The following is a 141,231-nucleotide window of genomic DNA, read 5'->3' on the forward strand; positions in this document are numbered from 1 at the left end:
GAACAGTGTGACGAACGTCACTCTAGACCGAATACACGGGTCCCGCCTGAGTGAACTGGACCTGAAGAGTGTGGCGAATGCGACTGCCACTGTATGTGTTCCTGTTAAGCTCTTCTTCTCGCCTATATATGACATGTTCTGACCAAAAGACGTCACTGCTGAGTCTGTTAAAGGCCATTCTGATCTGCAGAAGGACTGTTATTTATGGTGGAGGCCTCATTTCTGCCTGTAGAGACCTTTTCTGATCTGCTCATGGCCCACCAGCTGTGGAGGGCCTGTTCTGGCCTGTATGGTCTATACTGGTCTGCGAAGCGTCCATTCTGCCTTAAGACTCCATTCTGGCCTTTATTAAGCCCACTCTGGCCTTAAAATGGCCATTCTGGCCTATAGATGGCCCATTCTGACCTGCAGAAGGCATGCTGCTGGACCTGTTACTGCTGCAAAACCTGGCAGACAGATGTCCTGGCCCCTTGCATCGCTACTGCCCATTCTTGTGTGGAAGGCGGTGGACAATTTGTGAGCCTCAGGTCCGAGCTGATGCCCACCACGGCTGAGTGCGTGTGTTGCGGCATGGAGCCCTGCGTTCTGACGGACCAGGTATGATTGGTACTTGGTCAGGCATGGTAAATGTTTCATTATGCGTTATTCTGGAAATGACCGCCCACTTACTGAACATTTAGACATCGCATTTGAGGTGTGCAGTGTCGCATACGCTATGTTCTTATTTTGAGACAATTTTAATTCGACGGAAGGCAGATTACATAACTGATCCAACTGCTGTTGTTGTATTCCATGATTAAAATAATTATCTTGCTTGATGCCGCCGAAGCTGCCGAAGTGCCTTACGAAGATCTCCCACACCTGTCGGCGTGTCTACGGGTTAACGCACCGCCCTGAGCCGTGACCGTTCACCTCACTCAGACATCAATTATCGCCCCACTTGGCTTACATGTTGACACACTGTTCCCGGCATGATCAACTGCCACAATTGTTCCAATCTGTACTAGGTGATTTGGGCCATACAAGCATCTATTAAGCATATGCTTGCACTGTTCGCCTTCTGTGCGGCAGCAAATGCAGCTGGTCTGTCTGAACGAAGCAGCAGTCACGGTTGGCATGTTGTTGTACGCCGACCTGCGCGCCCAGCCGGCCAGCCCTCTCCTGCGGGCGGACGAGCCTGGTGCCTTCAACCGACCGCTGCGGTACCAGACGTACCGTCAGTTCATCCTGAGGAGGTTTGTGAATGGCTGGTACAGCCAAAGGCACCATGATGACAGTAGGTTTTGTTCTATTGATAAAATTTACCTTGCATTTTCTAACTGATATAGCCGGATACAGCCATTGTGATGCAACGGTGGGAACGTCATAACCGAGTTGTTGGCACGTCAGACTCTCACTGGGGGGAGAAAGACGGGTTGATATCCCGTTACGCCGTAGGCCCTGGCTGGGGGGGAGAGGGGGGGGGAGAGGGGGGGGGGGAGAGAAAGAGGGTTCAAATCCCGTTATGCCGTAGGCCCAGAACACTAATACAGCCAATGCAATCGCTGATGCTCCATGCCAGGGACATGACGACATGTGGCGTACCTGTTCCTTTGAGTGAAAAAGTCATGTAACGGCAGATATCACCCCGTAACCCATCCCCGTATAACGGTGTTACGTGTTTAGTTGTTACCGCTCAACCGTAAATAACCCGCTGCGCTCCAATTTTAGAGGCATGTGGTGATGCCCTGCCGCCCCGGCTGTCGGCTGATAGGGCCGGCTCGGCCGAGGCGGCTGATAGGGCCGGCTCGGCCGAGGCCTGCGCCGGCCGGTTCCGGCCTCGTTGTTTCTGTCATCCGACGCTAGTGGCCGGACCCGACCGGCAATAACGTCCGTTTCCCGTTCCTGGATGCCGTCCTTTGAGTACGAAGAGCAATGCACAGGGACGGAACCAACAAAGTCTTTCATCGTAGCTTAGCTCAGATAATGTTCTATGTTAACCCAGATAGCCAGAGTGTGACGAATGCGGTTGTAGAAATCTTGATCATTAACCTTACTTATTGCGTCCCCACATTCCTTATCATTTGCCACAACTCTGTTGGACTGAAGTGTGTGCGAAGAACTGAACAACGACGCATGGATGCGACCACCAAGTGCTATGTGGTATTTCACGGAAAGGACTGGCGCGAAGCGCTGGCCAGCAACGCTAGATCCTTACATTTTTACGTTTAATGCGTCATTTACCCATCGTCGCGCTGGAATGACCTGCCGCTGTAGCGTGCTGATATACACACCCCGATCCCAGCCCGCTCTTCTTCACGAACTGATCTCAACGCTGAACAAAATGAGTAACAAACAGTCGGCCGTGTCACCCAAATACTGCACTGTGCTGTCGGCTCCCCTTATTTCACGGTGGCGCGCACTCGTTTGCTCAGGGCACCCCTGTATATACAGCATGCTATACCGTCTAGCGCGTAACATATTCAAAACTGAAACCAGCATGACCATCCTGTCCGGCTCGCAGGACATCTGGAAGAAGTGGACCTGACCCGCTTCGGTGCGAAACCACAGCCTCTGGAGAGTCTGTGCACCAGGTGTCTCTGGCTGGAGGCCGTCACACTGCCTCACAAAATCTACTCAGCCTACGCGGCGATGATGTTATTCAATCTGCAAGCTCTGCGAAATCTCGACAAGCAATACCGCCACGCGCCGGGAAACTGCCTCTCGCTACTCCTAGAGTCACACCGATATGCTTGCGAAGGCCCGAAAAGAAGTACAACCGCATGCAGGGCAACTGCCTCTTGCTGCTTCCAGAGTCACCTTTATGCTTCGTGACAGGGTGACGGCCATTCGTCTGAACTGCCTGTTCTGGTGCAGGGAGCCAAGTGACCTTAACCTGTCCCGGCTGAACGATGTGACAGACGTCACTCTAGACCGAATACACGGGTCCCGGCTGAGTAAACTGGACCTGAAGAGTGTAACGAATACGGCTGTAGAAGTCGTATCATTTATCTTTCTTATTGTGTCCAATGCCCTTGATCATTTGCCACAACTTTGTTGAGCTGAAAAGTGTGCGTAGAACTGAACCACGACGCATGGACACGACCACTAAGTGCTATGTGGTATTTCGCGGTAAGGACTGGCGCAAAGCGCTGGCCAGCAACGCGAAATCCTTACATTTTTACGTTTAATGCGTCATTTACCCATCGTCGCGCTGGAATGACCTGCCGCGGCAGCGTGCTGATATACACACCCCGTTCCCAGCTCGCTCATCTTCACGAGCTAACCTCAACCCTGAACAAAATGAGTACCCTCTCGCCGGCACTCGTGAGCGCGGCTACCTTGGCCCACGAGGATCACGTGAGCCTGCGAGAGTTGGCTGTCGCCGCCTCGCATCATTGTCCGGGGGCCGCCAATGGCTTGCTTGCACTGAAACCCGCCGCATACTTAAGGGCGTGTTACGCGTCGAACCGCAGGCTCCTCAGAGGAACTTGTAAGTTGTGTGTCGCCGCTCCTTCTACCACAGTGATCAAGCTGAGCTGGCCTTTAAAAAAAAAACATGAGAAAATCGCATGAGCTCGTGCTTTTAATGGATTCGAGGACTGACTCGAGGACATGAAAACAGTCGGCCGTGTTACCCAATTATTGCACTGTGCCATCGCCTCCCATCCTTTCACGGTCGCGCGCGCTCTCGTTTGGGCAGGGCAACCCTTATCTATTCGGGCCATCCGCATCTCTCCTCAAGTTCCACGCAAGGCCCATGACCTTCCCAACGAAAAACCGGGCCTCCATCACCCGCCAGGAACGCCTGTCCTTATCATCCAATTTTCTATTGTGAAATAGCGAGTCTACCCCTCGCTATGCCTGGCCGGCCATGTCAAGCACTGTCCTCGCGAGACAGGCGGCGCCTGGGCCTGGAATCGACCGCCTCCGCGCCTTGTGGCATGTCGTATCCTCAGAACTAACGAACGCGCGAATTTCCACACCGCCACTTAGGCTCTTAAACTTCAATTTCTTGTCGCCATACCTCCACTAGACCAAGCGTGGCCGACGCCGCTCCATCAAGCGCCCACCCTGGCTTTGGAGTGTCCCTGCCATTCGATCTGGAGCAGGACGCCTGGGACCTAAGAGCCGGCACGTGCCCCTGCTGCCACCGCCCGTTTGACGCGTAACAGTTGAGATGAATCTCGCCACTCCTCTCCTCCGAACCACTGCTCGCCGGCGATGTCCGCGCAGCCCCGAAGCTCGGCTGGCTGATCGTAGCTGAGGAACTCGGCTTCCTATAAAGACTGCCTCCGTCATCGGGCCGGCGCATTTCCTTCAGTTTCGCCGGCTGCACCGCTGAACACGTCCGCCTGGGCCCATTGCGGCCTGTATGGGCTGCGGTGCCCAAATCAGCCCACCTCCGGCGCGAACCTGCGTGTCGCAGGCTGCGAGGCCGTCGCCGCGGTACGTCGAGTGGACGCATTATTGTCGTTGAGCGAATACAGCTTCTGATGAGGGACCCGGGTCCGTGCATCATCGGTCGGAAGTTACACCTTGAAAGGTGTAAGGTTGAACTTAAAATCTCGCTGCTATTGGCGCATCCAGTGTCTGCCCCTGGCGCCGTGCCATGCCAGCTCCCCTGACGTCAGCACCCCCCCCCCCCCTCATTCACCTCCCCTATCAACACGGGCGGCAGTAAATTCCAGTGCCCACATCGAAAGCTTCAGAAATCCCCGAGTGACCTCACTCACTTTTGCCGCTGCGTCAGCTCTGTCCGAGAGGTCACCGAGCCTCTGATTCCCATCCAACACTGTTAGAGCTATCTGAAGTAAACGCCGCTCCTGCTCGCTAAATTTGTCGGCAGACTTATTTAGGAAGGTCAGCTGCCTCTCCACTGCATGCGCAATTTTTCATCAAATTCGTCCACCGTACTCGCCCATCTTTGGGTGTCTAATTTTCCAGTAAATCGCTGAGCTGAACACACTAGCCACCGTCCCCTGACTCTGTCTCGCTGGATCCATCGGATTCTCTGCCGGTAGATAAATGGCCTTCGGCACGGCGTTTTTCTCGCTGGCTCGGGAAGCCCAGGCCGGCCGCCGGCCACATATCTGCTCACCCACTGGCTTAGAGAACTGCGTGAGGCACCGTGTGTAAAGAGCGCCTGAAGAGAGGACACGGGCGCGTCGTGAGGAGCACCAAGTGCGGACACAGACGCGTCGTGAGGGGCGCCGGAAAAGAGGACGCAGACGCATCGTGAGGAGTGCCAGAAGGGCGCACACAGCCGCGTCGCGAGGAGCACCGGAAGAGCGAACAAAGACGAGTCGTGAGGAACACCGGAAGAGCGGACACAGACGCGTCGTGAGGAGCACCGGAAGGGCGAACAGGCGCGTCGTGAGGAACGCCGGAAGAGACGACACACTCACGGTTCTGGAAAATCAAACAGCTGCTTTGACGGAGCGCGTCAGTATGTTCCCACACTGTCCGGCTCGAAGGAGGACTTGTCAGAAGTGCCAAAAAAAGACCGAATTTGAACAGCTTCTGTACCAAAGCATGCCCCACAGCGTAAGCGCGCGTTTGTTCGGAACAATGGGAGTGCACGACCGGGGTCGACCATAATCGGGAAGGGCGAAGGGGAGGGGGGGGGGGGCATCCCCGACGGGCATGGCACAAAACCCCTCCAAAGCCAGCCAGTGGGAGACGTAGGCCTGTTGTGCTCCTGCTCTCCCATCTGAGGCGAACCAGCTGCACGTCTGTCCTAGCCGCCGCGGTCACAAATGGCCGGACCATGCTGTCCAAGAGGGCAGTCTAGTCAACCCGAGATGTGGAAGTTGTTGACAAAGCTTGGTTATCGCTCGAGTCCTCACCACGCCAGCCCGTATCAAACCTCCGCACGGTTTAAGGAGAAATGGCCCCCATTAGGACACGAATACTCTGGTTACTTGCACACGTCTGCTTCCGGGCGCGGTGCCGCATGAATGCCCAAGCCTTCGTGTTGAAACATGTGCGCACGCCAGAGAGTTGCTAGCATCGTGACCTCTTGCATCATCCGAACAGCCAGTGCGCCGCGCAATACAAGAAACAACTGGAGTGTGACAACACCTGGCGGCGTCCTGCTGGGCTCCGGCGGCTCCGGCTCCTGCTTCGACGGCGACGGCGGCGGCGGCGACTCGCGGCAGGCGCGTCGGCGTCGCTCACTGGTTGAGGATCGGGTAAAACGCCGTGCCGCCGCTCGGGTCGACGGCCGGAATGAGGATCACGCTGCGGCCCAACTGCGCCAGCTCCTGCACGTGCAGCGTCTGTGCCGGCGCCGCCACCTGCACCGGCTGCAGCTGGAGAGGAGTGGCCAGCGGTCAGGCACTGGCGAGGCCGCGTCTGCGTGGGCGATACCGCTCAGATGTCGAAGGAAAACACGGAGGGTCACTACCGTGCACAGCTCGTTACAACTGCCACAAGCGACAGCAGACAAGAGTGGCCGCGGTTTACCATCCCAGCCAGCTTCCCGGCTGTGCAGAGGCGAGTGCCGGACGCCGGCCACCTTCACAGATCGCAGGCAGCCCGCCTTAACCGAACCACTGGTGGTGCCGATCGTGGCGTTGATCCCTCAGCCCCCCCCCCCCCCCCCCACCCCCCAGCCGAATATACACAAAGCTCGCCGACGTTTCCACAGTCCAGCCGCCCCGGGAGCCACTCCGCCCACCTGAACATTGTGCATGGACTGCTGGACGGCGGCCGCCAGCGACACGTCCTGCTGCTGCTGCTGCTGCTGAGGCAGAGGAGGCGGCTGGGCCTGCGGTGGCAGCTCCGGCTCCGGCTCGGGCCCCTGCTGTGGCTCCGGATCCGGCTCCGGATCCGGCTCGGGCTCCGGCTCGGGCTCCGGCTGCGGCGCGTCCGGCGGCTCCGTCTCGGCCGGCGGCAGCGGCCGCAGCAGGGCCGACACCGGCTGGATGGTGTGCGTCCGGTTCACCATGTCCACGCTGTGCACGCGCCTGTCGGCAGCCGCCCGGCCATCAGCGCGGCGCCGGCGAGCGCGATGGGAAGTGAGGACAGGGTCGTCCAGGCGCCCGACACCACGACCGATTCAACACACGCAGACGCACGCGTGATGATTCTCTATGAACAAAGCAGGGGCATGACAGTCGAGCGTGAAGCCATACAAGTTTCCGACGGATCCCACGTCAACGCCTCCAAAAAGGCGTCACGTTTTCACTGTCCACATTAGCGCGATCGCAATGACGTCGTAAGACGCTCGCCACGCGCACCGCCAGCCGACATGGGCCGTCGCCGTCGCCGCCGCTGCTGACCAGTCAGCCGTGGGCAGCGGCCGGTCCGCCACCGTCCACTGACCTGAGATGCGCGCGCAGGTCGCAGCTGGCTGCGTACATCTTGTCGCACATCACGCAGCGGAAGCGTTTCTCGCCGCGGTGCCGCCGCAGGTGGTCGTTTAGCTTGCACTGCTGGCTGAAGGCCATCGGACAGAGCGTGCAGCTGTACGGCTTCTCGCCTGCGGCAGCACACCAGGGATAGTCAGCGCGCGGTAGGCGACGGCTATCGAGTACGGCCGGTTAATATTGATGTCAGCGAGCGTCCTGCGGCGCTGGATGATGCCGGCCTGGCTATCAGATTATGTTTATTTGTGTAGCGGATCAAACACTTCTGTCTTAACGTTCCATATGTTTGTTTTAACAGATCCCAACGCACTTTGACATACTCCAGGGATCGCATCGTATGCTAAACACAGCAGCAGCAGCCCGCCGTTTTACCTCGCCGCTGCAGACTTGAAGAAAGCGGCCGAGAAAACTGATGGTGACTTGCCGGTAGAACGCGGGATTCAACATACACCGAACGTCAACGCTTCTCTGCGGCGCTCTCTCCATGCCTTGCCGCAGCGCAGCGCGCGGCCGCCGACTGACCTGTGTGGATCCTGGCGTGGTTGCGCAGCCGGTCCTGGCGGGCGAACGCCTTGCCGCACACCGAGCAGCGGTGCGTCGGCTTCTGGTGCACCGACACCACGTGCACGTTCAGCGCGCTGGACGAGCCCAGCCGGGCGCCGCACACCTGCCGCGCGGGGACCAGTGAGCCGACGCGAGCGTCCCGGGCAGAGTCAGATTAGCGAGAAAACAGGCAGGGCGTGCCTGGGTCCTATCTGGGCTATCCCAACGTTGAGCAAATATGTAGTAGATGCGTTTCACGCTATCAAGTGCACACATACGTTCCACGCTATTGGAGTCCGGTCCACGCTCCTTCAAGCCACGCCTTAACAAACACACACGATAACAAGTACAAACAGCATTATCTAGCACGCCAAGCAGCTTTGCATCAAGGCAGCCACCAACGGCCGGCCAGGCCCGCGTTTGCCCCCCCCCCCCCCCCCCCCCCCCCCTCTCATCCATCCCACTCACATCACAGACAAAGTCCCTGCGCAGCGTGTCGTGGTGGAAGCGCAGCTTGTGATGCGTCAGGTAGATCTTCTTGATGAACTTCTTGTCGCAGGCGTCGCAGCCGTACGGCTGGGCGGGGCCGCGCGACGCGTGCTGGCGCACCAGGTGCTTCTGGAAGGCGGCGTTGCGCCGGAAGCCCTGTGCGCAGCCGGGCGCCGGGCAGAAGAACAGCGCCTGGTCGCGGTCCCTGCCGACGGCGGCGGCGGCCGTCTCACAGAGCGCATGTGGGGCGAGCGACGCTGGCCACCGGACACGGCAGGGGTTCGTCTCTGGACTGCGACAGCGCCAACTCTTCAACCCACCCAGGGCGTGATTCCACTGCGATCTTTGGAAGCAAGCCAACGCTCTGCTTTTAGCTGCTCTATTGCATCATAACGATGCATCTCCAGAATCCCTGGCGTGAACCCAGTGATCACGGAAGCAGAGCGACACCACAGGTGAGGCTCGACAAGTAATAATTCCCCAGACCGCACCCCAGATGGCGCAGTTCCCCCCCCCCCCTGCCCGCCTGTCAGACTGGTGGTCACCAGAGCACTGACCTGTGCCGGGTCATCTTGTGCCGCACCAGCTGGCGCCCGGTGCGGCACATCTCGCCGCACAGCTGGCACGGGTAAGGCGGCGGGCCGCAGTACTGCAGGTGCACGCGGAAGATATCCACGTTGCGAAACTCCTCGTCGCATTGGTGGCAGACGAAGCGGTGCAGCTGGGTCAGTTCGGCGCCCGAGAGCATCAGCACGCCGCGGCGGATCAGCTCCTGGAAATCAGGTCCGGTCAGGTCCGGTCAGGTCAGGTCAGGTCAGGTCAGGTCGGCACGACACGACGGGTCGGCTCCCGAGGTTCAGGCCAGGTCCGGTGATGTCGCCACGAGACAACATACGAACCCCGCGGCTAATCTTCTGGCTGGATTAGGCCAGGCCAGGTGATCCGCCTCGAACACCAACACCACCGGTGCGTCGCAGCACCACGCCGCCGGAGAGCCGCGCCGCCCACCTGCACGACGCCGCCGCCGTCGGCGTACTGGCAGGCGTGCACGCCCAGCTGCTCGGCGCCCGGGAAGCAGCCGTGACAGAGTCGGCACATGACGAACGGCGAGCCGGCCGCCGCCGCCGCCGGCGCCGGGCGCGCACTGTCGTGGTTCGCCTGCCGGACACGGGACGCCGCCGTCATGGGAGTGGCGCGCTCTTTCCGCCGGCTGAGTGTGGCATGGGCTATCGCGGCAGGGATTATCCGTTAAGTGGCGAGGGCCCGGTGCACCGCTCATAACTTCATGGATTCTGGCGCTTACCACAGCCGTTCATGCAGTGGTGGACGGGTTCGTTACACTCCCCACAATGGGCGAGCACCGTTTCACTTTTGTTATTGTTTATGGGTGTTGTAGGGCGCTCCGGCTGCAATCGTTATCTAGCGCCCATAGCACTGCTTTACGTCGTTGGCCGCTTCTTCACCATCCGACTGACACAGTACGACCATGCGACAGCCGCAATGGGCGGGTAAGCTTCTGCTGCTAACCCACTCAAAAGAACAAGGCGCGAAAGCGGACGTCAAATCCACCTGAGCACCGCAGACACCGGTCCGCCAGACGCCCACGCCACCGGTCCCGGCGCGGACCGCGCCCCTGACTTACCACGATGTGGGCGGCCAGCTCGCCGGGCCGCTTCTGGACGGCCCGGCAGATCGGGCAGATGTACTCGGGGTAGCCGCGGCCGGCGCGCTGGCCGTGCTGGGCCGCCAGGTGCATGCGCCGGCTCTTCTCGGACGGGAACAGGCGGGCGCCGCCGGACCTGCCCGGCAGCGGCCGGCGACGTTAGCGGCTGCGCGCGGTGGCAGGCACACTGGTCGGATGTCTGGGTCCGTCGAGGCGAGGAGCCTGTCCTACGCGGCACTGTTACGGTGCGAGTTTACAAGGCGCAAAGCTGTTCAGTGGATGGCAAGGGCATATGCTTCAAAGAACGTGGATTGCTGCGAGAAAGCTGGCCCGGCCTCAGAGGGCATGCTTGATGGAGTAAGGGTTGCAGAGAGAGATATAACTCAGCACACAAGGGTACCTAATGAGCGGAAGTTAGATGGATAGTGGGTACAGTACCGCGTATCATGAGATGTGGCGTGAGCAGTGATAAGACCTGAAGACTACCAAAATGCTTTGGTAACCGCAGCCCGCAGCGCCGGTGAAAACCCACCGCAACTTTGTCGCAGATTTATGTGAGAGACAAAACCATCCAGCCATGCAGCAATGGATTCCCATCATTTCGAGGTGGGAATGGCATGACGGCATCAGCGTCACGGGGTTCTCTCCAATAAACTAGGACTGGGAGCCCGCAGCGCCAGCGTCATGTCTCGGCTGTGTCTAGCACGCCGTCGACAACCGCATGACCAACAAATGCGTCCTGTGATTCTCAGGCGCCGACGCCTCGCACCGGGCGATGGCCGGCGCGTACCTTCCCTTGCAGCCGGCCGTGCACGGGAACCGCTCGGCGGCGTCCTCCGCCGGCCAGTCGTCGTCGTTGTCGACGCCGCCGCCGGTGCCGCCGTCCTTGCCGCCGTCGTCGCTGTCGCCGCCATCGTCCCGCCCAGCCGAGGGTTCAGGACTGGCGGACGGTTCCGCCAACGGCGAATCCGGATCATCGCCGTCCTCCGACGGCGGCCGCTCGCAGGGTGCGCCGCCCACTTCTGCGGGGACCAATGACGGGTCGGTGAGCTCGGCAGCCAGCCAATCAGGGGTAGGCGATCCGCGAGGTAGAACGAATGCCAGCTATACATTGGTGAAGTGAGCAGAATATCAGTCAATTACCAGTCAGCCCAGCAGGAGACCAACCAGAGGATGGTAAGATTGGAAAGAGATAAATCAAGAGACACGAACGCGCCGAATATTTCATGTCGCAAGGACACTGCGCATTCACACTAGTGATAAAACGGAAAAATGCAGTTGACCCCAAATGCTGCATGCATATATCTACCTGTACACCTTTGTGTAATCAACATCTTAAGTGGCTGCAGGTGGAAAATTAATTGTGTGGAGCAGGCACTGTCGTCAGGCATTAACTTTCTCACCTGATTGGATGCTTGTAGGATTTTCATTTCCTGCCTTGCTACTATGGTCAGAATGTTTACAGTCCACTAGCTGACGAAGTGCCTGCAAAAAAGAACAAACTAAATGGTGTGATATGAGGAAGCTGACAGAAAAATCAAATAGCTGGAAAGTTTTGGAAAATACCACAAAAGCAATGACAACACAAAATCAGAACAAAAGTTTGCCATGTATTGCTGTCAAGCTGTGCTGAACCCATAAACAATAAACACAAGCTTCCAATGACCCAACAGTTGTATGTGCTCAAGTTGTATGACCCATTTGAGAATGACAATAAATAATCATCACAAAACATCTGGACTGTTTAGCTCAATGTCATGACTTATTATTTCAATTTGTTCATTTATTTCCCCTGAAGCTACCATTTACTAGATGATGATGATGGTGATGATGATGATATCATCATCACCATCATCAGGTTGAACAGAGCTTTGACTGTCTTGATCACTTTGCACTCACAGGTTCAGCAAAAGCATTCCACAGGTCACCACCTGTGTCATTAAAATGAGTTGAAACCATTTTGAGCACTAAACTAATGCAATCCCCCACTGAGATGTACACACATACAGTCACTAGCACAAATCAGGGGTGACATTGTACCTGGTCACAATAAGTCACTACATTATCCACAAGCCTCCAAGCCAAGTCAGCCTTCTGATGAATGTCATAGCCTTGGTGGTGCCCCAGCCTGCTCACACTCACCTGCAGACAGGTGTCCAGACACAGCAGGTGCTCCTGAATGACTGACCACTCTTCCTTTTCTGGCAGGAAGTGGCCATCCAGCTTGCTGGAGAACTGGATCTCCATGTCCATGATTGCCAAAAAGCAGTCCTGTGTAGGTTATTTCTAGTCAGAGGGTCACCTGCCACTCAACTCTTCCTTATGGGAGACTGCACCATGGGCACCATCATATGTGATTTTGCACAAAAGCTATCACTATTTCTAATAAGAAGGTCACCTGCTCCTTCTCACTTTCTTATGAGAGACTGCACCACAGGCACCATCCTATTGCAATACTTTATATCCAATTTAAAAGTTTGAGAGGATTAAAGTATGGATTGCAGCATGCTGCACAGAACCCATTACAACCAAAGTAGTAAGCCAAGGAGCAAACATTTACCATCACATATGCTGTCCGACAATATTCTCAGCCAACAGCCGCAGCCTTTTCAGTTAAATATGCCATCAAATCCAAGGCTGTGTAGAGGATCCCTGCTTGCAATAGCATACTTACCAACTGACCAAGGTTTTTCACAGCCTGGAGAAGCTTTTCCAACATAGACCATATTGAGGTGCCATGGAGCATTGTGGTATTCACCTCCAATTTTGAGCCTGGTGCTTTCAATCCAGCTGTCCATGGCTTTATTGATGAATTTCTTATATGTTGTGGTGTAAGGAATTCTTGGTTTGATATGTTTTGACATGAAGAGTCAAGCATACTCTGCAATCTTTTTGCAGATTTCTTTTCAGGTATTTTAGCTTTTGTAAATGTTTTTGGCTTGATACATTTTGAACCACATGTCTTGGATGTTGATGAAGTCCTCTTATTTTTCTCACAATGAGCCATAGTTCTGAGGTTTACTTTACCAGATTTCTGTTTCACTAAGGACTTCATTTTTTTCCCTGAATGGGCCTTCTTCTGAACTTGATTGGCAGATTTTTTCATCCTTTTGCAGTCTGGCTGCTCTTTGCAGATCAATACTGAATGTCATGTACCTTGGCAGGAGCTTGAGTTGAATGTTGTCTGAGCTATCAAACATGCAGCACAATCTGTCACACTGTCTTGTTCTGTGGATTGAATGACCGCATTAGGTTCATCTGAACAATGGTGTGCAGTGGCAAAGTGCTCAAAAAGGCAAGTAAGGCTTACCTCACTGACAAGTAGGTAATAAGAAATAGTAAGATGGTTACAGCTATAAGTTTAGTGTAAGTTGCATTCCTTGTCTGGCCTAGTCAGCAAGGAGCTACTTACCAGCCAGCAGGCACAAATAAAAAATGACAGCAAATCATGCCTTACAATTGCACCAATTGTGACAAAGATTAAGGGCTATTTTTTTAGCGAGAACTGGTGATAGCATTATAACAATTTAGAATGCACCAAAGGGTAGAACAGATTACAGGAATAAGGTACAATATTCAGCAAAGGTATACATTGCTACCTAACATTAGAAAGATCACTACACCATTTGTCATGTTTAAGGTGGAACATATCATAAATAATCTTAAAACAGGTATATTCATGCTCCTACCTTCAAACTTTAATATTTACAATAGCGAGCTACCAAGCGCCGCATGCGCCCCACACCACCCCGACTCCCCAACGCCGTTTCTGTGTTGCCGTTGCGTAATTACAATATTTCTGCTTACCAACAACCACAAAAAAATGTATGGGACCAAACAATAATAATGCAATAAAACACATTTCTTATCAGGTCTAGGTATGTTTATGAAATGGACAGGCCAGAATGGTCCAGAACATAGCCTCTCACCTCACCTCACCTCACCTCACCTCATCTCACCTCACCTAACTCACCTCATCTCACCTCACCTAACCTAACCCCCACCCTATCCCCTTAAATCCAGTGTCCCATTGGCATCCACGTTCCTGCCATATATATGTACCTTTAGCCACCATATTCTCATTTTGCTTTTCATTCCCACGCAAAAATGTCATCTTTCCCCACCATGTCGACCAATCTACAAACAATACAGAAGACTGCTTGGATACGCAAGAAACACATTTTATTGAATTCTTGTTACCTTGGCCACATACATTTTTATGGTTCTTGATGTGTAGTAATGTTGTGATCGGCAGTAATGTTGCGATCATGCGTAGAAATGGCGCCGGGGTCATGGTTGCTGCGTGTGTGCGCTCGGATGTCCGCTATCGTAGTTATTTAAGTTCCAAGGTAACAGCTGAGATGACCTGTTTTATGATAAATTATGATATGTTCTGCCTTAAAAACAAAGACTGATGTACAATGCTCTTTCTTAACATAAGTTAGCAATGTATACTCTGACCCAATATTCAATGGATATTCATGACATATTCACATTTTCAGAATGTGTAACACAATATGTAATTGTCCACTAACTTTGTTAGGTTATGATCATGAAAGCACAGAAAATATGTGGAATGGGTGGCATATAAAGCATGACAAGATTTGAATGCTTTCAGATATCATGAAATACTAGTTTGAAAAAGGAAAACCTTGTTTTCAAGTGCTCAGGGCAGTGTGCAGACATGTGATATGCCAAATGCAATTTGCTTCAAGAGCACCATGCACCACTACTGTACCCAAGGTCTCACTGGAAAGAAATAAGCATTACTTCCTAAGTTCATATCATAACTTGAATGGTGCTGCTCAAAAAGAATTTCATAATTGCTATGGACTTGAGATAGCAGGTAACTAGCCTGTGATCCACTATGAAAAGTGGGTTCTGTCCACTCCAGTTTCATTCAAATAAGCATTCTCTTCATATCAATCTCACTTTGAACAATTATTGTAATGTTAAGTGTTTGTTTGCTTACAGGCGACCATCTGAAAAACTCATCTCACCAAATGCCTGCAACACACAGACATGCTGAACACAAAACAATTCATGTCCATAAAAAATTGTTTCAAGACAATGGTTGTAAAAGGGCTTTAGTTACAACCTTAGGTCATGGTATACATCGCTACCTCATGTAAAAAGGAGCAGCGTACATCGATCTTCGTGTTGCAGATAGAACATATCGTAATTAATCATAAAACAGGTCATCTAAACTCTTATCTTGACACTTGAATAACTATGATACCAAACATCCAAGCCCTGCAGACACACAGCAACTGCGATCCCAGCACCGCTACCATACCTGATCACAACATTACTGCGCATCAAGAACCATAAAAATGTATGGGGCCAAGGCAACAAGAATCCAATGAAATGTTTCTTGCATATCCAAGCAGTCTTCTCTACTGTTTGTGGATTGGTGAACATGGTGGGCAAATGTGACCTCTTTGGGTGGGCAGTGAAAAGCAAAATGAGACTATGGTGGCTAAACAAAACTTCTTAACACAGTACATATATATGACATGGAACATGCATTAGGTTAGGCTTGGTTAGGCTTGGTTAGGCTAGGCTAGGCTAGGCTAGGCTAGGCTAGGCTAGTTAGGTTAGGTTATGTTAGGTTAGGTTAGGTTAGGTTAGGTTAGGTCAGGTTGTTAGGTTAGGTTAAGCTAGGTTAGGTTAGGTTAGGTTAGGTTAGGTTAGGCTAGGTTAGGTTAGATTGGGTTGGGTTGGGCTACGTGAGGCTATGTTGTGGACTATTCTGACCTGTCCACTTCATAAACATACCTACACACAATAGGAAACATGTTTCATTGCATTATTATTGTTAACTTGGCCCCATGCATTTTTTATGGTTCTTGATAAGCGGCAATATTGTAACCATGCAACAATAACACAAACTGTGCTGGTGGGCTGAGGCGGTGGGGTGTGTGCGGGGCTCAGGAGCTCGCTATCATAGTAATTAAAATTTGAAGGTAGGAGCATGAATCTACCTGTTTTATTATGATGTACAATATGTTCCACCTTAAATGAGATGAATGATGTACAATGCTCTTTTCTAACAATAGGTACCAATGTATACCTACACCTAACCTTACTTTCTTAACTTAAGCAGAATATTTTGCACCATCCCTATTCTTTTTCTTCTCAAAACTGCCATGGTACAACCTGATGAGAAAACTGCAGGAATTCCAAGGTGGATTCAAGGCTGCTTCTGCAAACTGCAGAGATTCAGAGGCATCTTGTTTATGTAATATCTACATCTAACAGTCATCATGACAATTTCTGACAAATATGGACAGTGAATTGAGCATATACAGCAGGGCAGCTGCTGGCACATCCACTGGCATATCCTATCCCTTCCAGAAATGGAGACTGGGCCAGGTGAAAGGCCAGTCGGCCTGCAACAACTGGCAGTTCCCATTGAGAGTGGCCAAATTTGAACATTCCACAGGAGAGACACTCATTCCCTCATTTCCACCACCCCCTTTGTCGCCACCAACACCATGGCACTTTGTTCTCCGGTGCGCCAACCACATTGGCCATATGGCAGCCATCATATTAACAAAATACACCAACAAGAATCTGAGGAAACAACGGGCCAGATTTAACAGACCAATAGAAAACGATTTACGTGCAAAAAGGAACTTTTCATCGACCAAACTAGCAATGAAGAAGACGTTCAACTCACGGCCACCCCCGCGCCAACCCCACCCGACCTGCTCCCACGCCTACAATGCTGTCTGGTTCGCAACGGACCACACGTTCCTCGAATCGAACGGTCGGGAGCGTTAGATAGCCTTGGGCAGGCCCCTGCATTGCTGCAGTATGGGTAGCCATGCTGTGACGTCTCATATGTCATTAAGGGCGCGTTCGGCCGGCGGGGAATCTAAGGTGCGTTCGGCCAAGAGAAAATTATTCAACGAATAATTATCTCTCGGATAATCATCCGCAGAGGTTCTCCATCTAGACTCGGCCGGTCCGGAAATTATCCCCCAGATTAGTCTCTCATACGCCATTCACAGCTACCGGTCATGGCTATGCATAGCGAAACAAGATTATCAGCCTTGACCATGCTCTGAATATTTTCCGCGACTCTCCTTCGCTACGGAAATTATCTGGGATAGTTTTCCGTGACGACAGTGCCGAACACCATTCCGGAAAATTTTCCAACATCCCGGATAGTTCTCCGAGATTATTTGCCGGCCGAACGCACCCCTAATAATCTCTCGGGGGGGGGGGGGGGAAATTATCCGGAATGTTCGAAAGATTCCGGAATGGCGTTCGGCACTGCTGGCACAAAAAGTTATCTTAGCTAATCTTCGCAGCGCGCGACAATCCCGGAGAATTGCAGAGCATGGTCAAGACGGAGGATCTGTTTTCGTTACGCATAGCTATCACCATTGGCTGTGGATGGCACATGGGAGACTAAACTGAAAGATAATTTTTCGACCGTTATGTCACCTATACTACGGCCACGTGAAAACGCTGTTTTGTGTGGGATTGGTTAAACATAAATATTTTCGTTAACCAATATTAGACAGATGGGAAAACCCATTCGCCAGTGATTTACCCCAGAGAACGCTAGCCAGAAGTGCTTAAAAGCAGTCTGTGTAAAAGACCACAGCATACAGAAACAACAGCATAGAGTGGGATGAGAAAAAACGGCCCAGACGGGTTTGTAGCACCCTGGGACGCATATTAAGAAACTGGACTGCACATCCTGCAGCCTTAGGAGGGGAGTTGCCTGGGTGGATGCAGGTTTGGCTTGTTCTAATGGGGGCAGCGAGAGGTAAACCCCGGGAGGCGTAAATGCAGAACGCACCATTTCAGTTCAACATCGCAAAACTCTGCCAGTTTTAGCACGAATCGGTACTAAGCACGGTTACTCTCTTAGAATTCGTACTAACTAGTCTCGAGGACTTGTTGGGTTTTCTCAAGTAGCCCTGACCTTCTGGAGGGGCTAAACGTTGACCAAAGTTGTCGACAGCCTCGTGCTCCGAGCCTATGGCACCGATTGACATGAAACCTTTACCATTCGATGTCGCTTGGCCGAAAACCTGACTTTTAAAGAATATGGTGACCTTGAATCAGGTCAAAAATCACCAAAAAACGGCCGAAACCATTAAAATGTATTGTCGATAACCCCATGATCCGGTCCTATGACGCTGTTCACCACCAAACGTTCACCAATGGAGGAGCCATAGTCGATATCTTATTTTCCCAGGACATGGCGACCTTGGGTCAGGTCAAATGTCACAAAAACCGGCCAAGACCATCAAAGTCGGCTCAAAATTATCCATGTTCCGAGCCTATGCCACCTATCGGCACGAAACTTTCGCCAATAAATGCGTCATAGTCGAGACCTACTTTACCAGACACAGTGGCCTTGGGTCACGTCAAAGGCCACCACAAATACAAAAAAAAAACAAAGAAATGGACGGCGGGTTCGGCGTCAGTTGGACTGCATACCCCCAGCCGGAGCGGGGGCGCAGCGAGTCCTCAAGTAAGAGCGGTGGCGCCTGAACACCCGGCCATCCATCAAGCGGACCAAACAGCTTTGGCCCGCGACCGAGCCCACCACCGCCAGCATCCATCTTTGCTCCAACTGGGGAATGGCTGTTGCGTATACTTCCTCGCCCACCCGAAACTGTCGGTTATAGGCACCCCGGCCCGGGCGATCCTTCCACACCTGCTGGTGGCGCTCTGTATTCGCGGTGAGGTCTGGGTGCACCAGGTCCATCGTGCCCCGCATCGGGCGACCAAGTAAGAGTTCGACCGGGATACGGCCTGTAGTCAAGTGAGGCGTGTTGCGGTGCTTGAACAGGAATTGTGACAGGCGCGTTTGTAAGCTGCCCCCGACCGCTGGGCGATTCCGGACTTCACTACTCTTACCACCGCCTCGGCCTGGCTTTTCGAGGCCGGGTGAAGGAGGGGCTGAATTTGTAGAGTACACGACCCTCCTTGGTGAAGGCCTCGAACTCAGCCGAAGTGAAGGCTGTGACATTATCAGACACCAGGATGACTGGCAGGCCGTGAGAGCTGAACCTGATCCGCAGCTTTTCGATTGCTGCAGCCGGTGACGCTGAGGCGCAGATGTGAATATCACACCACTTGGAATATGCGTCAACTACGAGCAGCTGCCTCCCTTCCACCGGGCCAGCGAAATCCACATGGACTCTCTGCCACGGTCGCTGGGGAAAAGTCCATGACTGAGCGGGTACTTCTAGCTGCATCCCACGATGGATCTGGCAATGGTGACATGTCCGAGCGCAGTCGTCGACCATGGCGTCCAGTTGGGGCTACCACACGTGGCTCCGCGCAAAACGTTTCATCTGGTTCATACCAGGATGGCCATCGTACAGTATCACGACGAGCTGAGCGCGGTGGGGCGGCGAGATCACCACTCAGCAGCCCCACAGAACGTAGCCATCCTGCGGGCTCAGCTCCTGCATTCGGTGGTAATAGGGCACCACTTCTTTTCCTGTCGGACGTGTCTGCGACCAGCTTCTTTGCAGATATCTGAGCACCTGGGAGAGCACCGGATCCCGGCTGGTGCTGGCACAGAGGTGGTCCAGATCCACGGCGTGGGACACGTCTTCCAGCATCTTTGCGACGTCACCAGGAACCGGATCATTAGCGGGAACGACTGGCACAGGCAGGCGGCTGGGGCCGCCCGCGTTGTCGATGCACTGGCCAGCGACGTACTTAACTAGCACTAGTAACAAGCCAGTAACAGTCACCACCGCAGGATCCCGAGAGACGCTGCAAAAGACAGGGCTTTGTCAGCATACAGCAGACTAAGCAGGGATTCGTCGTCTGTCTTGATGGGAAAGGGTGTTTCGTACAAATATTGGTGAAATCTTCCAACTCCGAACATCATCCCCAGCGCCTCTTTGTCGAGCTGGCTGTAGTTATGTCCAGCATCACTCAGACTTCGGCTGGCGTCGGTGATTGGACGATCTCCTCTCTCAGCGTCAGGGTGGCTGAGGACTGCTCCTAGACCACGGGAGCTGACGTTAGTTGTGAGAACTAACGGCTTTCCAGGAACGTAGTAGGCATGCGCCGTAACAGCGATAATCAGCTGTTTGGGCTTCAGGAGCACGACACGCTGAGAAGCTGCCCAGGTCCAGGTCGCTCCTTTCCGTTCTGGTGAGCACAGCGGTGTTGCTGGCGTAGCCAGGCCGGGCAGGAATCGGGCGTAACACTGGAGTAGCCCGAGATAGGCCTTCAACTCAGCGAGTTTCTTTGGATCCGCAGCGTTCTGCAGTCTTTTCTTCTCCGGCGTTGCGTGAACCCCGGTGGCAGAAATGCAGAAGCCGAGAGCTTCACATCAGCCAGACAGACTCTGCATTGACTTTCAGGCCCACTGAGCTCAGACGGCGCAGCACCTCTCTCGAATTTTCTCGATGACCGGATGGGGTTGGACCCGTCAGAGTGGTGTCATCAAGGGATACCGCCAGGTTGGGTATGCCCGACAGAAACGTCTCCATATTACGCGGGAAAATCGAGATGGCGCCTTTGGGACCGAATCCCAGTCAATTTGGGTGAACCAACTCTCGTTGGTGTTGATGGTGAGTGACTAATTACTCTCGTCATCCACTTCCAGCTGGAAGTAAGCTTCGCAGAGGTCGGTTTTGGTGAACATATTGTCGCCAGCCATAGCTGCGAATAGCTCGTCCACCCTGGGCAGCGGGTATTTCTCCAGCTGACTGGCCCTATTCGCCGTTTGATCATAGCTGCCACAGAGACGAAGAGTGCCAATGGCTTTTTCACCGGCATCACTGGCGCAGTCCAGCGGGACGTTTTCAGTCCTTCCAAAATTCCCTCTGCGACCTGTCTGTCCAGTTCTATTCGATTGTCTCCCGGCGCGCGAGGGGACAAAGTCGATGTTTCAAAAAGATCGGCTTCACTGCCGAATCAAGCTCGAGGGAGACTTCTCGAACATTGTAGCGACCCATGTCCGGTTTGAGCAGGTCACTGTACTCAGCTCGATCTTTCAGCAAGGCAGTTTCCAGATCCCCGGCATCCAAGGGGATGGGCACCAAGAGAATGTGAGACTTCCAATCCAGCTTGATCACGCGTAGCCACTCCCGTCTAAGCAGCGGTGGTCCCTCTGTGTCCGCAACGACAACAGGCAGCGTCACGCCTGGGGCAGGAGGAGGGGAACGCGAGCGCCTTTAAGCGGTGCTCGCTAAACTACGCGAGCATTCACTGGCGGGCACATAGGTGGCTCTGAACCTTACAAAGACACGAACCACGAACGCGCTAACATCTTCCGCGCCCCAGCTTCCGGCAGGGTCTAAACAAATTGGCATGTAAAGTAGACACGCACGTTCTCGGAAACGGCCAGTCCGATCGCCTAGAAACCTTCAATCGATTCCGTGCAATTAGGTGGGCCATGAGGAGGCAATCTCAAGACCTTGCCTGAGGTCAAACGCGTCGAAACGTGGGGGAAAAAATTCCGTGCAAGTGCAGTCAACTCAGATTCCGGAGTCTTCTGCATTGATCGCTGTGAAACCTTCACGGTAGGTTCAAGTGGGTGAAACCTTCACGGGCAAGATGTGGTGTTCCGCTTTAGGTTGCAAGAAGCTGATAATCACGGTCAGTTATAAGCCGTTGATAACAATTTCGATGACCGCTTCCTGGAAGACATACCAAAGAACACACTTTGCAGCCTCAAGAAGAAAACCCTGCGCTACCGCTCCCACATACGCATCTCCGGTGTCAACCACTGAGCCACAGACAACGAATCCCGACACCGGATGGGACACCTCAGAGGTTCACACTGCACGGTGACGTCGCGGCCTTCGGAGACCGCGACACGCCGAGGCTCCCACCATGTTTCATACTGTGTGGGATCCGTACGCCAGCACCAGGCGATAAGTGTGAACTCCCAAGGAGAGAGCATCGCGGCCTCGGCGGTCTTCTTAGCCTTTGCAATGGACGTAAGACCGATCGCGTGAGAGAGAGAGAGAGAGAGAGAGAGAGAGAGGGTGTGTGCGTGTGTGTGTGTGCGTGTGTGTGTTTGTGTGTGTGTGTGTGTGTGTGTGTGTGTGTGTGTGTGTGTGTGTGTGTGTGTGTGTGTGTGTGTGTGTGTGTGTGTGTGTGTGTGTGTGTGTGTGTGTGTGTGTGTGTGTGTGTGTGTGTGTGTGTGTGTGTGTGTGTGTGTGTGTGTGTGTGTGTGTGTGTGTGTGTGTGTGTGTGTGTGTGTGTGTGTGTGTGTGTGTGTGTGTGTGTGTGTGTGTGTGTGTGTGTGTGTGTGTGTGTGTGTGTGTGTGTGTGTGTGTGTGTGTGTGTGTGTGTGTGTGTGTGTGTGTGTGTGTGTGTGTGTGTGTGTGTGTGTGTGTGTGTGTGTGTGTGTGTGTGTGTGTGTGTGTGTGTGTGTGTGTGTGCGTGTGTGTGTGTGTGTGTGTGAATGGCAACCACAAGTGGCCTGGACATGAACCAGCTCGCCTCCGCCATGGAATATCCGGGATGTCCGAGAAGAAGCTCGACCTCCCACCACCACTGCGAGACTATCACAAGTTCCGCTACGACCCACACACGTACTACGGCCTCGGACATACTATCGGCCCTAGAGTTCGCCCACCAAGGCGTCATGTCCGGTGGCGCTCGCTTACAATAACGTGCCGTTATTTAGTGTTGATACAGAGCTGATCAGGACACCAAGATGTATCCGGCAATGTGTTTCCTCGGTAGCCCCATTCGGGATTTCATCCTGATCCCAGGTGGACGGAACCGCCCGCACGAGATTTGACGCAGCACCATGGCGTCTTGCAAAGATAGCCTCAGCAACAGTCACCAGGAACACACGGAGCGCTGGTTCGAATACACGCGACACCTGCTTTCACTTGCAGTGGGAGATCATGTCTACATAAAGAATCAGCTTGGCATATTCACAAACAAGTGTGACAAAACTGGCTCGGTGTCCTAGGTCAGGCAATTAGACTTATGCGTGATACGAGTCGACGGTTCCGGAAGGTTGACCATGCGAAACCGCCGGTTCCTTCGCAAGTGCGTATCCGTAATGCAGCCATCACCGCACCTTGATATCTTCTGCGACCTCCGCACGCGTCTCCCGCCACCCCACCGACCGACTCCCCAAGCCACCGCTCGGATGGCACACCCGGTGTCTCGTCCCAAACCCCAACTAGGAGCCATCGACCATATCCATACCCTTCAGCTGGGAATTCCAACCTCACAACACCCGTGCCGTCAGTGCATACAGCTCCCCGATCAGGCGCGTCACCGACGACACCCCATGTCTGTGAAGTTAGCGATTTAATCAGCGATTTTTTCAGCGACGAGTTCCGATTTCTCTGAAGAAGGGTCGCAAGGTCAATTTTGGCATGGGAACACAAAAATGACCATTATTTTGCAATATGTGACCTTCAAGATCAAAAGCTCAGTCAAAGGACTGGGAATTCGATATCACCCAAAAACTACCCGCCGATTTGGAAACTGTGAGCATCAAAATATTCAAAAGCGCAAGAGCTAGCGTCCGTCAAAAAGTCCCGACCTCTCAGGGTCCCCTTCAAGGTCAAACACGGGCTCAGAGAACGGGGTACACCATGCCACCCAAAAATTACTGGCCGAGTTTTAACTTACAAACAGCAGAATATTCACCACAGGAAGAACTAGCGTCCGTCAGAAAGTCCTGACCTCTCAAGGTCAACCTTCAAAGTCAAGGACGGACTCAAGGACGGGGAATTTCATATTACCCAAAAAACTACCGGCCGATTTTTAAGTTACAAACATAAGAATACTCACCACTGAAAGAGGTAGCGTCCGTCAATTTATTTGACTTATTTGAGCCCTCATTTAACCTTGGAGAGTGACCTTAAGAGGTCAGGACTTTTGACGGATGCTAGTTTTTTCTGTGGGAAAAATTCTGATGTTTAGAAATTTAAAATGGGCCGTTAATTTTTGGGTGGTATGGAGCTACCGGTCCTTTGAGCCGGCGTTTAACCTTAAAGGGTGGTCTTGAGTGGTCATAATTTTTGACGGACGCTAGCTCTTGCGCTTGTGAACATTTTGATGCTCACAGTTTTCGGATCGACCGGTAGTTTTTGGGTAATTTCGAGTTCCCCGTCCTTTGACCCAGCTTTTGACCTTGATGGTCGCATGAAATTGTAAAATAATGGTCATTTTTTGTATTATTATGGCGCAAGTGACCTTGAAACCATTTTCGGAGAAATCGGAGCTCGTTGCTGAAAAAAATCGCTGAATAAATCGTCAAATTCTCGGACATTGACGCCCCTCACCCGCCGTGCAGCAACAATAACACCCCAAGCTCAGTTAGCACTCCACTCAGGCGCGTCGCCGAGGACACCGGAACGGCACTAGACGGCTCCATCCGACCACGATGCTGACGTCTATCCACATACCTCGCCAACAAGCAAGCATTCGCCCCGCCCAACGGTCATCACGCACGGAGCGCCGACCAATGTGCCTTGACGCTTGCATGTAATGATCTCAGAGACCATGGGCGCGCTAGGCCGGCAGATACCCTTGGAAAACTATTCGGAATGCTGGGAAAAAATTCCAGTAAGGCGTTTGACACTGCCGATACGGAAAATCATCTCATTTAACTTTCCGTACCGCGTAAGAACCCCGGAAAATTTTCTGAGCATTGTCAGGACGGATAATTTTTCTCTCTGTGCATGGCTATGACCAGTGACCGTGCATGGCGCATGTGCTACGAATCTGGGAGATTTTGTCTGGATCTGTCGAACGTAAATAGAGCGTCCCCGGGAATGATTGCAGGAGAAATAACCATTTGTTGGCTAATTTACCCTCAGCCGAACACGCCCCGAGTGGGATAGCGGAATTATGTTCTCAGTCTCTTCTGTTTCTTGTTTGATAGTAGTTCCACGATCTTATTTGTCTTCCCTTTACCAACAGACACCAAAGTTGTATATATTAGGTGAATTAAGGGTTGATGAACGAGCGTTTGTTCATCCAACCATATCCCGCATATAGCGGCCCGTTGCGCATTGAAGTCTCAACATCAGTGACGTCATGTTACGCTAGGCGAAGATGAAGCCGGGATCACCGGACGGCTTTACCTTCCTTTCACGGCCTTGACGGTGCTATTGTAAATTCCGTAAGAAATTCTGGTTATCTGCAAAGACCATTTATCAACGTTGTCCGCGAATTTTTGGTGGGTGGGCTTTGCGTGGGCCGTGTTGTCGAACAAGCTAATGTGAGTTTGCTTTAACGCTTTGCTGTGGTAAGGGACATAGCTTTGCAAAATGCGTCGAGTAACACAGTGAGGAAAAATAGTTAAAATTGATGTTGAAATGCACAGAAAGGGGGTCGGCTTCCCCCAAATGTTCTCGGCGGGGCCAAAAAATGACCCGGAAATGACGGAAGGAAATCTAATCACGGTTCTAAAAATAAGAGAAATATACTCTAAAATTCTCCATGATGTACTTGATAAGAAAAATCCAATAAGCTTTGAAAAAGTAAGACACTGATGTTGACTGTGAGCTTGGGCTGGTTCACCACAAGGTGGTGTTCTGGGCCTGCCCCCGGGGCTTGGGTCAAAGTTGCAAGGACTCCAGCTTCTCAAACTGTCTAGGATAGGATAGGAACCACCCTTGGTGTGTGCTTAGCAGAGGGAAAATTACCAATTATTTCTTAAAATCATTCACAAAGATTCTCTACTTTCAGCAGATCTGTTAATAATCCTCAGTTTCTTCTACCATGTGTCATACACATCAAATGGTCATAGTTATGCATAGTGATAAAAGATTCTTCATCATGGCCATGCTCTGAAAGTTTTCTGACTATGCCCTGAAAATTTTCTGGAATACTTCCCAGGTAATTACCCAGGATTATTTGCCAGCCAAGTTACCCTCAGTGACTTCTTCCAATTATCCTATTCTTCAGAAATTGCACTATCTTTGGACATGCATTGCAAAAAGAAGTTGGAATAGGAAGGAAGCAAGGAGGTGTGGAGAATTGGTGTTGTCAGGCCAGCCTGTAAACCAGGGCAGATTTTAACAAGATCTTGTGACAGAGGTGGGGCCTAACTTCTAATTTTTGGTAGCTTATTCAAATTATGGGGCAGCCATTATTGAATATTGGTATTGAGGACATCATAACATGGTCTAGAACATACCTTATCTTACCCTACTGTATGGTAATCAGGAATTATAAAGGGCCACAAGGCCTGGTCTTGTCAGGCTCCTGGTGCAGTAAGCAAGCAGTCAAATTATGGGTAGATTCAGTGTGGGATGTCATACATGATGTTACATAAGATGGATATGATGAAAAGTGACTGAATATCATGATACTTATATTTTGGTGTAAGTAGTGTTAACAATCTCTGCCCCAAATAGGTCCAGCTTACCATCCTACTTTGGGGCATGATTCTGTCTGCCCCAGATACCTCATTGGCATGGGTTCCATGAATTGCAGACTGGTGACCAGGCTTTTCTTACAATAACAGTTTGGTATGAACTTGGTCAGCACTCATCTTAAGGCAACCAAAAGAAACATTTTTTACTACTGCAGTAAGATAATTTTAGCCTAATAGCCCAATCCCATCTGGCTGCACCTCTGGAGTGGGCTAAAGAACAATAGTTGGCCCCAGAAGCGCTAGGGACAACAGATAACTTCAGAGAAGCCTAAAAGCATTAGGACCTTCAAGCATCATAAGGCCCAGTAGGGTTTTGGGATTCCAAGAATATGAGGGACTCAGACATTACTGGAACTACTGCTAGCCTATGCTGGAAGCCCATAGAACATCAGGTGGCTCAAAGTATGATTGAGCTCAAAGAGCAGCATGGCTGCTCAGTTACACAGAAGGCTGTGATGCATTTTGTAGGAGGGTTGGCAAGCATTTTCACAGTTTTCTTACATCAATAGCAGCAAATGGTTCAGATTTGTTGTGGTATGTTTGGCAATGGTACAAGTGCATTGCTTGGGACTGGATTGTTTCCCATTTTGTCATGTTCAGTCTGAACTTTATTTTGAAGAGCATGATGCTATTGTCCAGCATGTAGTCTTGAAGGTGCTGTAGGAAGTAGGGCAGCACCAATGTGAGCTAGGAGCTTTTGGCCTTCATTGTATAGCACAGTTTGGTGAATACATTGGCACAACCATGGCAGATAGTGAGAATATCTGGCTGTAAAACAGTTCTCTTGAAGTAGAGGGTATGAAGGCTGCTTAAAGCCAATGCAGCATGGGTTGCAGGCTGGTGCATTGCCTACCCTCTTCTCTTTTCTTTCTCGTCATTGGGCCAAGATGTTCATATTTCACAGCATATTTCCAAAGCACTTCTAAATCAATGTTTTGTCCTATTACCCAAGCACAAGTTGTTCCTCTAACATGAGCTTTCAGATCCTGTTGAACATGCTGAGGCCTGTAAATATGTGATCTTATTGGACTGTATATCAGATTTGCTTCCTGTAATATGCAACCAATCAAAAAGCCCCTCATACATGCAGTACAGCTTGAATCTATACCATTTGATAGTTGGTCATCATTGGTGGTCCAGGTCATTTCATGTTCAAAAGCAGAATCTGTCAGCTCATTATTCCTGTGTATTGGTGTTATGTTTCTAAACATTCATTTCAGCCCAGCAGGGGCTTAGATACCTGCACATTATGGAGGACTTATGATGCCTTCATTTTAGGAATGGACTCAACACATTTGGGAAATGATTGACACTGGATGAGAGGGGTGCTACATGAGAATCCTGGTTGGCTTGAGCTGTAGCAATGCATATCAGCTATTTTGCCACCAAATGGAGTTGCCACTTTTGTCACAATTCACCATATTGGCTCATCATGTAGATGTATTTGGATACATGCTTTCATTGGTGTCCTCAGTTTGCATTTCATTAAGGATCCTGATCAACTAGGGTCCAAAGCTAAAATTCAGCTTTTGCCCAACATACTCTCAGCATTGACTAGCTCTCCATGGCCTGAAGTCCCAAAGATGCTTCTGGCCAGATGATTGTGATATGTGGGATGGGAGATCACCATGCAGCCAGCAGTGGCCTTCATGCCAATGTAGGCAACATCAGGTTAAATGGCCTGGATCTTGGCAGGCCTCAGGGGACAGCAGCTCACTGAACAGTGTCCCATCACAGCAAACTGAGTCTGCTGCTTTACTAAGGGATTGGGTGGCTGATATGGAGATCTCACGAAGTTCTGTACACCCAAGATTATCAGTTGTTACATCCAGCTGTGTTGTGAATCTTTGCTAGTTTAGTGGTGAGGTCTTCCAGATCATCTGCCACACCACAAGCATGCATTTTGAAATAGCCTGTGTCGCACTTTGATCCATGTATGTGGGAATAGGCAAGGCACTTAGATTACTCTAGTTTTTAGGTGGGTCAGGGTTTAAGCAAAGATGAATGCCTGAATAGAGGGTCACATGAATGGTTGGTTTCAAAAATATTATCTTGGTTGTGAAATTGATTGCAAGTTTTTGCAGGCAGGGGGTAGCAGCTGCTGCATTTGAGGCCGGCCAGGGGTTTTTAGATTTTGATGTCATGCAAAGGGCAGCAACTTCAGGATTAAATGCTGTGAATCATGACATACCACAGGATTGTGCTGCACAGTGTATGTCCCTGTTTTGTGCCAGCAGGCCTGGGTTGAACTGTATACTCAGAACTTGACCACATGTTTTGTAGAGCCAGTGCCTTCAGACCAGGCTGCGCTGGGCAAGTACTCAACTCAGTGCCACTGCAGCACCAGTTTAAGCAGACCAAATCACTGTTGGGTCTAATCCCACCTGACGGCTGCCATCTCCCGCACGGCAGTGTCGGCATCTCTCCAGGGATGGCGCTGGATGCGGAGCGGGCGGCCGTGCTCCAGGCGCTGACGGCGGCGGCCAGCCAGTCGGTGTCCGACCTGAAGCCGGCCGAGGCGCAGCTCGCCCAGTGGGAGACGCAGCCCGGCTTCTACACGGTGCTGCTGCGGCTGGCCGCCGACGCCCAGATCGCCGTCAACGTCCGCTGGATGGCCGTGCTTTACTTTAAGAACGGCGTCGACATGTACTGGCGCAAGACGGCCCGCAACTGCATCCCGGAGTCGGAGCGGCCCGAGATCCGCGGCACGCTGCTCAGCTGCCTTGGCGAGCCCGTCCACCAGGTGCGGCGCGCGCTCGGCCCGGCCCGGCGCTCGGCCACCGTCGCCGCCCCGGTGCCCGTTCGCTGGTCATCGCGCAGCGGGTGGTGGGCGCACGCTTTGCTGCCCAGCAGTGGGTTTTAAAGTTCAGTACGGTATTTTTGTTGGTGTGTTAAAAAGCTGTCTTGTCAACAGATGTTGAATCGTAACCACGCTTGCATGACGTCAGCTCCTTTTTGATGGGTTGCTATGGGTTGTGGGAACATCTGCGTTTCCCCCTGTTTTCTAAGGGCTCGAAATGGCCATCGTAGCCGGCGTGCTCTAAAATCCCAGTCATCATCATCATCATGATCTCTCTGTTCATCTGTGCATCCGTCCCGCTGCTCTCGGCCCTGATTCGCCACCGAAGCGGCCATATCCCGGCCGGCGGCGTCCAGCCATGTTCGGACGCCGCGGCGTGAGCGCAGCGCCGCGGCCGCTGGTCACGCCTCCCATGTCGGCAGGTGGCCACGCAGATCGCGGTGCTGATCTCGCGCGTGGCGCGGTTCGACTGTCCGCGCGAGTGGCCGGAGCTGGTGCCGTCGCTGATGACGCTGGCGCTCGGCGGCGAGCCGCTGGCCTCGCACCGCGCCCTGCTCACGCTCCACCACGTGGTCAAGACGCTCGCCTCCAAGCGGCTGACGGCCGACCGGCGCGCGTTCCACGAGCTGGCGGCGGTCGTCATGCCGCCGCTGCTGGCCGCCTGGCAGCGGCTGCACGAGGCCAGCCTGGCGGCGCCGACCGACGCGCAGATGAACCTGGAGCGCGCGCGGCTGGCGCTGAAGACGCTGCGGCGGCTGACTGTGCACGGCTGCCGGCGGCCGCATGAGTCGGCCGACGCCCAGGCGCTGCTCGGCGCCGTGTTCGAGCGCTGTCGGCAGGCGCTGGAGCTGCGCCGCTCGCTGCAGCAGGCCGGCCAGCCGCTGGCGCTGGCCGAGAAGTACGCCGTGTTGCACACCAAAGTGCTGGCCGACACGATCGAGAACCACCCGTTCTCGTTCGTGGCGCTGATCCGGCCGACGCTCGAGTTCTGCGCCGTGTACGTGTTCACCGAGCGTGGCGAGGGCCTGCTGTTCGAGCGCTTCACCATCCAGTGCCTGAACCTGATCAAGGCAGTGCTGCTGTGCACCGAGTACCGGCCGCCCAAGGACCCGTCTGACACGAGTGAGCCGCAGACGCTCGAGGCGCACCGCATCAAGAGCGAGTTCTTCAGCAGTCAGCCGCTGGAGCAGATGTGCCGCCACCTGGTGACGCAGTTCTTCCCGCTCACGGCCGACGACTTGCGCGCCTGGGACGCCGACCCCGAGGGCTACGTGTGCGAGGACACCGGCGAGTCGTGGCGCTACTCGCTGCGCCCCTGCACGCAGTGCCTGTTTGTGGCGTTGTTCCGCCAGTACCAGCAGCAGCTGGCGCCCGTGCTGCTGGCCATGCTAGAGCGCACGCTGGCGGCGCCGGCCTCGACCGAGCTGAGTCAGGCGCTGGCGCGCGAGGCCGTCTACAGCGCCGTCGGCATGGCCGCCTTCGACCTGTACGACGAGGTGGACTTCGACCGCTGGCTGACGTCCGGCCTCCTGCAGGAGTTGGCCATCAAGGAGTCCAACTACCGCGTGGTGCGCCGCCGCGTCATCTGGCTCATCGGCCGCTGGGTCGGCGTCAAGCTGTCGGCCCGCCTCCGCCCGGACGTGTACAGGTGAGCGGCGGGCGGCACCGCCGGCACGCGTGAGACCGGGATCGCTGTACGATGCGGACACTTCGGCGTTGAGTGGGAGAGGCCAGTCGAGCAGGCGCGCTCCCTGGTGTCCCGATGCCGTCGGGGCTGGTAGCGCTGCTGGACTGGCTGCTCTGTCATGTAGACCGCCGCGACTGGCCGCTATCACGATCACCCGACTTTGTTCACGCGGCCGCTGGCGCTGCCCCGGCCGCGTCTGCGCGCGCCTACCCTACGCTCCGCGTGCCCTCTGACCGTCCGCCGGCGGCGCCAGGGCGGTGACGGAGCTGCTGAAGCACGAGGAGGACCTGGTCGTCCGCCTGGCCGCCGCACAGACCCTCAAGGACGCCGTCGACGACTTCGAGTTCTGCCCGGAGACCTTCATGCCGTTCCTGTCGGACTGCTTCAGCCAGCTGTTCCGGTTGCTGCAGGAGGCCAAGGAGTGCGACACGAAAATGCAGGTGGGCGATTGTCCTGGCGCAGACTGGCGCGGCGCCTGCCTGACACTGAGGTGTTTGTACCGGTTGGGTCCCATGTCAGTGGGATACGACCCGAGAATCAGCGGTGGTCCCGCGGGCCTGTCTAATCCAATCCGAAGTCTAATCCCAGTACTTATGGATAAATATCCATATACCGGCTCCGAAAAGGTCAGTATGTGAGAGGCGTAGTGGCACATGGCGGCGAAGGAGGCTCAGTGGTGTATTTTGATCCTCCGGCTCAGATCCGGTTACAAGTGATGCGTAGGCGCCGGTTGACTGGAGGACTGGCTGGCTGCCCTGTCACCAAGCGGCGGCACCTCTCCGCCTTCCGTCGGCACGTCACGCTGGGGTGCGTGTGTCGGGCAGGTCCTGAACGTGCTGTCGTTTGTGATCGAGCGCCTAGACTCGGCCATCCGACCATACTGCGACGACCTCATCTCCTACCTGCCGGCGCTCTGGGACGACTCGGCCGCGCACAACATGCTGCGCGTCGTCATCCTCTCCACGCTGATACACCTGGTCCAGGTCAGCGCCGGGTCAATATCCCATGCGGTGTGTGGAGGATGGTCACTGCTGTCATTGAGCAAACCTGTCAAATGTCGCTTGAGAGCCTCCATACATCAGTGGCAGTGTGTCTTCTCTCACATTTCGGATCTGTCCTGCTGCCCCTAGCCTCCAGTGGCTGGGAGAGGCCCTCGTACTGCGGTGACTTGTGGTCTGGCAGAGGTTGAAGGCATATTATGTTCCTTCGCGTCACGGGCCCGGCGGTTTTCCGGTACACTGGCGCCCCCTGGGCTGGAACGCGCCAGCGTTTCATCCTGCCCTCCCTCCGCCGAGTGGCTGGCACAGCGTTGTCTATCGTCGCAGCGGGTAGGACCGGCCAGTGTGTGACACGACCGTCCGCGCCTGCAGGGCCTGGGGCCGGACAGCGTGCGGCTGTACCCGCTGCTGACGCCCGTCATCCACCTGAGCACCGACCTGTCCAGCGACGCACACGTCTACCTGATGGAGGACGGCCTGGCCCTCTGGCAGGCCACCGTCGAGAACGCCACCCAAATGCACCCGCAGTTCATGGAGGTGCGCGTCGCCGTCGGAGCCGCGGTTGTGCTGTCGGTTCTCTACGTGTCGGTCATGACGGCGTCGACCCCTTAACGGCCGCGTCCGGCTGTGGCGGCGTCTAACCTGCATACGGATGCTACGCGGGGGTTCTTGTGTCGTTGCATGCTCTGTTATCGTGCGCTGCCGAGCGCATACTTGTGTGCGCCGGCAGCTACACACCCAGCTGATGTTGTTTGAGTGGTGTTTACCTGTCCTGATGCCGTCTGGCCCGCACCAACGGCTGCCAAAGCCGGTGCCGGCTGACCTCGCCCGACCTTGGGCTGACCCGTCTGACCTTCGGCTGACCCGTTTGACCCTCGTCTGACCCTCGTTTGACTTGTCTGGCCAGTCTGACCCTCGTCTGACCCTGGTTTGACTCTTGTCTGGCCCGTCTGATCCTCGTCCGACCCGTCTGACCTCGCCTGATGCCCTTCTGACCCCCGTCGGACCCTCGTCTGACTCCCGTTGGGCCCTCGTCTGACCCGTCTGAGTCTCGTTTGACCCGTTGACCCCCATCCGACCCCGTCTGACCCCGTCTGGCCCTGTCCGACCCTGTCCGACCCAGTCTGACCCCCTTCTGACCAATCTGACCCGTGCCACGTGGCTGCCGGCAGCTGTACGCGCAGCTGGTGCCGCTGTTCGAGCTGGGCACGGAGACGTTGCAGGCGGCATTCGCCATCAGCCAGGCGTATGTGCTGCTGGCGCCGGCGGCGTTCCTGGCGCGCCACGGCGCCACGCTGGCCGCCGCCTGTCGCAGCCTGCTGCCCGAGATGAAGCCCGAGGGCGTGGTCATGGTGCTGCGGCTCGTGGAGTGCGCCTTCAGGGCGGCACCCGAAACCGGTGAGCGCGCGCCGCGGGGGCCGACCGGCGAGGTCGGGCAGCGCACCTACAGGACCACACCCGGGCAGGGAGCATGGGACGCTCGCCCTGCGGCCGGATTGGGCAGTAGGGCGGAGTTGTGGGCACGGTTTGGCCGGCGTCCCGCACGAATGCGACGTTATGATGGCCTTCAGAACACTGTGTGTGGTGCTTGTGGGCTTTCATCATTTTACTGTGCCTCCCTCCGAGACCGCTGTGGAGTGTGTCATGGTCGCACTGGGCCGACGGAATCGGCGGCTATTCTGCTCAGCTTCTACAATGCTCAGAGCGATTATGTCTGGCGAAAAATCGTCCGAGTGAAATCTGTGAAAGGTGCTCATTATTTCTCCAATTCATTCGGTGTTCCTTTTTCGAATGTCAGATGTGCACTGCAGTAGTTTCGCAAGGCCGTGACGTTAAGGGCTCAACAAGAGGGCTTGTCCTGACAAGGTAAAACGAAAATGTGGAAGTGACTTTTTTGGCGCCCCATCCCGGTAAGCGTACCTCGCCGCGCCGCCGGCGCTGGCCGCCTGTGTGACGGGCGGCGCCGCGTCCACAGCCGTCAGCCTGTTCTCGGGCCTGCTGCCGGCCGTGCTGGAGGCGGCCGCGTCCGGCGAGCCCTACCCCATGGTGATGGCGATGCACCTGAGCCTGCTGGCGCGCCTGCTGCTGGTGGCGCCGGCGCTGTTCGGCCAGCTGCTGGCCACGGTGGCGGCCGGCAGCGGCAGCACGGACGCCATCCTCTTCAGCGGGTCAGCAGACGAGACTGGCGCTGGCCGGCGGACGTGTGCCGTCTGCCTCAGAGGGTGGAGGGAGCCATCTGGGTGTGACTATCTTTGTGGGCGTGTCCTCCCGCTGACAAGAGACTAGCTCATTGGTACTTAAGTTTAGGTTGGAAGTTGTAGAAATGGTAGTGCTGGCGCAAAGTTGGTTGACATGACGTTTGCGCAGCAAGATTTCGACCTTTTGGACTGTTTGTCCTGGAATCTCATCGCGTTAGGGCTGTCTTGAAAAGCCCTCCAAGGGTAGACACTGATGACGAGATTTGTTGACCCTGCGGCGTGTCGTCTCCTCAGCGGGGGGTGCCGTCGTTATTTGTCTGGGTGCTGATGCTGCGGGTCAGACCCCAGGACTGCTGGAAGTGTGGCCGGACGGTGTGTGTCGTGCATCCACTGTCGGCGTTTGCCCCGCCCCAGCCCGCGGGCTGCGTGGCCGGAGAGCCCGCCCCCGGTGACCGCGCCCGTCGCGTCCGCCCAGGCTGCTGGAGGTGTGGCTGGACAAGATGCCGCTGGTGACGCCGGTGGAGCGGCGCAAGCTGCTAGCGCTGGCGCTGTGCTCGCTGCTGCCGGCCGCCTCGCCGCCGGTGGCCGGCCGCATCAACCCGCTGCTGCTGAACGTGGTGGAGACGCTGCACGACGTGAGCCGGCCGGACGGCGGCGGCGACACGCTGGTGGTCAGCGGGCCCGAGCAGCTGGCCGCCGACTCGGAGCCCGAGTACGAGACGGCGCATGACGTGCGGCGCCGCGCGCTTACCGCCACCGACCCCGTGCACACGCAGGTACTGCGCTGCCGCGCGCGGGGGGCTGCACGGACCCCGACCGTACCCGGGTGCTGGTGGCCCCGTCCATGCGCAGGCACTATGCTGACCTCTGGCGCAGCTCGCGCTCGGGTGCTGACGGCCACCGGCCCTGTCCACACTCGGTGCTGATGATGTCTGTTTTTATTGGTGTCGAGCTACTTCAGGCATTCGGAACTTAAGTTGTTACGCTCATTTGTGAGGAATATTATGCACATAGATAATACGGTAGCAAAAACCTTATTCCTCGGAGAAAAACCAGGAGAACTGAGATATAGATGCGTTGATATTTCTGAAACACGCCTTTATCAAAACAAATAGCAGAAGTCTCCTGTAGACAGAAGACAGTCTTCAGTGTCCAGGACCAGGAAAGTCTTAAGAAGACTTCCGCTGTTCGTTTCGATACAGGCATTTTGCCGATACGTCGCCGTATCTATATCTCCATTCTGGTTTTTCTCCGAGGAATATGGCTACCACTACTAACTTATCTACATTCGGAACTTGGTTAACTCGCGATATATATATATATATATATATATATATATATATATATATATATATATATATAGCTTGTTGAACTGTCCGGCCGTGCCCTAAGGTTTCCTTGAGTTAGACATTTTCCTCTTTCCCGTCGTCATTGGCCATCTCTGGGCCTCTGCCCTTCCAAGACCGCCTCTGCCATGCGGCACTGCCCTCCCTGATTTTGACCACCACTCCCTGACCGTGACCGCCCCTGCCCGGTCCGCCAGGTGCTTCGGGACGTGCTGCAGACGCGGCTGCGTGAGATGCTGGCGGCTGTCGGCGAGCGGCGTTACGCGGAGCTGGCCGCCGACGTCGACGTCGAGACTGCGCAACAGCTCAGGGAGTACGTGCAGTTGTGAGCGGCGCCGCCGGGGCCGCGCCGCGCCTGTTTTGTCCCGCTGGCTGCTTGAGTGTGCTGTGGTGTCGTCGTGCCGCGGCCGTCCGCCGCGCGCCCGCCATGTTGGGAGCTGTGATCTGGCGCCCGCTTGCTTCCAGTCGCGCGCGCCGCGGTGAGGAGCTGAACGACTCGGCGGGTTCCGTGTATGTGTTACGCTCAGGATTCTCTTCCTCCGGGAAGCGGCGTTGTTTTGGCGCGCGCTGTCTGGCGCGGCCGTGCCCCCTGTGATGGCCGTTGTATGAGATGTCCGACCGGCGGCGGCGGGAGATGTGCTGTGGCGAAGCGCCGCGGTCGGCACTGAGGACGGAATGTCGGCAGAAGTGCAGTGTGCATGACACGAATGGAGGAAGTGCGGGAGGCGATGATAGTTGATGCACGCCTTAGAGGGTGCCGAGTTTTTTGGGACATGATTTATTTGCCCCGTCACGCTTGTATCCAAACTTCGTTTGTCATGCTTCTTCAGATATGCTGAAAATAAAATCTAACCACGATATTTTCAAGCTGTCGTTTGTCAATGACTGCCTATTTGGGATGTGTACGACTTTTCGTAAAGAACGGCTTATATCTGATCTCAGTTTAAGAACACGCGAGATGTTTAGACTACAGACACACTATGCAACATCGAGTCTAAGTCTGAAACAACATCGGGTGCAATCAGTTTGCATTTGTAACACAGCTGCGGTAAACCAAGTAATCACCGCAATCTCGATCGAATCCGAAAACATGCGGACATAGTGTTCAGACGGTGTACTGAGCACTGTTCGGAAAAAGCCGACAGGGTTCGTCCCGGATTTCTACCTGATTTTCATCCATGCACCGTCTTCGTCCGGCCTTCTCCCCCAGCTCTGGCCCCGTACATAGAGCGGGGTTGTTTACTGCCGACTGTTCGGCCTGCTGGTCGTGGCGTCTCCCCTAGCTCTTGTTCTACACGTCGAGCGGGACTCGTCACTGACGACCGAACGTCAGTTCCGCTGGGGATGCACGTCTGGTAACGTGGGCAACAGCACGACAATGGAACAAAACGCGAGCGACTTTGGTCATCATAGAGGCCTTTCTTTTTGCCTGTCGAAACGATTTTTGGACATGTGCGCGCACCCCACAGAAAGCCACACAGAGACGAGACACGGCCTGAGACTTTCTGTTGAAGACAGAAGGTAGTCCCACGTAAAGCTCACTGGTAACAGCAGAGTTGGATATGCCGTGCATCTTTACGATGGTTGTTTGTGTGACATTCCATATCAATGCAACCAAAGGTGGCCTTCAACGGTTTTGACTTCAGCCACTCTTTACAAGACACGACTACTGATCCGTGACAACCCTTTTGGTGCTAAACGATAGTCGCCGGCCACATATCAGAGACGACCCGTTTTCGGAGCAGCCAGAATCGGCGGCGTCCATTTGCTGTTTTCTACCGCCTTCCGTAGTCGCTCACCTGGGTCTGCTTGTCCAGCTTCACGCCTGCTTGTCCCCGATAGCCGAGCGGACCACCCTGGTCTCAGAGAACCGGGGCTGCTCAGCGCTGCATTTCAGTGGACTGGGAAGCGTAAGTGTGTATAGTTGCATGGGCAAGCGTGTAATACATGCAGCTGATGGACGTAAATGCTCGTTAATCAAGGGTAAAGACCGAAGCTGCCCCAATCACCAGACGCAACCGATCCGTCAGGCCCGCAGCACAGCCAAGCCAGGCATGCAGCTTACTGTAACTGGGAGCGGCTCAACGGGCACGCTCCCGTCGGCTGGCTGCCGGACGCGGCGGGCGGAGGCTGCGTTAGTCGTGCCGTGCTAATTGGAACGTCAATACAACGGAGCACCGACGGCGGGCCCTGAGGTGATTATTTGAGCTGGAGGACGTGCCGACTGCTCTGGGCGTGTGGCGTCCAGGACTTAAGCTGTACACTAGCACTGCCTGCAAAGTGAAGGCACCGAGGGATGTATAACGTGGCATGGAGCACCACGACACGGTCGCTCCTAGTGCCCGTGCCTGCCCGTGGTCACCTGGTGCCCGCGCCTGCCCGTGACCACCTGATGCCCGTGCCTGTCCGTGACCACCTGGTGCCCGCGCCTGCCCGTGACCACCTGGTGCCCGCGCCTGCCCGTGACCACCTGGTGCCCGCGCCTGCCCGTGACCACCTGGTGCCCGCGCCTGCCCGTGACCACCTGATGCCCGTGCCTGTCCGTGACCACCTGGTGCCCGTGCCTGTCCGTGACCACCTGGTGCCCGCGCCTGCCCGTGACCACCTGGTGCCCGCGCCTGCCCGTGACCACCTGATGCCCGTGCCTGTCCGTGACCACCTGGTGCCCGCGCCTGCCCGTGACCACCTGGTGCCCGCGCCTGCCCGTGCCTGTCCGTGACCACCTGGTGCCCGTGCCTGTCCTTGACTACCTGGTGCCCGTGCCTGTCCCTCAACGGAGGAACATTGAGCATGAGCATCATTTGGTAACTAGATGGCGCTTGGGAACTGACGGTCTACCCATCACGGCCACATGTATTTTGACCCATCGGGAGAATACATATAGCGCGTTTCGGTGTCGTTGGATTAGATAAGTTCGGGTGACATCTCTACCAGTATAAATCTACTTGTTTGTTTGCTGGCGTCGCTACCTCGCGCCACGCCATTGGCCAGCCGGCTCACGTCCGCGGCCGGGACAGGTCCAATGAGTCATCCCCAAATGCCCGCACATATCCACAACCCCTCGGACGTGATTTATTGCCTACTGCCATCACCGCCGACTCAGCAATTCGCCTTCCATGCCCGTAAGCCCGGCGACGACACAGTCTCCGCTCCGCTCCCATGTATTCGCACGGCTCTCAGCCGCCCGGACGGCGCCGGGCCCACGCTCTCTGAACACAAGCGGAGCTGAGCGGCGAGCCCGCTGGACGGATCGCGAGACGCTCGTCCGCGCATGCGCAAACGTCGGCGCCTCCCAAGACGGGCAGTTTCAGGGGAACGGCGGCGGACCGAGCCGTCCGAGACGGTGGTTCGCTCCGCGCGCGCGCCCGGTCAGGAGAGGAAACAGAAAGGTGACCGAGACGCGCGCGCGACCAAGCGCGCGGGAGATTCGACGGACGACCAACCACCGGGATAAAGCTGGACACTTGTTCAAGCGCACTGATGGAATGCCAATGTACACACTGCCCCGGCGGTGACGATACCAGCCGAGGCCCGCAATGGCGAGGGAGGAAACAGCAGCTCCAGCTGGCCGACGCAACAGCTTCGTCCTCCCCGCCTCTTTCGCTGCCGGACACCACTAAACTCTACAAACATTCTGTAAATAGCGAGCTCATCCAACAGTACTGGCTCCATACACCCGCCACTTTAGCTACCGTTCTCGCATGTCCGCAGCACGTGTTCAAAAGGGAGACGACAGGAGCTGAAAATGAAAGTGTGAATGGCGCAACGTTAGGGTTGAGTCGCAACAAGCGACGTCATCTAGTTGCTCATGCAGTCCGCATGGATACCACAGTCATCCCGGCAATGTGGCCGGCGGACTGTTGGCATAACCAGCATAAAAACGAGACGAAAGAACAGCCGAGCCGCTGAACAACCAAGCCTCCCGGTAAAAAATAGTCATCACCCCATGAAGGTCGTCTGCTCCCAAGTCTTTTGACAAGACGAGAGACAGTGACGCTCCACAACCCCTCCCAACGATGTCGCGATAGACTCCTTACAACTCAACAACTCCCCCGATCACGCACCGGAGCACTCACGCTCATCCGCCAGCACATCACACCGCCACCCGCACGAGGTAACACGCTCGCGTCCCGCCGCCGCCTGCCGGCCCCACTCGCCCCGGCGGAGGCGACCGGTCACCGAGCCGCGGTCCGCTCACGCCTCGGCTCCGCGCTCCGCGTAAGTAGTCTTGCTCGTCAGGTCTTCGGATCGCTTGCTGCGGCGGACCGGCCAGAGGTAGCCGCTGCGTCTGGCTGCCGGCCGCCCGCGCCGCACCTCAGTACACCCACGTGACGGGCACCCACTGCGGCTCCGTCTCCAGCGCCATGACGGCCTCAACCACGCGCCGGTATGTCTCTTCCGGGTCCTCGTTGATCAACAGCAGATCGAAGTACTTCTCGTAGGCGCGCTGCAGCCGCGCCGACTCCTCCATCTGGTGGCGGTGGTCCTCCTCCTGCGGGCACGCGCGGCGTCATCGCCCAGCTCCGGGTCAAGCATCGCCGCCGCGCGGCCGGGGGCAGGTCACGTACTCAGGGGCGCGACGCCCTGCGTCCAATAAAACAAACACGGCCGCTCTAGCGCTGATGCGCTGGCGAGACGGGGAGCGAAATAGAACTGTCTGGCCCACATATCAATCGACGACGAAACCTGACACGAGTGCGAAAACGGAGTAAACTGTCAAGCCGCCAGCTTGCACGCCGCGTGGATACCGAGCCCATGATTCGTCAGGCGGCGCTCCAGTAGTGCACGCATCGGATCAGATCGGCTCCCGCCCGGCGCCGTTCTCGCGCCGGCTCGGCGGCCGGGGAGGGAGAGGGGAGGAAAGGGGCGGTACTCACGTCGTAGAGCGAGTTGAGTGACTCGAGCGTGCGGCCGCGGCGCGAGCTGTACCGGGCGCTGTTGCGGTCAAACTGCGGACACGCGGCCGGGGTCAGGCCGGGGTCAGGGTCGGGCGCGCGGCCGCTGGCATCACCGGACAGATGCAATGCAAGACAAGCAGCTGCGCTCTTCACGCCATGAGGCTGTCGTTCTACAGGGAAACTGATGCACGAACGTCAGGCTTCAACGTTCCCGCCCGGCTCGGTCGACTGGCTACAGGATGCAAGCGAGAGTCTAGCGGCTTGCGCCGATCACACACGTCATCAGGCACATTCGCGATCGGTTGGACTTCGGCGGCCGAAGCGGTACTCCAACCACAACCCACATGCTCGGTCATGCCTGGCCAGACGCGGCCCCTGGCGCCGCACACAGCCAGCGTCCGCCCTCTGCTCGTTCTCCACTCGCGGGCCGCCAGGCGCCGCGGGTTGCGTCGCTCACCGTAAGACTGCGGCTCGAGTTGCGCAGCGTGGTGGCCGACTCGCGGTAGAGCTTCTCCACGTCGTCGACGCCCGGCGCCGCCAGAAACACCACGTACGGGTGGAACTCGGCCGAGTTGTAGAGCGTCTTCAGCGACACGGGGCTGCAGTCGAGCACGCACATCTTGCCGGAGCGGATCACGGCCCGGATCGAGTCCAGCTTGGTACCTGGTGGGCGGGTTATGGGCAGCTAGTGACATCCGGAGAGTTAGTGGTTCGGGAGACTGGCGAAGCGACACGGTGATCAGGTGGCTCAGCTACACCGCGGAACCCCGACGAAATGACGACTGCGAAACGGATCGGCGGACACCTCCACGTCGCCCAACAACCATTGACAATTAAGTATTCGCACCAGCAGACACCAATACTCTCCCAAAGAGCGGGCCATAGGCAAGCCCCCGCCAGAGGCTTGCGACTTGCGTTTCAGATGCACCCCACGTACCGTACAGGTGTCCGTTGAACTGGCCGTACTCGAGGTAATGCACGTTCAGAATGTCCTCCTCCATGGCCTCACGCGACGTGAAGTGGTACACCTGACCGTCTTCCTCGTCTTCTCGCCTTGGTCGGGACGTGTCTGCAGAATCAGGAGCGGTGAGCTACGCAACAGAAACAGACAAACACCGACGCATTGACACAATGACATGCCCTCGGTCGGCCGGGCAACAGTGATGAGCTCGTGTGGAAGTCAACGGGGTTCAGTCCATTCTAATCTACTTCTCCATTTGTCGTTGGATTCACCACAGTTCCTGGATACCTGCATTGATCAACGCGACCCAAAAGTTAGATCAGCCCGGATCAGCGATGATCTTTCCGCACTGACCCGCGCTTATCCAACCTTGTTTCATAATACTACGTTCCACATTCATGGCACGGACAAGCTGAGAGACTGGTCACGTAATCGCGAACAAGTACAAATTTCTTCAAGGGTAATGGTCCACTTCGATGACTTTTTACGACACTTCATCGACTTCATTACATCCTCAAGCCCAGCCTAAAACGGAGTGAAGCAAGGAAGACAGCTGTAGACACAGTCAAACGCCATCATCAAGCAAATACAGCCGGCCGGAACAAAGGAAACGGTCTGGCACGACCGCCGGAGCTCATCTTCATCACGACCGAAGGGATTTATACGACCGCCAGTGGCCCAAATGACGGCCCGGCCGAGCTGCTGAGACCGTCCTCGGACATCGAGAGGCACACCGCGCTCAGACTGCCCGCACCCAAATGGGGCCATCCGTCACATAAACTGACTTAGCGCCAACCTTGGTTAGCCAAATGAGGACGAACCTTGGTCATATTTTAAGGGACCCGCTCTCCAACCAGCTTTAAGGCTTGGCGGCAGCACGGTATCATGAACTAAAGACACTTGATTGGGTCATCGAGCGTCATGAATCATTGAAATGCAGGGTTTTACGGCGGCCAAATTATAACGAAACGGAGACCCATTTACCTCTACCTTGAACAAAACTGTGAAATGGAGCGCAGATGCTCATTTCATGCCGTCACTAAAGTACCGACACAAAACGAACCAACAGAATAAGTTATCACTTGCTTCTGAGGCGACTGTGAACCGCTGCCCGCGGCACCTCAATCTGCGCACACGTCTGCACTGAGTGCGGCGCCAGGCCGGGCCGGCGACCGACGCCAGTCACAGCCTTCGGACGGGACCCGAGGGCGGGGCAGGGCCCGGCGGGACCTGGGGCGGGACACGGCAGGGGTCGCAAACGGGGCCCCGCGTGGCCTCGGGAGGGACCAGGTGGGCCTAGAGAGGGACCAGGTGGGGCCTAGAGAGGGACCCGGCGGGGCCTCTGGCATGACCCGGCGGGGCCAGAACACAACGACGCTGGGCCCGAGATCGCGCCGCCCTCCCTGCGGCGGGCGGCAGCACCTGGTCGACAAGCGGCAGCGGCGGCCTCTGGAGGCTCTCCGGACCAGCCAGTGATGATCCGCCTGTGCCGGCCAGGAGTGCAGTGGTCACGTGGGAAGGGGGCCAGGCCGGGACAGACGACACAGTCAAGACGGCTCATCGGCGCAGGTCGCGCCGCCCTGAGGGGAGGGTGCAATGCCTCGGCCCCGACTTCGGTTCGTGAAGACGACCGCCTCATCTCCTAGACGTCAAAGCAGCCTCGACAGTGCTGCGAAACACCCCGTATGGGCGGCGCGGGACGGGCCAGGTTGGTACTATATCAGCCAATTGTAATATGGACTTGACAATGAGCATTCCAAGCTGGGACGGAACGTGTATCAGCGAAGGGGCCGGTTAAGAGCCGAAGAGCACAGACTGAACGCCGCCGCCGCCGCCTCCAGCCGGTGCACAAACCGGCTGTCTCCGGGTGTTCGCGCGTCCGCCCACGGACACGGGCATGCACCGCGCGTCCGGCCGGCCGGGTCAGAGGTCAGGTCGCGCGGCGTGACCTTCGCTGACGTCACGCTCCCGTGAGAGGCGGCCATTGGCCGTGCTCTGACGTCATACCGGCCGCTGAGGCGCGGCCGCCGCGCGCGACGTAATGCGATTAGGCCGGAGTGCGGGCGGCGCCAGCGTCCCGCCGGCCGGCCTGAGTTCTCGCGCCCAGGGTCGGAGAGTCCATCGGGCAGCGGGAGCCGCCGACGGCCCTCACTGTCCGACGAGGCGAACAGTGAGAGCGGCCCGAGGCGGACGCTGAAGGGTGTCGGCGGCGGCGGCGGCACGTGGAGCCAGGCCCGCTGAGGGACGACTGCCGTCGGCTGACGGCGGGCGGACGAACTCAGAGCAAGAGCTCAGGGCGCAGTGCAAAATCAGTCGCACCGCATTTTTGCCTTCCACTGCCAGATAACTGAGCAACATATATATTGATGTTGTGGGCATGAAATTACTTCGGTGAACCCTTCAGTAAACGGAACGACGGAAAACAGAGGGAACAGTGTGACTTTATCATAATGACTTCGGCTTTGGGGCGCACCGACTACGATGGCCACATAGCAGTGTGATTTTAAAATCATGGATCAGTTTACAAACCGGCCGCATTAAATAGCGCTGATCCCAAAGTCCGGCACGTGCATACGGGAAATCGCACCCTGCAGTTGTATGCTGGCGTAGATGAGAAAACGGGGCGGGGGGGGGGGGGGGCAAAGCGAAAGAGACGGGGGAGGGAGCAGGTAAGCAAAATGCGACTGGGGGAGGCAAACAAGGAGAAAGATACGAAGACAATGAGACAGGATTCATCTGGTGGCGGGAGCCAATAGAGGATGTTATTACAAGGAGAATGACACGAGAACATGCCAACAGACGAGCTGACGAGCCAGCCACAAGTGTGCATCTTAACCGGATCGCTAAACGCCCATCCGTCAAGAACGTGATCACCTTTCTGTACATCACGAACAAAGCGCATGAGGCCAACCACCCTGCATGCCAGCATGCACATCCCTGCACATACATGTTGTGCATATCAATGCGCTATGAACATTCGTGCACAGCTTGCTTACCACGTGCATCGCGTCCGTGTCCATCCACGGCGTCACATTTGCAATAGAGATACTGTGGTCTGTCGGCGGTTTCCTTAATTAACAATAAGCAAGTCCGAGGGATGAGGAGAGGGATCTGCCGTCTCGTTACGGCGGCAATGTAAAACACATGAAGCCAATGAAAGTCCGGCCTGGCCTTGCGGACGCGTCTCAAGTATCCGGACCAATGCCTACCAGGCCGCCGGTGATGCCTCAGAGTCATGCAAGCCCCACCACTAATGGACCAACCCGCCCTCGACGACGGCCGCTTCTGTTCCTTCCCATACTTGCCCTTGCTCCGAGCGGGAAAATGACCGGCCGGCGCGCGACACACGCCGAGACAAAGCGCAGGCGCCGCCGGCCGAAACCACGCGTCGGGACCAGGACCAGACCAGGTCCCGAGAACAGGGCGTGGTCTCTCAACGCAAGACCACGTCGGCATGTCGGGAGGCCCGCTGATCGGGCGCACCCGCCACGTGTGGCCGTTGCGCCCAATTAGCACCTCTCAACTGACTCCAGCTGACAGGAGACTCCACGGCCGACCGGCGCGTCCTGCGCGATGCGATGAAGCCCCAGCCCGCCGCTTCGTAGGACGCCGTGGGCGACCGGCGTCGTTCGGCGTGGTTCCGCCCCGTTAGCGTCGGGCTGGCCGAGCGGCGGCGCTCCCATCCGCCGCTGATACGGGCCGCGTAAGTGGCGCATAAGCGGGCCGGCTGTCCGGCACGTGAGCGATGACGGCTATGAATCAGACGGGACACGGCTGCCGCCGGTGCCGGCAGGGCGGGGCCGCCGGCACCGGGTGCGATACCGGGCCCCCAGGCGGCTGGAGTCAGAGCCGCCGGCGGGCCCTCGGGCGCACGCCGCCGACGGATGACATATGATGATCCCGGCGACCTGAGGCGGCGCGCGAGGTATCGCGTCACCCCGCACCCCGCCTCCTATGGCGAGCTGCCGGGCCCGGGACGTCAGCAGGGGAGAGGCTCCCCGACTGGCGTCAACGGCGGACCGTCGACTGCACCACGGGCGCAAGTTTAATCAGGAGAGCCGCTGCTGACATGCGCGGGTCGGTTTTACAGCGCAGCCCCGCGCCCAAATGGGAGGAGTTGGGCGCTCCAGTGAAATAAGGACAAGGGCCCGGACACGTACCAAAAGCGGCACAATTTTGAGCCAGCAGCGAGGACAGAGCCTCACAGTTCAGAAATTGCAGCGATCATAGTCTTTGGGTTAATGAAACTGTTTAGGAATGAGTGGGTCCAGGCCCGAAGCTTGGGAAAAGTGGTCCAATCTGGACAAAATTCGTTTGAAGGCCCTTTTGGGGTAGGCTTAAGGGAGTATTTCACCTTTTGTACTCAACACTTGTTGTTAGACCAAACGCGTCCAATTTGACCAGTAATACCAGCTTTCTCGCAATCGTTCTGAAAAGCTCAGAACTTTTATTTGACGAACCCGCTCATGCGGGAGAAATCTCACTTGTTCCCTGCTCATTACCATGAAAGTACTGCATTTCAACTCTCTTGCCTTTTAAACGGTTGTGTTCTGTAATGTTTGCAACACACTAATTCCTCAAAGCGCTTGTGTAATAAATGCTAAGAAAGCTTGAAACACTGTTTCGAGACAAATATCTGCAAACATAAGGCATAACAAGCTACCCCGCGAATTCAACGAAACAAGGAAATATGGCTGCTTCCCCCCCGCCCCCCCCCCCCCCCCCCCCTATGGCCTTAAACAGTGACTTATTTCGTGGCGCGCTTTGGCTTTGGGAATGGGAGTATCACATGGTCTGTAGTCAGTGACTCAGTGGTTAAAACTTCAACCAATGCGCTTCTCGGTAACTGACCCCTACTGCCCGCTGTTCATTCATGTACTGCTGTACTGCCAAACGCTGTACTGCCAAACGTTCATCTCCGCTGACGTCATTCACATCAATAGAGGCGCCCGGTTTACGTTCGCAGGCCCGCAATGTGCGGGTTTAAACAGCTCCGAAGTGGTACCTCTAACCTTCAACAGCTGGCAACGGTCCTCAGCAGATTCTGCCCATGTCATGACGACGGTGGTCGTGACAACTGCAGCTGTCACGAACTCGAAATACATTCTGTGGCTACCAAGGACAAAAAAGAGTAGTGCTGTTACCAAGTGTTAACAGATTTTAATTATTTTGTAGTCCAAGTTACGATGTTAATATTAGTCCAAATTGGACTGCACAATAATTAAAATATATGTCCTTATTACGTCTTCCTTAAGCTTTGCCATTATCAAACGCAACTGGTCCTGAGTTTTTACCAGCGTATGTTTTTGAAATATGCCTCAAAGATGGGACGCTCCCTTTTCATTATAATTACCTCCCTAATTAAATCGTTATTTCATAGCTCGATCTCCGTAGTCTTCTCTATCTGAGGAAAAACCTGTTTTTTGTGTATTTCACAGGCAGGTTTCGCCATTTCTCACTGCCTGGCCTACCTAGCCCCAACTCATCTTGCCAAACAACACCCAGGGATGTGACAAGTCACACTTTCACACAATCTGAAACTATACCCTACGTGATTCATCTCGTACGAGCCAATTTCGCATCGCGTGCCGCAGACACCTTGGTCATTTCCCGGTTGTCCACGAAAAATCTGCTTGACTGAATGATGCTGGTCAAGGCCAGTTGGACCACTTAGACGCTCCCATTAGTCCCGCGCAGTAGGTGTGGTAGCCACCAGTAATCTCGCCCAGCGTCATATCTTTAAGGTCGAGTCTGCAACGGCGGACTGAATGCAGACCAGGTCGCAGAAAACGGACATGATGATTATGACGATAATTGGAGCTTCTGGGTGCCCCGACAGCCACGGGCATAAGTAAAAACAGAAGAAAAAAGAAAAGAAAACGGACAAAACGTGCCGGTATGAACGTAGCAGCATCAAGTCGTGTGTAGCCTGAAGACTGAGTACCTAATTGGGCGCAAATACCTGCCCTGATATTGGACAAATCTAAAGCCTGTACGAGACAGTTTTATCGGCGTACGCGTACTGCTCCCAACAGAAAAATGAGCAATTTAAAACATGGCAGTAGAAGCCACTCATCAGCTGCGTGCCCAACAAGGCGCTTCCTCGGAGGCACCAGTACCTAGGCGTGCAAAATCACCAGTTTCCTCCACTAGACCATCCCAACGAGCATGCATAACACGAAAGTGCAATGATTGTCAAACGAAGAGATTTCCCAAGCCTGGGGCACACATACATCACAGAACGCTCACACAAGCGTGTGAACACGCCGCATTTAGCCTCTACAAAATCACGCTGCGCATCACGCACGCAAATTACAGGAATTGCCATCGCCTCAAATCATGGGCCCCTTCTGACTGCATGAATCACAGCCGGCGCGGTCCGCCCGGGGCCACCGCGAGGCGCGCGTCCGTTCCGGCGCGGTGGCTCCCGGCGGCGGCGGTGACCACAGGCGCGCCGCGGCGGACCGAGGCCGGCACTCGGGTGAGGCCGGCGCGCCGAGCTCACGCCCTCCGCCGGTCACCGAGCCGCTGGCGGCCGGCCCAATCAGCGGCGCATTAGCGGGCCGCAGCAGCACCGCCGCCGGGCCCGGCTCCCGGAACCGGCAGCGCCGCTGGCGGCGGCGGCGGCGGCGGCGGCGCTGCAGCGGCGGCGGCGGAGCGCGTGCACGCAGCGGCTCGGCGCGGCCGGCGGCCGGGGAGACCGGACCTGCGTGTAGACCGCTGGGCCGTGCAAACACGTCGAGGCTTCGGTGAGAGCTCCCGGGAACATGAATCGGTGTCTCCCGATGACTGGTGGGATGACGGCGAGCGGCACTGTACGAGGCTTTATGGCCTAGTCCATGGCCCACAGTCCTGGCCACACCGACCACATGTCTTAAAACGAAGATCCCGAAGCTGGGGAACTTTTGACCTCAAGCGTTTGATTCGCGTGCCGCATACCGAAATCCTGTACCGCAGGCGACCATCAAATTAAAACGGCCAATCTCATTCCCAGGCAGTGCAATATTCACGACCACATAGTAAACGCGTCAACAGAAACAGCGCGGCCTGACCTTTAGCCCCACTCGTGTGGTTCATTTACACCCTGATCGGATTCCAGCAGTCATATAATGCAATGTACATATTTGTTCACGCCTGGTTACTATAAAGGATATTACCACGCATATATCATGGTACGGTTTGTGGCAATGACAACAGGAAAATATCAATAGCGGGGGGGGGGGAGGGCATTACCGCACCTACAATTAACGGCATTCTGAACATAACGAGCTATGTTACTCACCCCAAGTCGCAACGGAAACGAACAGAGCATGTATGTACTCATAAGTACTATCCAATCTTAAACCCGGTATTATATTACAAAATGTATCATAAACCACAAAATCACACGTAATAGAACATGTAAAATGGTGAACACGTGACTGTAAAAATTGTATCTGCCTGAGAATACCTGCGCCCCACCTACTGAAATTACAAACATGGCAGACGTTGCTCGCCTATGCCAGTAATTCAGTCCTGGACGATCGTTTTTTTTTTCGGTTTACGGCCCCCGCCATTTCATCAAAGGAATTCGGATGCCAAACAGACGATGTGCATAAAGCGGCTCGTGCGCCCCCGCGCTGCAATACTTACCGAGCATGAGAGCTTTACCGACCGCAAAACAAACGAGACAATCGAGTAAGTCGCTCGCAACTCTACGAGCCTATGAACGCTCGAAAGTTAGCATGCCGGCACTTACGCTCAAGCGACCATCCTTTAAGCTCCTCAGGCGTAATCTACACACTGGACATGACAACGCAACGACGGTCTGCCTCAATCACCACCCGGGGCCGTTTACATGGGATTAGCTTGACAGCTGCCACCGGCTGTGGCCACGTACCAGCGACGAGCGCCTAACTCCGCCATAACACAAGCCATGCGCGGTGAAGTGGAGCGGCGCAGCACGCCAGCTGCGGCCCGCGCCACATGCGCCAGTACCCAGGGCTCCGGCACTGCCGACCCGCCCGCTCACCCCACGCGGCCAGTCGCGGGGCAACGCCCATAACAAGACTGAATGACCTGAAACCTTTCTGCTGTTTCTTGGGATATATAAATATTTTTTTTTGGGGGGGGGGGGCCGGCGCCCACTGCTGGGTCCATATTGCGCCAATAACAATGGCAGCATTGCACATCATTGCAAAGATCAGTTAATTCACATAATCTTAATAAACCCCGGAACATATTATATAGCAAACATACAATACCAGTAAAAAAAACAACAGCAAAAAAAGACCGCCACCACCAAGCAGGCGCGAACCTAGAATATAGCGTAATTTGTGCAATGCGACATTTCGCTCCAGGCGCCACACACGCCGCTGAGCCGACCTGTGGCCACGAGGGCATCCTGCGACGCGCGGTCACGAGAGCCGCACACCACCTCACACCGAGGTCTGTGCGCACCGCACGACCGGTGCCTGCCGGTCTCGAACGGGCGGCGAACACACAGCCTGCAGCGCACTACCTCCTTTCGCCTAGCCTCGCGTAGGCTACAGTCTTGGGCTTAATTTGGGGCTCATAACCATGAGCTTGATATTAGATTTCCAAACGTAACAGAGCTGCCACTTACGTGGCAGACAGGGCAAAGTGGCTGGGTACAAGACATATGCTGGAGGGGGGCTGCACGTGCATAAGGCTGCCGCGAAGCACATTCACCGCGGAATCCGCGAGTTCGTTTCCCGAGAATGCCGGCATGACAACGGATGCAGCATAGCACAATCTTCTTTTCAGTGCGATCCCATGCTTAGAGCCGTTCTAAAATGCTCTGTGCAAGGTGAAGTGGCGTGTCAAAAGTCCTCAATGCCAAACGGCTAACAAAAGAATCTGTTAAAGAGGTCTGAGGACTTCTCTCTCTTCCTTCAATCAAATACAGTGCTCTGACAACAGCATACAGCTTGATAACCCCGTATGTGGATGGACAAGGTGGATGGATGAATTCTTTGATAACAGCATGGATCTTTAAGTAAGCATGGATCTTGATTTACTACAGTTCAGAATATCTGGGCCAAAATGTACGCCGTCATGAATCGGAGCACTGAAATATGCATGGACTGTCACCAAGGTTGAAAAAATGAAGGCATTACAAAGCGTTTTACAAAGGTGTTCAAACAACTTTGACTGTTAACTATGCAGCAGACAAGTAGAAAGTGACGCATTTAAGATGTCTGCACGTAAGAAATACGTAAGTGAGAAATATGGCATTTGACATAAAAAAACAGAAGGCGCGAGTCCCTGCGACGAATCTCTTTCAAAGCATTGCGACATCTACGTGGTAGTATAATCGCAACGCTCCCCTGTTCTGGCAACTGCTATCTTATGACGGGCAATTCAAGTCCACGGCAACAACCTTCTACCAACAAATAAACCGAGAAAGGAATTCTCTGAAACTTGCCCACCAGCACTGCATGGAATCCACACATCAAACAATTAGTGGCAGCTACCACCAGCGGTGCCGCCGGCAACTGTTGGACCGACCGCCAGAGGTCCGGGCGGCAGGGCTGGCGCGGCGCACCGGCGGGGGCCGCTGCCGGCGGGCCGGCCGGGGGCCGCCGGGTCGGCGAGGCCGGCTGGCGCGCCGCATATAAGGCGCGGACGGGCGGGGTCCGCCACACACCACCCGCCCACCGCCGAACGCCATGGCCCGCGCCCTGCTCTCGTGCCTCGCTCTGGCCTCCCTGCTGGCCGTTGCGCTGTCGGCCGACGCCGACGCCGCAGCGGCAGACCAGGAGGCGCAGGAGGCGCGCTACGGCGGCTACGGCCTCGGCTTCGGCTACGGCACCTACGGTCGCAACTTCAACGGCTACCGGGGCTACGGCAACTACGGCAGGAGGTGAGCGCGGGTCAAGCCACGGGGCGCAGCGCGGGTCCAGGCCAAGCCACGGGGCGCAGCGCGGGTCAAGCCACGGGGCACAGCGTGGGTCAAGCCACGGGGCACAGCGCGGGTCGCAGCGCGGGTCAACCCACGGCCTGCAGCGCAGGCCAAGTCACGGGGCGCAGCGCGGGTCAAGCCACGGGGCATAGCGCGGGTCAAGCCACGGGGCATAGCGCGGGTTAAGCCACGGGGCATAGCGCGGGTCAAGCCACGGGGCATAGCGCGGGTCAAACCACGGGTCACCCCAGAGACGGCCAACAGCCGAGGCCGCCACGGCCGATGCATTGCCGGTCACCACGGCAGCCCGCGCGGTGACTGAGACGAACAGCGCGGCACCGACCGCTCGCGCTGCACCCGGACCGTGCCCGTGCGCCCCCCCCCCCCCCCTCGCCGGCTCTGCTTCCCGCAGCCTAAGCTCTGGCGTTCACTGCCGGCCTCTCGTTGCAGCTACTACCCGGGCTACGGCCGTAGCAGCCGCTACCTGGGCCGCTACGGCCTCTACAACAACGACTATGGCTACGGCCGCTACGGAAGCTACGGTCGCAGCCTGGGTCGCTACGGCGGCGGCTACGGCGGCTACGGTAACCGCAACGGCTACGGCTACGGAAGATACGGCTACAGGAACGGCTTGGGTCTTGGCCGCCGCAGCGGATACTATGGCAACTACGGCAACAACTACTATGGCTACTACTAGACTCCGAACGTCAGCTGTCGACCCACTCTCTCCCGCACTCTGTCAGTAGCAAATGCCTTCGCAACAACCAAAATACACGCGATATCCCGAAAGGTGATGTCACAAACCAACTGGCCGTGTTGCATTTCGTATGGCTCGGCGGAAGACTGCCTGCCTCAGAAGCGACTGCCTCCGAAAGTGACACGACAGCCGAGCTGAGCATTGACAACACAGAACGAGCAGCGCATTGCACCCCAACCCCAAAGCAGGCAGGCTCTGGCAGCGGCACGTGGCCGCCTCCACACGGCCCACCGCCGCGGCCGCTGGGCCCGCCCACTCACGCGGCAAGGTAGTGCCGAACTTATCCGGGAACATGTCGATGATGCGGTTCTTGAGCGTGCGCCGGCCGACGCCTTGGCAGCCGATCAGGCAGAGCACCTTCCGCTGGAAGGGTGGCATGCGCGCCACCTCCTCGTACAGCGTCAGCTCGGCCTTGTCGAACTCGTTGTTCTGCTTGGAGCGGTACATCTGCTTGCGCTTGCGCTTGCTGATCTGCGGACGGCGGAGGCGGTGAGCGTGGCGCGCCGCCGCCGGGGCAGGCGCCGGCGCGAGACGCGGCGACCCCCGCGTGGATAGCGGGGATCACTAAAGTCTTGGTGTTCAGGTGGGCGACACAATGCGACAGCGACTGGGATTCCGGGTCCGTGACAGCGGGCGTGACAAATGTGCAGTTGTCATGGGGTCATCCCATGTCCCCCTTACCCTACGGGCATCTGAAAATTGGAGATTCCATCCCCCAGCGAAAGTAAAAAGTGCAAGCACTGAAACCATCTGAACTTCATTACTGGCGTCAAGTAGGTGCTAAACCTGGACCGGTACCAAATCCTTTCCGCGCTTGCATACTTTGGCGTTAATTATTTCACACACATCGTTGCGGCGTTGATTAAGACCACTCTGCATGTTAATGAGAACAAGGTTATCGCGATGCCCCGGCTCTGAGCGATTCGCAAATGGCCACGTAGGCCCGTAAGTTCGCTCCAATGGGCCATTGACTGCATCACGGACGCACATCGGCTGAAATACCAAGGCGGCCACAAAATGATGACCCGAGCGCCCCCGTTGGCCGCATACATTCCCAGTGAAACCCGCCGCAGCCAGCAAGGCCCGCACAGTGCGACACGCGAGTGCAAAGTCAGCAACGAAACCACCCAAACGAAGCGCCGGATCAATACCACATGAAGCTCTCCTGACCGGCCGAAATAATTCCCCCCAGTCACATTTCGTACGGCCGCGCGGCCATTAACTGCCGGGCGATCCAATCGGTCCGGCCGGAGCTGGCGGCCAGTGGGTATGGTATCTGACCCGGGGACCATCGGTCCGGCCGGAGCTGGCGGCCAGTGGGTATGGTATCTGACCCGGGGACCATCGGTCCGGCCGGAGCTGGCGGCCAGTGGGTACGGTATCTGACCCGGGGACCATCGGTCCGGCCGGAGCTGGTAGCCAGTCGTGCGCCGGCCGTTGAGGGCCATCAGTCAGCGGTCCGCCCGGCGCCGGCAGCCCAGCGACGCGGTCCGGACGCACTGCCTGCGACCACAGGGGGCGCGGTCTCCACATCTCCCACGCGACATCCCATCCCGAGAGGGCACGGTCTCGACCTGACGCGTGATCCCAGCGGGCCACGCCAGTGGCGTCCTGGTCCGTTGTCGCCGCCCAGCGCCGCGTCCGGCCGGTGCCGCCCAGTCGTCGCTGGCAGCCGGCAGCCGTCGGAGGATACTGCGCCGCCCGGCAGCCGCCTCCGCCCAAGAGGACGCCTCCGTCGCCGGAGACAGTTGCCGTGTAGCGATAAGCGCCCGGCCGCCGGTCGTGACCGAGACGCACCAACACCGCGCCACGGCGCGCACGTGAGATCATCGACGGTGACGTTCCACAAGTGCGGTACATACGCCGCCGGATCAGCGGTCGCTGCTATCCCGCGCCCTTGCCAGACATGGAGGAAGTTTGTTTGATTTTGCAGTGATGTCAGACCCATCACCTCTGGTGTGTGAGATGCTTCCATTCGCGGGTCTCAGCGTGTCGGAAGCATGCACCGTGAAACCGAACACCCCATATTTGATTGCGTACACCAAGCTGAGTTCCCGTCCCCTGAGCCAAGAGCTGGGCCTGTATGCCTAAATACAAATGACATTCTGGTTGGCAATCTCAATGAAGAACAGGACGCCTGGACCCGTGAAGCCCTCACTACTGACGGCGCTACTGGTGCAATGCCGTTCCGATTGTTGCCAATAAGCCGTCACATCCACAGCCACCGTGCCGTCACCGGAGCGTATTGTGTTCCTCAGCGGTGATTGGTCGAGTGGAATGGGAAGCCGGGCAATCGACCAATCAGGAGCAAAGGGGCTCCGGTCGCTGGTGGATGTAATGAAGTTGGAATTCTGAGCCAGATGATGTTCTTCGCTCCACTCAAAGGGATCGCACAACGCGAGAGGAGTTGATCCCGTCCAGATCCCGTCCCGGTCCCGATCCCGTCCCAATCCAAACCCCAATGCCGTTCCCGCGGTCAATCAAAGACAAACTAGCTTAGTATGAATTATCGACAAAAGCATTCTACAATGGGATGGGCCCAGGACAGCTGTTTACTCTCCCTGAAACCGATGTACTTCCAATGACAATTGTCTTAGCAACACTACGGTCGACGGGGACAAACTGGCAATCGGATCGTGTTGTTGCGATGTGATGGTTTTTAAGGCGGCGAAAGAATGAATGACAATCTCTGGTAAGCATGAATGAATCCTGTGTCAAAAAATCCTGACTCACACCAACCCCAAATGCGCGCAAACCACGACAGTATTATACGAGAAACATTTTTTCCTAAATATGCTCTTATAGCGAGCGCCCGCAGGCCCGGTGGCAAGTGACCAGGGGTCCAGTGTGTGCCTACAGTCCCGCGGTCAGAGGGCATCGTCTGTCCCCTAACTGGGCCGGCACACCCCGCGGGGTGGAGGGGGAGGGCAGCAGTCGCGTACCAGCGTGCCGCAGATGCCGATCTTGTGCACGTAGTCGGATTCGGGCGGCACGTACGCCTTGCGCCGCTCCTCCAGCTCCTGGGACGGGATGAGGCCGGCCGGCGCGTTCACGCCCACGCGCTGCGCCTGCCACCAATTCGGATCGGACCGGTCCATCACCTGCAAAGGGGAAACCATAGGCGTCAGCCAGGTCGGAATGGGAGCGTCGCCGCTGCAGCGTCGCTCTCCGGGGGAAACAGTACAGTACAGCGCGGGACGCAGGGGAGGGTGTCTCAGCCATCAGTTCACATGAAGACAGACTGTCGCCAAGCCGGCCTACAGCCCCTCAGCCCCAGACAAATCAAGGGGCAGATCAAAGGCCAACTGACCGGGCGCCGCAGAAGTTACGGCGTAGACCATTCTGGCGTTCCAGCCAGATAAGTCTCATCTGACTTGTAATTTTCTCCAGCATTATCAGCCCCGTCAGGTTGTCTGCAGATGTTAAACCAGTACGCATCAGAGGAATCCAGGGGGCAGGAAAGATCCCAACTGACATTCACTTGCCGAAGCTTGTTGCCATCAACCATAGGCTTTCGAAAACAAGGAAAATAATCCAGACAAAGAGTCCCAATTAGAGAATGGCTAACCACCACAATCATCTAAAGCAGATATCACTGACCCAAGCTCAAATAGGGCTTGCAATGAGATACTGCGCCGTCACACAACGCGTCTCACAAATTGTATAGCCCATGATGGCCAGAGTAAGCGCCAAAAGTCATGTTTTCAACAGATGGATAGGGCTGCCTTACAGTAGCCTTTGACCTCGTCTAATTCGCTAAGATTTCGACACATAATAAATAATTAAAGAAAAGAATTATCGCATGCGCGATACAGGAACAGCAATTACACTGATAGTTAATCATGTTCTCAGCGAAGCCCAAATGAGGTTCGACCTGCGGAAGCCCACATACCAGGAAAGTCTGAACGTTGAAGCTAATCGGTGACGTGAACGTCCATTCAATAGCTTGCTGCCGCATCCATTTGTGCGTTCACGACATGATTTGCTTGGGTATTCGCTGTCGCCCAAGACACGTGGGCTCAATCATCTCACAAAGCTCAGCACATGACCCCAGCCGTTGTCAATTCGACCCAATTCAGCCGCTTCTCGTCCCAGGTTTGTGGTACCCACAAATTACCAACAGAAATGGCCCTGTCTTTGAAGTTGCGTGTCGGGCGTCAATGGAGGGCAGGAAACGACGCGTCCACGGCGGCCTCAGTGAAAGCTCCCAGCCCGCCACTCCACAAAGTCATGGGAGCCGGCCGTAACGCCTCCGCGCCACGCGCTGTCGTTCCGGGGGGGGGGGGGGGGGGGGGCGGCAGCCGGCGCCCCGAGCTCCAGGCGCGCCAGCCACTGGGTCAGGTGCAATGGCGCACGCTCACACCAGCGCGCGCAAGGGCCCGGCGGCGCAGTCTGGAGTCTGGCGCCGTGGGCCTCCCGAAACGCCCCTCGTGGTGGGGGCTCGTCCAGCAGACACAAATCGGACGGCGAGACCACACGAGGGGCTCGCCAAGGGGGTCGGGCAGACCCCCGGGGCGGGTCCCGATTGTGACAGACCAGGACGGGGCGCAGGTCCGACCGGGGCCGCGAACGGGAGAGCGTTGCACAAGCAGGCCCACACGGTCAAACCGACCGAACAAAGATATCCAATAGCAGAAGATGAATGGCGGGGTGACGGGGGGGGGGGGGGGGGAGGGAGGCAGTGGTACGCACGAAAGATCCGATCGGCCTGCTGACAGTCTCCGGAATTATACGGTGAAGGCGGGGTACACCCAGGCAGCAAGACGGCCCACAAAGCGACCACCGCAACAGCAGGAGAGTGCGATGTCAAGACATTAGTGCTACCACAAAAACACCTACCGACAACACTGCTACAGTACTTTTACTGCTTACACTCATACCCGACATCAGTGCTCCGCGACAAAACTTATGCTTCCTAAGCACATACCCGTCATTGCTTGACTGCAAAACTCATGCAGTCTTTACGTATCGGCGACATTACTTCTAATACCCATACTCAGCTGTGGAGTGCAAAATGCGTGGACACCTAGCAAGGGTAAAGGAACAATTTGCAGGTTGGGAGGAAACGCTTACCGGACTACACTGCAATTGAACGTTTGTGGTGCCCATACCAAAAATTATCCATTCCTCACGTTACGATATTTTTCGATTTGTCCTGCTTGACATATGCGTTAAAGTTGTAGTTCTGAAAGCAGAGGCTCAAAACGAGGAGTGTGACATTTTGAAGTAGTAATTTTGTCGTGTAGCACTGAAGTGTTCTATACGACACTGGAGAAGTGATGTCGCGTTTTAGTAAACACAAAACTCGATGTGTGATTCGTATTCAGTGGGAGATCCCAACCATCACTAATCTGTGATGATAGGACCTCACATGCGGGGCAAACCCCACGTTTTTGTCTAGTGGGGTAGGTTCGGCCGTTTCCCTGCCTGGCCCGCAAACTTGTTTTGCAACACTATTACACAGCACTCGTGGACTTTTTCAGCACAAGAAATATCGCGCAGAACTACTGCAATCGTGAATTTGTTGGTCAAAATATTTGCAGCGGCACTTATCATCGAGACCATGGAGCTGACAACACTACTCAGGTTTTGCCCAACCAAGTGCTCCGATACGTTCGCTCCCCCAATTTTTTTTTTGGCTCAACCTATAAATAAACGTATTCACGGGTACAATTTGTCAACACGCGCTACGGTGGGGGCCAATTTGAACCCCCGAAGGTTTTCCCGGAATGGTTTCCGAACGGCGCGGGGTAGCAGCGCCTAACGTTGCGTAGCTTTATATAACTAAATAGCGGATCGTTTGGTATCAAAAATTTCGATGCACCTTGCAAGGTCGCTGACCGGCGGCATGTGAAAGTCAAGCCATGGATTCAGTGAATACAATTTCTGGGGAATCGTTCAATCTGATGCGACAACGGGGTGTTACACGAAGCCATACACCTCTGAGATAGTTTCCTTGGCAACACAATAGCCTGAACAAATTCCATTTACCTAGCACCAGATATAAAAAACGGATCTACGTCAAAGTCAACCTGTTTTATTGCTCTTGAGCTAGCTTCATGGTGTAGCTTCTGACACTCACTTTGAATCTATTGATAGCAGGAACCGTATCATCCATCTTCTATAAGCTTCTTTGCTCAGCATAGATCACTGACCTAAAATGAACCAAGGCAACATCTTGTTTTGCGGACGTACTGCCAACGTAATCTTTGACGCTTATCTAAATGTAAAACTGAATGCAGCCTTCTATAATTCTAGTCGCTGTGACCTCTGAAAGCTCAAACGAGGTTACTGACTTTAAATGAGCACCAATGATATTTTACTTACAACAGGCATTAGGTTCTGGAGAACTTTGGACACCAATCTGGAGCTTGACCATGTTTGACCTTATTGGACCCGTAGGCCATGACCTAGGAACCCCAAATTTTGACACAAGTGAGTTCAACGCACAGGCCAACGCATCCTGTGAATTTGGTGTCTCTAGCTCATTTAGTTCCTGAGATTTCAGGGGGGGAGGGTCAAGTTGATCTCCGCACCCGAGCGAAGGGTATTCAACCGGCCCCCCGGGCGCGTTTTAAGTGTCGTCTGTATCGTATAACGCAAAAGTAACGTAACGTATGAGCAGGAGAAGAAATATCACTTTGAGGTAAAACTAGATGGGGTTTTGCGGTAGACGTTAAGACAGGTATATTTTTCTAAGTTCAGTTTTGCCGTGTAGCACTAATGTAATCCAAAACTCTACAGTTGGAAGCAATGTCGCTTATAAGGAAAAACTGCATACGTCCGGAGGAGGGGGAGGGGGGGGGGTAACAGCAACGACGAATATATACTTTTGTACGTCGTTGATAAAGCATGTCAATAGTATAAGTTATGCCGTGTAGCATGCAAGCAGTGCATGAATTTTTACAGCAGAAGCAATTAAGGACATATGTTTTGAGGCGTTTATGTTGACTTGCAGCGCTCATAACGTGTATAAGTGTTTGCAGTACAAGTGATTTTGCGCATGAATTACGTCTGCATAGGTTTATTTGTAGCAGAAGCAACGCCGTAGAACAGCCGTCCAAGTTCTCGCTGTAGCACTGATGACGTGACACCGGAGAGCGCGGCCAGAGCTCAGCGGTGTCCCCGGTCAGCCACTGGGCTACATTAGTCGACCGGCCGGGAGGTCATGTGTAATTGCGTTCGGGCAGGGGTGGAGGTGGGGGAGGGGCTGACCGCGCCGCCGGGCTTCTCTGGCCGCCTGACCCGCCCTTGGCCCGGTCCCAAGGAGATGCGAAGACGGCGCTGGGGCCACCCAGACACGCCCTGGTCAACGTGGCACACACCGGAACCCAGTCCTGCACCACTGCCATCACAGGTGAACCTGCTATCACCACCAACACCATCAAGCGGTGGCGCGCAATCTGAGCTCGCCATGGCGCCTGACCGGAAAGGCCGTTAAACACGGAACAAGAAACGCTACATAATCTATACAAATCTACACTGAAGGACGAGGCCTGCATGCGGTGCAGACCACTTGGCGCAGTCTGAGACATTGCGTATTTCTGACCCCTGTGCAGCACACGGGCCGCGAGTCGCGGGTCCTCGGAAGGCAGGTCGGCGACGACCATTTCGGCACACGCGGCGCAAGTGCCTCACATTGGGAGGTGGGTTTGTGTCGTCGAACACCATATGGTATGTTGTGTAACACCATACACCAGCACCCATACCGACCTGAGCATAGTCTGACTCGCGCCCAAAAGCACCCACCGCCGACTCCGCCGCACATGGATCCCTCCCGCCCCCACCTAGCACAACGCCGCGCTCTATGGACATGTACAGCGAGCGTTCTCCGACTCCGCTCTGAGTCTCCGAGGTTCTCGACTGACGGCTGCCGCGCCGCGTCAGATCGCGAGCTGCGCCGGTCGGCCGCCGGCCGCAGGGGGCCGCAGGGGGCCGCCGCGCCGGCCGGATCCAATCAACACCGGCCGGCCGGCGGCGCTGTCCGGCCGGCGCGCTGGCCGCCGCCAATCTCCCCGCCGCCGCCAAATTGCCGCTGTGCGACCCCCCGCGCAACGGCAGCGCGTGATTAGGCGGCGTTCCGGCGGAGAGACGGACGGCGGCGGCGGCGACCCCGAAGCCACCCATATTGTCGGCCAGTAATCCGGCGAGGCGGCAAATTGCGCCGATGTCTTTGCGGGTTTTCAGCAAGTGTTGACTGAGACGGAAAGGCCACGTCTAGAGGAGCAGAGGCTTCTACTCACACACCAGCCGCGCCATTGGACTATGATTCATTGAGTGCATGAGTTGTAACGAGGTGTGGCTGTCAGGCGTGTTCAGGTCAGGACCACAGTTCTGTTACACCTCCATCACGCGCAGAGTCCACGCTAGCCGAGCGCCGTTCGCCTGCCGCCTCGCGTCGCCTGGACTGGACCGCCCAGGGTACGTCCGGGTCTGGACCGCCGCGGTCCGGTCCGGGTCTATATTGCCAGCGGTCTGGTCCGGGTCTGAACCACCCGCGGTCCCGTCCGGGTCTGGACCACCGCGGTGCGGTCCGGGTCTGGACCGCCGCGGTCTGGCCCGTGACTGAGACCACCGCGGTGCGGTCCGGGTCTAGGCCGCCGGCGGGTCTCGCGCGGCCGGCCGGTCCCCGATCGATCTGCAGCCCGCCCCCGATGCTATCGCCCGGCAGAGCCGGTGTCGTCGCCGTCAGCGATGGGCCCGCCCGCCAGGTGGATCGAAGAGGCCGCTCATCACAGCCTGCACTGTACAGGACCGGACTGCATCACCCAGCGAGACACGCGGCCTAACACGCGCAGGCTGCTCGTCCACTTAAGCAATGAGGCAGGCTCATCCTCCGTGTGCGCCGAGAACGGAGTCTATTCGGCGGCTTCGGCGGACCGGGACCAATGACGGGCCGCTGGGCGGCCGCGCAGCATCAGCGGTGCTTCATGCCGACTGCCGCCGTCACCGACCGGACACGACGCCCAGCTCTTGGTCAGGACGCTCCGCACCACGGCAACAGGGCGATTCAGAAACAGCAGCGCCACGGCACGGCGTGATTCACCGGCCACTGTCGCCCAGCGCGCCGACTGCAGCGCCTCCGGCGGACAGAACGGCAACTAGCCAGAATTGTGCCGTCTCCACATCGTCGCATTCAGTTTCATGTCCATTTTTGTATGATCGCACCACGCGACACATCCCAAAGGATGCCGACATGTGGCACACGCACCGCGTAAATGTGGCCGTCTTATAGAACGGACGCGGTTAGCACCATCACGGCAATGACAGCCGGCCGGCCGGACTGGCGCAGCTGGCTAACACAATTTCGGTCAGTCTGCCCCCATGATCGCACGCCACCCATAAAATACGAGACGCGAAATGACGACACGGCCAAGAATGGCACGCAGATAACTATTGCTGCACTTAACACTAGGTGAACTGTCCACTTGGCGTTGCCCTCGCTAGGTCGTTATCCCTAATACTTGACATCCCTCATAACGCCTGCAGGCGTGTTGTAGCGTCGCAGAGGTTTGTAGACTGACCCATGCGTGATGGAGATGTCAAATACAGTGGAAACTGAGAGGCGAGATTTATAAGCCGCCACTTTTGATCGGCCGGACGTCTGGGATCAGAGCACACGCTAAGCAGCGCTTACCGCCCGGTCGTGAAATTGCGGGTCAAAGGCGAAATGTTTAAGCGATAGTTCCACGTGCCGAAATGCACGGCACGATCCGTTCTATCCTCGGACGTCAAAGAACTTTAGCGCGACCGCTGGCACCAGCCGCAGGCCATCCCAGTCAGCAGAGAATCGCGAGCGCTTAAAGCGACTCGGACCCACTCAGCCATGGGTAGGTGAAACTGTAGGCGGGCACTCTAACCGAATGATCCATTGGAAGGGCATTGGAACAATTCACCAAAATCATGCGTTTTTCAAGGAAACGTAGCGGTCAATTGCTCACTATAACGAACAAAAACGCCTGAGCACACGGCAGTGTGGGAAAAACCTCCGTTTTCTGGTGGATGTGGCACCAGGAAGTTTTGTACTCCAGGCTCTTGACTGGTAAGAATGACAATTTTTGTACTCCAGACAAACGCTGCAGTCGCCCCACAAAGCAGACACCATTGCAAGTGTATGAGCCTGAGTATAAGTACCAAGGCAGACAGTTCTGCTTTCTTGATAGCCAGGAGGGTGCATGAACTTGGCTTTCATAAAGTGAGTTATAACTTTTATTCTATTTCCAGGGACCAAACATATGGAGCACCAAGAAATGGAAACAAGCATCTGCAATCCTGCAGGAGCTGGCCAATCCAGGGCATATATGTCAATGTCCTTCATCATTGTATTACATGGGTTAGATGCACTTGTACAAGCCTATGCAACTCCTGAATGGTGATGACAACTCATGTGAATTACTTCTGTGGGAACGAAATAAACTGAAATATGAAATGTGCTTGTTTTAAGTACCTACCGCCGCCACATACCTCGCATGTCATTACCTGTGGGGAAAATATATGGCGCACCTGAGTAAGTAAGACCGCATTCTCCACGACGCACACACCTACCGATACCTTTCAAGAAACGGACAAACATATCACGGCTCTGGCTCCCACCACGCGACGAACCCATCGCCTCCCGTACCCGAAACCAACGGCACCCCAGCCTCCTGCAACTGACGAGTGCATTTTCGAGCAGTGAAGGTCCGCGTCGCAACAGACACCTACAACAATATTCGTTCGACCAGAAAATCACTGGCAGCACCAAAATCATCGATGGCACATCTTTTTCAACTAGGTCATTCAAAGACTCGCCGAGCAAGAAGTCCAGCATGCCAACTATGCTCTTAACTTACCTCATATTAAGATAACATGTTAGCGATTTTACCAAAGGACGTGCATCTTGCAAACAGTTTGGTGGGAAAATTCCAAAGATTGCAGCATTGCACATCCTTTTCAAAGCGCCTGTTTCATTCCTGCTCCTGCCATACGAGCCACCAATCACCATCCAACTTGCAATTAAACTCAAAATCATAGCATTCAAACACACCACATATCGGCACTTTTGAGATAGAATCATGACATTACATGGCACCCAAATATCACTTTGTGGGCGGCACTTTTGGTGGTAACGGCTTCTTTTGGGTTCTTAAATGTCATCGGGAATTACGTTCCCAAAATGGGAGTTTGTGGCATGCAGCATTCCAAAACTTATTACTATTGTATAAATGATAGTACGTCAACCACTTTTTCAGGAATCGGTAAATGCCGGTCTTTGAAGATTCGAGGATATCTTACTTATTGAACAACGGTATCATGTCTCCAGGCTCAACCAGTACCTATACTTGTAAGATAGAGATGGTCCATAACCCAGTGGGAAAAAGTCGCAGTACTTGGTTGCCCTTTTCACAATGGGGCCTATGGGGAGACCCGGGGAAAACAAGCCGGAATACAAGCCGGAGAACAGCAAGTTTTTAGCAAAGTTGGCCAAATTTAATCGACAAATTTACGTGTTTTGGTATCGCCCAGATACGGGCCTTCCTCAGAGGGTGTTGAAATGTCATGATATGCCTTAGAATGAGAAATATCTATAGATTTATAGTACAGGTACTGCATTATCTCGGCGTTGTCTTGCGCCACCAGAAGATAAGATATATTTGTAGGTGGAAAATAGCAACTTTAAATGCATGACTGTAAAGCTCTATGATTTTTCTACCACAAACTTAACAATTTGTGTTGGTGCAACTGCATAAATGGCTTTTCTTAGACTATTCATCACAGCCTGTCATTTCAGGACCGACCCGTGGTACTTGTACTTGGTTGCCCCATTGACGAGCGCTAGAATGCCATCACAATGTCTGTGAATGCGCCAGAACTCCTGTGCATGGTTTGGTTGTTTGTCTTGATGTGGTGGGAGCGAGGAGGGCGGAGGGTGAGTGAAGCTGCTTGGGATTATGTGCGTCGTAGTTGCGAGTTTGAGGTATTCAGTGAGGCAAAGTGGAATTGGTTGTCGTCAATTTTCACACAGCATGCATCCACACTTCTGAAGTTACTTGGGATTTAGCTTTGGGCCGCTATTAAGTCATCCCAAAAAATGTAAATAAATACCGGGGACTGATCTATAAATGTTTACCGCTGCAGGCTGGTACAGAATCACCTTGGTATAACCTGCTCTACCTACAGCATGGTGGGTAGGTACGTAGGTACTAAGGTATCTATATACAACATAAATGCTAGGCTTGGGTTTCCCATGTGGGATCAAATATGAGGCTGGCCTCTTTTCTGCCTGTGGTTATAATTGCCATAACCTGACAGATGGCAATGCTGCCATGTTCCTTGCTGTCAGGCACAAGGTATTGCAGTGACACTATTAAAATTGTCCCTACATAGGATCATAGGGAACTTGGAGAAGAGGAGAGGGATAACAGGAGGTGCAGGAAGAGAGGAGGAGCAGAAGTGGAAGAGGAGTGGAAGGAGAAGAGTGACAGAAAGAGAAGCTGAAGAACTGAAAGAGCAGACGAGCAGAAAGAGAAGGACAGGAAGAGGAACACTTTTGGTATGTTTATATCAATTATGTAAAGGCCAAAAGGACAACATGTCAGTGATGTCACATACATAAGGCTTTCATAGTCAGTTGCAGCTGCCTAAGACTCATTAAAAAACTGGGGTGTGATGCACAGTGGTTGTCTGCAATTCAGTTTGTCAGTAAGCAGAGGATGCACCTGATTTATCATTTTGATATTGTGTAAGTTTGCATGTAGATAGGTAATGATAAGTAACTGAGCTTTGTATGATCCACCTATGGATGTATATGTATAAAGTTTTGTTGTTAACCTCTCTAACTGTATATTTCTTATTAACATGTACCACTACTCGATCTTTGCATGTATAGATGAGCTAGTAGCACTACAGGGATATGGATGGGATCAGTGTGGCACCCTCACTCACAAGAAGTGCTCTGTTCCAATGAAATGCAAAATTGCATGCTGACACTAATTTTTGCCAGAAAAACGTTGGGAAAATGTTGACCCATTAAAGGCAGTATGTGATGTACTCCAAGCAAGGCCCGTTGTGCAGACACTCATTCCACATTAGACAGACCTTTGCTTGCAGGCAAGTTTGTACTCCGACCACAAAAAATTGTACTCCGCCACCAGCAAAAAAAAACAACTAAATTCCCACCCTGGCACACGGTCATATAAAAACAAATCAACACCAAATCAGCTGGGTGCAGTTATTACAAGTCACGTGGGCTTGGCTTTCCAAAGGCCTACGTGATATACAGCCAGTAAGGAGTGCGGTTGGTCTGCAAAAGTACAGCATCCGTGGTAATTGCGTCGCATCCACCGTGTTCCGCGCCGGACGCCTTGCTCGAGGGACGTGCAACATGGCCTTGCTTGACATAATTGCACGGTCTTTACATTCCTGCAGGACGACAATGCCAGTGAAATTCATCTGCGGCTGGGATCGAACCCAGCTCTCGACGCAGTCGGACGCCACGCTGCCTGCTCTCAGGTTCCTGTGCGACATTACCTTGAGGATGTCGCCGTACTCGAAGCTGAGTCCAACCTCCGGGCAGGGCAACAGCTTGTCCTCCATCGGGTTGTACGCAAACATGGCGCGCACGTAACACTGAAACACACGCGCCCGCGCCGTCAGCGGAGCTCCGTCATCCTCGCCAGGCTGCCGGCCTGTCGTACCCCGCGTCCGCTGTCTGCTGCGGTTCATGTGCGCCTCTCCTGCGCGGTGCGACTGCAGGATCAAACGGCCGCCTCGAGCAACACCGCGCTGCGGGAACACCGGAGCTGAGCACCGGAGCCGCCGGAGCACCGGAGCACGGCATGCGGAGCTAGCAGGCTCGGCCGGACGCTGCAGCGCTCCCCGCCCAGCTCGGGGAGGCCCGCCGGCGGGCACCTGTCCGGCCGCGGGCCCGTCGGCACCGGGCTCGGGGATCCCCACCAGCGGCGCCTGTCCGACCACGTGCCCGTCGGCGTCGGGCTCGCGTCGCGGCACCGCTCACCTGCGGCACGCTGGGCTTGAGCGGCGCGCCCGGCACAACCTTGAGCGTGACGCTGTTGGAGGCGCCGATCGCCTGCTGCAGCTCCTCCGGCGTGTACGCCTGCCGGCACGGACCGCCGGCTCAGCGCCAAGCCCTCGACCGCGGCCGGTCGGCCGCGTCACTACACGGGACGAACACGTGACGACGGGGGGGGGGGGGGGAGGCGCGGGACTGACAGAGGTCAGAAAACCGCCCGACAGGGAGCGGCGAAATATGACCGCGCTTGGCGGAGTGCCGCCACGACCGGGCGGTCAGTCACTGGAGATGACAACACGCGGCATCAGATACACACGCGGCGGCCGACAGCAGACGAACACGACGCACGGGCTTATGCCGTACAACCCCTATCATTGCGCCACGCTGGATTTTATGGGGGGAGGGGGGACACGTCCGCGTCGGGGACGGGACCAAGCGCCACGTAACGTCACCCCGAGGGGACGCACGCATCGAAACAGGACCAGGGCGGGGGCGCGGTTCCGTGTACTGGATTGAGTGCGGCAACGAGCACTAGAAGCGGGCGAAATAAGGCTCAATCGTTCAACGCACGCCCCACGTGGCTCGAGACTGGGGGCATGGCTGCATCTTAACAAGCGCGTCATCGGTCGTTGACGAGTGCGAAGACGGGATCACCGACCTTTCGGCCGTTGACCTCTGTGATGACGTCACCGACATGGAGCAGACCCTGCTTGTCGATGAAGCCGCCGGCCAGGATGCGGGACACCACCAGCTCGTCGCCCTCCTGCTTGACGGTCAGACCCTGCAGGCGGTCGCGGGACGCGTCAGTGACGTCACACGCGGCACCTGGTCGTCAGATATGTGGCGTCACATGTTCATAGCAGTCCACATGCTCACGGCGTTCCGCGTCGGCCGCTACGCCACAGGCCCAAGTATCCCATTGGTCACAGGCCCAAGTATCCCATACAAGTATCCCATTGGCCACTGTTTGGCGCTGGATGCATGACGTCACTGGTCAACTCCCATGAGGTGTGACGTCACAGCACGATGGTCACGAGGCGCCAGTGACGTCAACGGGCGTCGGCTCCCAGGCGTCCGTCGATATCAGGCAGAATTCGGGAAGAGAGACCGCAGGAAACTGGAGCGAGAAATGTCAGCCGACCGCCGTCGCCGAAACTTTTCTTAGACACGAGATTGGGGCTTTTCCGCTTTCCGATGATTTATGAAGGGAAATTTCCTGAAACCTCGCATGGGACCGATATAATTAGCTTATCCGCAGTTCGCCAGATACGTTAGGACTGGATGCCACTTAATAACGAAATGGCAGAGTCACGGCACTCGCCCGGCCAAGTTTCCGGCGTCGGCGAAACAGACAATAAAGCCAGGATAGCCTGCCATAATCAGCGTACCAACAAGCGCTCTGTACCCGCGTGGCACGGCATACCAAAGACACCAAATGCACACGACTACATCAGAACGACACCCAGCAACAACATGCGAAAGGAAGTCCGCACCCACGCAGCACGGGCCGCCGATGCTCGTCTGAGACAAAGGGTCCCTGGTGGTGATACACGACACTACAAGAGCACGCGTCACCCATGGTGGCGGAGACCGAGCGATCTCGGGACGTCATCAGCATAGCCAGCTCCACAGCGCGGCCGGGAGAGGCTCCCACACCGGACCGCTTCACGCCGCGGCCCGAGCGGAGCGCAGTGCCCGCAGAAACAGCACGGGGTGGCGACACCACCACCAGGGCGGCGGCCCTGTCTGGCGCGTCCAGAGAGCAGACCCAGGACAGAGCCGCGACCGCGAACCAGATATTATCTGAAAGCGACCTGGGTCTCGTCCCGCACGGAAACCGGCGCGCTTTCCGCGGCCGTTCCGCTCCGCTTATCCGGGGAACGAGCCGACTTTCCTCCATTTGTCTGCTGCCAGTCGGAACCGGCACCCGAGTGGAAACCGGCGGGAATGCCAGCCCGCCGCGGGCGGCTGGGGGGGGGGGGGGGGGGGGGGGGGGAAGGCGTCCCCGTCCTCTCAGTCGCGACAATCACCCCGGCTAAAGGTCGCGCCCTGTTGACATCATCGTTTGCGGAGACGCTGGAAAAATGACTCTCTTCTTGGGCGTTTGGCGAAGTGGCCCCCTTTGTGTGCGGATAACCCCAAAGGAATGTTTACTCGGGGAACAGCCAATTGGCCGCAAACAGTCGGAGAGAGGCTGGGGCCATGGACGTGTATTGGGCCAACATACCACGCTCCTTCCAGTCGGTCCCCGCCAGCCTGATTGACGTCATGGTCGGTCATACGAGGGAGACTGTCACTGGTTTACACGGAGAAACACTCAGAATCATCGCAGGAATAACGCAAACGGGGTCGACTGGAGACGAGGAGCTCAAGACAAACGGCAAAACACTCCCAAGTGAATACGGATATGCAGCCTTTCACTAGCTCGAAGTCAATCCACCACACATGTTGTGTCGCCACGTCCATGAAGAGAACATTCAGCCATGAAGTGTCCATGAAAAAGACGTGGCGTCACCACATGGATGTGAAGAATTTTAGCTCGCTGAATGCCCGCTGTGACGTAATACCAAAACTTCTGAGGAAGCTACCCGATCCCCGACGTTGTTAGCTGAGCCCCGCGGCTAGCAACAGCAGTCACCAGAGAAAGCCCGGCAAGCTTTCCAGAGCAGAGCCGGGACACCATTTTGGCTGAATGGTGCCTCTAAACACAGCATAAATCGAAACAAACACCGGCATCATGTCCCATCAGCAAGATCGACACAGTAAAACGCGGAGAGCTGGTAGGTTATCCAAGAGCGGAGAGGGTAGTTTGAGCGTGCATCACGGTAAATTCGGCGACGAAGCGCCCCACAAAACCGGGCACGGAACAGATGCACGTTGGCAGACGACGGCGGCAATACCGCACGAGATGACGCGCCGCCCGTGGTTTCATGCCAGCGGCCCGCCGACAGCCAGGCCTCGGTGCGTCTACAGCAGCGTCGAGCCGCCACTCCGGCGACCAGACCCCTCCCCCCGCTGACATACCGCCCGCTCCGCAGCGGGCCACCGGCACGATAGGCGGATAGGATAGCGGTCGTGCCTCCCCAGCCCACCGCCGGCCGCCGGCCGCGTACACACGAGTCATCACCGGGCGCCACGCGGCGGCGACGGCGCCAGGTCTGGCGCGCGCCGCCCGGTCGGCCACAGGCCGCCACCGCGACTCACCAGCGGCTCGTTCGGGTTCTTGGTCAGTCCCACCATGCGGATGGCCTCCATGTTCTCTGTGGGCCGCGTGGGCGGCATGGGCGGCGGCGGCGCGCTGCGCTCTGTCGGCGGCACCGTCTCCTTGGCGATCCGGTCGTGCGCGTCGAGCAGACCCTGCCAGCGGGAGCAGCGCCACTGAGCCGTCAGCCAGCCTCGCGCCGCTGGGGGCGCCGCTCTACAGCCAGAGATCGAGAGGCGGTGACGTCGCCGAGGTCGCACAAACTCCATCCGCAGCAGCACCGCATGCGTCGCCCGCAAGCTCCACCTCAGCAGGAATGAGACGGTAGGGCATGCACTCCCCAGCCACTCCAACGTAAGGAAATCTAGCATTTCCCTACGGGTGATTACGGAAAGCAGCACCATTAAATACCTCGGTGTCCTGCCCCCCTCCCCCCCCCCCCCCACCCCTCCCCCCGCCCACTAACCGGGAGATCCCTGGTCTGCGTTAGGCACGTGCTGAATCAAAAAATAGAACCAGTGTTCCCTTCCGCCCCTCCACACGCACATCGAAATAACGAATCATCACAGAGAACCGAACAAGACTTCGCGCCCTGAAAGTCCTTACACGCTTCACATACACATCAGACGAAGTCACATTTGACATCGTCCGACGCAGCAATCAGAGCAGCACGAGGACCGAGCAGTGCGAGACGCGCCAGGTACGCGCGCATCACGTGACACGCCACCGACCGGCGGCTACAGCTCACCGTTCCTCGGCGGTCGGCTGTGGCCCAGCTCGGCACACGGGCAGTCGGCCACAATGCGGCTTTGTTCGCAAACAACGCGGCGCGGTGGCGGTGCACGCGGAGTTTCCGTCCGGAGGTACGTGATAAATGAGCTCGGCACGTGCCTGGACACACACCCGGTCCCAGCACCGGCCAGTGACCGAGGCGGCCGACGGCGCGCAGCTCCTGCCCGGCGACCCCTCCCGACCCGCACCCAACACTGCGACACCCACCGCTGCCGCAGCCACCGTCAAGCCGACCGGCACACAACCTCCGATCGTGCCACTGAAACGGCGGCCCGTAAAGCCTCCCAGCGAGGTGACACGCGAACGTGCGGCGAATTAAGCGACGTCGGCCGATCAGCGCGCGGCCGGCCAGGGGTTCGGCGAGGGCGACAGCGGGCTCGCCGCGTGCCGAACGGCCGCTCAGGCGCCGCCAATGGCGCGCCAGTGATTGGTATCACCGCCGCTCGCGACAGCGCGGATTGGTGGCGGCGCGCGAGCGGCCGGCGCGGTTATCCTGTCCGAGTTATGGCCCGGCCGCGGCGGCGGACTCAGCGAGCCGGCGCCGTTTCGGAGCGGGTCGGATTCCAGACAGAGCTGGTGATTCCAGTGGATGGCAGAGTAGCTGCCCACACGCGGTATTAGGACATTGGAAACGGCCACCGGCAGCTCAAAGGTCGGCGAGCCTCAAATGGTCCCAGTGAAACTGGTTCCGTGAAATTGGCGTGTCAGATTTCGATTCGAACGCAACGAACCTTCGAAAAACCATTTATAGCTGCTCTCCAGCAGCTGCGCACGTCTGCAACCTCGACGCGATGCAAAGCGCAACCAAACCCAGTTCGAAATCAGCGAATAGCCGTCCAACAGCCCGTCCCCCTGCGGTCCCGTCCCTCACCAGGAATTTGGAGGCGGTGAGTATGTTGATCAGCACGCGCGCATCCTTGTGGTGCGGCCGAAGACGTCGCGAGATCTCCAAGGCGATCGGCAAAGCGGAAGAGCAGATAGGCAGCGGGTCGACTCCCTCCTCGGGCTCGGGCAGCTGGAACGGTGCAGAGTCAGCGTCAGAGCAGAGGCAGCGGGCGGACTCGCTACTCCGGCTCGGGCGGCTGAAACGGTGCAGCCAGCACTGGTGGCAGGGAGAAGACCCTCTACAGATTGATAAACCTCTGCATGGTGGCTGTGAGGCTCCTGGAACCTACTCTAAATTAATGCAAATGGTACAAGTGCAGTCCACACTGTATCTACTGAGTTGAAAAGCAATGTATACTTTGCTAGTTATAAAGTGACACTGGCTGGGGAATCAAGAACAATTTATCTCTACTAGGGAGGTATTTTGGTTGGTGGTTTGCGGCAGGCATGGTAGATATCGTGCTGTTTTCCACCACTTTCCATCATAGTGGCTATAAGACAACTTAGCATTTCACAATGCACCTTGAAATGGCCAGCATAACTCACTCCCCTTAGTGCAGATACATTCACATAAATTCACACATCTATTCTGAATGCAGATACATGCAATGATGCTGCACTCCTGCAATAGCATAGCTAGCACACAAAATTCAAACAGGTACAGGTCATGGGTGTGGACGGCTTGATATAACTAAATTTGACAACTGTGTTTTGCAAGACCTTACTGGCATTGGTGTAGACATACCACATTTAATGCAATGTTGAGGTACCTGATAATTAAAAGAAGCAAGATGAAACCTCCCTTCTGCTTATTTGCCAAAGTGTTTTGATGCTGCTGACATGTTTTGAAACATTTTATGATTTTGATGTTTCCTCTCTGTGTGCCATTTCAATAGCATTATTAGTTTCCAAGGTTTATCAGAAGCACAAAAGCCATGGGGGAACTGTGCTAGGCAGTAATGGTGGGATTGGTTGATAGCATAGATAAAGTCTACATGCAGATTTGGCTGTCACCCACAATGAATGGCATCATATCAGAATCCATTGTTAATATACAGATGTAGCAGATGCCAACCATAGAGGGCAGGTTTGCACTATGAGGAGAAAATAACCTCTACTGCCACTGCATTTATTGACTAACAGTGGCATTCATCCAGCCAGGGGCCACAATCATGCAGGAGTAGTATTCTGACATTGTAGAGGTTTTGTCTGTTTTGTAGTTTTGTTCATAGGTTTGGGGAGGGGGCTGAGCAGAGAAATTAGTTAACCCCATATCAAAGACAAAAAACAATGTGTTTTTCCCATGGTTGTGCAAATTTCTTCTCAAAGTCAGGGGAGGGGCTAGTCACATCTAACTGAATAGGAAATTCCATCCCTGGTCCCAACTCATTACATCTAGGCCAGTAGAAGACTTGGTGGGTATCACCTTGCCCCAGCATGCTTCCATTAAGGGCAAAAGATACTATTTAGATATCTACCTTGGCTGGTAGATAGCTGCACTACCTACAATGTGCCAGATGTTTCTACTTGCATTATAGTGGCTTGCATAACATTTCAATCATAAAGTTATGCATGCTCTGGGAAGTAATGCAAAAGGTGCAAAACATTTTAAGCCTTGGTTTCTATCAGAATTAAGGCTAAAATAACTCTAATTAAAAAACCTTGCCCTACAGCCTCACATCTCCTTAAAAATTAAAACTGCCAAGGTAAAAGAACTTTCTGGTTGCTCCATAGCTTCAAAAAGTACAGTATGGGCAAGTATGCACTTGGAAGCAACCACTTACATAAGAAGCTTGAGCTTTCAGAATTAGAACTGACAATATTTAAATGCCTTGAACAATCACCGGGATCAGATAGCATAGTATTTACTGTCACCTACCGCTAAGGAATGTCTTAATGCAAATTCAGTTGGGATATTTCATCCTCATTTCAAGCCACAATTTAACCATTTTTGTCACCATACAAGAGCCCAAAACCAAACTTGAGGTACTGAAGATCACAGAAAATGCCCATATCCCAAGTAAATGTTGGTAAATCATGTTTTGTGGGTAAGAAGGATTACCCAAAGCATCACAAACAAGGCACTTGTTCCATAAGGCATCAGTGTCATGAGGCACCCGTCGCATAAGGCATCTGTTTTCCAAACATGATGCACACACAAACGTAGCGCAGTTGACACCAAACATAACCACACTTATCCACTTGACATGCAGACTGGCAGACATAACGTGGCGTAACAATGCATGCATCACAGCTATAAGCTATCATCTCACCCAAAATGCGGGGTAACAGCGCACCAATACAATGAGTAACTACGATCAAAGCACCCCCAACACGACAACCGCCCAACACGCCCAGTTTCGTAAACTTTGGATATTTGCCCCGGGGCTATGGCTCAAATGCCTGAGCTGCCAAATCCTACCATATGAAGTTATATCCATAGACTTAAAGTTAGTGTAAAGTGTGGATGTGATATCGCATTGGATCCAGCCATCTTTGTACTTTACTGGGGTGGTACGGTGCCGCTCTGCCTGCTAACACTTGTATCAGGCAGTAGTGTATTCAGGAGGAACTTTTTGAGACCATGGCCAACCTCTGGAGGTGACGGGGCCCCCGGTGTCGACGGCCCAGTCCTTTTTTGGCTCGCAAGGCTATGAAAGCAGATCCATAAACGGGCCACCGAGGAATCAAAATAGAGTTCCAAGCTTAACAAGTTATTCTGAATAAAAAACAGGGTCCCTTTAGTAGTGAAGATGGCCCCCTGGCTGATATGGCACCAGGAGCCAATTTGGTGCCCTCCTGGGCGGAATCCTGCTGGCGGCACTGGCACCAGTGGTGCACCCAGCCGCCATTTGGGCCAAATCAGGCCCTGATTCATAATGATAGGCTACTATATGTCGTCGAATCCCCTCCCCCACACATTTTCCAGGACCGGAATTTGTTTCGCGCTCACCACACAGGGCTCTTGACAGAGAGTTAAAAATAACTTGATGCGCTCTCACCACCACGCCATTGCTCCCTCCCCCCTCACTAAAACAATCCTGACTGCGCCCCTGCTTGAAATGTAAGTGCTTTGATATGTCAGCTCACTGCGAGTTGAACCTAAGGTTCCCAAGGCAAAATACGGAAAATCGATCCTTTGGGATGTGTTCTTGGAGAAGGACATACATCATGCATATGTTGTCTGGCGGTTCTGAAGGTGTTTCTGTAGGTATGTATTACAAACCATGAGATGCAGTGATGCCTGTGATGATTTCCAATTCCTTTAAATTTGATGTCACATCAGGTCCACTTCCGAAGTTGATTGTCAAATTAGCCCACAAGACCTTCATGTCACGAAATAAAAATGATCACCACGCACCAATCCTGACGCAAGCGTCATCAAAGGTCACTGCGGGTCTGATCTTGAAAATGCTCTAAGCCATTGTAAGCGAAACTTAAAACAATGCAGTAATGTCATCTTATACTGCATACAAATTGGAAAGGCAAGGTCAACCAAAGTTGCAGTCATGGTAGATCATGAGCTAACCTCCAATGTTCTTTCCGTCCTACCTACTTGCTGAAATCAAGAGTTAACATGTTTTCGCCTGAACTAGCTCGGCTTCGCAGACATCCGGAAAGCCGTGTAGTACGCAGCGTCGTTAAAGATGTAACACTCTACTGGCATTCTCCGGCTTGTCAACCGTCAGGCATACGTACCTTTAAATAACCTAGGTCAAAGCTCGCAGGTCATGCACGACGTTACTGTCTCGTTTTTTCTCCAGCGCAGTGCATGATATCGGCAGAGGGAGTCGCGCTCATCAAAACCTTCCGCACGTCACGAAAGACGGTACAACCGCCCACACTGGGGAAGACTAAGTTCAGCTAAGCACCTCCGCCGCGACCGCAGGTGAGTTACATAACGCGGCACCGACCGCTCAGAGCAGGGCGTCGGTCCCTGCCGTGGTCGGCGCCCGCTGGCACCGAATAAAGCAGGCCCAGTTTGTCTGCATTCACAGGGTCAATCGATGTCCATTAGGTCGGTTGGCGCCCCCGCGGCGGTCACCGCACGGACCGAGCCGTGCCCCTCCCACCGGCGCCGCCGCCCCACCGCCCAACCGGCGCCGCCGGCGATGGTCACCACACGGACCGAGCTGTGCCCCTCCCACCAGTGCCACCGCCTCACCACCCGACCGGCGCCGATCTTCGGCCGATCGTCAAGGCGATCGCGGTGCCTCCCTCTGCACTTGCAGATGAATGCCAGTTGCCAACAGCGCCCGCATGAGCATGCATTTATCATGCTCTTTAAACCTCTCATAACAGGGCTTTGTTGCTTCTCGCCCTGTCGGGGTCATAATCGGGCGCCCGCGCATATCCGGCGTTCCGTTGGCGCGATCCGGAGTCGGGCTCGCGTTCGGCAGGGCTCCAGAGGCGGCGTCAGGCTCGCACTCGGCAGGGCTCCAGGAGCGGCGTCAGGCTCGCGCTTGACTGGGCTCCAGAGTCGGCGTCAGGCTCGCGCTCGGCTAGGCTCCAGGAGCGGCGTCAGGCTCGCGTTCGGCAGGGCTCCAGGAGCGGCGTCAGGATCACACTCGGCAGGGCTCCAGGAGCGGCGTCAGGATGACACTCGGCAGGGCTCCAGGAGCAGCGTCAGGCTCGCGCTCGGCGGGGCTCCAGAGGCGGAGTCAGGCTCGCTCTCGGCGGGGCTCCAGAAGCGGAGTCAGGCTCGCGCTCGGCGGGGCTCCAGAAACGGAGTCAGGGTCGCTCTCGGCGGGGCTCCAGGAGCGGCGTCAGGCTCGCGCTCGGCGGGGCTCCAGAAGCGGAGTCAGGCTCGCGCTCGGCAGGGCTCCAGAAGCGGAGTCAGGCTCGCGCTCGGCGGGACCCCTGGAGCGGAGTGAGGCTTGCGCTCAGCCGGTTCTCCATGTTCTGTCTCCGGCGAAAATTACGAAGTCTTCCATGACGGACACTGGGGCGCGCCGTTAGGCGCGCTTGTAGGCGCCACTCCAGCCCCGGAACTCAGCTGTTGTCAAAACCCGCAGGGGTCCAGGGCCCCGCGGGAGGGTGCCCACCTCGGGTATCCAAGCGTCCGCGCAGGGATATCCGAAGCGTGGCGTACGCTGGGATCCACGCACCACACAGCGAGGATTCGAAAACTCGTCTCTGTAGCCATCGGCACTAAAGACGGGAACAAGGTGCTGAAGGAGTCGGATCACCGAAATAAGTTACCTTATTGTTTTTTTCGACCTGACAGACAGTTCTGATAAAACAACGTATTTTTGAACAGGTGAGGATGCCGAAGAAAAGAGAGGCTTGACGTCTATACCCTTCGTCTCTGATCGAAACGCTGTAGGCTTAACCGCTGCTATGGGGGACGTACCCAAGCCGCTTACCCCCTACCCCCTCCTATAGTATCATACTATGGTTAAGACGATGCAGAATCATTTAATCCAAAAGATAATATTCTTCGCAAAAACGATAAAACGAGAGATTTTGCAGCAGCCTCTAAGCATTTAACCCAAAGCGAATTTTTCGGTGCGTTCAGCCCCTCTAACAAGCACGCCGACTGCTCGATTTTGGTGAGACACTGCCAGCGTAAGGTAGCATCCGTGACAATGACAAGGCGAAACATGACGATCGGAGACCGCGTTGTCATTGACGAGACGCTGGGACCCGTCAAGTATACCGAAGTCTTCAGAGATGATGTCACGAGACTCAAGGGACGTTAGAGCCCACCCAGAGACGCGAGAGACCAAATGACGTCACTCAGCCCAGCCAGAGGAAAGCTCTGTTTGAGAAGAGCTCAGTAAAGGCAGCATGATGTGCCTGTGAGGGCTGTGTCGATACCGCTGTGCTGTAGAATATAGAGCCTCTTTATGTGATGGCGTTGTTGATACCAATCGGTTCGACAAAGACCTCTACATATGGTGGCCAGCTGATAGCAGACGGGGCAGGCTGTCCTACCGTGGAGACGGACACGGTGGGCGGTGGGGCTCCGTTGCAGCGGTCCCGGCTTGGCAATCTACATCATCAGCCGACACAGGTTGGGTCGGTGTGTCAGCGGACCACTCTCAGCTGCGACGGGTTAGAGCCAGTTTGTTATCTACCATGACTGAACGCATGCCCACTACATCGAGCAAAACATCGTGCACGCTGGTTTCAATAGCACTCGGGCTTATCACGCACTTTAAGTACGTGTTTTAGCAAGCAAGTCAATCTTAAGGAAATATCGTGCTTCATTCTTACTGCACGGAACTTTTAATATAGCCGGATACTCAGTTTGTCCAACTCCAATCCGCCTCACGTCGCCAGCGATTCCAGGAAGGCGAGCGGGCCGGCAAAGAGCGGATCCGGCACGAAATGTTGAATGGCACCACTGTGTTAAAGCGTGGTCACTTCCCGGAGAGCCTAGTCCGAAGAGGAAAATGTTTGCTTTTTCACCGCCCTCGCAGTGATAGACGCTCTGCCCATTTGCTCCTCCGCCCTTTATACAGACCCGTCTCCATTCCCAGAACGGGGACCGAACGGGGACCAGGGAGAGATATGTCGAGCGATATCCGACGAGTTTTCATGAGCTCTGGCACCAGAGGAGGGAAACTTCCACACATGCCACATACATGCACACGGACCTGGTTTTCACAGACCTGGTTTTTACCGAAAGAGGTGGCGCTTACTACCGGACAGTCACATGCACTGGTGAGAAGCCAATCATTTTTCATGCAATGATTTTACCAGTTGCCTTATTACACTGCCTAACCTTCAGCTAGCCATCTTCGAATCACCGGCAACCATTGTGCCACGAGCGGCAGACTTCCAGCTTGGCACTTGGCCACCCGCAGAACGTGACATCCCGACGAAAATAACGTTTCACTCACTCGCCAGCCACCCCGACCTGCTTTTCCATAAAAGTGCGGGCGTTGCGACAGAAGCCTGCAGCTTTGACTGATGATTGTAGCGCCCCGGGCGGTTCCCATCCCCCACCCTCTCCTTCTCCGCCGTCTAACGGTGCTAGTATTGCTGGCGCGCGGCACAACACTTTACTTTTACGGCTTGAGGAAAGAATACTGTGGAGCGTTATGTATTTCCTGGCGCCTCACGTCTGGCTTAATCTGTTTGTGAAGAAAGCTTGCCTTAATTTGAAAGCCAACGTGCAATGTTTTGCTAGAAGACCTATCGTCAACCCCGCCATGTCGTCATGCCCGTATTAAATATGCATCGCATGCATATTTAAGGTTGAGTTTCGGTTACATGCTGAGGAAAGTAGTATGAGCGTCGTGAGCCAGCACTCGTATCACTAGAAGGCGTGTAGCTGGTTCTCGCTTCACCATCGCCCTGGATTCGCTGGCGCTCCCGAGACATTTGTTACTTTCGCCCATTCAACCGCTTTGTCGGCGGGCCGGACAGAGTAAAAGAAGCCTGCTCCGACCGTTGTCGCAATACTGAGCGTGGTGGACCTGTCACGTACAGTGCGTATGATGAGCTGTGACGTCCGCCGTGATTGGACTGGAGACGGACAGACGCCGGGCGCTGCGGGAAGCGAGCCTCTTAACGTAAATCGGAGGCGCTGCAAGTGATTCGTCAAACGTTTTCTGTGGGTAAGTGCCGCACCTTATCTTGTGGTATGGGGAGACAGATTGACAGAAGCTACCCGACCAGCCTTATCTTGTAGTATGAGGCGACAGTTCGACAAAAGCTACCCGACCAGCCTTATCTTGTAGTATGAGGCGACAGTTCGACAGAAGCTACCCGACCAGCTTTATCTTGTAGTATGGGGTGACAGACAAGCTACCCGACCAGCCTTATCCTGTAGTATGGGGTGACAGACAAGCTACCCGACCAGCCATATCCTGTAGTATGGGGTGACAGACAAGCTACCCGACCAGCCTTATCTTGTAGTATGGGGTGACAGACAAGCTACCCGACCAGCCTCATCCTGTAGTATGGGGTGACAGACAAGCTACCCGACCAGCCATATCCTGTAGTACGGGGTGACAGACAAGCTACCCGACCAGCCTTATCCTGTAGTACGGGGTGACTGTTCAATAGGAGCTGCCTGACCATTGAGCGACCGAGATGAGAAGGTCGGCCAACCAAAGATGACAGTGGAGCCCGGCTTCGGTTATGACCTAACGTCAGTCGTCGAACATTGTCTGTCACGTATTCCAGACGAAATGCCGCTGTGCACCGGAAGTCTATATTGTTCTGTTTTACCAGCCTGATGATTTGGTGTCTTTCAAAGCATGCAAGCTGTCATCCTTCATATGCTGTCAGGGCAATGCTGCCGGTAAATGGTGTTGATGTGTAACATTCATCGGCAACACCGATTACTCGTGAAGGAAAGGAATGAACCCCTTTTAATATGCGCTTAGATGGGAGAATCCATTTGACCTCCGCTTCGAAGGGCTTTTCCAGAATAACTTTCGAACGGTGCGGTGTAGTCCAGCACAGTCGGTATGGGTGTAGATAATTGAATAGCCAGCCTTTTAGCATACAAATAAACATACATTGCAAGTTTGCTAACCTACAGGAGACCAAAGTCAGGCCATGGCTGTCAGAGAAGGCAATTCCTAGGGAATCGTTCCATAGGATGCGTCAACGGATTGTTAGACCGATTCATCCCACATTGAGATGGCTTCCTAGGCAATTAAACAATTTATTGATTAAACGATTCAAAATTAATTAATGTTGATTTTGTCTTTGTAATTCGTTTCGATAAAAAGATGTTATCGAAATGTCAATGTTTCTACATCTCTATCCTCCTCGTGTTTCTACGAGAAATGAGGCTATTACTGCTGTCTTATCTATGAATATAATGTTCTTCCAAACGAACTTAAGAACTTACGTAGTTAAACAATTGACGTTGTAATTAGGACTAATCCCATTGACCTTGGGCCAGGTATGCAGATCAGAATCAAGGTAAAAACAAACCGCTTATATACCGATATAGTTGCTTTACGAGATAGCTGTTGACGCACGTTTCGAATCCGACTCACAACGACGCGAAAATATTTCTTGCTTTGACATTGACTTTATTTCTTGTTTTGACTTTTGTCAGAGAGGCCATTGACCTAAGCTGAACTTGGGCAGCCTTTTGTTTAAAGAAGCATAGGTAGTACTTAGCACTGTTTACATATTTATATATCGAAATTTCGGGACCACTTATGGCCATTTTGCATTCTAAGTTATCTGGCATCTAAAGTGGTTGCTATCTAGTTTGAAGCCGGCTGCATGAGAATATCTAAGGGACGTTGGACATCGATCTAGAATTTGACCTTGTTTGACCTGATTTAATCTAAATGTCATGACCTAGTGATCTCAGAAGTCAACACAAGTGAGTACAGATAGATCCCTATGTACCCAGTAAATTTACCCTTTAGCCCTCTTGGTTTTTACATCTTTAGATCAAATTGAGGTCAATTCGATCGCCCCCCCCCCCCCACCCCCCTCACCCATTCGAGCGCGTCGTATTCAACCGGCCAACGGGGTGCGTGCTAAGGCTGGTTCCAGTGGGCTCACAACCGGCCTACTCGTCACAGCTGCTTATTAGTCTGTTTATAAGATTATAGCTGTGCAGGCAGCGAGTAGGACATCTTCTTGCCACAGCTTGCAAATATAATCTATTGCCAGCAGGCCTGTAGGTACTTGTGCGCACCATCGTAACCTATGTATTCAAGTACACTTCCGTTACACACCATTCGCGTAATTTTAGGTTGATCGGGATCAGTGGCAAAATCCATAAACTTTTCGCAGGTTCCTTCTTCCCTATGGCTTGAGCATGCAAGGTTTATCCACCAACACCCCTTCGCGACCATTGTCCTACCGTGCTCGGGTGTTTGGCGGAGGTCGACAGCGCCCGGACCAGCCGGGGTCGGGCGCCGCCACCGGACGTCCACGGCAGCAGTCCTGCCTCCCGTCGACAACAGTCCTGCCTCAGGGCTGCACCAGCCTATGCCTGATCAGCCGGTTGATTGCTGAGTAAAGCTCCCATTTGGCGCCTGCGTCACGCTTTTGCTATCGCAGGACCTCAGAAAAACGGCCTCCTGCAGTGCTCTTGGTGGTTTTGAGCCCATCAAATCCCCTAAAGAGAAGCCATGCTGACGCCGCAGCGACGGGTGGCAGCTTCTTGCGCCGGTCCCGGCAGGGGCTGTACACAGCGACGCTGTATGGCTTCTGCCTGGTGCCACACACGTGACAGCTCTTCTTCACAAATCCCGGCGGACGGCGGCGATTTCTGGCTCAGAGGGAGTGCATAGAAACATGGAGGAAAATGTCTCTCTGCAGTGGGTATTGTGTTGGAGGTAGATACGCACGACCAAATCTGCGCTCGCAAGCAAGCGAGTTTACTACAGTGATGTTTGATTTGAAAACGCTTTCATGCGAAGTGGACTTCAAGTATTCAATATGCTACCATAAAGCGTAAGTTATCCGATAATTTTTCTCAGGCGTAAAAATTTGCCTGAATGTCAGTTTGCTTTGCACTGCGGTCCCAATACGAGAAACATCGCATGGACGGCAGGTTATGTACTCTGTCATTTTTGCACGAACAAAAAACATTGATACCATTTGCCTCAGGGGCACTCCTAACCTTGTAACCTCATAACCAGCTGTCACTGTCTAGATACCTCTCACAGCAGCCAACAAGTGGAACCGACAAGGAACATTCACTGAAACGGCTACGTAGGCACTAGCAAGCATCCGCTTGACGCGGCACGAAAACAAACAGGGTGCGCGATCTCAATATCAACACACACATTAAAGAAGAAACAAACAAAACAAACCACTTCTTTTTTGTCCTTAGCAACGACTCGGCCGCTCCCTCGCGCTCGATTCGTCCGTTGGCGAGCATAATATTAGCCCAGCAGCAGGTTCCGAGTTCTATTTCTGCCGCCGCCCTCCGCAAAAACCCTTTGTCCGTGAAAACAAATGGTCGCCCGGCCAGCGGCGAGCGTGAGCGCCGGCGGTGACGAGGTCACGATGGCCCGGCGACAAACGACACCCATCGCGGCGCGGCGCGCCGCTTTGGCCGCCGCCGCCGCCAGCCCCGCTCCGGAACGCTCGCTCCGAGGGCGAGGCGGGCGAGACCGCGCCCCATTTCCTCTCGCGTACGCTCCGCTCCGTCTCTGATGGCGATTCATGGGCGCGCACGGCGCGATCTGGCAGCGCGCGGCGCCGGATATGGCAGCGTCCGCACAGCCGGGGGATCGGCTGTGAATCAGCGCCGGGCAAAAACGTGCGTTTGGCGCGCTGGCGGTTCGTGGCACGGCAGCGTTAGGACCGAAATAGACGTCATTTCTCAGAGGCCCGGCGACAGCCTGGCCGAGAATTCTGGGTCTGAGGGCCCGTGGCCCCGGCGGCGCGGCGCTGGACCCAGTACAGGCTGGTTTGGACTCCAGGCAGCACGCCAACAGCATGCAGTATGCCATTTCCTGGTACCGATATGCAGTACACAACGAAAGTACGACGCAACTTCCTAATGTCGGCAGGCTTCGTATCGCTTTGAAGTATTGGGTGTCAGTCGTTGTTCGCATGGGGGTCACAAGTGTATTTCGGAATCCATGCCATGCGTTAAACGAAGCTTAATTTTTACGCGTAGTTGTCGAACATGACTTTGCGTGCCGCCAACGTAGGATGCGTCATTTTCATAGGTCATTGAATTTGTCGCATCTATCATGTGTATGCATCACGCATTTAATTCATGGCAAGTACCAGAATATCTTGCATCGCTTCACAACAAATAAAGCAAAAACCCTGCCTTAGTCATCAGTCATCGCTAATGACATCGATCAGCCGGATAACCGTAAATCACGTAGGAGTCATGTTCGTGCTTGATTGTAATGATATTTAGCAGCCAATTTTAGTCTGCTATGCCATAATTCTTTTCTGAAAAACGGAAAAAATGCGCAACCTCAAAATGACAGTATTCACCATGATCCATAAAAATGAATAAAGTCCACGAATGTACATACGTAGCATGCCTAATTTCCTATGGCTCTGCACAGTAATGTGGGTTCCCGTTTAAAAAATAGCACCCATAGAACCCCGAAACTTAACGACCAGAATGCGAGGATTTTTTGAACGGGTCCTTAATTCTTGGGAGACCCCACAATGTTGCGTGCCCCCCCCCCCTCCCTCCCTCCACCTTTAACGAAATCCGGGATCCGCCCCTGGTTCCGATTCAGGGAACCATTATGCTCAAACTGTGCGTTGAGAATTTTTTTTCGTCTGGTGCAAAGCTGTCTTTTTGTCTGGGCTCACAGACTTACAGAGCCAGAAAAGAAAGATATCCCATACGATGCGTGCGTTTTAGCTAATCCCCTCTTACAAGTCTCGAGGCAGTCAGTGGTCCCAAAATTGCAAAAAAAGGAGTATCGGCAAGATGTGGATGAGTCATAACATCGCATGCAAAATCAAGAGCTCACATCAATATTCAAGGCAACCATTAGCGCCCAGAAAACCACAACAAACATTAGAACTCCAAAACGTTTCCTCGAATACAGCTCAAGGCCCAAATGGCATAAGGTATCCAAACAGACGCCCAGGTGGATCTAACATTGGTCTATCAATGCGGCGGCTACCAGGGCCACCGGGCTGAGTTATGTTGTCCTCAGGACGAGACGGCTCATAATAACGGCTGATACACCTGCTTCAGTAGAAACTGGACAAAGGCTCTCATCAAAAGGAGTACAATGCCGAGAAACATACACTGCATCAGTGCCCGCAAATGTTCAAAGGTTGCCGAGATGGTGCTCGGGGCATCAGGGGCGTCCAAACTGTTTTGTCTGAGAGGCTCTAGAACGTTCAGGAACAAAGTCCAGCTCTTGTAAGTGAAGCCACCAGGACTCCATGCCATCCGATGCCCTTTAAGATGAGGGAACTTGATGTTCTGCCGAAATGTGGACCCTGGGTTTCAAAATTTATAAGCATGAGGGTTCGGGGATGTTTTAACTGGCTTAAATGACTTGATGTGATCACATTGCATGAAAATAAACTCACGATCAGCTAAGATAAAGCACAAAAATGCATGCAGATTAGGATGACGAGCATTAATGGCCAGACAAATAAATGGTTTGGACGAAACATACAGAAAGTACCAAATTCTTCAATTAATAACAACGTTTCGCTAACTTAAATATCCTGATGTGCGCACTGTGTGAGATCTTCCGATTTTTTACAACTGTCAGACCCAACGCCGCTAAGCGCCATTCGGTGGCCAAATGTCAATGACGCTAGGCGCTTATTAAAAAGCTCATATTTCGGGCACATATTATAGGCCGGGGTCGTCCAAGCTGCGGGTGTGCACGCACCCCAGCTTTACGGGTGCCAGATGAGAACGGCGTGCTAGCTTTTGGGTGGCGAGGACATGCACTGAGAGATAACACACCAACCACACTGCAAGAATCCTGCATCTGAGAAGCCTCGCGAAGTGCTTTTTTTAAACAAGGCAGTCCACAAGGCCGTTTGGCAAGCTCACAAATGATGGCATCGTGGCGGGCAGCCTTGCTCTTCCCAAGCTCACAAATGATGGCATCGTGGCGGGCAGCCTTGCTCTTCCCAAGCTCACAAATGATGGCATCGTGGCGGGCAGCCTTGCTCTTCCCAAGCTCACTTACGCCAGCCCGGACAAGTTCTCCCCTTCCGTTCAGCTCCGACAAGATTTCCGGTATCTCAGCGGCCGAACTTCCGCTCAGAGCACGCCGCGTTGACAACAGCGATTCCAGGTTTCTTTGAGGTTATTCGTACCATGCTCACTTCATCTTCACACTATGCTTGCATCACTTCATTCATGTTCATATCATGCAGCGCCTCATCTTCATACAATCCGTCTTTTGATCACATCACTCATTTTCACCATCTTTTGTTTCTTAAACAAAAACAGTATGGGAGCGGCAGCGTGCGCAAGAAGACATCGGGCTCCAGAAACCCCAAGGCCTGAATTCCCTTTGGTGACATGAGGCCCTGTGTGAAATGTGATCGACGGTGACTGGAAAGGTTTTACTTTTAGGTTTGTATCCTTTTGAACTTTTGAAAGACTCACGTTGGCTAATTGAACAGCCCAATTAGTTAGCTTGGTAGTTATTTTCTGGGTTTTAGGCGCTCTATGCGCGCCCTGTAGCGCCAAAACGTGCCGGGTCTTCCACCGAATCGTAGCATGCAGCCTCGAGAACGGCACCCGCACCCCCAGAGGACAGCATGGCTCCATAGTGCCACTGTATACGCTACTTAGGGCGTTTACGGTGTTCTTAAACGAGACTTAGCTAACCAAATAGACTTATGAGGCATCAGAACAGTAGTATCTACAGAAAAAGTACCTAAACCTTGCAAGGTCCACCGCGACCTGCCAACGGTCGATGCATCGCCCCCCCCCCCCCTCCCAAAGGTTTTTTCAACATAAGTCTCAGAGATGTTGGGCAATGGCGCGCAAATTTTAAGCAGCGTATGTGCTTTTTACTCCACGTGTTCGGACACCACGAACGTGCTTTTATCTTTCTGGTTTCGGAGCAGCGACGGTTTTGAGGAACACTGCATGATGACGTATTGCCGGCGCGGGCGGCGCGCGGCAACCACGATGCCGTGCAACGCGTCTGAGGCGGGCCGACATTCCTACATTATTGGAGCCATATAACATGAAGATATGCTTCAAACGCATACAAATATACACTACTGTATTCAGGATTTAACACACGCCTGTTTAGGCTACAAGTATGATCTCGTAGGTGTGCTGTTGTAGAGCTGAAATAGTGCGATTTCTGGAAAATATTTCCTTTGACTTGTCATAGCAAGGTCAGTTATTGATCTAAAAACATAAAAACTAGTACTAACAATCACGTAAACTTGTCGAGATCAAACCACTGTGTTTTTTTTCTCAGCCCTATTTCTGTTAGTTTGGAAATGTCGCGGACGGCATCGACCGCTATCAGCCCGGGTTGGGGAAAAATAAAAACAACGGCGGATGAGGGCGAGGGTTAGAAGTAGAACTTTGTCTTGGTCTACAAACAGGAAGCTCCTTAGTTATCAGGTGCCCTCGATCAGATTTGGCATCGATTTAGACGAAATCCTGGGTGTATGGCGGGGAGGAGGGCATTGGGATGAAAATTATACGAGTACGGGAGGGTATAAGGAAGGGAGCAGCCTGAGTTATTGCAGGGGAGCCGTAGGTCCAGGCATCTCATAAGGTCCGGCTTATCCGCCGGCGAAAGACGACGATTGAAGCGCACCGACACGTCCTTGATTACCACTGCAAGCGAATATTTGAACTTTGACGAGGTCTGGCCATGCTGATTGTTTAATGTATTCCATAACGTCTGACCTAATGTCTCCTCAATCTCAGAAAATGACAGGCATAATCAATGATCTAAGCCTCCTGCAAAATGCACCGTGTCTCACGTTGCAAATGCACCCTCTCAAATGTTTATATATACGGCCAATCCGCTTGCTAAAATCTATAGCTAGGGTGGATTAGTGTCTTAACCACACCCTTAATTACGAGCGCTAGGTTGATAGGCTTATGGCGTCATTCGCATCGTTGCTAAACCGCCGTACACCCTCGTAGTCGAACCATCAGCACAGTCCTGAGACACCAAACAGCTGCTTGCTGGCCTACACACGTCCGTTCCATCTGTTTGCTTGTCTGTCGGGCGCTGCCGAGGCTCAGCGTCCCCCCCCCCCCCCCCCCCCAACCACCACCCTCCGGGCGGGCGGCCAGCCGTCACCAACCACCACCGTGCACGAGCAGGTGAGCCGCTCACCTGCTCCTCGGTGGGCGAGGCGATCAGACCTTGCAGGTAGATGAGGTCGGTCGACTTGACGTCCCGCTTGCCCTCCAGCGCCGGCACCACCGGCGGCGCGCAGCAGCTCCGCTCTGGAACGGGCGCGCGTCGTGAGGGGCCGCGCCGGAGTCCTGAGGGGCGGCGCAGGAGCGGGCGTGGCGTCTGGTCGCCCGGGATCAAGAGACATGCTCGTTGGGTTACAAAAGGCTGCACGTTTGTCCATGATCATCAATCGCGTAAATAAGTGGGTACGAGATGCATATTTTTGGTCAGTCGCCAAGAAAATTCGCTAATCACAGCCAAAGGGCCTTCGAAGCTCATGCTTAGCGCGCGAACAAATGCAACCGCGAAGAAGATATCTGATATCCAGAGCAGGCGGTCTTAATTGCACCTCCACCTCCACTTCACTATCTACATAATCTACATTTCACAATCTACATAAGGCTGGGAATGACAGTGAAAGAAGGATACAGGTATCTACGCATGCATTATGCTATCTGACAGCATAATGGAAGCAGGTTCCTGAAAGTAAGATGGTAGGAATGCCATGCTCTCCTCACTGTCCATCGTAGACCCTTATTTTGTCTTTGGAATGGATGACGGGATTGAGTATGTAGGGCAAGCAAGCTAAGGGAAGCCAAGATGCATACAAATTGCAGAAGACCTCGCCGCGAGTGACAAAGAATGCTGCGGCCCCTCAGGGCTTGAAACGGCAACTCACCTACCATACTAAGTGAACAAGTGCAGGATATCGAAACCACTCGCATTCGGAATGCGAGTTGAATAAAACAGAATCCAAATGTCACGAAAGTAGTCCAGCTAGCAATCCATGAAAAAGCTTCAAAGACAAACACTGCTGTCAGGACAGAGCATTATTTCACCCACCCTTGTCCTTGTGTCGCCGTCGACAGTGCAGGCGCTCTTTGGCGCTCGACTGAGACGCCATGTTGTTGGAGAGGAGCACCATTTTCTCGGCGCTGTTCTGCGAAAGAGAGGCGTCGATCGCTCACTGGCGGCTCCGATGGCTGGCTCGCCGCTGGTCCCCAGCGACAGCCTGGCCACGGCACGGGCGGACGATTTACCGGATGTGCGACCGCAGTCTGATGCACATGACGGCAGCAATTGGGCGACCCGCGGGCTGGGACCGACACCCGGATGTCCATTCAATCGGTAAGGAATCTGTCAGCTGCATGCCGACCGAACGCCATCTGATCTAGCGCTGGGAACGTGTACAGGGTATCTGAAGTCGTCCTCTTTGGATCAAAAGGAACATCCTCATCATAGAAAGGAGCATCATCGGCTAATGTTAACTAACCTTGGCGAGAATTGCCGTAGATTATCCCCACATATTTGTGTGCAGAAAAGCAGTTTAAAAAGGGTAGTAGAGAAGAAGTCAACCCAGAGCATAGTCTGATGATGAAGGTGGCGTATCGACAAGAAAAAAATAGCAGATCAGCTACATCCTTCCGCAAGGATGATGTAGCTGATGTATATTTATCCACATATATAAACATTTGTGGGATACATATATGCATACATGGATATATAAACACATGCATGATATATATATATATATATATATATATATATATATATATATATATATATATATGTATACATATATGCAGAAAAGCAGTTGAAAAAGGGTAGTAGAGAAGAAGTCAACCCAGAGCATAGTCTGATGATGAAGGTGGCAGATCGACAAGAAAAAAATAGCAGAAGATCAGCTACATCCTTTCGCAAGGATGATGTAGCTGATGTATATTTATCCACATATATAAACATTTGTGGGATACATATATGCATATATGGATATATAAACATATGCATGATATATATATATATATATATACATATATATATGCATGATATATATATATATATATATATATATAAATATACATATATATATATATACTTCCTTTGATCTTTGCTTGGAGGATTTTTGATGTGATCTTCCCTTTGGAGGAATGTAGGCATAATCCCTCCTGCTACAGTCACGCAATCACAACCGGTTAGAAAGAGAGAGAGAGAGAGATGAGTATAAGAAGAGAGAGAGAGAGAGAGAGAGAGAGAGAGAGAGAGAGAGATGGCGAGAGAGAGAGAGCGAGAGAGAGAGACGAGATACGAGCGCGAGCAGCGAGAGAGAGAATATCGATAGACGAGAGCGAGAGCTCGAGCGAGCATCTCGCTCGAGCTCGCTCGAGAGATCTCGCGCTCCTGCTCTCTACTCTCTCGCTCTATCGCTCTCTCTGCTCTCTCTCGCTCTTCTCCGCTCTCGCTCGCTCTCTCGCTCTCCTCTCTCTCGCTCTCGCGCCTCACAGCGCGCGATCTCTCGCTAGCTCGCGCGCGCGATTCCTCTCTCGCTCGCTCGCTCTCTCTCGACTCTCTCGCGCTTCTCTCGCTCTCGCTCCGCTCTCCGTCTCGCTCGAGAGAGAGAGAGAGACCTTTTGCGAGCCTCGTCCGACCAAGACTTTCGCAGCTTTTGCGTCAATCTCAAATTAAATCTTCTACAAAAGCCGCGACAGCACATGACGGGAGTTGATTTTTGCTCCTCGGCCTGCCGCCGCGGCCGCTCCCTTTGTTCCCCGTCCAGATATGGCCTAAGAAGCTTTATCCGTCCAGAGCGCATCGATCACCGGGTGGCACATTGGGAGCCGGCGGCGAGTATCTCCCCGATCCTTCCTGTGATTGTGAGCCGGCTCGGCGTGATTGGCCCCCATCCATCGTGGCCGCAGTATCGGCCGGCGCGCGCGTGCGACGTCGCGGCTCGGCTCTAACGTCATACGGCTGCCCTAGAGGGCACGCCGCTGGGTCCGGTGCTTATAGGACGTGTACGCCTGTCGAGGGGCGTCGAGCAAAAATGTGGCTGCAACACTAAACCATGCGTCTAAAGATCCACTTAAGCTGTGCTCAGGGGCGCAGCTAGGATGGTGTTTAAGGGGGAGGGGAGGGGCGGAGTTTGATTAGAGTGCATCACACCGATTCCTCACTTTTTGGCGATAGCCATATGTGGTGAAAATATGGGTATAGGGGAGGTTCAGCTACGCCCTGGCTGTGCTGCTTTCAAAGAGAAAATGTAGCTCCAGTTAGACAGATATATGCGAATAATTGGTGGTTCCGGAGACGAACTCTTGGTTGATAAGTATGCAATAGGTATTTAGGAATTGTGAAAGCAGAGTAGGACATCACCCAAGATGCTTACCTGTGTATTGATTTTGGGATTAGTAATTCAAGATTCTAACCGCAAGAGTTAGACGAAACAAATATCACACCAAGGTACAGTCGCCAAATATTGCACCTGCATTGCGTTTACACATACCCAACAAATCGGTGCAAGTTTTGAGGAAAGGGAAAATAACTTCCACCAGAATGTGGTGTAACGTAAGGTGTTACTGGGATTATGCATTCAACGTCCGATCTCACCACACCGGTTACATATTCTGAGACCTGGACGGCGTAAGACGACCAGTGGCGACACGCTCACCGATTACATTGGCGTACATGACAACTTTGTCAACAATCTCGACTTTGATCGTCATTGACACCGGCAAATGATGTTGCTAAGTTGACAAAGCTGTCATGCTCAGTGCACTGAGATTTTCCCAAACATGGCGCGCAAGAAGCAACACGGGTGGGAAGCCCGCAGCAGGCTATCGTGTAAACGGACTGAGACGATACCTTCAGTCGCGCTCGACGGCGCCCGTCGCCAGGATCGTGCCGATCAAAGGCCCGACACACGTGACAACAGATTGCAAGATTAATGAACGGCTCTGCGTCCAAGGCCTAAAAAGGAAATGCTGTGCGGTGCTTGCGATGAAAACATAATGCGTGGGCTGCCGGAGCAGGTGCTAATCGAGCTTGTACGCACGTCATCCCAGCGCAGTCAGGCAGATCGCGCACAAACGATGGAAAAAATATGTTCTTGATTATGTGCCTTATGTACTGTATGCCTACTGTGCTATCAAAAATTACAGGAATATACGATATGATGCATTAAGAAAAAATGCATGCATTCCGTATTGAATTATTAATCCATTGGTACTGGTTCAAAAGAATGGCAGAACAACAGAACCGACTCCCTTACAAAATAGATAATTCGCACCAAACCGCCATAGTTTCTGCCTGCGGTGGGCTGCTTCATCTGTACCCAACCATATCTGCATCTGTATCCGACCGTATCTGCTCTGCATCGGACTGTATTTGCATCTGTACCGACCCCATCTGCATCTACATCCGACCTATCTGCATCTACACCCGACGGTACCTGCATCTGTACCCGACCGTATCTGCATCTGAACCCGACCGTATCTACATCTGAACGTGACCGTCCCTGCATCTGCACCTGTCCCTGACCGTCCGTGGGTGAGCCCGCGACGCTGGCCGATCCGAGCGGACTCCGGACGGCCCGGGCAGCACGCGCCGCCGCCCGCCGAGCCCGCCGCCGGCCGGCACACGGCGCCGACGGGCACGTTATTGGACGGCGGGCGGCCTAATAGTGGATGCGGTACAGAGCGGGCTGTCGCTCGGCGCGCTATTTGTCTCCTGACGCACGTTTTCCGCGCGAGAGGACTGGCTGGCGATGTCGAGATGGTGGGAAACCGTACCAATGGCCCTGGCATGAGCGATCCGCCGCAGGCGAGCCGTGCCAGCCGCATGGCCGTCCGGAATATTTGGCAGGGCTCAGTAGAATAATAAAGGTGCAGACATGGTCAGCAGCTAGTCTTTGAACACGCTGCCAGGCAGCGTTTCAAGCACCGTCTGATATGATCGCAGGCAAACATCATCGATTTCACGACACAGGCCCGGATGTGCTCGGCGTTTCCCCAGGTTTTAAAGCTGGCGCCGTCGTCGTTTTTTAGTTTGAACTTCTCTGTTTTAGGTTTCCTTCTTTGAGCGTCGGGTCTGTCGAATGGTTTTTTGATTGTGACTCACTACATCCACAAAGTGTTAAACGCACTTGCAATCGACGTCGTAAAAACCGGTATGATCTGTAACAGCTATACTACCGCTGAAAGGTGACGCCTCGGGACAGCGAAGACACGGAACATGGGCTTCTGGCCAGAATGCAAGATATAGTCCTGCCCCCTGAGAAGTCCGAGAAGAATGTACCGGGTAATATCTCCGCCGGAGCGGAACAGGCCTGACGTCTGTGTCACTGCGCCGCGAGACGAGCCGAGCCTGTTCAAGCATGGCCACACCCATCTACCCAACAGACGCAATGCCATCTGATGACGGCATTTGGAACACCTCGGAAATCTTAATTTTCACGCATGTTTATGCCCAAACCTCATTCAGCCGAAAGCACATGGAACTCACACCTATTGTCGTACACACCCACACACCTATACACACGCGTACCCACCCAGTCACACACATACACACACACACACACACACACACACACACACACACACACACACACACACACACACACACACACACACACACACACACACACACACACACAAAACATCGAGTATGCAACAGTTCTACGCTGTGATTAAGGTTGCAAAAATTCTTATTTCGTAACTGTAGTTTATGTTCGTAACGTTTTTGGTGTACCACGTCAAGCAAGGCATGCTAAAAACATAGGGGAACGAAATCTGCAAGCCTCAACAAAAGAAACAACTCAGGCAACGGCAATCAGAGGCCAGACCATATACCGGCACACCGGGCGCATCAGTGTGACAAAATGCCAAACACGTTGACAAATTGGTCTGCAGACGCGACATGTAAGCCTGCAATCGCACCATCAAACAGCCATTGTTATACGATGTGTCGTAAATGTAATACAAGTGACGTCTCCAGCAAAGTTGGACGCTGACCAAGCAAGTCCGAATCGAATTCCGGGGTTGCAACTCAGACCTGTCACTGCAAGCATGGAGGTCGCGGGCGTATACAGAGGAAAGGTCGAAGATGGTAATCAAGGTAGAGCATACAATGGTGATCGCACAGACCATTTCTCAAAGCGCACATTGAATGCTATCGGTCGATGCAAGAACTGCCCACCGCCAACAGCACAGGCGGCAGACTTGCATACGCCACTTCGAGTCGGTCAGAACGGACTGCAAAACCATCCGCTACTACACAAAGGTTCACAAATCGAAGCTAGGCGTACTCTGTTCAGTATCGACGATCGCATAAATATCACACATGGGCGGTGCTGAACGCTGTTGCCACAGCTCAACACAGTTTGAGTTTCAGATGGGTCAAGGGTCCCACATGGTAAATGAAACCAAGACATTTTTATTCGTCAACTCTGTGAACGTTGAGAGGTGCTACCTCAATCTCGGGATTGTTTTCTAGTTCTGTTGGTCTTTTGGGCAAAACTGGAACAAAGACGAGCGCTCCCAACATACCGGATGCAGTGGCAGCATCCGCTCGGCAGGAGTCCGGCGGAAGTGGTGCCCCACGTCTGACAGCGCGTCACACGCAGTGACCGAACCCGCATTCTAAACCTCATACAGACAGTTATGGATTGCTGGGGCATCCCTCGCCACCGTGCGGAAACAGCCGTGGACGCGGCACAACTTTCGTCGGAGCGGTGTTTCTGTCCGGGCTTAAACAATACAGGGCGACGCATTATGGAGCTGGGGCATCAACGCCTCCGTCAGAGAAAACAAACAAGAGCGTTACAGCCCGACGGGCGGCACTGCAGGGCATCCCAAAGCTTGTTGTCTGGCACACGCTGAAAGTTAGCAGCACATAAGCATAAAACTCGCTGGTGCAAAACACGTTCGTAAAACGGATATGTGAGATCTGCACCATGCTTCGCAAGGTGAGACAGGGAAACATCGATGGCACGGAAAACAAAAACAAAATTGTATCACAGTTACTTCTCAGATGTCTCAAAGGCTGGTACCAAACGGTTGTTTGAAAAAAAACTCCATTGGACGATTTATGTTCCAAATAGCAGCAACGACACAACATATTTCATGATTTTCATACATTTTCAGTCGGATTTCTTTTGAACATAACATAGAGCGCTGAAAATTGAAGCTGTGTGATCGTGTAGACACTTGACCTAATTTTTGCAGGGAATGGATTGCTTCGTTCAATCCAACTAATCACTCCACTTCTCACTTATGCAACTTAATGTATCTCTTACCGAACTCAGGTTACCCCTCTAGTAAAGCGTGTTTCAGAAAAGGTCTGTTGCATCCAATTTGATGATAATATGTTAAGCTACATCAGCTATCAAGCAGACGTCATGGCTTGCAAATCTTATGTGATGACCAGGGGCGGCATCAAAGATTTTGAAGTAGGAGAGGGGCGGGGGCGCAGGATTTTCGAGCGAAGCCTGCTAGACAAAATGAGGCCTCCTCACAGACGGGGGGGGGGGGGGCTCCTGAGCAGTGCCGTATTTAAGGGAGAATGGTACCGAAGGCATGCATCCCTTTATGCGTCCCAGCAAAGTGTCTCGGTAGCCTGAAGCAGTGCCTCCTATTGTAGAAATGGGCATCCAGATGCATAGAGATGCTACCTTATCCAGAGCAGCATGCCTCCGATTGACTTCGTTTTCATTTGTTAGGTTTGCCATCCCAAAACCAGTGGTAAAATTCAGCGTGGGTCCTTGTTTAACGATTTATCAGGCTCACGAAGAAGTGGAGGAAAAATGAGCAAAGTAATTGTCTGTACGTAAAGCTCTCGCGTATACCTGGTTGGCAGGCCACGCGAACAGGTGAATGTGACCGGTTACCTTTGACTTAAAAGCTGCGGAATGTTGTAGTATTTTTATTTTACCCAATGCAGGTGTTATTTCGTAAAAAACCTGCTATTAATTCAGATTGTCTAGCGTATAAAGCGTGTAAAGAAGTTCAATTGACAAACAATATTTAAGGTTTCTACAGCATAATGTGGAGCACAAGCTTAACATAAAACTGATAGTCATGTCTTTACTAAGGTACCTAGAAGATCTCTATTTTAGGGAAGTATTCTGCATTTCATGGTTTCAGTATTTCTTTTTTGCCCATATTCGTTGGGGGGGGGGGGCTGCTCAGAGGAAATGCTGCTCTGGGGGAGGGAGAGCGGTCAAGTCAGAGTTGGAAGGGGAGGGGTGATTCGGAGCTGCTGCTACCTGATTCATGCGAGGGATCTGCTGTTCTAGAAGTGGGGCTACTGAATATGACTGATACCTTCTAACCCTGAACAAGTCTGACGTTCAGAGCACCCCGCAAGCATATACAGTGACGCTCCCGGGTACATCAGCACTTCAACTGCAAGAACGATGTCAATTTCTTTCGCGGAGTTCCTCAAAGCTTCACGTGCATGACATCGTGAGTGCATGACAAGTTAAGGCACGCGACGGCGGCTATATTCATGCCGTGTTATTGCGTCTAACTATAAACTCAAATGGTGACATGGAACTTTAATATATCTGCTATGTATGCGAGTGGTGCAGTCCAATATTGAAAGTTACTTGTTGGAAAAACTGTCGTTAAAACTTCCGTGGCATTTGACAGTTCTACACATTTGGAAGACGGATCCAAGACGATTTATGCGCCAATTCCGGTCACATCGTGATGGATCTGTGGACTCTTCAGGCGGAGTGAGGCAGTAATTGCGGAGCTCTGCGAATCCCAATCGGCATGTTAGTGGTAGCGGCAGCTGCACCGCCAGATCTCGCGGTCTGTTTACCACGAATGGATTTGCCACAGAGGAACGCAGCCAGATAGAAAATAAGCGCAGCGTTGAGCTGCGTCTGAAACAGGGGGCACGAAAGCAGAAGATTGGAGATGCAGCTCCCTAGAGCTCACGATCAATCACTTTTATGATCGGAACTTTCCCAACGGAACGATCACGTAAGCGTTTCAGTATTCCAAAGCAGGGGTTGGCTTGTGCCAAGGGAGTCGTGAAAAACCGCTGTGTTCCTTGCCTGGAGGTCAATTTAACACGCTCCTTGCGGGGCCTCGTACATCACATGGAGGATAACCAAACAAGTGCTGACATAACGATATTATGTAGCACCGCTTCCGCCTGTTATGACACGTGCGGTCGCATTTCGTTTGCAAAAGTTACGTGCGTTCTGCAGGTTTTGTATCCGCTTTCCCTATGCATTTTTCCTTGGGGCATGATGAATTTTCAATTACATCGTTTTTGTGTTTCATGTGCCTACAACTGAAGACCTTTTGCGAAATGATCTAACTCAAGTCCAATCATTTTCCACATGACTATTGGGAATAGTCTTCTAGCTTCAAAACAATATAACTGACGAAACGTCAGTCAAAAACAGTGCCATGTCGGCGACAAATATTTCATAACTCCCATGCGCTAGCAATACCAGCACCGTTATGTGCAGTGACCTCTGTGCCTCTGGGTTTGAAAGATTCAGTTACACACTGATCCGGAACTCTTGATTCGCGACCAGGTGGTCGGCTTAATAATTGTCGCTTGGGTGGGGGTCAATTTGACCCCTAAGATCTCAAAAACTGAAATAGCTAGAAACACAAAATTTACAGAGTGGCTTTACCTGTAGGTGGAATAACATGTGTCGAAATCTAAGGATCCAAGGTCATGACCTTGCAGTCAAAGCAGGTAAAACAAGGTCAAACTCTAGATCGGAGTCCAGAGTGTCCCAGGCCTCCTCACGCATCCGCCGTGAACCTAAATACCCGTTCTAAACAAAAGTTCAGCGGTGTTCATTCAAGGCCAGTGACGTTTTGATCTTTAAAAAATCACAGCGATGAAAACTACAAAATTGCTGTGATTTTTTATTCAAATAAGCGTCAACGATTGCGCTAGGCGGTGTATTCCTGAAAACAGAATGCTGCCTGGGTTATTTTAGGTCAGAGACCTAATCTGACCTTTAAAAATCCCATGAAACACGTCTGTTGCGCTCCCTGGCATTAATCAATCAGAAATGAACATCAAAAACTTTCCTTTAAAGTGAGCCCTCAGGTGAAAAAGCAGGTCAGTTTTAACCTCAGTCTAACCCCCATACATGATCCTTGGTCAATGGAATCTGTTACAATGCTAAATGCAGTTGGTGTATTGCCTAAGATACCATCTCAGATATATGGCTTCGTCTAACACCTGGTGTTACATCAGATTGAACGATTCCCTAGAAATGGCGTTCGCTGACAGCCAAGACCTGGCTTGGACCTGCCGTGGGTCAGTGACCTTGTAAGGTGCATCTAACTTTTTACATCAAAAGGTCCGCTATTCCATTGCGTATAGCTACGCAGAGTTTGGCGCAGCTACGCCGTGACGTTCGGAAATCATCCTTGAAAATTTTCGGGGGATCAAATTGATCACCCACCGGAGCGCGTGTTTAAACTCAAATTCTGGCTATACAAAATGCCTTTCGAGGGGCTAGATTACCTCAAGGCTTCGGGATCGCTTCAAAACTCCACCGTACCTAAATCATCATGCTGGAATAATTTTTGCCAGTTCCAATTATGCTCAGAGAACTTCCTAATTCAGCATGACTTGCGATGATGATTAACTACGCATTCACAACTAGAGATGAGAACCGCTGTACGCGGAACGAACATCATTGGCATAACTCAAAAGACGAAATATACGGGCCCGTAAATCACTTGACGCCATACCGGCACACGTGAGCCAACTGCAGACGTATGCTGTGCCGCAGCGCGTGCGCGTGATGCGGCGCAGCTGGCGGCGCCCGCGCGTGAGATCCGGGAAAAGGGCTGTGGCGTGTATGAACGAACCTTGACAAACTTAAAAGCCTGCGCGTAAAAGCCTGCGCGGCCGGATTGATTGGAGTTCCGGAGCTGCGCGGCCGGAGCGATTGGAGCTCCGGAGCTGCGCGGCCGGAGCAATTGGAGCTCCGGCACATGTGACGTTGTCGAGAATAGTTTGAGTCTTGAGCCACGTCGGGAGGTTTCAAAATTGCAGTCAAAGTCACTAGGTCCGACAATCTGACAACTTGGATTGTTTGACTGCGCGACAGATGAGAGTTTCGGCATATTTGGAAGTCTTAGGACATATGTTTATCCATGAAGAGCAGCGAATAGAAACGAAATCTGCCCATGCATATGTAGGCATGGTTTTCCGAACCACAGTGTTCTGGACAACGAAAGGCGTTTTGGATCTCAGGTTGCCGAAACTGTTCAAAACACCCCCCCCCCCAAAAAAAAAGAAGAAGAAATTCAGGATTATCCTACTCGAAGCGCTCTCAAGTCTAATAACTGACGAATATCGTGTAAACAAGGCACCGAATTTATACTGAAGGTCTTACGACCAGGAAGTGTTTTGAAACAATGAAAGACACTTCAGACTGGCACAGAGGCACCATAGAACGTGCACAACAGCCTTTACAGATTGCTTTGCAGCCTCTCCGCGAGGCTTTTATAAGTTAGTTGCGACCACACACTGCGCATTTCGCACCAGAAAAGTTCACTTTTGTCATCCTAGTCGGGCAGTCCTCACCATACACTTTCTGCCAGAATGCCTACCACAGCACGCAAGCATACACCGAGATGGTCGCAATTTCTCGGGTTCCGAGGCTAGACAACCCTAGCACGAATGCTGCGCTCCATGCGAGGCTGCTGAAGCGATAACCTTGGGCTCAGAGCAAGGCCATGCTCTCGAAGAGGGCGACCAGACCGAGAGTCTATGACCGAAGGACAGACCATGCCCGCGAGCTCACCGCCGTGAGCAGTGGCCGCCATAGCGTTATCCCACGGCACGACACTCACTCCCATTTGCTGCCGTCTCCCGGGCTGGAGGTGGAAAAGCCTACCGAAGGCAGCCCCGAGCCAAGGACCTCCAACCACCTTGGCGCCGCGTATCAGCGTGGCGAGCATTACCCAATTGGGCTACCGAGGGGCTTGAGTATAGAATCGTCTGCTTTCTTATCCCATATCCTATGGCCAAGTTCGTTCTCACCTGTGTGGTGTGCTTGGTAACTGATTGCCTTTCCAAATCCTCCCCCTATTAGCCCCACTAGGGTGTTTGCCGGTTTGAGTCTGTCGCCGTGGTTGAAGGAAGTTCGTGACAACTGACAATCTTCTTTCCTGACAGCCTCATGGTGCATGCCAAGTTGCGTTGTCAGCCATTTCACATCGCCCTCTAGTCTGCAGCGTCTCCAAGTCTGCAGAGTCTCCGATTCTGCAGAGTCTCCCACTCTGTAGTATCATCCAGTGTGCAATGCTCACATCCTGCGGCATTCCTCAGTCTGCAATACTTTCCAGTCTCCACCGTCTTCCGAACTGCAGCATCTCCCATGCTGAACCATCACCATGTCTGCAATATTCTCCAGTCTGTAACGTCTCCCAGTTTTCATCGTCTACCAGTGTTCGGCGTCTCCCAGTCTGCAGCATCTCCCAGTCTGTAATGTCTCCCAGTCTGCGTTCTCTTCCAGTCTGCAGCGTCTCCCAGTTTGCAGCGCCTCTCAGCCTGCATGTGCATCGCCCCCACCGGCGGCACCGCCCACTCGTCCCCGCCCCTCACCACCAGACGCTCGGTCCATCGCCGCAGCGGCCGCGCGCCGGCGTCCCGTGTCGCTCCCCGCCGCCCGGGTCGGCGAGGACTGGCAGCCTGTTTACACGAGCGTCACGGGCCGCTGCAAGAGCCGGCTCCGGCGGCGGCGGCGGCGCCCGGCCGTCCCTCACAGTCACCGGCTCCGTTTGTTGATGGCCGTCGACGGCGCGTCGGTCTTGGCCGACTCTCGCCGTCGAAGACGCGTCGGTCCTGGCCGACTCTCGCCGTCGCGGATACCGCTTTGGGTTCGGTGGGGGGGGGGGGGGAGGGGGGAGGCACGACAGCTTTGGCCGCAGTGGTCGTTTTTCGGGTTTTCGGGCAGAGTGTCAGCGCGGCGGAAGCGCGGCCACCAGGGCGCGCTCGCAGGAGGAGGCCTGTGTTGTTTGTACACGGGACGGAATAAACATTTCCACCCATAATAACGTTCAGCGTAACAAAAAGCTTGGCATAACTTCTCAGAGTAAAAAACGGTGGAGATAATCGGATACTATTGCTTAAGGTTTAGAGTAAGACTGGTGCTGCCAAAGCTGAGCTCTGATGATCAAAATCGCGTAGCTACGGAAACCTGCATCTATTCCGCTCGAAGGCATCGGAAATGTGCCGGGGGATTCGATGAATATCCGAACGTTATCGTCAAGAACAACGCCTCGGGGCCGCCGGGTAGGCTAAAACAATTCTGGTTTACTTTGCCGAGCAAATTATCCTTTCCCGCAATGCCAACGTTTCTACAAAATGGACGGCCAACCAGCTTTCCCAGAGTTGGCATAACACTGAAAGAATGCAGAGCCCTGTTCCAGAAAATATGACGTCAGTTATGGCACAGATCATATACATAAATGACGTCTCTTGCTTACACTCCATAAACACCAGGCTCGTTTACTTAAAGCCGCGTTTCAAAGATTCAATGTGATGGCCCAGAACCCAGGCACTAAACAAAACTGATGCATCGCCTAGTGGACCTCACTTACCACATCCGTCAGAAAGGCCCTCCAGAGGTCAGGAAGACGGACAATCGTGCCGAAACGGTGCCTCACCAAATGCGACGTCTGATGCTATGTCAGCAGTTCAGACTCAGCCGTTTACGGCTACCCGACGTCGGTTAACAGACTGATGCAGAATGCTAAATAGGATACCCGCTTATCAACGGAGACGAAAGAACGAAAAACTGCACACTGTACATCTACATGCAGGGTCCACTTGTTTGCGCCATTCAGAACTTAAAGTGGTACTAATTTCACTTCACCACAACCTAAAGTAAACCCAAAATGCCATGTGCGTCATTAACACGATGCCGACTACAGGCTGTCAATAGGAACGCCAACTTTTAGTCAAGAACCGAACGCTCAATCTAGACGTATCACGCTTTAAATAACCAAACCATGATAGTAATGACTTTGCACAAATCGCATTTAAATACACGTGACTGTGGTAAGCCTCCCGACCTGAGACGCACCCATGTTAGCCGGCGTGATTGCCACATGCATAACACCAAGCACCCGGGAGCGGCAGTGGGTCAGAAGGCACTCCTCCACCTCTGTGTGTCGAAGCCGTAGCCCGGCCTGCCGTTGTCTAATCGAAGGCGGGCCGGCCGGGAGTCATCAGCGCTGGCGGCGGCGCTGTCCGTCGCCGCGCGGCCGGCATGTGACGCCCCCTCCCCGCCGCACGTGCGGCCCCGGTCGCCGCAGCGCAGCGCGGCGCCGCGGCGCCCGCGGCCGATCGATGGTACCTGGGCCGGGTCCATGCGGCGGCGCCGGTCACGGCTCCGGTCACAGGGCGGCGGAGCACCGGCGGCGGCGACGGTCGCGTCGCGACTGACCTCTCACCTGCGGGCGGCCGGCGGGAGCCTGCTGCCGCCACTCCGGGGCCGGCGGCGGCGGCCGACTGCCGCGCCGGCCGCCGGCCCCGGCCCCGCGCACGCGCCCGCCGCCGCCGCCTGTTTGTGAAAGGCATCGATCACGGCGCCAGCCGCGCCGGCCGCCGAATTAGCGGCCACTCGGTGGGTGGGGTGAGTGGATGAGTTTTACGGCATAATGTGATGAAACGGCCGGTCGGGCCGGCCCGCCGGTGCGGAGTCACGGGATGTGACCGAGGACTGCTTCCGCGCCGGCCGCGTGACGTGCCGTCGCAGGGCCGGGATTCGGTGGTGCGGTCTGCTTGCCGTGATAGGGCAAGGGTACACTCGAGCACAGCACGGCAGCGGGCGACCCAGATTTACACCATGCAAGGCGGTCACCGAACCGTAGCGGCTTATAAGGATAAGACGGGCATGCAGCAGCGGTAGCATAAACGGACGTGCAAAGACAGAAACGGAGGTGTGGACCACAGTGCTTCACGCCCATGATGATCCCCGCTCCTCCCCGAGATGCGGCACAGAACAGCAGAGATGACCCTCCGCCCCCTGGCGGCCAACCACCCGGCGCCGTCCGCACCAGCCAGCGCCCGCCCTTGCGCCCGCCCCCGCCCCTGCGGTGCCTGTTTCGTGGCGGAAGGGGGGGGGGGGGCGGGGGCCCGGACCGCGCTGTCTCGTTACCGGCACGTTTGGTCGCTAGCGCCCCGGGCCAGACAGCTGATTGTGACGAACGACGCCACTCCGCCACGCCTCCGGGCTGTTGCCCCGCAATGGCAGACGCCGTATGTCAGCCGGGAGCCCGGCCCGGCGTCTCGCAAATGTAAGGGAATTGGGACGCGGCAACTGTCTGCCATATTGCTGCTTCTGGAAGACCCTGCCGCCGAGTGATTGCTCTCCGGTGCTGGGCGCAGGACGCAGAATGGGAGACATCGAGCAGAGATGGGGACGGGAGGTCAATTGCAACATTTCACTGTTAGTGTTGGCGATGTTTATGTGCATGGTGCAATGTTGATTGCAAACCTCAATGTGCTGAGTGATCGTCGCTGCTTGCATTACGCAAGAATGCAACAGTTCAAGGTCTACAGACACGTTTGGTCAATAAGCTGCAAAACGAAAGCATTTCTTTTCAGTATATACCACGGAACCACGGACATTTGCCGTAGCAGAAGTCTTTCTTTTACATCGAGAGTGTTGCAGTGGGAATATCCTAATAGGTTTAGATGGATCCAATGCGCGCGGCTCTCTAAAGCGGTCGCCATCCTCTCGCACTTCCACTGCATAATAAAGATACACTGTGATTGTGTTATTGGCTGAAAAGACATTGAGGCCAATCCCGCACCGCGTAACGACAGCCTGCTGCCCTTCCCCACCGGCGTGTGTGCTGGCTATGCGGCTTCTCGGCTGCCGCTCCTTGTCATGGAGCGTCAGCAGACCGCGGCAGTGTGGGTGGGTTGACTTCAGATTTGGCAGCCAAGAGAGCGTTCTAAAGGACACCGCACACTGGCCGTCTCGCTAGTTTATCGGGCAGAAACAGAAGACGTTTGTTAGCTGTTTTGCAACGGTGATTCAACAGTGCGGAAGAAAAAGCGCTTCAACTGAAGTTCAAGGATGTCGCTTAAGAGCAAATAAGTGGCACGGCAACAAGGTTGTGGTAGGACAGCAGATGTCCACGCTGCTGGTATTCCTAAATAACTTCATCTATGATTCGACCCTTCAAGTCGAGTGCCCTTAGTGTTTCTGATCTTTGAAATACCTCAAGATGTGGTGTTGTAAATGTCTTAAAGGGAATGTTCCATATTGATATGGGTGTTTGAACTGAAATAGTCATCTTGAAGATCACTAGATACAGTTCTCAACCTTGCCCTTCTTAAGACATAAAACATTCTAGTTATTCAGCTAAACGTCCGCAAATATTTGCAGACCTTTCGGGGACACTATTTCAAGGTCACTTAGACATCCATGACGCCATAGTAACGTCATTTAAATCCCGCTATTCCATCGGTCATGCGGTGATCAAAGCCGTCAGCCATCGCCGCCGCTTCGGAGAAACTCCAGCCACTATCTAAGCCTTTAGATGATAGAGGAAAACTGGAAAACGGTGGACATGTGAGGATTTATGCTATTTCTCTGCCGAATAGTCCATTTGCTTTAGCCTGGAGCGAACGAATGGCTTACAATCGACACGGAAAGTGTAAAGAGCTGTAGAAATGACACCTCCTTATTGCTGAATTGGTAACAGTACCTGAACTGTAGAGAGATAGGCGTGACAAAATTCGCACGCATTTTTCACTTCGAATATGCGGCGAAATTTATCTAACAAAGGGACTCGAAACCAGCAGCTGCCGTTGGCGTATCTATATTCACTACTTCAGTCGAATGGTCATTGGCTAATGGCTTGGTATTCATTTACCCGTGACACAAGTGTCAGTCATGGTGCCTCCACAATGAATGAGATCAACCAAGGACTATGCACGCAATGGACGTATCTGTCACATCGCCACCGCCAGCAGCGCGAGACAGTTATGACTCGCACGCAACACGCGCAGTGATATATGCACTGCGTATACAGCAACCTGGAAATGTGTCGCGCTCTAGTGAGTTTTGGGATGAACGTGCCAGAGCGGTGTCAAGAGCAGTAAGGCTATTACTACCGAACCAAGAATATGATCATGCAGTCTTCTCACCCACAGGGTGGATTATTGCAAATCCAGGGGGGCTGGTTGGTGATCGAGGAGCCTCAGCCCCCTCCCCCGACACTCCGCACGTACCGTCTTTATCGGCGGGCGCTAAAGGCACCCATTCGGAGCGCGTTTGCACCGCCTGAAAGCGCGGCAGCCGCCCGCTCCATGCCAAGTGAGCCGGCGGCGAGCGTCAGCCCTGGACCGGCTGATGCCGCCGCCGGGCCGGGGCTTCGGACGATCGACGTCGGCCGCCTCATAAATATCCGATCGGGCCGCTGCCATGGACGCTGCCAGCCGGGAAAATTGGCACCGCCGGCCGGCCCCAGCGGGCGGCGCCAATTGTTCGCGGTGCGCCCACCACGCGTCACGTCGCTGCCGCACCGCCCCGCGGGGCTCACGGTCGCGCCGCCCACTGAGCGCAGCACCCAGCACGCCCAAATGAACGCGTGCAGGACGTCGGCAGAGGCCGGTCTTATGCATAAGGCATGCGGCGAGCACCAGAGACGCGGTCCAAGGTCTTATTGCGTGTGTTGTGTTTTTTGTTTTTTTTTTGTTATCGGCCTTCTGCGGCGCACGGCTGCGAGTATTAGTGTTGACTTCTTTGTTATGTAAATGATGGCACAGCGATGCGTACTGGTAATTGTGGCGCAGTCACATGTACTTTTGCTTTTCCCGTCGCTCCTGCACGCGGCAAATAAGGCTAGTGGTACAGTCCCAGGTATTTTGTAAAAAAAACCTTGCGTGTTCTGTTGGCAAAACAAGGGATCTCACGCGCAGCGGGATATGACATGGATGAGGAATCATATGTCAGCAACGTCACGCAAATAACCAACTGACGAAGCAAATGTATTGATCTCAAGATTTACCAGGTCAGAATTGGCGGCCGAGCTTGGAGGCAGCACGGTTTTTAGTCTCCGTGTCAGGCAGTTATGCCAGACATGATTTGAGCTCCTCAAAACAACTTGAGAGTTTGTCAACCAGATCTGCGAGTCATTCCATCGCCAACACATTGCAAAACGTGAGATTTTCCACATGGTGTCGTGCTGCCGATAACACTCATAGTTCATTGCTTGCCGCTTATCTTTCGATGTGACCGTGCCGCCGCAAGCAGGCGGCAAACAGCTCAGAGAGTATGGTCTGAAAACTACGGTCCCTACTGGTTATCTTTCCTCTAATACGCTGCATCCTATTTGTAGATATAACATATGCGATTTTTATCAATTAAAGTACGAAAGTCAACATGATTGTTTTACCGGGACAACTGAATAAACCGTTAAACGGGGAGATACCGAAACAACTGGATAAAGAGGCGCCCTAAGTTCCTCAGAGGCAGCTATAGCGTGCCAGCGTCGGCCGGTACGAAAATTCCTGATAACTCAGCGCCTTGTCAAATGGTCGATATGAACGACAGACGCTAAACAAGTTTTGGATTTATTGAGTCCATCCCAGCTGAAAGTTTTTCATTGTCGTTCCGCTCATAATTACAACCACCACGATAATGATTATAAGGAGCCTTTTACCACCATAAGATGACCGGAGCTTTTCGACTCAGCGAATTCACGAGAAAACAGCGGGAGGAGACAGTCCCTTGTGACGATTCCGGTTGAATGACAGAAATACGAGACTTGATTTGGAACTATTTCAGCCACGAGAGAATCCAGTTATATCACCACGAATTTATTTAGTTCGGCCGCTGGTGATGGATGAGCCGCTGACGAAAAAGAGCCGGTGGAGAGCCGCTGAATCGGCAGCTGATGGTGTTGAACTTCTGGTGGCAGACTTCCAGTCATGACCTTTATTCCGACCATGAGTCGCTGGGTCATTTAAATTTGGTCGGTGGTGGTGATGATTGCTGGTGATTTATCGATGGTGATGGTCACTTCAACCGTGAGGTACAAACTCCTGGTGAGGAGGCGGGTGAGATGAGCCGCTGGTGCTGATCGGATGGTGATGGGCCACTAAAGTGACGGCCACTGATGGCGAGCCGTTGATAATCGTCTCGTGACAAAAAGGCATCTAATTGTTAGCTGCTGGTGGGTACATACAACCGATGCAGCTGACGCACCCTTCACACGCGCCTGGGTGACCAGTTGGATACCCTTCGCTCGGGTGGGGGTCAATTTGACCCCTCCCCACCCGAGCTCGTGTTAAAACTCAATAGCTAACTAAGTAGGTTAAGCTGCTGATGCTAGGTCGCTGGGCGATCAACTGACGGTAGTGAGTTTCTGGCATGAAAGCTGGTGATAAGCCACTGGTGACATTCCGGTAAGCTGCTTGTGATGTTACCAAGCCAGTTGTTACCAAGCCACTTGTGATTAGCTGCTGGTGGAGAACCACTCACAACAAACTGCTGACAATGTCTGACAGTGATCTGTCGTGATGAGCCGCTGGTGGTGAGCCTCCGGTGATGATCCATTAGTGGTGATCCACTGGTGATGAGCCACTGGTGATGTGCCGTTGGTGATGAGCCACTGGTAATGGGTCGCTGGTGATGAGCAGTTAGGGATGAGTTGCTGGTGATGAGCCGCTGTTGATGAGCCGCCAGTGATGAGCCGCTGTTGATGAGCCGCCGGTGATGAGCCAGCGGTGATGAGCCGCTAGTAATGAGCTGCTGGTGGTGAGCCGCTGGTGATGAGCCGCTGGTGTAGAGCCGCTAGTGATGAGCCGTTGGTGATGAGCCGCTGATGATGATTTCCTGGTGACGAGCTGTTGGTGATGAGCCGCTATTGATGAGCCGCTGGGGGGCCGGAAGTAATTAAATCAATGAGATGCGGCTCGGAGGCGTAGTGCTCAGGCTCGGATGACAGCTGCGCCGCAGGGCGCCATTATCGCCGGCGGGTCGCCACGTCACGGGACTCCCCTGGGAGCGACGCTGTGTCGGATCGGGCTCCTATGGCCCGGCGACGACTCCCGTGATGTGTTGGTTTTATTTGTGGACGCCGAGAGGATGGCGCTGCATGTGGCATCTCATCTCTGCGATTCGCACAAGTGCCTTTGAAGCGGTCGATTGCGGGTCATCAAACGGTTGTCACGCACACACCATTACTTTGAGCGGAGAAGGACCCCTCCTGAGCGGGCCACAGTATCAATTTGAGAAGTCTGTGGTAGCGGATCTGTTGAAAAGCTTCAGAAGAAACTGATGCATGCTTCCAGATTTGCGGTTGGTTTGCTGTTTATTTTCAATTATGGACATAAAGCAGTACATGATATGTTTAGTGGATTGGCGCGAACGCAAAACGCTCAGATCTGAGCGTCTCTCGTATAATAACAAAATGTTATCATCGCCGTCAGGGAGCCCACGACCCACTGCTCACTCGTCGGATATTCCGGCCGAGACAGACAAGGCGTCGGCCGCCGCTCCGGTTTACACACAGAGCCGTCCCCGGCCGGCAGCGGACGCCCGGTCCGGTAACGCCACTCAGTCGCCCGTCTGCTGCCCGCGCCCGCTGGAATATTTTAGGTCATTCGTTTGATCTGAAAAATAAATGCTTTGAAACTTTTTGCTATTTTGCAAATTCGCTGCCCAGTGCAATTTCGTGAACCATTGCCTCTGAGATGGATACTGAGTTGCTCGTTGTGGTTGAGCTCAGAAAAGTTTGGAGAGATGCGATCTGTTTTACGTCGCATTTAAATTCTGATTTCATGATAACGAAACAGTCTAATACATGGTGTTCAGTCGTCATATCGAAAGCCGTACAAGCAAGAGGGACTAGGTGCAATGGGATTTTGAATTTCGGGCATGTAAGCATTAAGGTCTGACATTCCCAATCTCAGCCTAGTATTTAGGATATTACCAAGCCTGGATTCAAAACTGTGATACACTGTAGGCGCAGCCACACCGCAGTTTGCGAGGGCGCCAAATGCCCTGTGCATGTAATTTGAACGCCCACCTACCGCAATGTGCAAATTAAATGAAAATTCGGCTCGCGAGCCACGCCTGCATTTTGCAGCGCCCTGTCGTTGCCATCCATCGGGGGATCTCCCAAGCTGGGGAGGGGGGGGGGGGGGGCAACTGACACCGCTTTTGTTAGATCTTTTCTATCAACGTCATTTGAGCTGATGTGAGCATTTATAAACCTGGCGCTCCCCACCACTCGCTTCTGCGTCGCTGCGTCTGATCTATTCTCTAAAGAATCCAATTAGACACCATCAAACACCGCCAGCTGACAGGGCCCCTGTGGCAACAATACACCGCCCGCTGACAGAGCCTCTGTGGCAACAATACACCGCCCGCTGACAGGGCCTCTGTGGCAACAATACACCGCCCGCTGACAGAGCTTCTGTGGCAACAATACACCGCCCGCTGACAGAGCCTCTGTGGCAACAATACACCGCCCGCTGACAGAGCCTCTGTGGCAACAATACACCGCCCGCTGACAGAGCCTCTGTGGCAACAATACACCGCCCGCTGACAGAGCCTCTGTGGCAACAATACACCGCCCGCTGACAGAGCCTCTGTGGCAACAATACACCGCCCGCTGACAGAGCCTCTGTGGCAACAATACACCGCCCGCTGACAGAGCCTCTGTGGCAACAATACACCGCCCGCTGACAGAGCCTCTGTGGCAACAATACACCGCCCGCTGACAGAGCCTCTGTGGCAACAATACACCGCCCGCTGACAGAGCCTCTGTGGCAACAATACACCGCCCGCTGACAGAGCCTCTGTGGCAACAATACGCCGCCCGCTGACAGAGCCTCTGTGGCAGCAATACACCGCCCGCTGACAGTCGTCATATCGTATCGTATCGTGTTGTAGCGGTCATATCGTAACGGTCTTTGTCGAACAGCCCTGTTTTTGCAGTGTCTCCCAAATGCGTGGCTACCCAGCTGGAACGGGCTTGATGTCCCTCTCGGCATGGGGGAAAACGCCGAGCTGCCAGATCCAGAGACAGTCGGCCAGCTCTAGAATACGCTTACCGGGAAGCGGAGCGGTGACGAATTACCTCCGATGCGGGGCTTCCGCCCGCTCACGCCGAAACGTCGCCGCCGGCAACGACAGAACACATGCTGCTGCAATCGCGAATGCTTAACAGCGCAGCCCAGGACAGTGGATTGGGGGAAGGAGGGAGGAGAGGGGACAGTCCCCCTCTCCACGATAAAAGGGATCCGTCTTCGGCGCAAACCGTCACGGTCACCACTCGTCGTCGGCCTGACCCCTAACGACACCAGAGTCGCCGGTGGCCGGCCCACACTCGACGCAGCACGGCAGACGGCGGGCAAATTAGCCACGGACAGACAGCGCCCGGCTTTACGAGTAACGGCCTGGTAACTCGCCTGCCAACTGAGTCCTACAAAACACGGGTCGAAGTTTATCAAACTTTTTCAGCAACATTTGTTTGTTTTTATTGGTTGTTCGGGCCGCCGACTGCACTAGCCATTTTGTGCCCATCTGTTCGCAACAGAACTTTCCTGGGTCATCAGTGGCATGTCTTCTGCAAGAAAGGAACGTTTGTTTGCGACATGAAAAAGCGGCATGGCTGTTGTGCGACGTAGGTAGGAATAAACAATTGGCAGACCTTACCGCCCCCGCAGCGCAAGCCGTGGGGTTCTACCAGCACGGGCACGTGACTTAATAGCGGGTTTTCCCCAAGCTGTGGATGTAGTCCGGGCCTCTGAACAACGGACCTCAGCCCCCCCCCCCCCCCCGTCGCCTCCCGCTGACAACGGACCTCGGCACCCTTTCTGCTGACACCGGAAAGCGGCGGTCCCCTTCCCGCTGACACTGGACCGGGGCGGTCCCCTCCCACTGACACCGGACCACAGGGGTCTCCCCCCGCTGACACCGGACCGCAGCGGTCCCGCTCCCGCAGACACTGGACCGCAGCGGTCCCCCCTCTACTGATACCGGACCGCAGCAGTCCCCCTCCCGCTGGCACCGGACCGCAGCGATCCCCCTCCCGCTGATGCCGGACCGCAGCGGTCTCCCTTCTACTGATACCGGACCGCAGCAGTCCCCCCTCCCGCTGATACCGGACCGCAGCGATCCCCCTCCCGCTGATGCCGGACCGCAGCGGTCCCCCCTCTACTGATACCGGACCGCAGCAGTCCCCCTCCCGCTGACACCGGACCGCAGCGATCCCCCTCCCACTGCCACCGGACCGCAGCGATCCCCCTCCCGCTGATACCGGACCGCAGCGGTCCCCCTCCCACTGCCACCGGACCGCAGCGGTCCCCCTCCCGCTGATACCGGACCGCAGCGGTCCCCCTCCCACTGCCACCGGACCGCAGCGGTCCCCCTCCCGCTGCGTCAGAGCGTGCCCCTGGTCCGGCCCGGACACCTGTGATGAATGGGTGGGCAGACGTTATTGATGCCGCTGTGCAGGGTCTGCGCGTAACGGGTTACAGGCCGCAGGGCGTGCTCATGGGTCGATGCCCCCGGTGTGCCGCCCCGGTGTGCACGCGAATATTAAACCGCACGGATGACTTTCAAGAAAAAGGCTCACGCTGGGTTTTGTAAGTTGGCAGAACTCATGTGCAAACAACAGCCACAATTCGTAAATAGCATTCATGTATTGTCGGTAGATGTCAGTCTTCGAACATACGACGGTCAGGTGAACACCAGCAACACGATCTGACAAATGATGAACATCAGCACCGCGATCTGAAAAAATAATAAATACACGCAACACCGCAGCTGACACTTAAAAAAACAGGGCTCCCGCCAGCGCTAGCACCGCTCGAACACCTTATACAGGTCAGGCAGGTCGGCCACCTGCAGGAAGGTGCTGTCCTCGGCCGAAAACTTGGCCGGTAGCAGCTGCTCCTTCATAGCCGGGAACAACGCGTGCTCCAGCTGCCAACGATCCGTCTCACTGGCGCCACCTGTGGACGGCGTCCAGCTGTAGAACCTGGCGATCTCCCGCGAGATGTCGTGAAGGCAGTCCCGCTCCGAGTCCCAGTTGACCTCCGTGGCGAGGCGAATCAGAAACAGCGGCAGCGCTACGATTGGTGGCTTGAAGTTGTCTGGAAACAGGACGGTAAGATACACATAAGACAACAGGTACAGCAGAATGAAACATGCAGTCTTGCACCTGGCTAACATAAAAACGAACTACGATCAGGTCAGATCGTTCCGGAAACTTGTTCAACGAAACGATCAACAGCCCGGCCGAGTTCGATACCAACCAGGCACCAACCATCGCCCTACCCTGCAGCACTGTCACAGATGCCGGCACCAGTCCATTCCGGTGAAAACAGCGACGAGTCCGCCGACACGGCAGCCCACCGACTCCCGACTCTGCGTCACGCGACCAAAACGCACGCCAAACAAAACAAAGCACACCGCCGCGCGACTCCCCTCAGCGGCCCGGACACTTCTCGCGGCGCAGCCTCGCGCCGTCCGCGATCCCGCGGCACACTGGTGCACGGCTGCGGAGTGACAGCGTACCGAGCAGCAACGGCAGGGCGAGCAGCCGGCCGTCGGCGTCCACCTGCAGCGAGAAGTAGTCGTCGAGCAGCTCTGCCCGCTGCACCAGCAGGTCGGCGATGTAGCCGGCCAGCTCCGGCTTGGGGCCGTCTGCCTCGGTCCAGCCGGCCTCGGCCTGGCCCAGTCCCAGCAGCGCCAGCTCCACCACCGACGGGCTCTCCTGCGGCACCGGACGGCGCGTCAGCGGCGCGCTGATGGGAGGGGGAGAGGGCACGGGAGGCAGCGGCGCGTTAGTGGGAGGGGGAGAGGGCACGGGGCGCAGCAGCGCGTTGATGGGAGGGGGAGAGGGCACGGGAGGCCACGGGAGGCAGCGGCGCGTTGGTGGGAGGGGGAGAGGGCACGGGGCGCAGCGGCGCGCTGATGGGAGGGTGAGAGGGCGTGGGGCGCAGCGGCGCGCTGGTGGGAGGGGAAGAGGGCACGGGGCGCAGCGGCGCGCTGGTGGGAGGAGGACGGGGCACTGATGGAAGGGGGATGGGGCGCAGCGACGCGCTGATGAAAGAGAGACGGGGCGCAGCGGGCGCTGATGGGAGAAAGACGGAGCGCAGCCCCGAGGACGAGATGTCCCTACTTGATGAGCAGTAAAAAAAACCAACAGGCCACCATCGGGCGCACGTTGAAATGAACCCTAAAACGTTCATGGCGGAAGAGGGCTGTCTGGGCGCGGACCTCTTGGGATGAGTTGCGCAACACCAGCCCCTCCTGGAAGCGCCGACAACCCAATCCTAACGAAAGTGCAGTACAGACTGCAAGGCAAACGGGCTGTCTCTGAGCAACCACAGTCTGGTGCTCAACACTGCGATCGGTGCACACCTCCAGCTGCAAGAGGCCGCAGTTTCCGAACTGGAAGAGGCAGATCTGGTAGAAGAGCTGCTCGGCCAGCCGGCGGTGGTTCACCAGGTAGAGGCGTGTCTGGTGCTGCAGCAGGCTCAGCTCGGCCGTGGCCACGCCCACGAACGTGTGCTCGGCCAGCAGCTGCCGCAGCGTGCCGTGGCAGGCGGCCTCCACATCACCGCGCAGCGACTGCACCGAGGTCAGTTGCACGTCCCGGCTAGGGGAGGGGGAGGGCGGGGTCAGTGCCGCGTCCCGGGCGGGGTCCACTCCCGCCACCGAGGCTTGAACTCGGAGGTGACGGTCAGATGGTACACATGGCGACGCGTGAGGATACGTTCGTCCTACGCTCGTTTGTCTGTTCACTTATGGCGCAACTGCAGTACGGTTCCAGCAGACACGTCAGATGCAGCTGCTGGTTTGGCTTCACAGCGCTAAAGCAACATTGGAATCCCGATTGGGAAGCTAGTTCCAGCAGACATCGCAACGCTGTTAATTCTTTACACCGGTTTTAGGGTATTCAAAATTTAAAGGAAATGTTAACAGACACGACGAAAGGACAGCTACCGCGAGCAAAAGCAACAAAGGAAACAAAAAAGTTGAGTGACTGAAATGGTTACAAACAGTATGCTCGTACGACAAGTGCTCTGAAGCGGCCAACACGAGTCACATCTGCCACCACCAAGCCGGAGAGCCCCGCCGTGCGGGCCTTCACGCCCTCTGCCGGCTCTCCCACCTGCCGTAGGAGGCGGCCGCGGCGGCTGGGGCGGCCGCGGCGGCCGGACCGTCACCGTCGCCCTCCTCCGGCGCCGGCGCAGCCCTAACGAAACGGTCCAGCTTCTGGTCGCGGTGGCTGGTGCGCACCGTCTGCTGCGGCCGGGCGGCGTCCGGGGCAGGGCTGTCGGCCGGCGCCGCCGCCGCGCCCGGCAGCAGGGTCTGCCAGAGAGGGCAGGGGCGGTTAGAGGCGGCACCGGAGAGGAGTCGGCCGAAGGCCTGGCCCGTCCGACGGTGGAACAGGGGCGGTGGGCGACGGACGGGAGGTATGCGGCACTTATGGGTTGTAGAGGTAGGGACTGTCTCAGACAGTGAGCAAATTGTGAGTGCATCTGCAAAGTACGTGCATTTAAAAAAGATAAGTAAATTGAGGCCGATTTCATGAGCAACAGAACGCACACAGAACGCATGAACAAACTGACAAACTCTGCATGCTAACGTTACCGTGCCTCGAGGGCAGAGCCCGGCCACGCAGCGACCCGGTTGCGCTCCCGAGAGGCGTCTCACGCTAACACACGCAAGTCATCCGATTAACCAGGCAATAGCCAACGTTTGCTACCCCACGGACCGACACAAACGTGGGTGCGCAGCGGCCCGACCACCACGCGGCTGCCCGTCACCTGGGTGTAGAAGGTACGGGCGGCGGACGTTCCCAGCAGCACCGAGTCCACCTTCTTCTGGATCAGCTCTATGATACGGTCCTCGTGCAGGAAGTGGACCTACCACAACAACGATCGTCGGTCAGGGTCGCGTCAGTGGCTTCCAGTGTAGGATGTCATGGTTGACGTCAACACGCAGAGCAGCACAGTCAGCTCACAGATGCACTCGCCCCATCTCGCGCACACCTCCACGGTGACCACGGACCGCAGCCGTCCACCGACCGCACCCGCGCCTCACCTGGTTCTTGGTGGGGTGCACATTCACGTCCACCGTGTCCGGGGACAGCTGCAGACTCAGGTAGACGAATGGCTGCGCGTGACGCGGCAGGAACGCGCCATACACCTGCTCCAGCGCCTTCCGCAACGCTGCGGAGATCGGTCGGTCAGCACGGCACGACGACGACAGCAACTGGAACCGGTCTGTCAGGCACTGTCGGCCGCTGGGGCTGGCGTCAGCTGTCAGTCGCTAGGTCGCTAGGGCCGGTGTCAGCTGTCGAGATGTCAGTCGCTGGGGCCGGTGTCAGCTGTCGAGATGTCAGCTGCTGGGGTCGGCGTCAGCTGTCGAAATGTCAGTCGCTGGGGCCGGTGTCAGCCATCAAAATGTCAGCCGCTGGGGCCAGTGCCGGCTGTCGAGATGTCAGCTGCTGGGGCCGGTGTCAGGTGTCGAGATGTCAGCCGCTGGGGCCGGTGTCAGCTATAGAAATGTCAGCCGCTGGGGCCAGTGTCAGCTGTCGAGCTGTCAGCCGCTGGGGCCGGTGTCAGCTGTCGAACTGTCAGCCGCTGGGGCTGGTGTCAGCTGTCGAGCTGTCAGTCGCTGGGGTTGGAGCTGGAGCCAGTGCCTGATGTCAGGCACTGTCAGACACTGGAGTCGGGGCCACCTATCGAGCTGTCAAACGCTGGGGTCGGTTTCAGACGTCAGGCACTGTCAACCGATACGTTGACAGGCACCAGCCTGAACGTTACACAAAGCTGCATTGCTGGGAAGTTCAAATAACGTCAGCTCCTATCACATCACAGCAGGATGAATATGATTTTTTGCAGTTGGGGAATGCAGCTCAACTTACCATTCACGTTAATGTAGGCAACATCTCTCTAAGGTTTGCTTAAAGGGAGTGTTCCACATTCATATGGATTTTTGAACTGAAATAGCCATCTTGAATACCTTTCGGTGCAGTTCACAGCCCTGCTGTTTCTAAGACCTAAACCTCTCTAGCTTCTGAGCTACACGTCCTCGAAAATAAGGAGGGTATTGCGGGAGAGCATTCCATGTTACCTTGACATTAAAGACGTCATAATAACGTCATTCAAATCCTACCGTTTCACAAGCTATGCGGCGATGAACGTCACGAAAAATATAACGGCATATTCTTTCCTATCTGACGATCATGAACACGATTAAAAGATATGACAGCGTCAATTGGCTCTCGGTCAATACTGTGTAAGGTACGATGACGTAGTCAAACAATGACACATCAAGGAGCATATTCACTAAACAGAGATCTGTGTTGTCTAGAGCAGTCTTTTCTAATTGAAAGTATACCAGTAGATATAAGTGAACTTGCACTATCATATCTGATGTTTCTTCAAAATCTTCGAATGCGAAACATGCCGTTTAATTTGACAATGGAACAGGGCGCCAAAGCCAGCCCCGACACACACCAGTAGACTCCACCAGACGGTGGTTGATGAAGAGCAGCATCGTGAACTTCTTGGCCGAATAGTTGACGTTGGAGACGTAGCCATCCACCTTCAGCTTCAGGGAGGCTTCCTCCAACGTGACCTCCAGCAGGTCCCTGAACAACAGCGTCCGGAAAATATGACAATTCGCGGAATATACATAGGTTGTGATACGATATTATGTGATATGTGGAATATCCATAGGATGTGATATGATATGATATATGGGAATATCCATGGGAAGAGCTACATTCAGCATCTTATAAATGCCAGACAACGACAACTAAAATGACACAACATTATGACGACGATTGGACGTGCTTCATTCGATCAACATGGGACTCGCGGAACTGAACGCCTAAAACAGCATTCGGCACAGACTCACCTGGCCACAGCAGCCCCGTACACGACACGTATGTTGTCCAGCGCGGAGGAGGCGGGCGGCGTACGCAGGTACACGCTCGTCTCGCCCTGCTTCTTCAGCGTAAAGCCCACGCTGCTGTTGTGGATGGCGTAGCGGTTCATCTGCCGTCAGAACACGGCAGTCGTGCTGAGATGATGTGGGTCGGATCCACCGCGTCAGGTGCGTGAGAGAAGACAGATGTTACGGGCTGAAACTTGCATACTTCAACCATCGCCGCACATTAATGTTGGTAACAAGGGCTTTCACGGCATAATATGCCCGAGTAGTGTCGTTATCAGTGTCCTCGTTAAGCAGAAGCACCGCCTGTTACGTCGACGCTCCAACCCCTGTGCAAGTGGTCTCCCAACTGCACCTCCATTTTCACCGGCCTTATCGCCACATGCTCGTAATAATGGCGACTTATACAGTGCAATATGAATCACTGTATTGCAGTCAGCCACCTATACAATAAGTGAACGCATTGAGCACCACTCCAGCCAGCCCTGCCGCTCTCCGACACATTTACGAGATCAGCACGCGACCCTCTCGGGGTCGACCTCGGCCCTACCTCCACCCCACATGCGACGGCGCACTCACCACCTCAGCGACCTTGTTGAACTCCTCAGCGGGGCTGCGCAGCGCCTGTCGACGCGCCGCCATGTTGAAGAACAGGTCCTCCACCAGGATCTGCGTGCCCGTGTTGCCGGCGCAGGGTCGGGGCTCCTCACACAGCTTTCCGTCCGTGTAGCGCGCCCTGCGGCCAGCGCGCCGCATTTCTCACACAACGCTCCGGTGTACGAGCTTTTTGCCCACCTTTAGCACACCGCAACGGCGCGAACTCGGGCTCTGTGACGTCATCGAGCGGTCCAGCAGGTGTGACCTTGGGCTGGATGCTGCTCGGACCACCCACACAAGCCTCCGCACCGCTGCGCCGCCGTACACACGAGTCGAGCCCCAGAGGCGGTCACCCCGTCCACGCGCCGCCAGGTCGCGGCCGACCGCCGCCGCACCCACCGGTAGGCGCACTTGGAGTCGGCGATGCGGGTGGTGATGGTGAGGTGGGCCACATGCGTGATGCTGGCCAGCGCCTCGCCGCGGAAGCCGTACGTGCCGATCTTCAGCAAGTCATCAAACTTGGTCAGCTTGCTGGTGGTGAAGCGCTCGCACACCAGGCCCAGGTCCTCGCGGCGGATGCCTGAGTGGAATCAGTGGTGGGGTTGTCAGGGGAAGATGTAAGACAGCTCAGCAGTGAGGCTCTTAATGAGATGTTCTGAAGCAGCCCAGCAGATGATATAGGCACACACACTTTGATGAGCCCAATGACCTGCATGCAACAGGATGGGCCAGGCAAAATCTATAGTAATGAGTTGGGCTTCAGGGAATGTTGACTGTATGGTCAGCAATGCAGTGACTGACTGCAAAGAGTACCTGAGCCATTGTCCTGTATTTGTAGAGTCTTGAGTCCTCCATCTTTGACAGTCACAATGATGCTTGTTGATTTTGCATCCAGACTGAAAAGCAAGCATGCTTGGTGAATATGACAACTACCTAACCAAACCATAAAGGAGGCTTTGTAAAGCAGGCTTCACCTGGCAGGCTTTTTGCCAAGCAGACTGTGTCTAGACAACTACTTACATCATTGGGGTGCAAAATCTTCAATTGGATAATAAAAACAATCACACATTGGTTATCATTACCATTTACAAGGTGATCAGTTACACTTTCACAAAAAGTAATGACCAAAGGCTGGAAAATTGACCTAAATGTTAGCCTGCAATTCTCTTTGGTCCTGACTGAGACCTAACCTTGTGATTGCAATAGGCAGACAATTCAAATTGCACTACCAGGTCTACAAATGATTGCACACACTTCCACGCCTGCACAAACAATTCCCAATACAACAAGTAGAAGTTCACTGAAGATGAGAGACAATGGAATAGTTTTATTAACAAGCTAGGTCAGTCAGAGAGAGAACATTCCCACCTGTTCTCCAGCAGCTCCTTGAGTGCATTGGCTGGCCGCTGCACTACCTCACCAGCAGCAATCCTGTTGACAACTGTTTCATCAAGACGTTTGATGGCTGAAGCAGCTGGCACCTCCATTTGGCATTTTTTTGCCTGGCCCTTGTAGTACCTGAATTGGAATCAAAAGGAGAAAGTCACCATAAGAAAATTGCAACACAGCAATGTCAGTATGATGTACTCACTGCTAGCTGTGTGTTTATCAGATGATACAGATCAGCTAGGTTATCAAAGCTGAATTTAAAAAAGGCGGTTTTCTTCAAGTACTTCACCTTTTTTAGAAGCCTACCATAGCCTTCATTTGCAAAGGCTCTCCGTTCACGATCAGTGCAATATATGCCATCCACGCCACAAAAAACAGAACTCTGCACCTTTACTAGGTTTTCCCCACAAGCACTTACATATACTTACTACTCGCATCTAACGCCTGCCCACGCCTATGTCCACAGCTGATTGAATGCCACGACGAAACCACAACAAAGCTAGACTTCAGCATATTCTGGCGCCCTCAATTTTTACCGGAGGCCGCCATTTTCCAAATACTTTACTATTTTACTTTTAATTTGCTTTTTCGTTTTGGCGATAGATATGGAAAATTTTTACGTATGAAATTTTTCAGTCTTGAATTTTACTAGAATTCATAATCCTTAAAAAATATCTAAAGTGGTTTGTCATCAGTCCTAAAAGTAATATATGCAAATGATATAATATATTCTTGATTACACCTCAGCAGCAGAAGCTGTAAACAATTAAAGCCATGTGCTGGCGCCGTTGGTAGAAAACTGCACATGTGGGAGTTGCTTTGGCCAATCACGCATTTGGAATGCGAACACAAGTTTTGGGCTCCTTTTCTTTGCAGTACGGATGTAGCTTTGTGAATCAAAGAAAGCAGGGATTGTGCCTAGGGCGGTGGGTTGTTGCACTAAAATTGCCTGCCACCATTTGTACGCCACCCCTGCTGTCGAGAACAGACTTCTGGAATTCGCTGGTGCGGCGTGCTACAAGAAAGAAAAATAACAACAGCTTGTGACACATCGAGAGGTCGTTTGGAGGGGCCGCGTAGAATGCCAAGTGAACCCTTTATCTCCCCTCCATAATTCCACCAGTGTATAATGCGCCTGAATACGTACGATTTCGCCGATATTGCTACAACCATCAGCCTGCTACTCCAATTCATGGAAAGGGTAGCGCCTGCTTGTATTGGAACTTACGTTAACTCAAAAATGGTTCCTTCAAATCATGATCTATCTTGTCGGCAGTACAGGAGAATGGCTACTGCCGGCGGGCGACGGCCTCGGACGCGCCAGAAATCACTGCAGCTCTTGCCGTCTCCTGTTCAGGAAGACATCAGAAGTGGTACAAACATCACGTCGGTGGCGCAGTGTGTCAAGGAACTGGTCAGTGGCGAGTATTCTGCTTCTCTCAAGCCCCTGTATCGTCTACTGCTTTGATTTGGTATGTATGGCTTTGCTTTGATTTGGTATGGCTTTCATGGCCAATCAACAACCGAATGTACCGTCAAAAACATAAGCGATGTGCTTACCAAGATGGTTTGTGTTGTGACGTTTTCAGCTTACGAAAGTGAGGTCGGTACGAACAAAACTCCGACGGCGGCCCGAGCACGTGCCGCCACTGACCCGTCCGTTAGCTTGTGCGAACCATTTCACAGCGAGCATTGATTAGGTGCCAAAACATAACCGGCAATACGATAGCTCACGATAGCTCAACGGGGTCGGATCTCGCGCATACTCAAATTGGGAAATTTTTGGAAATACGCTGCTCGTATGCGGCTGACCGATGCTTCTGCGAACAGGTGCGGAACGCGTTAGATGCCGATGCCACGTGCGTGGCTGCCCGGGTGAACCTGCCGCTTATGGAGGTGCAGGTGATCGACAACGGCACTGGCATGACCGCCGAGCACCTGGCTCTTGTGGGCGACAGGTCAGCGGCAGGGGCAACCGAAAATGTTAACTGGATGAGTCGAGTGTCAAACGCATGAAGCGTTCTGCTGATAAATCTGTTTTGGAGAGCATCGACTGCCATGACACTCTTTGCACCAACATTGTCAGCGTAATGTCATGTCAGGGGATTCGTGAAGCTTTTTTACTTTGAACCCAGCTGAACCGACACGTACTTTATGCGTTAAATGTGATGCCCGTGCACTGTAAAATGTCTACGCACGTGGGTTTGGGCGAGCCTCGAAACCTGGCTTCACGCTGTCATGCCGCTTGAACATGGCGCCACTGTTGGTGCGCGCCAGCGGTGTTGGTGATATCGAAGTCCCGTAGTTTAGTTTTGTGTAGATTTTGAGATTTAGAATTAGATGACGCTGGCTTCCAATGTCCCACGCAAAAGCCATGGATAGCGCGCATTACGTAAATTGTTTAATCGCCAGTACTGATCAGCTAGACAGACTGATCTGGCGCACGCTGTTCTCTGAATGCGTCGCTGAGCGGCAAGTTCATTCGCTTTGCAGTGTAACCCTTTGAGGAGAGGCGACAGCCCGGTGACCTTGTATTGTAGGAGACTGGAGTCGCTTAAATTCAGTCGGAAAAAAGTTCGAGACTCCGCCAACCATTCCTTCATAATGATTCGGTAAGCGTTTCGAGAGATGTCTTCGAAAAATTCGAGAGTTTTACCGTTCTTCCGTTCATCATACGCAGCGCCGAATCCACATATGTCATCGCACGACCCGACACGCCGTGTCCGCCTCAGCCGCCACAAGTCCATCACCGACCCTGACATCGCGTCCGCAGGTACCTGACAAGCCGCGGCGGCGGCGCCGGTCGGCCCGCCGCCGGCGCGTTCGGCTACCGAGGCGAGGCGCTGGCGAGCGTGGCGCGCGTCAGCTGGCGGCTGGAGCTGACCTCGCGCCGCCGCGGCTCGGAGCGCACCTGGAGCCGGCGGCTGGGCCTGGCCGGTCGGACAGCCGTGGTTCGGGCGGCGCGGCGCCGACCCAGCGCCGGCACTACTGTCAGCGTGCAGGGTCTGCTGTCGGGCCGGCGCGCCCGCTGCCGCCCCACGGAGCTGGAGAGTGTGTGTCACGCCGTGGAGGGCCTGGCGCTGGCGCGGCCCGAGGTCTCCTTCAGCCTGCGCGACGACGACGCCGGCCTGATGCTGATCGACGCCGCGCCCCGCGACACCGTGCTGCGACGCTACTGCGACCTGATACAAACGGAGCCGGCGGCGGCGGTGGCGCGGCCCCTGGCGGCGCGCCGCGGTCATCTTCTCGTCGAGGGGTTCGTCGCGGCCGGCGGCAGCCAGTGGGTGTTGGTAAACGGGCGTGTTGCCGGCCGCAGCCGCCTGCACCGCCTGGCAGCACGGCTGCTGGAGAGCCTACGGCCAGCGCGGCCCGACGGTGCCGCCAGCCCGCCCCGCCGGCTTGGTTTCGTGCTGCTGCTCAGCTGTCCGGCTGACCAGTGCACGGTCGTCTACGACCCGGACGAGGACCGCGTGGAGTTCGTCGACTGGGAGCGCGCGCTGAGCGCCGTGGAGCGAGCGGTGCTGGACTGCGTAGCCGACGCGGCGGCGCAGATGGACGGAGCCGGGCCGCCGCCGGCGGAAGTGAAGCCACACTCGCAGGCCGCGCCGGCCGGCGACACCTGCTTCATCGACCGGGTCGAGGCGCGCCACGGTCGTCGGGTGGCGCGGCCCGGGAGGTCGGCGGGCGGCGGCGCGGAGCCGGCGCCGGAGAGCTCGCCGCCGTCCGAGCCGGAGACGGTGACCGGCGTCGGAGGACTGACGAGACTGCGCAGGAGGCGGGCGACGCTGAGCGTCGAGCGGGAGGAGAGTTTCGAGCGGGAGGTCCCGGAACAGGAGGTAACTGACACTACCTCGAAACAGGAGGCGAATGACACCACCCAGGAACAGGAGGCGAATGGCACCACCCAGGCACAGGAGGCGAATGACACAAACATGGGACAGGCGGACAATGACACTGCCTGGAGGCGCGATGCCCAGTCTGAAACGCGTGGCCAAAAAACTCATCTGACTCATACTCTAGAAGGGTATCCGCGCAGCTCTCAGAAAGATTGTCTGAGGGATTCTAGCGACGCTCCGCCCGTCGCAGATTTGCCTCCGCCGAGGGCAAGGGGCATTCATCCCCCGCGTAAGCCGGTATATCGAGGGAGTTTGGACCTTCTCCGGCAGCGCGTGCTGGACGCTGACCAGTGGGACCTGCGGAAGCCCAGCCCGACCAGAGACGTGTATCGGACGCCGCGCAGCGCCGGCCACCGCCGGCCACTCTCGCCGCCCCCGTTGAAGCGGCTCAGGCTGGCCGACTCGCCGCCATCGCGGGCCTCGACCTCCCTGCCGCCCGGCGTCAGGCGGCCGCTGGCCGAACTGTTCGGCGCCGCGCCGCCGATCCGGCGACCGGCCGCTCCGGCTGGTCGGACCTGCCACCGCACGGCTGAAGGTGTTGGCGGTGCAATGAATGGCGGGAGGGCAGCGCCGCCGGCGGCCGGGCCGGACGGGGAGGCGGTGTTCCGCGCGCCCCATCCGGTCAACGCGTGCGGTCGGGCCCTGGGTCGGGTCGCGGATGGGAATAGCCTGCTAGGTCACGACTCCGAAGCGAGCAGGCAGAAGGTCTATACGGATCAGAGCGGGCTGGCGGGGCTGGCTGAGAGGCCTCAACGCCCGGACGAATGTCTTAGCACGGAAGCTATGTCGGGCGAGGCGACACAGAGTGTAAATCTCTTGTCGCCTCGCGGAGTTAGAGGAGGCGGGTCAGACCGTCATGCTGTAGAGAGCCGTTCCTCTGCAGGTAATCACATAGCAGCAGCAGCGCACACCAAGACCAGTGGTCATCCTGACCAGGAAGTGTATCTGTCTGCAGGTAGACTCGACGTACCGTCCCACCGGTTCATGACATCCACGCCATTCTCCGGCGATAGTAATTTCACCGTTGTACCCGTCTCTCGCTGCGCTGCTCACCGCGCCCTGGACCACGCAAGGCCGCCCGTCCCTGGTACACGTGTCTTGACGCCGGCGTCCGCCCATGCCACCCAGCGGCGGGCCGCGCGAGACGAGGAGAGCTTTGCTCTCGCTCCGGTCTTCCACTGTGACGTCATCGCCGCCCCGGATCGAGTGCCGAGCAGGGGTGACAACCTCGCCATGGTCCCTGAGCGTCGAAGTGACGCCACTCCCGCTGTCGGTTGGCTGACGTCAGGCAGACGGGTGGCGTCTAAACTAGCCACAACTGCCGCGAGCTGGGAAGGTCAAGAGCCAGCGGCGACCGTGTCCTGTAGCGTCATGGCGCCAGATGGTTTGTCGATGACATCATCTGGGACCGCTCAATCTAGGCGCTTCGATTGGCCCACGGCTTCTGTGGGAACACACGGTTCGCTGACATTGGTGTCCAGCACGGACACCTCTGCCGCTGCCCACCGGCTGGCATCCAGCACAAGTGAGCAAGCCAACATGAATTCTGCCATGACGGGACTGTACAGCCATCGTGTCATCCCCAGTGCGGGCTGGGCGACACCCGTGGAGCCGAGGGACATCCGGCCACATGACGCGACCTCCACCCTACAGTCAGAGGCAGCGCCTCTGATGGACACTAGCTTCGCGCTGGTGCCGGTCCTGGGCGTGGCGACGCGCATCGCCCGAACGGAGCCGCTTGCGGAACACGTGGATATCTCATCACGCGAGGCGGCCGGCGAGCAGTCCGCACCGCCAGCTGAACACGGCCGCGTCGTGGAGACGCCCACCATCACTGTGTCGGCATCACAGAGCGTGCTCTTGCGGGGCGGCCGGCTGGAGGCGGCGGCGGCGGCGGCGGCGGCGACGCCACCCGTGCCCTGTCCGTCCGATGCCAGTTTGGCTTCTCCGCTGGAGCTCTGCGGTGCGACTCGACTGAAGACAAACACCGGCGGAGATGGCGCTGGGGTCGGCGGACGGGACGTCCGTCCGGCGGAGTCGGTCCCGAAGCCGTGCAGCGAGGCAGCCCCGACCCAGCCGTTTCCGGTGTTGGGCGCAGGCTGGCAGCGGGAACCTCAGTGGCGTCCGGCCGGTCCTTCGCCCGTGCGGAAGGCAGACGCTGGTCACTGCCGCGAGGTTGAGGACCGCGGAGATCGGACAACCCTGAAAAGGTCCGTCGTATGCGCCGATAGACGTACTCACGGCGCCGACGAAGACAGTGGAAGAAGTCTGAGCCAGGCGAGAGTCTGTGAGGTCACCGCTGGCGGTGGAGATCCCTCAGCGCTACGCCAGGACAGCCAGACGGGACCAGCGGTGTGCGAGGTGGAGCTTCGCGCCGGAGCAAACGGTGTGGAGACGGACACGCGAGGGACGACTTTAGACTCGGTCGCTGGCGACGCTCCTGGTGTTTGGGGGGAAATATGCGCTCTTGCGCGTACTCCGTCCAGACTGTCCCGACGTCTGGGAAGGAAGTGCGTCAGGTTGACCCAGCACTTCTACCTTAGAATCAGCCCCGAAGAGCGGTCTTTTCTGCCCTCTCCGGAAAAAGACCTACAGATGGAAGTCGATGTTGGCCACCGTTCTCAGGGGACGTCCCTCCCATCATCAGACCAGCGTTCGCCACGGGAATGCACTGATGTCTCGTTACCACCCGCCAGCTCGGCAGTTGCACTCACATCGGTCGATGCTGATGAATCGGACAGCAGCTGGGTGGAAGCGGGTGCCAAGCGCTCAGAATCAATTACTAACTGCCAACACTGTCCCACCCGCGAAGTGTTCGCTGCGAATGACTCAGAAGCCTTTCAGCATAGCGGCAAATCGGGAGCAGGCGCCTTCTCCCAGGCCCCCGACAGTGCCCGCGGAGTCCACGCCTCCGTGGACAGGGAGCGGACCAGCGGCGCCGTCACCGCTCCTTGCTCCGCCCCCAGCGACGAGGTGACGAGCGACGAGTCCCACAGCGAGCTCTTCCTGAGCCAGACGGCGCGCGGGACGGCCCCGTGTCCGGCGGAGGGTTACGCCATGTCGCCGCACCCGGTCACCGCCGACAGTGCCGGTCTCCCCGACAATCTGCGGCTGCTGGCAGGGGCGTCGCTGGACACGGCTGCGGGTGCGACAGGGGCGAGCTCAGCTGGCGTGGGGACGGCGGGACGTGGAGCGGACGCGGTCAGCGATGAGGCGGCGCCGGGATCGCGTACAGACTCGCCTCTGTGTGGAGATGCCGAGCAGATCACGGATTCGGCGGAGGCGGCAGTGCTGGGTGACGAGGGCCATGGGGGCAGCGCTGACTGGACGTCAAGCGTGACTTTACATTCTCCTGATGCAGGAGATGCTACTTGGCATATAGCAGTCACAACAACACCCCACGAGGTCCGCAAAGAAACAGCCGGAGATTTGTCTGGTGCCAGCTCTCAACACACTCCAATACGGCAGCTAAATGCTTCCACGAAAGATGCCCGGCAAGAACAGACAGTGGCAAAGCGCATTAGAAGCCCAATCGGGAGCATGCCGGTGCCAGCAGCGGGTTCCGCTGCGCCTGTCTTTCGCAGAGGACTATTCCACCTCAGAGAGATGGTAGCTGACGACGGCCCGGGGACCGACGCAGCGCCTCTCACTGGCCAGGGTCCGGCAGGCACCGTCCCGACGTCAGCGAAGCCTGTCACAGACACCGGCAGATCCCGTCCACGGAGCTCAGCCCGCGACAGTGAGCCGACGCAGCGCACCGGCCAGGCAGACGTGTCCGTCGATGGTGAGGCGTCGGTGCTGGTTCGGACGGTGGCCGTCACCTTGCTGGCGGCTCGTGACTTCCGCAGCGGCGAGCCTCCTCCCGCCGCCGCCGGCGGCGAGCGCGCTGCGGCCCCTGCCGACTCCTCCCCCACCGTACCAACGCGAGTCCAGCCCTCGCCGCCGGTCTGGCAGCGGCTCACCGATCCGGCCGGCCGCGCCGTTTTCGTCAACGCCGTGACGGGTCACACGAGCCTGCGCGCGCCGCCGAGCGCAGGCCGGGCGCCGCCGCCGCCACCGCGGTCACGCGCCATCCGCCCGCTGCTCATCGCCCTGTCGGACGAGACGCGCCGCTGGGGGCCGGCCGCCCAGACGCTGCTGCTCACGCACGGCTTCTCACCGTTCCTGCCGCGCGGTCGGCTGCAGCTGCCACCGGAGCCGGAGCCGGAGCCGGAGCCGGAGCCGGAGCCGGAGCCGGAGCCGGGGCCGGGACCGGGGCCGGGACCGGGGCCGGGGCTGGGGCCCGGGCCCGGGCCGGGGCCGGGGCCGGGGTCGAAGCCGGAGTCGGAGCCGAAGCCGAAGCCGAAGCCGAAGCCGGAGCCGAAGCCGAAGCCGGAGTCGGAGCCGGAGCCGGAGCCGGAGCGACGCGGGGGACGAGCGGCGGCAGCGACCGGGGTGACGGGCCCGGCGGAGACATGGACCCGCGGTCCGCAAAAGGAGTGTGACGGCGCCCTGACGGCGCCCGCTCAGACCGCCCCCGAGGCCGGCAGCCGTCCTCCGCCGGACGGGGACCAGGTGCCGGACCTGGTGTCAGCCGCAATGGTCGGTGAGGACAGGCTGAAGTCACGTCTTTGGTGCAACATTGCGGGTCGTAGATAGGGGCGGTTTGCAGGGCTCTGATCATTTCTATTCTAGTGCTGATTCCATTATGTGATAAATTAAGGATTTTACATTGTGGCTAACGCTGTACACGGTACCCGTGCGTCGGCCCCGGCATCGCTACGCGACGTGCGCTAACGGCGGCCGTTTTCCAGGTGCCGGGACGTTTCAACGTCCGATCGCTACGATTCAGTCCGGCCTGTCGGCCATTTCCCGGCCACAGGTGTGTGACGTGACCAGCGACATGCTGAAAAATGTCCAGGTGAGCGAGTCACACCAACAAATTGGCTCGGATACAAGTTGTCGACAGCCAACTTTTCGTCACTCCCGATGTGCTCGTGGACCGGAATCACCTGCATTTGGTCCGGTGTCATTTCTTGGTCATTTGGCGTCGTGTAGGGTTGTGTAGAGGCGTGATGAAGCTCTCGCTGCTGGCGTTCCCTCGGTGGCGTCCCCAGTGCGAGGCGACTCTCGCCTCTCCGCGCGGAGTTGGGCGGTGGTGACCTGCCCTTCCGCGGCAGGTGTTCAAGCAGATAGATAACAAGTTCATCGCGGCGTGCTCGGGGGACGTGCTCCTGCTGTTCGACCAGCACGCCGTCAGCGAACGCATCAACTTAGAGAACATACTCAGAGGTACGCGGAGGCGTGATGGGTTTTGATTTGTCGATGCACGTCAAAAACTCACATTTCGTGCACCGTCCCACGTGTTTCGTGCAGGGAGTCAAGATTGCAGCGCTTCGCTTACTAGTCTGCCGACCGTTTCAGTCTCCAGCCAGCAGTGCGTGCAGTTCATTGTCTCGTTCCTTTGCTTGCGCGGTGTGTGAGCAGCCGGCGGGCGTCATGTGCTGTCCCACCGCGGCTGACGGCTGTGCGCTGTCCCACCGCAGCTGACGACTGTGCGCTGTTCCACCGCGGCTGACGGCTGTGCGCCGTCCCACCGCGGCTGACGACCGTGCGCCGTCCCACCGCAGCTGACGACTGCGCGCTCTCCCACCGCGGCTGACGGCTGTGTGCTGTCCCACCGCGGCTGACGGCTGTGCGCTGTCCCACCGCAGCTGACGACTGTGCGCTGTTCCACCGCTGCTGACGGCTGCGCGCTGTCCCACCGCAGCTGACGACTGTGCGCTGTCCCACCGCGGCTGACGGCGGTGTGCTGTCCCTCCGCGGCTGACGGCTGCGCGCTATCGCACCGCGGCTGACGACTGTGCGCTGTCCCGCCGCGGCTGACGACCGTGCGCCGTCCCACCGCAGCTGACGACTGCGCGCTCTCCCACCGCGGCTGACGGCTGTGTGCTGTCCCGCTGCCGCTGACGGCTTTGCGCTTTCCCACCGCGGCCTACGGCTGTGTGCTGTCCCACCGCGGCTGATGGCTGTGTCCTGTCCCACCGCGGCTGACGGCTGTGCGCTGTCCCACCGCGGCTGACGGCTGTGTGCTGTCCCACCGCGGCTAACGGCTGTGCTCTGTCCCCCGCTGCTGACGGCTGCGCGCTGTCCCACCGTAGCTGACGACTGTGCGCTGTCCCACCGTCGCTGACGGCTTTGCGCTGTCCCACCGCGGCTGACGGCTGTGTGCTGTCCCCCCACTGCTGATGGCTGCGCGCTGTCCCACCGTAGCTGACGACTGTGCGCTGTCCCACCGTCGCTGACGGCTTTGCGCTGTCCCACCGCGGCTGACGGCTGTGTGCCGTCCCACCGCAGCTGACGACTGTGCTCCGCAGACGCGCACACGGAGCCCGGCTCGGGCAGGCTGCGTTCGCTGGAGCTGACGCCGCCGCTGGATGTGCCGCTGCCGGCGCGCGCCCGCCGTCTGCTGGCGGCCCACCGGCCGGCCGTGCGCAGGTGAGAGCACCCGCTTGGGCCGCCACGGATGGCGTCCGGGCGTCAGGGGCTGGCCCGGTGGGTTTGTCAAGTGAGACGCGGACGGCTTGTGTGCCGCCGGAATGCGACCGTGATGTTGTACTTCCAAAGGCTGGGATCTCGCTATAAGCTGAGTCATTTTCTTCGACAGGCTTGGCTTCGTGATCGGTGACCTACTGGACGATGATCAGGCGGAGGTATGTATTTTTCGTCACAAGTAGTCTCGATTGGGCCGTTATTTTGCCAAGCACCGGGTTTTTCAATTTATTTAAGGTGCTAGATACATGAAAAAGGTATACCCTAGTTCAAATTATCCGCAAATTTATCTTGTTTTGCACCCTACAGGGTTATTTTGTCTATGCCATCACCTTGAGAGTTTTTTTGGGCGGCCGACTGCATGCGCTCGTGTTCGCCATTGCCGACAGGTGACAGCACCATCCGAACGTCAGCTGGCGCCACCGTCGTGTCGCCTTCTGTCTGTGCCGGCCGGCCTATGCGAACGGGCGAAGCGGAGCTGGACAGCGCATCGGGCGGTGTCCGTGCTTACCGAGCTGGCCGACGGGCTGGCCGAGTGTCACGGCGCCTCGGCCGCCCTGCCGCGCGCCCTGCTCGACGTCTTCAACTCGATGGCCTGCCGCTGTACGTGACTGGCGCTGTGACGTCCTGACCAGCCGCTCCGTTGCCGTGTTTTGCAGTTTCTGTGGTGGCTGCCTCATGGCACGCACCTGTGCCTGTAGGCTACTGGTGAAGCAGTCCCTGAGCCGTGTTTTTGGTTCCTGGTCTAGCGGTCCGTAGCTTGACGCTGCGGGCAGTGGTAGACCGATCACTGATAAGCTTCATCATGTGGTTGCCTGGCGTACCCCCAGCAGCGATCTGTCACGGTGGGTACCAGTCAGACTAAACCTTTGTCTTCCGGTGTACCTGACTCACCAACTCTTAGCTTATGACCGCAGGTGCCCGACAAAACAGTCTGTGAAACGTTACCGTAATCACTCTGTGCACCGGTCTCCAACTTGCCTGTTTCGATTCCTGGCGCACAATCTGGGCCTCTCACCGCTGCCGTCGCCCACTCTGGACCGCTCTCCAGACGGCCGGTCGGCGGCGTGCCCCTCTGAGGCCACTCCGCCGGTCGTTGTTCCGGCACTTTAGCCAGCTGCTCGCCGGCCCGCCGGCCTCGCCGGAGCCGGAGCTCTCGCGGCCCCCGCCGGCGCCGTGCCGGTATGACCCCGCTTTGTCGCGGCCGACGTCTGTCGTTCCGTCAAGCGCCGTTCCCCTGAGCGCCGCTCGTCGGCCATGCGTTCTAATCAAGTCGCGTGTAAAGGAGGGCCGCTCTGGGCGGATGACGTCTCCCGCCAGATCCGCGCGGAGACAGGGCTGCTGACGGCAGTCGGCCGCGGCGCCGAGGGCACGACGGCGTGTTGCGCGTGCTTTGCTCGGTGTGCTCAGTTTCGGCGGGGTGTTCGCGGGTGGGGGAGGGGGGAGGGGCTGGGAGAGCAGCGGGAGAGTGTCGCAATATCTCGTGTCGCGTCGGTGCGGTGCTGTGATAGCGACACCATGCGGGCCGGTTGAAGGGGTGTGGTTGGTGATCGGTGGTGAAGCTGTTGTTTGTTGTGAAGTGACGTCTGTAGGTATTGCAGCCATTGTTTGCCGATTGTCCGCATATAATTGGTTCAGGAGGATGCTGGTGTAAAGGAATTGGTCCATCCATCAAAAAATTATTGGCCATTCTCTCTATAGCAAGGCGGCTTTCTGATTCCGAACAGCAATATTTTAAGTTGAGCTTTTTATCTGCCATATATTATATGAGCACTTTATACAGTTTGGCACATGGCACTTCCAATTGGACCCAGTTTTGCCAGTATCTATGTGCTTTCACGAAAAGCAATGTCCGTCCAACTAATCCCCTGATTGCATATTGATCACTTTCTCATTTATCTTAATGTCCAAAAAATATAACGCAAAGTTTGCGAAGGAACAGTGCGAAATTGTCTGCTTTTCCTTGATGTGCGGGTTCGAAAGTTACAGGGCAAAGTTGAAACCTCTGTCCATAGAAAGCTCGCGCTCACTGGTCTCGGACTGAACCTTTTCTCATTCATTTCCGACGCTGTTGAGCTATGTGGTGTGAAAACAACTATTCACTGAGCTTTGCGTTTTAGTTCCGATTATGAATTCTTGTGTTCCGAATTTGGTTGGCCGATATTTTTTTTCAGGGAAACGGTTTCCCACGTTTAATCACAATTTGCTTAACTAAGAACTTCTCTGATGCAAAATATGTCAAAGCCTCAACCGTTCAAAAAGTCCTAATGCGAAACAAATAGTCGGTGTTGCCCTAGTTTGGAAAAGTCGATGCAAATCTAAAATGAGCTTGCAAGCTTACTACAAGGTGTTCACCCCTTTTCTGTTTCCTAGAATCATATTAGCAAAACTTTTCACCCCAAGCATTTCACTTAACTTTTTTGTTTTACCGTTGGATCCTTTTTTAAGTTAAAAGACAAGCTCCCCAAATGTCTTGTCTCTGCAGTCATGTGCAAATATTTTGCTTCGTGTGAAGTATCTTACGTGGGTTCAACGCTTCGTAATTTGCACTGCAGAGTGCAGCGGCATTTGGGAAGGTCTGGCCGTACATCTAGAATTCTGTCAAACCCAGACCCTTCAGCCATCCGAAACAATTCATTCGCATGTGACACTCGCTTAAACATTGAACACTTCCGTAGTAAGGCGCTGCAACAATTTTCTCGATCCTAGGATTGGAGAATCACTTCATATTCACCAAAAAGGCGCCATTGAATGCCATCGGGTCTGCATATCCTTTGCGAAGCGTAAGGTAGCCTTGTTCACACGGAGTCAAAAAAGTTCATCGTGTGATTTTTTTTTCGAAAGCCGTCCTGTTTATGCGCAGATAGGCCGCGTTGAATTGCGTTAACTGTGACCGTTGTCATGTCTAGCGATGTCAATTAAATGCTTAATATTTCATTGTGGCTTTATTGAACTCAAACCGTTGTTCTCGTCCTGATGATGATGTGCAATGCATCGAGATGTATTTAAAACTACGTCAATGGTAGTGACTGCTACCCATGCTATGCAATGTTTAATATATGTATATATATATATATATATATATATATATATATATATATATATATATATATATATATATTGAGCTATGTGGTGAGTGTCGGGAGAGTGTCGCAAAATCTCGTGTCGCGTCGGTGCGGTGCTGTGATAGCGTAAGGTATATATATATATATATATATATATATATATATATATATATATATATATATATATACCTTACGCTATCACAGCACCGCACCGACGCGACACGAGATTTTGCGACACTCTCCCGACACTCACCACATAGCTCAATATTATATATATATATATATATATATATATATATATATATATGGTAATATATATACACATATAATATATATACACATATATATAATTACTATATATATATATAGATATATATATATATTATATATATATATATATATATATATATATATATATATATATATATACCTATATATATATTCTCTCTCTCTCTCTCTCTCTCTCTCTCTCTCTCTCTCTCTCTCTCTCTCTCTCTCTCTCTCTCTCTCTCTCTCTCTCTCTCTCTCTCTCTCTCTCTCTCTCTCTCTCTCTCTCTCTCTCTCTCTCTCTCTCTCTCTCTCTCTCTCTCTCTCTCTCTCTCTCTCTCTCTCTCTCTCTCTCTCTCTCTCTCTCTCTCTCTCTCTCTCTCTCTCTCTCTCTCTCTCTCTCTCTCTCTCTCTCTCTCTCTCTCCTCTCTCTCTCAAGTTTAACGTGACTTAGGGGAAGTGGTCCGCCTGAGCAAAATTAATACTTAAAATGCTCTGTGCTACCCGGCGGGCCTGTCGATATTTCAGATACTTTTCTGGTGAATTTAATCACTGGGTGCGTCAGTCAAATTCGTTTTCAGCCGAATTTAGCCACCGCTTGATTCAAAGACTTCCTTAGATCAAAGTTTCGACGTTAGAAGTGTGTCTCAATGAGGTCTGCACCGCCTCATTTCCGCTGGGTGACAGCATCGTCGATTTAGAATATTGTATCACGGTCTGGTCAGGCTTTATCGGGACACCCAGCGTGAGTTGATGTCCACGGAACGGTTCACCGGGCCGCGAAACGTTCAGTTCGTGCCCGCTTCACATGAATCTGATGCCTAATTAATATACGCGTTCATAAGTCTACTCGGTCATTTCGGCAGCTCGGGTGTCTTATTAAGTTAGCCCCCTTCGGATTTACAGCCTGGCACTGCGGCGGCGATAGCAGAGATGCTGTGATAAGATTCCTATTTTAGGTCCGACCGGCACGCCGGTGCCACGTGTTTTTGGGAAAATTATCAGGCTAAACGGCTATTGCTGGCTGGTGACCCCACTGAGTGAGCCATTTCAGTGTCATGGCGCACCAGGGTTTGCGTGGCGGGTCAGTTGCCCCTAATTTATAGCAATGACCAGCGTGTATTTCCATTATTGTAAATGGGCCGTACGTTTAACCCTGCTTCACCACTGCCGAGGCCTGCAAAACAAGCATCTGTCATTATGTAACAAAGGCACGGAACCGGTGTTTCTGGGACTTTTTCGCGCGTAGTCTTATGTAGATGAGCACATGGCTTTAGCGCGTGTACGTGACACCACTCCTGCCACGGTCTTGCACTGCGCCAGGCCCCAATACATATGTTCCCGATGACATGGCCTAGAGTGCGCTTATCCAGCATTCCGTAACAAAGCTTTGTCATGGGGCATTGCAATGATGGCGAGATGCAGACAGCTGTGCTGCCCAGCCGTACAGCACCGGCCGGCGGCACCGCGTTTGTCCCGCGTCCCGCCGCTAACAGCTGACTGCGCGCGCTGCGTGCCCGGCAGCGGCCGTCCGGTTCGGGGACCCGCTGCCGCCGGCGGCCTGCACCCAGCTGTTGGTCCAGCTGGCCGACTGTCGGCTGCCGCTGCAGTGCGCCCACGGCCGGCCGTCCGTCGTGCCGCTGGTGGTCTGCTCCAGGCTGCCGGCGGCGCCGCGGGTCAGTCACGCGCCCGCCGCCGCCACACGGTGTCCTTTCCCCTCCCCTCGTCCCACACACGTGATCGCCGCAGGGCCGCCCTGGCGCCGACGGTCGTCCGTCTTCAGCCGGGCCGCTGGCGATCGGCTCCCACTTCAGCTGACGGGCTCTCCCGGCCGGCGAGCGGCCGTCCGGCCGCGGCCGGGCCGGCGGCGATCGCGTGCTCCGCTTGATTGCCGTCTGGGGCGGGGGCGCCGCTCGACGGGTGGTGACGCGGCCGGCGGCGCATCTCTCGCCCGCCACGCGCCGGCACCGACACGCCAGGTCCGGTCTGGCCCGCCCGGAGGAAGCGACGCCTGTGCGTGAGCGGACTACTACTCGCGCGCGCGCGCGCGTGTGTGCGCGGGATCGATTGGGTCCTGCCAGGGTGTGGTGGCGCGCCTGCCGTAAGACGCTGTCGCGTGTTGGCCGCCGCGTCATGGCCTCGCGTGCGGTATGGCTGCCGGCCAGCTGTGCCTCCATTGTTTCCGTATGCGTATCCCATGGTGCGGTGCTCTGATACCATCTGCGTCGCTTCTCGGCCCCAGCCAGCGGGGAGGGTGTGTCCATCGTCACGCCCGAAGTGTGCGTGCGTGCGTCTACGCCGTTCTGTTTGTTTACATGCGTGCGTGTACAATAAGTATATTTATAGCATTTTTCCCGTCGTTCGTTCGCTTGACTGGCGTCATATGACGGCGAGTGAAACCTGTCCAAAGGAATGTCTGTCTTAATCTCCCAGTGGAAATATCGTCATCGCCGGTTTGTATGTACCGGCTTTATGTACGTCAACTAACCACCGTCACTAACGTTATCTTCCGCACCGCTTGGCCTGATACCCCATAACATGATCATACCTAACGTGATCACACCGGCCGGCATCGCCTAACGCAGCCCGGTCATCGGCAGGCGCGGCGGCCGGACTTGTCCCGCCTGAGTCGCCGGTTGTCCTGAACGGCGGTGGAGGATGGCCCGGGCCACGGATGTGTGACGTCACCAGCGCGCGTCGGCCCGGGGCTGTGCCGGCGAGACTGGCTCCAGCCGACGCACGGACTGCGACCCGCCGGGCCCGACCCGACCCGACCCCGCGTCAGGAGGCCTGGGGCTCAGCTGAGCCCGGACGCGCGCCGGCGTGCCAGGGCCGCTCTGGCACCGGAGAGCGGGTGGCGTGCGTGCACGTTACTGTACAGCTCTTGTGTGCTGCCGCCGTTTGTTGCCGCTGTTCTGTGTGGACGTCTCGCGCTTCCTTGTTTGTCACACTCTCCCCGTACGCATTCCTATCCCTTCACCTCTTCTCATTCCGGCTTTGATTTTTGTTTCTTGATCCTCTGTATCGTCTTGCGTCACCCCGTCAGGCGCTGCCTCCGCACCCTCGGTGCTGTCAGCGCCATTTTTTGGACAACTTTGTCGCTCGATCAGGCGGACGTCCGTTCGTCAACACGCCTAGGGCGCGCGCCGCCGCCTCCGCTTGCGCTCGGTCGGAAAGTTGGCCGTCCGTCCGCGGCCGGTCCCCAAGTCAACAACGCCGAGCCCGCACCAGTGGCCGCGTAACGCAGGAGGCTGCGTTGGCCGCGCATAGACGGTCCGAGTTGCACCGCGTGTCGGCCGCGCAGAGGCCGCTCGAGTTGCATCGCACATCGGCCGCGTAGAGACGGCCCGAGCTGTGCCGCGCGTCGGCCGCGCAGAGGCGGCCCGAGTTGTATCGCACATCGGTCGCACAGAGACGGTCCGAGTTGTACCGCACGTCGGTCGCACAGAGGCGGCTCGAGTTGTACCGCTCATCGGTCGCACAGAGACGGCCCGAATTGCACCGTGCCCCCGGCCGCTGGAGGTGCTCCGGTTCCGTTTTTGAACGCACGGAGAGCGAGGCAGACGCGGCCTGTTCGCATCACTTGACCCGCGCTGCCGCGCCGCTGAAGGACTGACCTGGGGCCTGGTACGCTTTGTTCTGCGGCGCAGTAAGGGCCGACCGACACTGAAAATGTCACCAAACAAAGGGCTCCGCCGCACCATAATGGTGAAGGGAAGCGTAAGCTGACGTCGCGTGCTTCAGCATTTAAGTGGTACCAGACCTTTGGTCCCGTACCCTTTTGAAGGACACGCGGCTTATGCATCCAGGCAAATAAACGTCACAAATCATTTACGATGTAGATGTTAAAACCAGTTCACAATATCCCTAATCGCTGCAAACTGATCGATGATTGCTGAGCACACATTCCATACCCTGATCTGCTAAGGTCAGAAGCGTTACGCGCGTCTCAGGTATTTGTCACCGCGCGGCATGACGCGCTAGTGACGACGCGTGACCTGAACTGAGTCCTCTCGGTCACACAGTTGTGCCGCGCCCCTTGTACCACTTCTTTCGAGTGGCCATGCCGGCCGTGAAAGGTGCCATTCCCACCTGGTTGCGGCGGTGTGGCTCGTAGCGGAAGATTTGTTCTCCTGTTTGACCTAGCCGGGTGGCCTGCGCTGCCCGCCTGCGGGCACTGCCACTCAGGGGTTCATCCAGAACGCTTGCCTTGCTGGTGTCCTGATTTGCGGACCCCTCGAACTCCGTCTCACTCACCTCAACCTCTTTACTTTCTACCTCAGCTGCCTTTAGCTTTGCTCTTGACTTCAAGAAGCGTTTAAAACAAACTCGCGTCAGTAAAAGTTGCCCTAATTTTCTTCCAACTCCAGAGCTGTCTTATTTTTTACCCGACTTTGGCCATCTTGAAGGAGGCGTGGCCACGTCCCACCCCCAATTGATTCCACTCAGCGGAAAGAGGCTTCATGCTGGCGAGAGACGGTCGGCGTGCACGTAGAGGCTTCCGGGCTTGCGGTGCCTAGCAGGCGCGGTTCTCACTACAGTACATTGCATCGAAACGGTGCATCACAAAGGCGGCTAGGCCTCAGAGCTGGCGTGTTGTCATCTCCGCCAGCAGCCGGTGTTTACGTGACGTGCTTATTGCGTCGGACGTTCGTTCCACTCGAGCAGGAAAAAGGGCGCCGGAGAGGCATGCTTAAACCACCAAACACATCAACAGTTCTGGGACCTGACGGATCGCAGACAGGCGGCAGGCGGATGAAAAATAATGGAGACGACGCGGTCGAGATCCCCTTTGTTGGCGCTGTTTTCGCCGCGGCCGGACTGAGCGAATTCGGGACCGCGAGCGGCCGCCGCCGGACGGCAGACCGTCTGCGAACCGGACGTTGTCCCGGCGCGGCAGCGGCGCTCCTGGCGCGGACGCGTCGTAATCACAGACAAAGCTAGGACACGATGTGGTTACTGGCCTCTTGTTTCTCCGGCTGAAGCTGTGCAGTGTGCCAGCTTGTGCTCAAGAAGCAGACGCGATAACGGCTCTGGTTCCTCCCATGGGGCTGCACCTTTTGACTGTCGTAAGCCTCGCTAGCCCTGAGCTGACCTGGCGGACGGATGCGCCGGCGGTGCCCCGCGCGTCGCACCCGCGTCTCCAGCATGGCCGTGCTTCTGAGAGGCGACGGGCGATCACCTCCGGCGTTGAGCCGGCGGGCCACCAGCCGGGCTGCAGCCGAGCGGCCAGCTGCTGCCGGCGCACCCCAGTGACGTCACCGGGTCACGGGGTGTCGCGCCGGGTATTGACCACCGGAGGTGACAGACCGGGTGGAGCGCGCCGCCGCTGCCGCCCTTCGAACGGCGCCCGGCGCTTCCCAGGCACACCGGTCATGTGACCCCCCGCTGGCGCGAGCGGTGAGACTCGTCACGCCGCCGAAGCGCGGCTGGTGTGTTACCACCATAGGTTATCTCCGTTGTCTTATCGCTGGTACTCGCATGCGTTTCTGTGGGCTTACACAAATGCCATCCCTCGGCCCAAGGTGTAACCTGCAGGGACTTCCGTGGCGTCTGCTCCGGGTGGCCATTTGTGATTAGTTTCCTTTCGAATGACTATCTCATGGTCGTGCATCGACGCTGGGGTCATCCCTGGATTGGTTATCGGCATTATCATATCTCTCTCGTTACCGCTTACTATAATTGCCGCATAGTGCTACCGGAGGCGCGGCTGAGACAAGCTTCCAACAGCCCAAGAATGCTGAAGATCATGGAGACTAGCCGCTTCTTGAAAACAACGCCACAACACCACGACTTGTTCAGGTTTTGACGTGCTAGACAGCTTCTCAGGCACTGAGACACGTTTAATATGGCTGTTATGAACGGTAAAGCAATCATTCCGCATTTCGACGATCCAGGCAGTGGATAAGCTGGGCTGAAGTGGCTCCGGCGCAGACGTCCGCTGCTGTGAGCCAGGCTTCGAGAGGCCACCGCAGCCTTCCACCGCTCAGGCACACGTACCTGCCTTTTTCAGGTGTCGTGCCGCGCCCTGGCTGGGCGCTGCAGGACATGTAATACTCGGTATATGCGTGGTGTACAGGCGTCGTTGTTCGGAGAAAGCAGGCGTTACGCTGCTGATGCTGGGCACTATTATAGTGATGTATGGAGCAGGGGCTTAGTTTCCTATTCAGTTGGGGAAGGCTTTGCCCCCCCCCCCGTTTTTTCACTGTTCAGTTCCCCAAACTCATTCAAAATACATCGTTATTAACGATTCTCACGCATATAACTTATGTGAGGAGATTATCTTAATTCAGTTGAGCACATAGTATTCTTTACATTTCGCAAGCACTGTACCATCTTAGACTGCGGACTGCGATTATCATCTGCTGGGATCATGAGTGTGAAGGTCATTCAGTTCAGCTATCGCAATAAAAGCATTGGGCACGTTATCATGATGAAAACCAAGTCAACCGAGAACATCGCAAAAATGCGCCTTCGTGCAATGATATGCAAGCGAAAATGAGGGCGGTCAGCACTCTTACCCGCTGGACGTGGGGAACAAAGCTAGAGCACCATTAGCACTGCCTTACAACCGATGGCGAGACGCATGGAGGTGTTAATGACGTCCCAGCAACCGATCCGGGAAGTCTTCCCCTCTGGTAGTTGATTTCTCACCACAACACACAGAAGTTGCTTAACACTTGTTTTCGCCTGGCCGGCGTGGTCTGCAGCGAACCGGCGGCCCGTGCGAGCGGTAGCTCGGAGAGTCGTGACCCGCCTTGCAGCGAAGTTCTGCAGTACAGTCTAAACTGAGCTCGTATCGACGGTGCAGTCGGCTGGTGTTATGGTTTTCTGAATGGTCGTTTCAAGTGGACGGAAAGCTTGGGGAAATGTCCGACGTAGACGTGGGAGCAGGTGGGAGGGGACGCGAGGGGGGGGGGGCGTCCCATTTTTGTGAAGATGGAGAAAATCAACTCGGTTGTGATACATGGAAGGAATGCATTCGAAAAGAGATTTGGCCCGCCCAAGGTTTGGTACGTTCTAGGACCCTTGCCTCCGAACAATATTTGATGGACTTTACGTCCGTAGACAAAAGATCAGTTTCTTCAGTCTCCAACAGTATGAATATGATGCTAAATTGGAATGGGTGTGGTGAGCACTAATGTTGGCAAATCAGCGTTAAGTACACACACGGGGTATACATACTAAACCATCAGCTATAGCGTGCATTGATAAATACTCCATCATTAATGCCACCTGTCTGAAAGAAGGGCGTGGAGACGAGGTGACTGGTTCTTCTTTGAGGGAGCTCGCTGTGCTTGACGTACATCATCGCGTCTGGATAGAGGGGGTGTGGTATACTGTTCCACCTCAAACAATACAGGGCATGGTCAGTAACTGATTTATAGCCACCCTCCAGCCCGAGATTGTGCAGCCAATCGAAATGCAGGTATTACGAACGAAATGGCATGCAACGTTTCTGATGTTCCGTGCTGCGAAGTTTGATGATGTCAGTGATCAGCGTTATCAATAGTTCGGCCTTGTTTTGTTCATCATGCTGTCGTCATACGTAGAACAATTACCGGGTAATCACGTGGCATTCAATCATGTGGACTTGTGCCGCTGTGACAATGTGTCCAATCTATTCCAGAAATAATGTTTTCACCCAAGGACTTTTAAAACTGCTTGTCCCGTTGGCCGCATAACTGATGTCTTGCCACACAGTTGGCCTCCGTCGCCTTCAAAATGCGTTTGACGCTTGAAGAAACACCGGACGGTATTACAACCAATTTGTATTGATTGAAAAACAAGATTCGATCATATTTCACAACAAATGAATGACAAAATTGAAAGTGATTTGTAACAATGATAAGACGAAGCATTGGTATGTACAAGGATCGCCTCAAACGCGCCACTTTCGTCACGGGCGCCGCCCGCCCGTCGCCTTACCGACAGACCATACCTCAGTGCAGTGCCGCGCGCTCTAATGGAAAAATTCGCGCGCGACCACTTTTGATTGGTGTAAGATCGGCGGCGCAGACAAATGCGGCCGGTGCCAGAGAGGAGCACCGCTATGCCGCTAGACGTCTCCGAACTGGAGCGACCCACGCGTCCGTATCACAACCGGCAGGGCTCGCAGCCACCGCTGCCCCAGGCGGACGCTCAGCTGATCAGGCGGCCAGTCACCGCCTCCGGCGTCAGGCCTCGCGCCCGCCGTAAGCCTCAGGCAACTCGGCTGGCCACAGGCGCCGCTGGCCCGCCCTCCAGCGGCGCACTTGCCGCGGCGGCGAGGCACGGCGCCCTGGGAACCCGGACGGATCGGAGTCTCTGCTCGTCCGGCGCCGTTCTCCCCCTCTTGCGGACTGGCCGCAGCGGCCGCGGCCGACCGGGCGAGCCACTCCCGGGCCGTCGTTATGAGCAGTCCGAGACTGATTGTCGCAGCAGTGTGCAGACTGGCGCCGTCGGCCGGCTCAGCTTGACCCAACTGCGCACGTGTACCGGCTCCGCCCGCTGAGCAGGGGCCGGACCCGTCTCCCGCCCGTCCCCCACAGCTCGCGAGCCCCGCTCTCCGACGCCAGGCTCGCAGCGTTTCACTGATGACGCAGCAAGTCGTGCGGACGGACCGTCACTGTCACTCTGCATTATCCTGCACCCGCCCAGCCCTCCCCCACCAACGGTCGGGCGGGGGGTCGGCGGTACCGCCTCACAGCGACGGAGATGCGGGCTACCCTTGCTCAGACGGACGAGGCGTCGCCGTCCGACCGTGACAAACAGCCTCCCAGCTCACGACCAGCCGCCGACTATTCAAAACAGACCGGCCGCTGCCGTCGCCTTGGCGGCGCAGCGCGGGCAAGCGTCGGTCGCTGGCGGTAACCGGTGACGTCACCAGACGCCGAGCGGTGGGCTGGGCTCAACCTCGGCTGGGGCTGCGACCAGCGGCAGCCGGCGAGTCAGTCTCGCGGTGAGCGCCGGGTCACGACGACGGAGGGTTACGACCCCGAGCAGGTGCGGTGCGGGACCATGGGGCGGCAGTCGGTCGGCGGCGCCCAGCTGGAGCGTCACCGTCGGCCGGCCGCGTCTGTGTACTAACGCAGAGCAGGTCACAACCGGGCCGTGGCGCGCGCTCACTGCCCGGTGCGCGGCGCTCTTCTGCGCTGCGCGTTCGCCGGAGAAGCAGCGCCAGCGTGGGCGTGCAGCGTCTGATCCAAAGCCCTGTGGGGTACGAGCGCTCTCGCTCGTGCTCCGAGCCCACGATCGGCCGGACGAATAGCCGAATGAGTGAACCGTTTTGATCCAGCGGCCTCGGCCTATCTGATGGCCTCTCGCCACGTCGTTTCTGTTTCAAGGGCACTGGGGCGCATCCATGCCAAATCGAAGTCGCCTGGAGGCGGCCGCCGCGGCGATCCAATTGCGGCGCGGCGTCGGCCAGGCCTCGTAAGGCCGCCCATCACATCCAACTCCGATCATTGTCCGGCGCGCCGGCGGTGGCGAACGGCGCTCCAGTGCCGCCCGGCGCCGCCGTTCCAAGAGCGGTGCCTTGAGTGCTCCGGTAGCGGCGGCTCTGGCCTGCCCCAGGCGCGTGCAACCTGGCGACTGATCACCCCAGTGGAGGAACGACCGAACAGCAGGCACCGCACGAGATTGTGACGCGTTGCGAAGGTGGACTGTGATCACCTCAGTCCAACGAGAACCCGACGCCGGGAAGCTGACGCTTCGATGGGTGGCTCTCACATTGTCACATTGTCATGAACTGGACCGCGGAAGTCAAGGTATTGATATCTGTGGAAGCTGTGCCAAGGAAGTACAGACGTAAATGCCTTCCGATTCATGCTGAGCCCATGGACCGCGAGGCCCCGATGTCTTCCTCTGGGACCCGCGCCGTTGTCACGAGACGATGGTGTCTGCCCGTTCGAACTGCGTCAGTGACGCCCAGATATCATCATATTAGCCGGGTCTACCCAAACCGGATCTGCCCAAACCGGGTCTGCCCACACTGGATCTGCCAACATCAGGTCTGCCCAGATCAGGTCTGCCCAGACCGGGTCTGCCCACACCGGATCTACCCACACCGGATCTGCCCAAACCGGGTCTGCCCACGCCGGATCTGCCCAGACTGGATCTGCCCACGCCGGATCTGCCCTGACCGAGATCTGCC

The 141,231-nt window shown here is 55.2% G+C and overlaps 7 protein-coding genes across 13 annotated transcripts in view; 3 read left to right on the plus strand and 4 right to left on the minus strand.

Moving 5' to 3' along the window:
* Positions 1–4,640: 4,640 nt before the first annotated feature.
* Positions 4,641–16,854, minus strand: LOC119097119 (zinc finger protein 700). 6 transcript variants are annotated; one of them, XM_037220171.1, is made up of 13 exons: positions 16,798–16,854; positions 12,722–13,275; positions 12,190–12,318; positions 11,451–11,532; positions 10,838–11,069; positions 10,027–10,183; positions 9,393–9,542; positions 8,942–9,156; positions 8,364–8,589; positions 7,875–8,019; positions 7,309–7,465; positions 6,662–6,950; positions 4,641–6,293 (listed from the first exon to the last, which is right to left on the minus strand). In XM_037220171.1, exons 2-13 carry the CDS (start codon positions 13,151–13,153, stop codon positions 6,156–6,158), a joined length of 2,352 nt encoding a protein of 783 aa, XP_037076066.1. In that variant the 5' UTR covers positions 13,154–13,275; positions 16,798–16,854; the 3' UTR covers positions 4,641–6,155. The 6 variants fall into 6 exon arrangements, with proteins under 6 accessions (XP_037076066.1, XP_037076061.1, XP_037076065.1 ...); XM_037220166.1 differs by having other exon boundaries at positions 16,774–16,818; XM_037220170.1 differs by lacking the exon at positions 16,798–16,854 and adding an exon at positions 16,758–16,778.
* An 8,290-nt stretch (positions 16,855–25,144) lies between these two features.
* Positions 25,145–36,289, plus strand: Impbeta11 (importin beta11). Its single transcript, XM_037220030.1, has 10 exons — positions 25,145–25,246; positions 28,820–29,150; positions 29,630–30,855; positions 31,148–31,334; positions 31,719–31,877; positions 32,265–32,429; positions 33,065–33,290; positions 33,868–34,060; positions 34,566–34,866; positions 35,634–36,289. The coding sequence occupies exons 2-10, from the start codon at positions 28,839–28,841 to the stop codon at positions 35,763–35,765; spliced, it is 2,901 nt and encodes a 966-aa protein (XP_037075925.1). The 5' UTR covers positions 25,145–25,246; positions 28,820–28,838; the 3' UTR covers positions 35,766–36,289.
* A 1,443-nt stretch (positions 36,290–37,732) lies between these two features.
* LOC119096532 (histone-lysine N-methyltransferase 2D-like) lies at positions 37,733–38,155 on the plus strand. Its single transcript, XM_037219441.1, has one exon. The coding sequence runs from the start codon at positions 37,733–37,735 to the stop codon at positions 38,153–38,155; it is 423 nt and encodes a 140-aa protein (XP_037075336.1).
* A 428-nt stretch (positions 38,156–38,583) lies between these two features.
* Positions 38,584–100,902, minus strand: vari (MAGUK p55 subfamily member vari). Of its 2 annotated transcripts, none has more exons than XM_037218985.1 (14): positions 100,857–100,902; positions 87,472–87,568; positions 86,566–86,678; positions 70,833–70,976; positions 69,172–69,324; positions 66,626–66,748; positions 65,953–66,051; positions 65,466–65,564; positions 54,899–55,057; positions 52,217–52,427; positions 41,272–41,403; positions 40,792–40,997; positions 40,314–40,385; positions 38,584–39,928 (listed from the first exon to the last, which is right to left on the minus strand). In XM_037218985.1, the coding sequence occupies exons 2-14, from the start codon at positions 87,551–87,553 to the stop codon at positions 39,752–39,754; spliced, it is 1,770 nt and encodes a 589-aa protein (XP_037074880.1). In that variant the 5' UTR covers positions 87,554–87,568; positions 100,857–100,902; the 3' UTR covers positions 38,584–39,751. The 2 variants fall into 2 exon arrangements, with proteins under 2 accessions (XP_037074880.1, XP_037074879.1); XM_037218984.1 differs by lacking the exon at positions 100,857–100,902 and adding an exon at positions 100,760–100,794.
* Positions 50,953–52,006, plus strand: LOC119096194 (keratin-associated protein 19-2). Its single transcript, XM_037218986.1, has 2 exons — positions 50,953–51,160; positions 51,650–52,006. Exons 1-2 carry the CDS (start codon positions 50,967–50,969, stop codon positions 51,894–51,896), a joined length of 441 nt encoding a protein of 146 aa, XP_037074881.1. The 5' UTR covers positions 50,953–50,966; the 3' UTR covers positions 51,897–52,006.
* Positions 100,903–110,079: 9,177 nt separating the features above from the next.
* Positions 110,080–117,815, minus strand: Mlh1 (DNA mismatch repair ATPase Mlh1). Its single transcript, XM_037219442.1, has 14 exons — positions 117,756–117,815; positions 117,317–117,466; positions 116,762–116,844; positions 116,348–116,528; positions 115,931–116,087; positions 115,316–115,455; positions 114,913–115,046; positions 113,492–113,619; positions 113,215–113,313; positions 112,727–112,756; positions 112,557–112,585; positions 111,803–112,040; positions 110,954–111,152; positions 110,080–110,529 (listed from the first exon to the last, which is right to left on the minus strand). Coding segments are annotated over exons 1-14 (1,866 nt in total). The 5' UTR covers positions 117,758–117,815; the 3' UTR covers positions 110,080–110,233.
* A 21,078-nt stretch (positions 117,816–138,893) lies between these two features.
* The window catches only part of LOC119096934 (cyclic nucleotide-gated cation channel alpha-3), an 82,982-nt gene continuing 80,644 nt past the window's right edge, over positions 138,894–141,231 (minus strand). Inside the window, exon 12 of the mRNA XM_037219940.1 lies at positions 138,894–141,231. This exon is cut by the window's right edge and continues 406 nt beyond it. The gene's annotated coding sequence lies outside the window, so the exon portion shown is untranslated.

Source organism: Pollicipes pollicipes, unplaced genomic scaffold, assembly GCF_011947565.3.
Source record: "Pollicipes pollicipes isolate AB1234 unplaced genomic scaffold, Ppol_2.1 Scaffold_4295;HRSCAF=5057_pilon_pilon_pilon, whole genome shotgun sequence".
NCBI lineage: Eukaryota > Metazoa > Arthropoda > Thecostraca > Pollicipedomorpha > Pollicipedidae > Pollicipes > Pollicipes pollicipes.

Excerpts from the sequence above, each read along its gene's own strand:
- LOC119097119 (XM_037220171.1), bottom strand. The coding sequence starts at position 13,153 with ATGAAAAAATCTGCCAATCAAGTTCAGAAGAAGGCCCATTCAGGGAAA. Across the intron at positions 10,184-10,837 it reads ACGGCCGGCTGCAAGGGAAG|GTCCGGCGGCGCCCGCCTGT; the intron begins GTACGCGCCGGC and ends GCTGCCGGGCAG. Across the intron at positions 8,590-8,941 it reads CACAAGATGACCCGGCACAG|GGACCGCGACCAGGCGCTGT; the intron begins GTCAGTGCTCTG and ends CGCCGTCGGCAG.
- Impbeta11 (XM_037220030.1), top strand. The coding sequence starts at position 28,839 with ATGGCGCTGGATGCGGAGCGGGCGGCCGTGCTCCAGGCGCTGACGGCG. Across the intron at positions 34,061-34,565 it reads GACGCCATCCTCTTCAGCGG|GCTGCTGGAGGTGTGGCTGG; the intron begins GTCAGCAGACGA and ends GCGTCCGCCCAG. Across the intron at positions 34,867-35,633 it reads CCGACCCCGTGCACACGCAG|GTGCTTCGGGACGTGCTGCA; the intron begins GTACTGCGCTGC and ends CCGGTCCGCCAG.
- LOC119096532 (XM_037219441.1), top strand. The coding sequence starts at position 37,733 with ATGTATAACGTGGCATGGAGCACCACGACACGGTCGCTCCTAGTGCCC.
- LOC119096194 (XM_037218986.1), top strand. The coding sequence starts at position 50,967 with ATGGCCCGCGCCCTGCTCTCGTGCCTCGCTCTGGCCTCCCTGCTGGCC. Across the intron at positions 51,161-51,649 it reads TACGGCAACTACGGCAGGAG|CTACTACCCGGGCTACGGCC; the intron begins GTGAGCGCGGGT and ends CTCTCGTTGCAG.
- vari (XM_037218984.1), bottom strand. Across the intron at positions 70,977-86,565 it reads CCTCGCCCACCGAGGAGCAG|CTGCCCGAGCCCGAGGAGGG; the intron begins GTGAGCGGCTCA and ends GCACCGTTCCAG. Across the intron at positions 40,998-41,271 it reads GTTCAACGGACACCTGTACG|GTACCAAGCTGGACTCGATC; the intron begins GTACGTGGGGTG and ends CCCGCCCACCAG.
- Mlh1 (XM_037219442.1), bottom strand. Across the intron at positions 116,845-117,316 it reads AAGGAGCTGCTGGAGAACAG|TCTGGATGCAAAATCAACAA; the intron begins GTGGGAATGTTC and ends CTTGCTTTTCAG. Across the intron at positions 112,041-112,556 it reads GCGGCCGCCTCCTACGGCAG|CCGGGACGTGCAACTGACCT; the intron begins GTGGGAGAGCCG and ends CCCCTCCCCTAG.